Source organism: Trichomonascus vanleenenianus (genome assembly GCF_965637985.1).
Source record: "Trichomonascus vanleenenianus strain CLIB 3782 genome assembly, contig: TRVA0_032S, whole genome shotgun sequence".
In the NCBI taxonomy this organism is placed as follows: Eukaryota; Fungi; Ascomycota; class Dipodascomycetes; order Dipodascales; family Trichomonascaceae; genus Blastobotrys; species Blastobotrys vanleenenianus.
Genome location: NW_027481855.1, coordinates 1 through 132,953, shown reverse-complemented (window position 1 = coordinate 132,953; position 132,953 = coordinate 1). Strand labels below are relative to the sequence as shown.

Genomic DNA, 132,953 nt, shown 5'->3' with positions numbered 1-132,953 from the left:
GATATATTGCTGAATCTACAGGTCCTCCGCGAAGCGGAGCTACGGGAGCTCGAGGGCTGGCCTTCGAAAATAGTAGCAGTAGTAACATAACCGACGGGGTTGGATAATGCAAAAAGTCGTTAATTGCCGGCACAGAAGTCAGCGAACCGTTCGGCGTAGCCCTCAGGGAGAACATGGATCGGATTGATGGCCTTGATGAGGTTCCTACTGTCGACATCGAACTCCGTGGTCTTGCTACTTGACCAATGGAACCCGTACTCGCCAAGCTCATTAGGGCCATTGTACTGGTAACAATGCTCGGATGCCGAGAGGCCACACAGCGAATAGTTGCTATGATAAGTGTCTGGAGAGGCCGATGGCTTATCCCGGAGTCCACCCTCCTCATCCTGGCCCGCTACAAGCGTGTAATAATAAAGTCCTTGCCTGTCCCACAGCGAGTGGTCTTTTGAAACGCCCGGAAGGACGTTCTCAATAATTGCCCAACAGCCACCGACCCAATGGCTATAGCAACCATCGACTAGTTTATTTGATCTTCCTGAAAACGATCTCTCCGGCTGCGACTGCCGTCTGCTGAGCCATTTGACAAACATTGACACATCGATTGTAGATTTCACCATTTCAGCACCACCAATAAGCCACAATGCTGCGAGGCCACAGTACGCATATCCTCCATGTGCCTCTACTCTTGGTGCTGCACCAAAACCTCCTTCATACGTCTGGCAGCGAGCAATGTAATCTGCACATCCCTCCACCAGTTCTGGAGTGAGGATCCTGAGCAACGAAGCTGCCGCAAGAGCACAGTAGGTCCCTCTAAGGTCAGACTCACCAGCTTCAGTCACAGTGAAACTGCCATCAGGCTGCTTCATTTCCATGAGGAACCTGTAGACCCCAGGACGGTCAATTGAGGACCAATAGTGTTCATTAGAGTATGGCAGGGCATGCACCGCGGCATAGGTCGTGGCCAAGTGGGGGTTTTGGCCCGCCCCTCCACCAAAAGCGCCTAGCGTAGGGTTCTGGAACTTCAACAGAGTGTCTCCAATGCGGTCCGAGTAGCTGGACACTTCCTCATCATCGCCCAAGAGACTAAGGGCATTGACGGTCCAATAGACCATCCAACTTTGGGACGCGTCCAGCTTTTTAAAGTAATGCTTGAGTATCCCCAATTCCCCTCTCAGGTAACTGATGTGGTGCTCCCGGTCGAGTAAGATGTCGTCAGCGGACTCGACGGCTTCATAGAGCTCGGTGATGGACTTTTCGGTCTCCAGCTGATCTACAAGCGACTTGGTGATGTAATCGCTCTTGATCCCTGAGCTGAAGAGCTTAATGTTATAGCCATGCGGTTCGAGGGACATGATCTTGCGACGGTACGGCATCCTGATCCTGCGTTTATATAGTAGCGGCATACCCCCTCAACCTCATATGCAGGTTTGGTTGGTTTGTGGATCCAGTATGAGGAACCTCCCAATTTCACTTCTCTCGAGACTATTGTAGCTGGTTACAATCTTGTTGTCCCATTTCCAGGTATGAGATGCCTGATGAATTAAATTTCGAATTGGCCTTTAATGGGTTTGGTGAAGTTTGATGCAAATTGGTGATTCTTTTTGATTCCATATACAGCAGGTGAAAAATGTGAAACATCAGCCGCATGAGCCGCATCCCATTGTATGGGTAGCCCCCCTATAGCACTAGGTGTAGAGAGAGGCTATTCGAGGGCCAGACCTCGAGCTCCCGTAGCTCCGCTTCGCGGAGGACTTGTAGAGTCCTATTACTTTAATAGTCTCAACTTATGTTTAACTTTCTGTGGAAAGGGCCTGTCAAAGCCCTGTGAGATGAGGAAGAGATGAGCGGGGGTCGGAGCTATTCCGACATCTTTGAAACCAAACCCCCATCGCTGAGATAGAAAATGAGCACAGAAGACGCGCTAGATGCACTCAGCGAAGGGCTGTACATGCATTCCCTAGGGCGAAATGATATAGCTCTCAAAAAACTGGAAGAAGCCTGTCGAGGGTTTGATAAAGTACTAAGCGGTCGGAAACTAAAAGAGGGCCGCGTTTCCGATCGCCAGTTATACAATCTGTTTGAGCAAACCCTAAATCGATACGAGCAGATCGCAAAGAAGAAAGATGCACTGGACCTGTCAGCCAAGATTGAGTATATCAGCGGGCTTGTTGGTGATTTTCGATTTGATCCCTGGGTCTTGGATCCCTCGGAGGATGATTTCGCCGACCAGGAGTTTGAAGATCCCGCCGGCCTGCCCCGCTTATCTGACAGGCAGCATCAGCAATTCTCTCGATGGATGAGACCAATTGAGGCTCTCGAAGGACAGTATTTTGGCGAGGAAGGTGTAGAGGCAATTTACCAGGACTCGCTACAGGATTGCTCTGTTGTGGCTTCGTTGCTGTCCATTATCTTCTGGCAGAAGAGGTCTGGAAAGAGCCTACTGAATGAACGGCTATATCCTCGAAACAAGCCATCCAAATCTGGCAAGTACATTCTGAAATTGAATTTCAATGGTTGCGAACGCAAGGTCGTCATTGATGACTATTTGCCAGTATATTCAGACAAGTCAAAGAGTCTCTTTGTCAAGTCTGCCTCGAACCCAAAGCTGGTCTGGCCGGCTCTGTATGAAAAAGCGTACATGAAGATTATGGGTGGTTATGACTTTGAAGGTTCACACGCTGCGAGGGATACGTTTCTGCTTTGCGGATGGATTCCGGAGTACATCTACCTAAAGGGCCCCTACTCAGTGGACACAGACCATAGGAAACTGTGGAAGAGGCTTTATAATGGGTGGAACAATGGTGACCTAATGGTTTGCCTGGGCATGGGTAACCTCACGCCGGGGGAAGCCTCTGCGCTGGGCTTCATTAGTGACCATGACTATACAGTGGTTGATTTGAAGGAAAGTGACGGCCAGAAACTCATTCTCGTGAGAAATCCTTGGAAGGATAGTAATAAAGCACATGAGGACATAGTACCGCTTGCCGCGGTGGAAGGGCTAGATGCAGGCACCCATGGATCCTTCTGGCTTAATTTCGAGACTATTTGCTTGTGGTTCCAGAGTATATATCTCAATTGGAACCCATTGATGTTTGCGCATCGCCAAGCTACGAACTTCCTTTGGGGTATGGATTCGATTTTCAAGTCGCAAACAATCAAAGGCAGCCTCCTCACAAACCCACAGTTCTACATTAATAACCCATCCGCGGAGAGAAATGTTGCTACGCTTCTTCTCACTCTACACCACGCAGGTAGGGCGAAGAAGACCGAAGGGTATTTCTGGCTGGCCGCCTATGAGACAAGTACAACGGACCATACTCTTCGCATTAACGAATCCGATGAGCGCCCAGTTGTCATCGAAGGAGCAAGCATGAACACTACCTACAATACGATAAAGCTGTCTCTTCCTCCCCATACTGCCTACACTGTGGTCGTACTCGGAACCGATGTCACTTCCCATCTGACAACCCTCAGATTTAGCCTCGATGTATATGCTCTTCTCCCTGTAGAGTTTGGCAAGGCAAGAGAGTATAAACACTCCTCTATACAGAAAGGGCTCTGGAAGAGCGATGATTCTGGTGGTAGCTTCTCGCTGGCTACATACACAAAAAACCCTCAGTTCACTCTCGAAGTGTCTCCAGATGCGGCGCCTAGTGAAGTTGGGCTCTATCTCGTTTCTGAATCGGAAAGCGCACTGAATGTACAGCTTTTCTGGGGCGATGGCAGGCAGATCCGCACTTTTGACGATAAAAAAGTCATTGCTACGAGTGGAAAGTATCGAGCCCATGCATGCTTCGCGAAGGCAAAAGAGCTCCGCTGGGGAAACTATACGATTATAATATCGAGCTTCCACCCGTCCCCGGGCAGCGACTACGCTCTGTATGCATTCAGTGCGGGGGCCAAGGTCAGCTTAACGCCAGTGATACCAGACACTGCTGGCTTATTCAAGCGAACACGTCAAGTCGAGTGGGATGGTGAAAACAAGCAGATAGTATCAGTCCATTTCCCACGACCAAGTACCAAAACGATCCTGCATTTATACGCCATCCTCGGGGCGTCATCTACTGAGCTCTCTCCCATGTCATCGTACCGGCCGCATCTCCGGCTTTCGCTGCTTGAAAATGATACTATCATGGCTACGACAAGCACTTTTTCGGGCTCAATTAACGGTGTATATTTGGATATCTCTCAGCTAGGTGCTGGCGAGTATAAGCTACTTGCCGAAAGAATGGAGGCTGGCCACGGAAAATTTGAAATTGAGGTCTTCACAACCTGTCCAGTCTCCTTTACTTAATCTATTTGAACTCCTTTTTGGATACTACCATCTTATTTACGTGCAATTTCCGCATATTTTTATGTCGCATTCATGCGTGGTGAAGTCGCGGATTTATAGTGTCGCGCCCGGATCAACTAGGAAAAACCAAAACAAGACCTAAAGAACCGTTCAACGAATGGCACAACAGCGACGGATTCGAAAACAGCCGCTATTAAAAAGGATCCAGACGGCCCCGTTTGACCTGTGGCTCTCGTTGAGCGAGTCGTTTGAACTGGTAAACTGGGATGAAAAGTCCACGACCGTAGCGGTCCCCGCCGGAGCCGTGTGCTCTGGCCTGCTACTCCTGTGTCGAATCTATAGCTCTCTGAGCCAGGACGACAATGCGGTCATTGCCAACTCTCTCTTCAGATCGCAGCCGAAGGCTTCCGATGTTTTCTCAGCTCCTAAACGGAGGCCCTTTTTGACAGTCTTGGTAAGTCCCTTTTTGAACCACACAGTTCGTCGAAAAATAAACTAACCCACCTAGTTCTCGACCCTTTCGCTATGCTTGGTTGTTCTATGCGTACTGAATACCACCATGTGCTATAACAAAAAACGTACCTATCGACTGATGGGCAGATCAATAGACAATGCGCCAAACACTCCTTCAGCCCATAAAGTCACCTACGAGGACCCCAGCAAACTCCAGACAGTTGGGTCCCCACTACGGCGAATGACAATGCTCTGGACTGACACGAAAAAGACTGAAAGTGTAAACGAGCAGGTGTGGGAGCTGACTGTTTGGGATCCCCCGAGGTTCAACCTCTACTTTGGGTGCGCATTCTCACCCTTGCATTGCCTGTACATTTTGTATGGACCATTGGGACTCTTCCAGATTGTTTTTATAGCTGCTTTGACTGCTTCTTTGCTGGGCATAAGCCATGTCTTTTTGACACTCATAAAGGACCGGTCAATCTTACATAGTGAGGTCCTTGGCGAGTACAACAAAAAGGTCGTCCAGCCGACCTATGCATCGCGGAGAGACGTTGCTGTGGGCACTGATGGGTCTGTGGAAACATTTTCTCCGAGCCCGAAGAAATACGTTGTTAAGGACGTTCGTAAGCTTCGAGATGTTGCAAGCCCGTTGACTCCAACCCGATCATCTTCGTCTGCGGGGCGGTTCTCCAGCCCTGACAGAAGCTCTCTGCGGCGGTTTGCCAATCATAACGCCACAGCTGCGCGGTATAAGCAGCAATCGACCACGACGAGCCGCTCTACCTCTGAAGAGAGCGATGCTTTAAAAAGTCCTACCCCTAATGCCCGATTTTACTAATACATTACACTACATTAAAACGTAAATAGTCATTGCAGGAAAGAATAATAACTTTTCGATCGTTAAAAACAAAATAAATGATGTCATCCTAGCTGGATTGCTCAGTGGCTTTTCCAGCCGGGTTTGTCAATTAGTCGATTTATGATGCATCCAGCCAATTAAAACTGAGAAGAATACATCAACACCGATTAAAGGTCATCCCAGCCAAAGATGAGTTCTTGGGCACGCTTAGAGGTCCAGCTGAGCCAACCCTCTCGGCCCCCTTTCATACCAGACTTTGAGTCGCTTCTTTCCTTGACATTGGCCATAGACGGAGCCACCCGGACCTGTCGATTCTTCTTGTTGAACAGACCCTGACCGTCTTGAACATGGATTCTCTTGCCACCAGCCAGAACAGGCATAGAAAGTGTCCGCGGCATTTTACCGTTCTCCTTAATTTGTGGGTAAAGGCTACCATTTTCGTCCGAAGTGGTCTCCTCTCCAAAGGACGACCCACTCACCAGCCGCTTAGCCCTGTCTGAACTGTACGGCTTGCATCCAATCATGTACTTATCGGCAAACAGCGTCCCGTCTTCAGCCAGCGCTCGAGCTGCTGAACTTGGGGTAGTGTACGTAATTTTAATCCAGTTAGTACCCGAGTGGATCTGCTGTGCCGCATGTTTACTAGGGGTGCCTCCCGAGGAGGCAAAGTTCTCCAAAATCTCGCCATACTTGCTGAAATGCTTGACAATGGACGACGTCAGCTCCGGCGGGAAACCGTACACAACAACCGAATTGGCATCGGTGTTGCCATTCGTGGCCGAGCTGAGGCTATTAAGGGGTTTAGTACTAGGAGTATTGGCCACAGAAGAAGAAGAAGAAGAAGTGATGCTCAAGCTAGAAGAGGACGGGTTAAGGCTCGATCTTACCGGCCGTGACGCCTTCAACGACTGAGTCTTGGCGTAGAAGGGGGACGCACCGCTATCGTACACAGACTCAGTAGGCGGCAGGTCCTCTTCGTCAATTGCGTTATTCTTCTTTGCATGCGTGGGCTTGGGGGTCCCAAATGAAGTCGATCCAAAAGTCGACGGTGGAGACTGAGCCGAAATCGACCCATGCCTGTACCCAGAGGAGGAGGAGGAGGTCAATGCAGACCGCTCCGGAGTACTAAACGAGCTCTTTTGGCGGATTCGCGCCATGTGAGACGGAATAATGCGCCGCTCCTGTTTACCCCAGCTCGGGGCACTGGGAAGCTGTCTTCCGGGGGTATTACTAGTCGAATTAGTGGCTGCTGAGCCCATGAGGGAGCTGCTGTTGGAATTGGCCGCTCCAGCGAGGTTGAACGAAGACTGCGATTGTGGCAGCAATCCTGGAGCGTTGGACGCGGTGTTCCCGAGTGGGTTGTTAGTGGTGGAATTGTTCACCGAAGCCAAAGAATTGTTCGACCCGAATAAGCTCGAGTTAGTCAGCCCACTTGATTGAGAGTTTGAGTTGAATAGCGAGTTGCTCGCTGAGGAAACGTTACTACCGAATCCCGATCCACCACCAATGCCATTAGAGTTAGTATTGGTGGTGGTATTATTAGGCTGGCCGAACAGGTTTGATGTTTGCGGACCAGCGCTGTTTCCAAACAGTCCACCACCCTGGCCTCCAAACCCCGTCGAGGGCTTGTTCTGATTTGCGCCAAACATCTTCTACGCGTTTCGTCGTCGAAAAGGCGTTGAAAAAATCACTCTCCGTCGGATCTCTGTAGGTATTTTTCGTTTGCTCTGTTTATCACAGCCGGGTAACCTCCCAATATGCGGTAATATGCGGTTGGTATGGTAACCGGGCATTCTGTTGGTACCTCCATTTAATGCTCTTACTGTCGACCATTTAATCTTCTTAGTGTCGGCATATTGTACAGAGTTAATAGGTAAGAAAAGAGAACGAAAAAGAGATTATACAGATCTTATTCTGAAAGTTCATGTTGAGGTTGGTAGGATTGAATCTGAGCCGCACGCATCACGTGCCATGCCATGAAAAAAGAGCAAAACGCCTGCGAACTGTCATGATTGTGTTATATAGTTGTAGTAAGTCAACCGATATGATTGTAATACCCGTTACAATATTAGGATTGGAGAATTGAATATTTGGCATTCTTGCCGACGATTGAAGCACCTTGACATTTTTGTTGCGGTAGCTATAGGATTGCACAAATAACGTTTTTTTTTGGCTTGGTAGAGTATAGCAGTAGTTATAATACTAGGATTGGGCAATTCAAGTAGCTTTTGATTTGAGTAGTACATACAGTATGGCAGTAGCAAGGCAATTGACATGTTTTCGGCAATGATGATTATAAGGTACTGTATATAGCAGAAGCTAGAATACAACTCTGATTGGACAATTGACGTGCTTTGACATTGTTGTAGAGTATGGCAATAGCTATAATATTATCATTGTTGAACAACTAAAGTGTTTTCGGCACGATTGTAGAGTGTATGCAGAGGCTATAGAGTTATAACGGTAACACAGTTGTGGTCCTTTTGACATGACTGGAGCTCATGGCAGTAGCTACCGCGGAGCTACGGGGGTTCGGGTAGTTATCCAATCTAAACTGATTCTCGATAATGCAAACATCTAAGCGGATTGATTAAGATAAATTACATGGTTACTCGTATACTCCCTGTTCATCATCAACAATCGCCTCGGTGAATGAATCAGTGATATAGTGGTACCGGCATTTGTTTGGGCAATTGAAGTTCCTCCAAAATATCCATAGAAAATCAACAATGCAGTAGGCTATACTATATGGTAAGAGGCACTGTAAAGAGCTAGTAATTCGATGGAGGCTATTACCTATCCCTTCTTTATTGCTCAACAGGACGGAGAACATCCTTGTAGCCTGGAAAGAGACCCTCCGCGAAGCGGAGCCACGGGGGTCTGGGGGCTGGCCCCCAGATACATACCGCCCTCGAGTCTCTAACTATCTGTCCTCGCAGCTAAAGCCATTGTTTTCCACCTAAGCAGAGAAGGAAGACGTGTGCGCCGCATGCGGCTCGTGCGGCTGGAGTCTGCGCGCGCAGGCGGTGGTTGGGAAGTTCGCCACCGCCGAAGGGCGACGACGAGGGTCAGACGCACCCCAAGGTGAAGTTCGACGTGTTGGACGTGTTGGACGAGTGAAAGAAAAATGAACAAAGTTGAGAGCGAGACGCTAACACAAGCGCGAGAGGCTGCGAAGGAAGGCCGATTGGCCGAGTCGGAGCAGGTGTACCGGTCGATTCTGACGAAGGAGAACAGAGGGACCAACGAGAAGGTCATTGCCGAGCAGGAAGCGGCGCTTAACGAGCTGGCACGGCTCTACAAAGACCATGGCAAAGTCAATGAGCTGGCGGCACTGATTCGAGAGTCGCGAGAGGTTATGGGCGGCTTCGCTAAGTCCAAGACGGCCAAGATCATCCGATCAACCATTGACCTGCTGGCCGAGCTGCCCGGCACGCTCGAGGTCCAGGTGGCGGTGACGCGGGAATGCATTGAGTGGGCGGTCGCAGAGAACAGGAACTTCCTGCGGCAGGGGCTCGAGACGCGGCTTATTGGCCTGCTGTACGAGAAGAAGGCGTACAATGACGCCATTGGCCTGATTAACACTCTGCTCAAGGAGCTGAGGAAGCTAGACGACAAGATGATGCTCGTAGAAGTGCAATTGCTAGAGGCTAAGGTGTATCATGCTCTTCGGAACATCCCCAAGAGCCGAGCGTCTCTCACGAGCGCGCGAACCTCTGCAAACGCTGTGTATTGCCCGCCACTGGTACAAGCGGCGCTTGATAAGATGAGCGGTATGCTCCAGGCCGAAGACAAGGACTATAAGACTGCGTATTCGTATTTCTACGAGGCGTTTGAAGGGTATGCTTCCCAGGAGGACCCCGAGGCACTGAGAGTGCTTAAGTACTTGCTGCTCTCAAAGATCATGCTGAACCGTAGCGACGACCTGCAGAGTCTTCTGACGAGTAAGAGCGTTCTTAAGTACGCGGGGAGGGACATTGATGCTATGAAGGCCATTGCGGAGGCTCACAAGAACCGGTCTCTTAAGGAGTTTGAGTCTGTGCTAGAAACATATGGCAACGAGCTTTCCTCCGATCCGTTTATTCGATCGCATTTCTCGGCGCTCTACGATACCCTTTTGGAGCAGAACTTGGTAAAGGTGATTGAGCCGTTCTCGTGTGTCGAGATTGCGCACATTGCAGAGCTCATTGGGCTGGACACTCGTCAGATTGAAGGTAAATTGTCCCAGATGATTCTGGACAAGGTATTCTATGGAGTGCTGGACCAGGGCAGCGGGTGGCTGTTTGTGTATGATGAGCCCAAGTCGGATAAGACGTATGACCTAGCACTAGAGACGATTGGCCATATGTCTAATGTTGTCGACCTTTTGTACGAGAAGGCCGCCGCTTTGAACTAGTTTTTTATATATATTTGTTATTTTATTGCTAGATTCGAATTCTTCTGCCTTTGAACTGTACTTGGTCTGTCATTCAACGTGCATGCTTGGTAATTGTATTTCATTAACGACCTCCATCTTCCCCTCCCAGTACTACCTAGCCACACTTACCATGTTACTACTCTCCAGTAGTGCTATCATTGTAGAGTAACTAGCTCGTAGTGGGGGCTTTCGAGGGCCAGCCCTCGAGCTCCCGTAGTTGGGGGGCGGAGCCCCCCCCTAGTTCCAAAGGACACTTCTATAGCTTCTGGTTAGCGTCACCGATATATACTTTTTAATTTTGTATCTTACCAGAATCTATTGTAATCATAATAAGTACTTAATATCATCACAAGAAGCATTGCATAGCTTCGGCTACTCTTCGTAGAAGTCCTTTGGAGTTGGCTGGCCCAGTTGTAACGAGACTCGTTGTGCTGGTGTAGCAGATTGAACGGGAGTTTGCAACGCTGTTACAAAAAGTTCCAGCGCGTGCGTACTACATTAGTCCCGGCCATCTAAGGACATAGAATTTCTCGACAGTGGAACACTAATTGATTCCAGTAGTTGGCATGCGATATCTTTGAATTGCTGATTCAACAACCACTCCGCGAAGCGGAGCTACGGGGGTTCGGGGGCTGGCCCCCGAGTAGCTATCTAATCTAACTGGCTCTCGAATATCTAAGTGGATTGATTAATATAAATTACATGGTTACTCGTATACTCCCTGTTCACCATCAACAATCGCCTCGGTGAATGCATTAGTGATAATAGACATGAACTCCTGCAAGTTACCACAGTCGATAAACAGTTTGTACAACTGGTTATGCTCGTCCGCAACCAAATTCGCCAGCTCAACCGCCTGCTTGAGGAATTTCTGATGCACTTCGCGGGCCTCAATGAGCACTCTGGCAAGCTCAATCAGCAGATATGGCACGTAGATGGTCCGCGATCGGTTAAGAATGCTCCATGTAGCTTCGTCACGCTCCGCCGTCGAATCAAGCACTCCCGTCAGCCATGACTCAGACAAGTCATATATCGACGTGACAACTGGCTCCAGCAGCTTTAATGCAGTGAACTGCCACGCTTTAGACGACCCGGAATGGGGTCGCGACTCGTAGTGCCGCTTCCAAGCCTCCAGCTGGTTTAGAACACCGACAAACCGGTCATACTCCATAATCTCATTACGCTCTTCATCCGAAAGCTGGACCCGAGATGCACTTGGCGCATTAGTAGTATCATGAATGAGGGTCGTTGCATCGTAACGCTTGAGCATCGGGCCAATGCTAATTTTGGTGCCAAACTCCTTGGCGGATGCAACGCGTCCAGCCGCCAAGAACCGTCGGTACAGATGTACGGCGGAATGAATGGCATCCGCCCACAGCCCAGACACAACAAACCACTGGACAGCACCCACTAGCTTCTTGTCGGTTGGGGCAACTTCTGGTGTTACAAGAACCTCCTCGCCGGTAGCCAGCTCGTACTCCCTGACACTCGCGTCGAACACTCGCTCCACGGCAGCTCGGACTGTATTCTCCATGTCCAGCTTGTACTTTTTGCCGAGCTGAAGGTGTTTCTTCTGGACCTCCTCGTCGATAACGTTAGACAACAGATACGAGTACGTATTGATTGCATCCTGTGGCGGCAGATACGAAACGTATATTGGCGCCAGGTGACTCTTACCCTGGTTGCACAAGAATTCAATGTATGAGCGGATAACGGTCGCCACGCTCTCGGGCTTCCCAGCAGGGATGCCCTGTTTCTGAAGGAAGATTACCAGGTGTGTAGTAACCCGCACAATAAACGGGCTGTTAATAAGCTCTTCGTTCGACGTATCGCCCTCCATGATCTTCTGGAGTTCAGCTGCCAGCTGGTCGACGATAATGTCGACAACATTGTTGATAACCGCGCCCATGAGCGTTCGCAATAGGTTCTTGCTCTGCTTGTTAATAATCGGGTTAGACGAATGGAACAGCGCGTCGAGGATGTTTGTTGTAGTGGTCGTATCTGATTTGGGCGCTGGAAGCGAGTCCAATTGCGGATCAAGTCGTCCGGCCTCCCTTAGGGGCTCCTCAGCGTCTCCACTCGTGGCGCTTCGCAGGTATGCAATGAATTGGGTCTCCCAGGACTCACACAGTTTCAGCACAGACGGGAGATCACTGCACAAAAAGCCGTAAATGGCCCGCTCGTACGAGCCCATGTGGTTAGGCTGCTGGACCATCTGGTAGCACATTCGTCTCCACAACGCCTGTCGCTCGATTCCCTGGCCATCACTAGCCTCATCCGCAGCCATTGGCGCCTCTGAGTTGGTACCATCCAAAGCCGGGAAGTCAATGTCTGGGTCTACGTATGCCTGAGAACCTCGAATGGCCATTTTCAGGGTGAGATTGCCTGTGCTCTCGCATACCTGGAGAGCCTCTTCTATCTTGCTTGTAAACAGCAGCTCAAAAATGTACTTGTAGATTCTGTGGTCGACTTCCTCGTCTTCGCTGGCAATGCTCTTTTTCTGTCGGAACGGCGCATCTGCATCCAGGTTCGTGATAACGTCTTCGTTCTTTTTTGGCGCCAGATTGCTCGACTTTTTAGGTACATTGAACTGGAATGACATGCCTGAAGTGGGCAGTTTGGACTTACGCAGCCGATCTTTCGTGTGCATCCATTTCGACCCCACGAGTTCCGGCTGCTCAGGACTCTGCAGGCCCGATTGGAGCCAATTGAGGATGATCCACTTCTCTGCAGATGAAGGAGTCTCCCGGTAAAACTTTTCCTGGATCACCGCGTCCCCGGAGAAGCTGTAGATCTTTGGCGGAGTCTGTTTAGGGCTGAGGCGGTAGCCGTAAAGATCTGTGACGAGCATCCACAGGCGGGTTTCCAATTCGGTGTTGGCAAAAAGCTGGGGGTCGACATCAAAGCTCTTACGCGCAGCTTCACTCGCTACTCCACCGTAGGTTTTGAGCACGTCGAAGGAGTCCGAATAGACGTTGAAGAGCGCGTTCTCGAGACCCTTGGCAAAATCATCCAACACTGGCCCTTCCATTTTTCCAATTAATTTCCCAGAATAAAATCGGATATGCTCTCTCTCCTAAGCTGGAAAAATAATGTCCAAATTATCAATTCCCGTGGACTTAACCACCGCGTTTTCTATGCAATCGTGTATCGTGTTTATATTATGGGATTCAATGTCGGTTGAAGTGAAATTTGCAGGCGTGACTCTAACTACTTAGCCGTAGCGTATATATGGGTATGATGCGGCTTGTGCGGCGCGGGGCGTGGGGCGTGTGGCGTTGCATGCTCGTTTATACGCAGTATCAGAGTAAATGTAATAATGGGACAAAACCACTTTCCTTCGTGATGGCGACAGGGGAAAATCACCGCAATCCCATACCAATCGATTGTTGAGCGACGCGGTTTGAACAATGTCGGACGGGGAGGAAAAGATTTCGGTGGAAGACGGGTATCGAGGGGAGGAGTCAGTCAAGGAGGAAGAGGAAGAGCGAGAAATGAGGCACGAACTGGAGGACGAAGAAGAGGAAATCAAAGATGAAGAAGAGGAGGAGGAAATGCCTGAAGACCGGTTTGGAGGGCGAGATGACGACGAAGAGGACGAGGAAGAAGACGAAGAGGAAGACGAAGATGAAGATGAAGAAATGGTAAGCTAAAATGTTTTTTGTGGATTATTGGGCTTGTTAGATGAAGATATGCTAACTAGTGTATATATAGCCCCGACGAAAGAAGAGAAAGGAACGAAGGAACATGTTCCTCGATGTAGAGGCAGAAGTCGACGAAGATGAGGAAGACATGGAAGAAGATGAAGCTGACCTCCTGCGTGAAGAGGGATTCATCCAGGAAGAGCCCGAAGAACTCGAGGATCGAGACGACCGGCTGCACAGAGAGGTCGACCGAAGGCGAGAGGCTATCGTAGAAGAAGATGCCGAGCGGCTCGCTTCCGAGTACCGGGAGAAGTACGGCCGGTCGACTGCTTCGAAGTATCGCGGCGATACTGGTCATGTGCCCCAGAGACTTCTGCTGCCCTCGGTACACGACCCCAATATCTGGGGCATCCGGTGCAAGCCTGGCAAGGAGAAGGAGCTCGTGCGGGCTATTCTCAAGAAGAAGGTCAACCTGCAGTATACCAAGGCCCCTCTGGAGATCTTTTCGGCGTTCCAGAGAGATACCTTTACGGGCTATATCTACGTTGAAGCCCGAAAGCAGGTAGCTGTTCTTAATGCTCTCAAGGGTTTCGCCAATGTGTATACCCAGAACATGGTTTTGGTACCCATTAAAGAGTACCAGGATATGTTCCGTGTAGTCAAGTCGAAGGAGACGGAGCTGACTCCGGGTACTTATGTGCGAATCAAGCGGGGCAAGTACCAGGGTGATCTGGCCATTGTCGAGAACCTGAGTGAGAATGGCCTCGAGGCTAAGCTCAAGGTGGTTCCCAGACTCGACTATGGACGGTCGCTGGTCATTGACACGAGCAATGGCGACAACAAGCGTAAGCGAGCCGCTGTACGGCCGCCACCCAAGCTGTTCTCTTACAATGAAGCGGCAGTCCACGACCAGCGAAACCTCCAGCGAAGGGGCCCTAACTCGTTTGTCTACGCTGGTGACGAATACGAGAATGGTTACCTCATCAAAGACTTCAAAATCACCTATTTAATAACCGACAACGTAGAGCCGCGGCTGGAAGAGCTGACCAAATTCAACAACGCCAGCGAGCAGGGTCTCGACCTCAAGACCGTCTCGGAGAGCTATAAGAGCGCTCAGAGCACGACTACTTTCCAGCCCGGCGACCAGGTTGAAGTGCATTCTGGCGAACAGGCTGGCATGGAGGGCCGCGTTGTAGGCACCCAGAATTCTATCATCACCGTGCTGGGCACGAGCGGCGTGCTTAGCGGTCATAAAATGGATATCCCCGCCGAGAACCTGCGGAAGAAGTTCAGCATTGGTGACCACGTGCGCGTAATGAACGGCAACTACAAGGACGAAACGGGTCTCGTCGTCCAGGTGAGCAGGGACAATGTGACGCTGCTTAGTGATATGAGCAAAACGGAGATCACAGTGTTTGCTAAAGACCTCAAGGCTGCTTCTGACACGGGCGGCGCTAATACTATTGGCAAGTTCGAGCTGCACGATCTTGTCCAGCTCAATATGCAGGCTGTTGGGTGCATCGTCAAGATCGACCGTGATTCTGTAGGCGTCCTCGGCCAGGACGGACACCTTAGCAACGTATCGGCTGGCTCAATCAACCGCATGGCTATTCCGCGCCAGAGCCAGTTTGCCACTGACCGTAATGGCCAAGAGATCCGGGTTGGAGACACCGTTAAAGAGCTGAGCGGTGAGCGTCGGCAGGGCCAGATCATCCATATCTACAGATCCATTCTGTTCATGCATAACCGGGACATCCAGGAGAACCTGGGTGTGTTTGTGAACCGAATCACGAATGTGGCGTCCATTGCCGCCAAGGGCGCCCGGGGTGTGGTGGGAGACAAGAAGAACGGGTTCCCTGATCTCAACAAGATGAATCCGAATATCGCCAAAAACATGGCTCCTCCGCCAGTGATCCGAAGCACTGGCCGAGACAGAATTATTGGCCAGCGTATCACCATTGGCAAGGGATCTCAGTACAAAGGTCTCAATGGTCGAGTTCTCGACAGCAACGACACTGAGGCTCGAATCGAGCTTGAAGCCAAGAGCAAGGTGGTCAATGTAGCAAAGACTAAGCTTCTATTCACCGACCGAAGCGGCGCTAAGATTCCATATATGGAGTTTGTGCGCAACACCGGCCGGCGCCCCGGAATGCCCCCAGGTGGTGCCCCTCGAGGAGGACCGCCTGGACAGAACCCGTGGCCTGCTGGTGGATATGGCGGAGGCGGCAAAACTCCTACTTGGGGTGCCGGTGCTGGTGGGCGAACTCCGTATGGTGGTGGTGGTGGTGGACAGACACCCGGCTGGAATGGCGGAAAGACCCCCTCTTGGGGCGGATCCAAGACGCCTGCTTGGGGAGGTGGTGGAAAGACTCCAGCGTGGAACGAAGGTGGTAAGACTCCGGCGTGGGCTGGTAGTGGTGGTGCTGGCGGCGGTGGAAAGACACCTGCATGGGCTGGCGGAGCTAGTGGAGCCACTGGTGGTGGTAAGACTCCTGCATGGGCTGGTGGAAAGACACCAAGCTGGGGCGATCCTTCTGGCCCACGTTCTCGACCAGTTGAGGCCCCTACCCCTGGGTTCTTTGGCGGTAATGACTACATGAATGCCCCGACTCCAGGATTTGGGGCGCCAACTCCAGGTGCCATGACTGCTGCTACTCCGGGCGTATTTGACGATGCTGCACCTACTCCTGGTGCAACCACAGCCTTTGATGCTCGTACTCCGGCGACAGCGCCAACTCCTGGTGTATGGGACGATAGCGAGACTCCAAAGTATGATGCCCCAACGCCTTGAACTATGAATATTTTATCTTAAAAGTTTGTTGTACAACTAATTTATTCGTTGATGGACATGCGAATCGTTATATATTTATGGTATCGTTATGCTATTTCAAATCTTTCATCTATAGCATTTCGTAGTTTTATCTATGGTAATTGGACCCAGCATAGAAGTCATAAGAATTCACTTCAACATATCGGTCCTTCCGCCTTACTGGTATGTCTCTTCTCAACAGAAGTTGATTTAGCATTATGATAATATCGTTCTTCAAGTTGTTGGCCATATGCGGTAATCATTGAGCAGTGAGCTTTTAGGCTCATTATAGAGAGACGGTAATAAACGGTATGGTTATGGACAACATTACCGGCACAATTCGTACAAGAATCGCTCCAGAACAAGATAGTCAGTACTTTTCATCCTCTTATTGATATACTCTACAGGCACCACCGGTATCGCAGGTAATAAAAATTTCACGTTAGAATATATACAAGATCATACATAATGCATTAAAAAGAATCGGTTACTGGAAGACCTTCTGTTTCACTTCAGCAACCTTTCGCTTCCTGCTCTCGGTGAAGAGAACATGTCGCTTCGCCAGAGGGTCGTATCGCACCTGCGTAACAATAGGAGACGACCGTGGTCGGAAGATGTATCGCATGTACCCGGTCTTAGCGGAAGACACAAGCTTGATCAACGTCAGTCTAGACTTATCCTCTAAATCCCAAAAGTTAGCACATCCCCCCTTATTTCCTTGCTCCTCGAACCACTTACTGGCCATCTTTTGTCTTTCTCCTCCTCAATGTCTATTGACCTCTCCAATTCGTGATCGCCAAAGTCAATTTTTCACTCTGCTCGTTAAAAGTCCCAATGCACACAGCCGTGCCCACCTTTCTCGCGCGCCGCACATCACCAAAAATCGTCTCAGCGACACACGTTGGCCATTCCAACAAACAGGACAGAAGATATGGGGTCGATTCGGGCCGCTCTGGACGAGAAATTCCCGGACTGGGAGACGCTAGACCGTGAACTGGAGGTCCAGTCCAGTCTGACGAAGCAAGAGATTTCCTCCATCCAAGAAAAGATTGAAAAAGAGCACCAACAGGTCATTGAGAGCCGAATAGAGACCGTGCAGGGCTTGAAGTCGTTCCTAGTTGGACTTAAGCCTACGGTAATGAAATCCGTTCCCTCGGACAGAGAGATGAGAAAGCATCTCGGAGAAATCGCTGACGATGCGCTTGGAGGGGAGGCCATTGCACAATTCGAGCATTTGCAGACTCTCTCCAAGGGTCATCAGGTACTGCTAAGGCTCCACAAAGTGCGAGCAGCAATTGAAGAGCTCCCTGACTACTTGCAGGAAGGCGGATCAATTGATAAAGCTCTTGGTTTGTACGGAAACCTTGCCGGCGAGGAAAAGGGATTGTACGTCTTTTCTACTAGCTCTAACCCCGTAATTGCGGCTCTGGCTCAGAAAGGACTCCAGCAGTTTGAGCTCTCAATTCGGAGACCAGTGCAGGAGCTGTGCTACTCAAAGCTGAGGTCCTTCCTGGAAAAATCTGGTTGGCCCAAGAAGATGCCTGAAAAAGAAGAGTTTGCACCGCTGTTTGAGAACGCTCTACGTACTGAACAGTTCCACACGACTTCTCCAGTGCGACCGGAGCCATTGGGTGCGTTCCGCGTCCTAGCTGAGCCACTGGATCTGAGATTCAAGTACCACTTTGAGAGCGATAGAGATACTAACCGAAGCGACAAGCCCGAGTGGGCTTTTAACCATTTCACCAACGTGGTTGATGAGAATATGGATTTCCTCAACGCCGTAGTGAACCCTTTACTACACGACATACCCCGGTTCCAAGACCGTAACGCCATGCACGAGTTTATCGTCGCAATGCTCCCGTCGGTGTATAGAAAGCTGGACGCGCTCTTCCCTCAGATCCAGGCTGACGCTAACCTTCTATCTCACCTGGTCTATGAAACAGTCAACTTTGATACGAGCCTTAAAGAGCGCTACTACTTTTCGCCACGCCATCAAGAAAATTGGAGGGGCGTCACAGGGGATATGCTAGCAAAGGATAGTCGGTTTGACACCTGGCTGGCACTGGAGCGAGAAACCACGTTAAACAGATACAAAGAGATTATCGAATCTCCAAACGCATGGAAGATTGACTGGGAAAGTGTTGATTCTAGCGAAACTAAACCTACGCAGTCTGCTATTAACCTCAAGGACCTTCTCGAGGGTATTACTGAGCACTATTGCTCTCTCAGCTCTGTGAATTATCGACTACGATTCCTGCTCAAAGTCCAGCTAGACTTGCTTGACAAGTATTACACCCGACTGCATGAGTCGATAGATGCTTTCGATTCTATGCGGTCCTCGCTCTCGAGATCCATCGGAGGAGTGTCTGCTGAGGACCAACAGCTTGTGTCTGGAATTGCGGGTCTCGAACGGCTCTGTAGAATTTATGGCAGTGTCGAGTATATCATCACGACACTGGAAATCTGGGGACAAAGTGTGTTCTTCCTGGAGTTGTGGGATGATATATCTAAACTATCGAGCAGCTCCAAGAAGCTGGATAACAAGACCTCCCTTGCCCTGAAAGACAGCCAAGCAACTATCCCTCATAACGAGGAAGAGGACGGTACGCTATTCGACGAGACTATCGCTTCCTATTCTAAGCTCAAGGAGCGAGTGTTCCTAACAGTCCAAAGCCTCCTTAAGAAGGAGCTCCAGACAGCCATGCACGACTACTTGAGGAAGTCGGATTGGCAGCCTCAATCCGCTAGTACCGAAGTGTCAAGCAAACTTGTCCGCCCAATTAAGACGCTTTCAAAGGAACTTGATTTTTTGCGAAGCTTCTTTACTTCGGTCGATTACCTGCGCCTGTCCAAGTCCTTTGGCCATGACCTGCAGCGCTATATCTGGAACTACCTGGTTCAGTCTAATGTATTTACCATTGCCGGCGGGCAGCAGTTGAAAAAAGATGTGGCGGAGCTGTGGGAGACCTTGCTTCTGCCGCTGGACAGTTCTTTCCGGAAGCTTGATGCAGCTGCCGAAGTGTTATCGGTCGAGGAGCTCAACGTTAGCAATTTGATGCAATCCACGGGAGGGGCTCTGACAGAAAATGATATTAGGGGCATAATTCATAGACGTAGATAGCGAATCATTCCAGCTGCCCGGCAGTATTCGAAATGCAGGATAAGGCTTAGAACGCTTCTTACACTGTACACTGCTAATTTCCATTCTAAGTTTATACTAAGCTTTATGTGTGAATAAATAAGTAGACTAGATGGTCTTTTGAATACGTATCCGGTTGTTAATAAGTGGGTGGACGTCCCTCCATAACTTCCTCAAGAAGTTCAGAGTCGTTAGTGTCAACGTCACTGCGCTTGGCATCGACGAAGGAGTTCAGATTGAGACTTCCAATATCACGAAGATTGTCTATCCACAGGCCAACGTTATGAACAATGCCTTCCTCCTCGGATTCGGTGCCATCGTCTCTGCTGCGAAGATGGGTCTCCCAGGCAGCAGCTGTACCAACAGAGTCGGAAGTGGAAGCCCTGGCCAAAGATACTGGGTGGTCAATCTCATCTGGAGTCGTTGTATCAATTGCTAAAGAGCTGAGATCAATTTGGTCAGAATCCGTGGAAGCCTTGGGGGACGATCGTGATGAAGTAGTCGGAACGTTAAACGGCAAATTCTCTCCGACATTACGATTCCTGGAGAACTTTGAAGAACGTAGCACGTCAACACCAGTAAGCTTAGGGGTATGGGATGATTGCCTTAAAGGAGTCTCAGACCCAGGGCCAAAGTGACTCTCCACGAGGTGGTCTATAACCGGCCACCCATAGGCGTTGGCAAACCTCCTTCTCACAACAATGTTATTGTGAGCGTCAGGTTCTAAGCTAACAAGAACTTTACGCCAGATCAGGCCCTTATGCCAGTCCCTAGCAATACGCTCCTCGACTTTTGCCTTTTCCACCTTTCCGTCACTGTTAGAGGATTCGCCATTCGGATCGCTGGAGTTGGAGTTGGAGTTGGAGTGGAGCGATTTTGGGGTGATTGGACTGAGAAATGAAGTTTTTCGGCTGTACCGTCGCGCTGGAAGGTCACGATCAGAGTACAGTCTATCATGGAAGATGCTACTAGGGCGAGTAGCAGGATCTACAATGAAGCTTAGCGGTGGAAGCGGCGGGAGAAGCACTGACACCCCCGATTCCAGCATAGAAGTTTTCTTCGGAAGTGTTGACGACTCATCGTGATGCTCACCTTCTTCGGCCTTGGAATAGTCTGCCGGATCAACTGTTTGACTGCGCTGGTAGATTTTTCCGGGCCGCTTGCCGCCTGCCTGGGGAGCCACATATGACATGAGGGAGCTGAGTGGGCCAGCAAAGGCATTGAATACTTCCATGGGCGCCTTTGTAAAGGCTTTAGTCACTGGATTTTCGTGCGATTTATCAACCTCGGCGAGACTCGGGTCTTCTGGAATTTCTCCCGTAGCCGACCCTCCTTCATCGTCTTCATCAGCCTCCTTGACACTATGCATTGATGGTTTGTCTTCTTCTTGATCCTCCAGTGACGTTGCGGTCAGGTCTTTCTCGCTGCTTGTAGACCCTTTCCGAGTCGTCAAATTCTCAGACGAAGACCCCGAAGCAGAGCTCTCGGATTTCTCACTTTTACTTTTCAAACTTCCCATAGTGTAATTTCTCTTGAACTTCTTTCCCTCTTCGTTGCGGTGATGTTCCGTTGGGCTGCTACTACCTGATACTTTTTCACCTCGTTTCGCCTGGGCAGCCTTGGCGATACCGCGCCAATCGAGGTAGAGTATGGCCGAAGTTCTCAGCGGAACAATACCATCGTTCACGGCGTTCGCGTAGAGTGTTCTGCGCTTAAACTTTTGAAGAACAACGTGAGTCGGGCCTGTCGGAAGAATCTCGAGCAGCGGCTTGTGGTGCTTCTTTTTGCTGGGCTTCCAAGTGAGCCCCAGATCCTGGCCAGTCCTGCCAGCAAACCCTATGTCTAGCGCAAATTTGACGTATCCAGGATTCTCATTAGATAATCCAAGGTACGGTGTCGCCAAGGTAACGAAATTTGCGGGCCTTATGCGCTCGAAGAACTTCGGATCCGTGTGCTGGATATGCGCAATGGCAAAGGTCTGGACCAGCCCGCCCAGGGAATGGCCTATAAACGAAATTTCCGTCACTTTAAACGGTCTGCCGTTTTTAGGGACCAGTTCCTTCATAATATAGTCGCCCAGCCTTCTTCCAAGATACTTGACCCCCTTCTCTGTCTTGCACACGTTGCCAAAGTACCCCCGTACAATGATGTTCTTGCCCTCTCTACGAGCTGTTTCGTCTATTCTCTCCTTCAAATAAAGCAAATCAGCGCCGGTATTAGAATGCAATCCATGTGTAACCACTACGAGATGCACTGGCTTCGCATAATCCGGGCTAGGAGTGTTCCACAAGTCTAGTGTCTCGTACTTTTGCACATGGATCCCTGAAGGAGTCATGGAGCCGATAACTGGCAGGGAGGAATGCAAGTCATCCTTTTCGTGGCCAATCATGAGCTCAAATTGCACTGAGGCATTCTGAGAGAAGATAATCTGGCTCACCACATCAATTGTCCACGTATACACCTCCTGGAACCGGTACATGTACAGCTGGGCATAGAACGACTGCGCAGCTTTCAATTGAGGTTCATAAACCGGCTGGTCCGCTGTCGAAAACACATTCCTGTTCTGGTCATAGTCGCCCGGCCGGACATCAACGTACAAGATGTACGGCCCAGCAAGGTAGGCAGCCCGCAGTGGCATAGCCTCTGTGTTCTTAATCCGCAACCACAGACACGTATCCTGCCCTGGGATCCGCGAAGAGTCCCTATCCGGGGTGTAAGTGACGACAAACCGGTTAAGTTCACCAACTTTGAGCCGCGACTTTGTCCGATAGAGGACCTGTTTTGTAACGAGGCCGGTCATGGTCCTGTTTGTCCGGCTAAAAGGAGGTGGATTCAACGACGTAGGTGACTCGTCGTCCGTGGTCCCAGCCATCTTCGCCTATGCGTTCAATCAATGTTCGGTCGTTCAGTATGGTACAGCTACCCTTAATGGTTATCAAGTGGTCGGTTTTCCGGCCCGGAATAACTCCCTCGTCAAACGCCGACCTGCCCCGACATCCGCGGTTGTTGGGGAACGGCTGATTAGTTGCTGGCCTGATTGCTGGATCATGGGAGATGGATGACATAAAGCAGCGGTTTAATTAATTTCATAGCGAACTGGGGCGTTTACAAAAGAAGAGTGTGGGCAGGCAATGTGAGAGTGTGAAGCCGCGAATTCCAAAGTATGGTGTAGTATTATAAGTTACGTTCCTCAATTGATTGAGGCGGCAGCTGGCGGACTTATCCTGCGGGCTAATGGCTCTATAACCGTAGAGGGAGTACGCTCAGCGAAGATTTATGCTGCGGCTCATATGCGGGTCGACCAGATCCCTGCGGCTTATGCGCGCCTGAGACATGCCTCGACTCTATCGAGCTACCCTGAGTACAGTGTAGTATGATATGATACAAATCAAAAATAAGCTCATGTAACAATTTTTTTCTTCCAAATTGGAGAATGCACCAGGGGATGATATAGCAAAGCACGTACAATGGAAGCTGAGAGCGACAACAGAGAAACGAAGGACTCTCCAGGACAGAATGACATTTCAAGTACAGTTAATAACACAACCAACCCGCCAATGGACTTGGTGAGAGAATTAATGTTCTTGTCGATAATTCTTTCCGCTCAGCTGTTCCCACAATGGGGCGTCGCAATGGCAAATGTGCCCCTGGGGATCATTGCAGAAACGTTTGGAGATACCGATACCGCAGGTTGGTACGTCGCTGGGTATACCTTGACGATGGGCTCGTTTATTCTAATTGCCGGTAGACTAGGTGACATGTTTGGATACAAGCCCATGTTTATGCTCGGCTTTATGTGGCTGGCACTCTGGTCGTTAATTGCTGGCTTTGCGAGATACGCCAGCACAAGTGTTTTCTTCAACATCTGTAGAGGTCTTCAAGGAATTGGCCCAGCGTTCATGACACCAAACGGGTTGGCTATGCTGGCACAAGTCTACCCTAGTGGACCTCGTAAAAATATGGCATTCGCATTATTTGGCGCCGGTGCTCCAGTAGGTTATACCGTTGGAGCCCTTCTCAGCGCACTGCTCAGTCAGTTTGCCCACTGGTCATGGTCATTTTACCTCATGGCAATAATGGCCACAGTAGCGGCTATTGTAGGGCACTTTGTCCTCCCTCCCATCAGTGCGGATCAAGACACTAAGTGCGATGGGTTCGACTACCTTGGAGCATTCACGGGAGTTACTGGCCTCGTGTTTTTCAACGTTGCATGGGGGCAGGCTCACGTTGTAAAGTGGACCCGAGCATATACCTACGTGCTTTTAATTCTCGGAGTGGTGTTCTTTGGCGCATACATCGTCGTTGAGAAATATGTCGCAAAGCGGCCGTTAGTTCCAATGACATATTGCCCGACTCAGACAATTTTAACCTTAGCGAGTCTTTCGTGCGGTTGGATGTCATTTGGAGTGTGGATTGTCTACCTCTATCAGACCTGGGCCCTTATCAAACAGTACTCAACTATCCTCACAGTCGGGGCGATTTCGCCTATAACTATTAGTGGCGTAATTGCTTCTATTGTTACCGGCTTAATTATGTTTAGGATCCCGACATGGTTTGTGCTCAATTGTTCAACAATTGCATTCTTCATTGCTTGCATTCTTCTAGCAACAATGCCTGTGCACCAAACATACTGGACTCAAAACTTCTTTTCAGTAATATTCGAGCCCTGGGGTATTGGTATGAGTTTCCCGGCTGCTACGTTACTGGTAAGTGAAGTGGTGCCTTCTGAACTGCAAGGGGTTGCCGCTTCGTTGGTGAACACAATTGTAAACTACTCAATTATTACTGGTATCGGCTTTGCGCAGACGGTTCAAGTATATATTATGCCTAATCCTGCAACTCCAGAAGAAATTTTCCGAGGTATACGAGCCGCTTTATATCTTGGCGTAGGGCTGAGTGGGCTCGGGGTTTGTATCTCTTTTGTAGGAACAGCCCATGATATATGGGTTAGAAGGGACCGCAACTATTGTACCCCGAAGCCCCCTGCTTAATGCTAAATATCAGCGTATAAGGTCCTATAATGGAATGGCGGTGAATTTCAATTTCAATATGCATACATGGTGCATTTTGTAACCCACCTACACTACAATGTGTACTACATAATGTATGTATGCGATGATCTGCGTACATAAGGCCGCGACCGGCCGGTACCCGCGTACGCGTGTTACATGTCCATCAGCCGCACGACTCGATATCACGAGGATTGGGATTAACTTAAGACAATTTCAATCTTCAAGAGTTCGTTAGTAGTAGTACGACAGAGCCATAACCAGACACAATTGAGCTCTTTAACTAGCTGGGTAGTTGTCATATTCGTATCACTCCAATGCATCTTGTTGATCGGAAATAATGAGAGACAGAAAACTAACTCCGCCAGAAAACGGTATTGGACATGATTGAAAAAGTTCCACCAGAAATATGGCTTATCATATTTCAATATCTCGACAAGAGCCTTTTGCATTGTCTCTTTGTCAACAAAGCATTTAACGCGGCTGCGGAAAAGACTACATCATTTAGCGTTCACTTCAACTGTCAAAATTGGTCGGCCTTTTTGATAAACGACCGTACTGCCCGTTTTTACGGCGATGATGCGCTGAAAATCATGTCTCGACCGAGCTGGGTGACTAAGTGCTCCGTTAACGTGGATAGTAGTAGTGGGCTGAATGCTCTTGAGCAAGATTGTGTGTGTGCTGTAACTCGGCTTACACTGTGGTTCCAATATCCAATGACACGTATAACGGCTGAGGATCTTGACCGCCTTTGTAAAGCCCTCCATCGCTTCCACAAACTGATTGCTTTGAGGATTGTTGATGAGCTAGCCATTCAGTATGTGCCCGGATCGTACCGAGCGCTGGCGGCTATTGCACCCATGGTTAGAAAGCTTGAATACAAGGGTAGCTGCTTTAGCAAGCCAGCGAATTATGACGCATTTGCAGAGATTTCTCAGTATGTAACGGCTCTAATTTGGCGAGGAGAGATGTTGGAGGACTCTGAACTTCAACGGCATCTTGAAATATGCACCAATCTCGTTGAATTGACACTGATCTTAAAAGCTTTCCCCTGGCGCCATGACAAGCCATTGGTTATGCCAAGTACGTTGAAGTCTTTAGCACTTGGGGGAAGCCAAAATATTGAGGGGACAAGAATAGAGTGTACAGGTTGCACTAAACTATCATGTACTAACCGCGAGCTTGCGCTGATGAAACTTCATTTGCCAAAGTTGCGAGACCTGTACGTGAAATTTTATGGCACCTCTGGAAAAATTCCGGAAGATGAAGTCGCGGGAATACAGAGACTAGTGTCGAGCGCAGGAGGATTAGACAGGCTGTTTATGGAATTCACGCGGTGCAGGGATCTCACTCCATTAGCCGAGATCATGTTGAGGGTTCGCGAGGAGGTAAGCATGACTGGATCGTTTACGCATTTACCTGGGTCGCTTGATACTGTGGACGCAGCGAAAATGCTTGGTGATTTGGCGTTTACTTGCCAAAGAGTCTATTGCTCTCTGCCTTTAAAGCAAGTAAAGCGAGTCACTAGAGACGTGGTTGATTGGGTAATAGGTCGCTGGGTGCAAAGTAGCCCACACCTGATGGTTATTTCGGTAAGATCTCTGGCGGGCCACAACCGCGACCACTTTCTTGAATCTGACATGATAACAATACCAGCTTCTCGCTTCTCTAATTACCGCAAGACTCGTAATTGGTCCACCAAGCCGGTAACTACTTGCCAAGTTGACATTGCCCATTGAGTCTCCTAGCCATGGCTGAGCCACGGAATTGCGTAAAATACCGGTATTGGTATAGTCGATGTACAATGCGTTGAATAAATAGTTATAGATAAAAACTACGATGTGGATGGGATGACTATAATAAAATAAAAAGTGTAAACATGGTCATTGCAATTTGACCAAATCCGTGTCAACATAAACTGCGCTTTTTGTCCTCTTTGCTACTGTCTGTCGAGGATACCGGGAATCAGCTGGTCCCCCAATTGCAACTACGAATAGAGAAGAGTATTACAGGGCCAGGCCCTCGAGCTCCCGTAGCTCCACTTCGTGTTGGGGAGCTGGGAGACGATGGCCAAAAAATTAATCACCCTGATCACTTATACCTGCTCATTAGTAAAATAAGAAGAAGCGAATATATGATAAAGCTCTGACTCTGGAATTCCAAGGCGGCTACTGTAGGCCGTGCAGTTGATGACATTGTGGGATCACTATTACCAGGTAAATGTTAGTGATGTCTGGTAGGTAGAATCACTATCTCCGATACGAGACAAAACCGACATGTATCCACCTTCGCTTTAGTCAGTTTTTACCCCAAGATATATTTCTTATTCCTATTTTTTTTTTTGAATAACTCAGCAAAACATACTATCGTATGACCAAAAAAAGTAGGATAATTAATGAACCTTTTGTGATACAGTTGTAGGCTGTTGTTCATGACTCTAGAACATGACTACACTGCGGAGCCGCTCAAGGCTTCTTTGTCGGAGGAATATGACAAGATAAATCAGGTCGCTACGTCAACAATGCAATCCTGCGATGAAGAGAAGAAAATAGGCCCCAGGGCCTCTGCATTAGTAAACCATCCTCCAGAGGCTAGTAATCCCAAAACTGACCCTCCGATGTCTCTGTTCCGCGAGGTGATATTCTTAACAGTTATCCTCTGCGCGCAGTTGTTCCTCCAAGCGGGAATTGGTATGGTCAATGCGATTGTTCCTATTCTTGCTGACTGGTTCCATGACGGCCGTGAGCGAAGTTGGTATGTGGGAGGTTATGCCCTTGCCGTGGGTACGTTTATCTTACCAGCAGGAAGATTAGGCGACATGTACGGTCATAAGAAGATGTTCACCTTGGGGTTTGTTTGGATGTCTCTATGGTCGCTCATTACGGGGCTCAGTCGATATGTGAGAAGTACGGCCATATTTTTTGATGTATGTAGAGGCTTACAAGGGCTGGGCCCGGCCCTTATGGCACCCAATGGTTTGGCCCTGCTTGGCAGAGTGTATCCAGAAGGTTCTCGCAAAAATCTAGTATTTGGTCTGTTTGGTGCCTGTGCTCCTATTGGATTCTTCATGGGGTCGCTCTTTGGAAGTCTTTTCGCTCAGCTGACCACTTGGTCGTGGGCGTTCTACCTGACGGCCATTTGTGCTGCAATTGTCGCTCTTGCAGCACACTTTTGCATTCCCTGCAAAAATGTCCTCGATGAAGCAAGGTGTAGGGCATTTGACTATTGGGGATGTCTGACTGGTGTGACAGGCTTGGTTTTATTTCAGGCAGCCTGGATTCAGGCTCAGATTGTCGGCTGGACTGATCCATACACATATATCCTCCTTATATTAGGGATTGTGTTCTTTGCTGCGTTTATTTATGTGGAATCGCATATTGCTGACCAGCCATTAATTCCGTTATCCCTTTGCCCTACAACGACTTTGGTAACTTTGGTCAGTCTGTTCTTTGGCTATGGTGCTTTCGGTATTTGGCTAGTGTTTCTCTATCAGATCTGGGCCATTCGCGATATCTCTGCTCTGTTGACAGTGGCGTATGTGGTTCCTATTCCTATTAGCGGCACAATTGCTGCGCTTGTCAGTGGCAAGCTCATGTTCAAGGTACCCACTTGGAGCATTCTTACCATTGCATCAATTGCATTTGTCACTGCTGTGACACTGGTGGCCACTATGCCCCTGCATCAAACGTATTGGACTCAAGCGTTTATTTCTATTATCATTGAGCCATGGGGAGTCGGCATGGGTTTCCCGGCTGCTACGCTATTATTAAGCGAAGGAGTACAGGAAGCTTATCAAGGTATTGCAGCCTCGCTTGTCAACACAGTGGTCAATTATGGGGTTATTACTGGCATTAGTATGGCCCAGACAGTCCAGTTCAACATTGTGCCCAGCCCGCAGAATCCTTCCGAATTTCTTAAAGGCATTCACAGCGCAGCTTACGTCGGCATTGGCTTTGGTGCTCTGTCTTTAGTAGTTTCGCTGGGGGCACTTCTAAGAGGGCTGAAGGATAGACACAGAAAGACTTGATAGTTATTACCTATTTAGTATTTCTTACACAGTATAAGCAACTATATTTGAATGCTAAGCGGAGCACCAAAGGGTTAGTTAGCGTGACCTTCGACTGCCTTTGGCACATAAAGCTCCTCAAGGTATTTGGTCTCCTCCTCCGTAAGCTTGACCTTGAGAGCAGCGACTGCTTCGTCAATACGCTCTGGCTTATTCAGGCCCAGAATAGGGCTGTTTCCCTTGGACAAGCTCCAAGCAATAGCAACCTCCGCCATTGACACGCCCTTCTTCTTAGCAATCTCTTCGACGCGATCGATGATATCCCACTCAGCTTGGCTGTATTTGGAAACAGAGAGCTGGCCATATCTATCTGACTTGAATCGTTCAGTGTCCACCACAGTTCTTGGTCTGGCGAGCATTCCGCGTGAAAGCGGGCTCCAGGGAATGAGCCCAACTTTGGTAGCCTCGCAGTATGGGTTCATTTCTCGCTCCTCTTCACGGTAGAGCAAGCTGTGATGGTTCTGCATGGAAATGAACTTGTGCCATCCGTTCTTCTCGGCACATTCCTGCATCATCACGAATTGCCAAGCTCTCATGGACGAAGCTCCAATATATCGAACCTGTCCACTCTTGACTACATCGTTCAGTGCGCACATGGTCTCCTCAATTGGAGTTTCTGAGTCGAATCTATGGATTTGCAACACATCGATGTAAGTCCCCAGTCGCGAGACAGATCTCTCGACTGCGTCCATGATGTGCTTCCTTGAGAGGCCCTTCCGGTTTTCGAACTCGGAATCCTGAGAGTAGATAGTTGCAGTACTGCCCTTCTCATTGTCGCTGACGAAGAATACCTTAGTAAGGATCACGACCGTGGACCGAGGAATGCTGTACTTCTTCAAGAACTTGCCAACAAGTACCTCGGACTGGCCGTTGGAGTACACATCGGCAGTATCAATTGTCCGAATCCCGGCATCGTATGCCTGCTTGAGCAATTGCATTACCAATTCCTCGTCCTCGATAACCCAGTCGGCCCATTGCTTTGTGCCAAAGCTCATTGCGCCGAGGATAATTCGGGAGATCTTGAGACCGCTGTTGCCCAATCGTACGTATTCCATTGTTTTATTTTCACTGCTAAGTTATTGACTACAATCCTAGATAAACCATGTCCTTTTATATTGTTCTATATTGTACCTCTTCCTGAGCTTCTATAGGTATCGAGTCATGATTGCTAATACAAAAGCATTACGCGTAACCTGATAGAGCGGGGATAACAGCAAGATGGACGGGGATGGGGTAAAGTCCGTCCGTCGGACATATAACTCCGCCTCGCCATACCTAACGATGCGGAGATAAACGATTAGATTCTATAGCTCTTAGATTCTATAGCTCTACGATAGCTTGGTATTATACCGTAGGGGTATTTTGCTCAATTTGTGATCCCTGGTTCGCTTAACGGCGCTACGTAGTGAACCAGAGGCGTATAATGCATGGGGATATACGATAGTGGAGTAGCAAATAGACTTATTGGACTGGAAATCAGTCTACTATATTCTATATCGCCTGTCATGATGTAAATATAGTGCCGATACATTAGCTTACAATTATTACATCTAGTTTGGATCGTTCAGATCTAAAGAGCCATGTTAGGGCTCTCTTCGTACAGCCTCTATATTTTTATAACGTGAAAACAGCACACTTTAAAGAAATAAACCCGATTGGTACTTCTATTCTGTAAATTTGGTAGATTTGTTTGATCCATGGATCGATCTATATCGATATTGATCGATAGATCTTATGCTGAAGCATGATGATACAACCTGTTAATAAACCCAATATTATTTCCTCAATTGATTGAGATCTACATAGGTTCAAGTGAATCGATTGAATTCCTCTTGCAGTAACTTTATCCACTAATTTTTTTTCCCTCATCAACCTCATATCACAGTTCTAGTCAAATCGAAAGTGTACTCGACCACTTCGTATGCGGCTGATGAATAGTGGGGAGACCGACTCCCAAATTACCACCGACAAGCACACATCACGAACTGAAAAAAAAAAGCTGATCGAGTCGCTTCAAAGTGATATAGAAAGACGGTACAAGCCTATGTGATGACGGTGCACGCTGAAAATGCACAGTCGAATCTGTTCAAGGCTGTAAGTGCCCCGAAAAGGCTTTACTCCCCTTATTTTTTGAGAAAAATCAAGTCGCTAACATGTTGTACATGCGTATAGGGAACCTTTAACCAGGTATCTTACAGAGTCTTTATGAGCGTCCTGCCGACGCCTGATAAGACGCTACTGGCTCAGGCGGAATGGTCGCTAAGGAGAGAACACCCTGGAGCACTGGTCCACTTATCAGGGACAGAATTGTGGATTTTCTCACTCTTCGAGGACGCGTCCCCACCGGCCCCGAACCAAGCCTTTAACTTGAGAGAGACTTCGACGGGGCTGCTGCTATGTTCGACCCTGGCAAGCACAGAGGTAGCCCAGCCTGCATCCTACGCCGCGTTATTAGCGGCCCTCAAGTCAATGGTGTACTATAGCCTGATCTCATCGGGCGCTTTTGTTCCATTCGGATCTAGTATAATATCGCCTACGACGGGGAAGCTGATACATATTGATCCAGCTTTTACTGCGACCGGGGAGTTGTATCTTAAAGTGTATTACGAGAAGACAGACCTCACGCGGTTCCAAAAGAGTGATCTCGGCGGGGGTATCCAGAGCCGAGGGACGATCAAACTGGTTTTGGCGCCTTCGTCGTCAATTGCTGAGTTTGTTGAGCTCGCAGATGCTCCAAAGAACGTGACCCAATTTTGTCAACTGCTGGAAATGACTACAGGTGTGGACTTTGTGGGTTCTCCGCGAAACTATCAGTTCAGGAGCTGGGTGAAGGTCAAGTTGGATGCAGGGGTAGTGGCACTCTGGCCTTTGGAGCTCTGTTACTGGCAGTCAACCTCGCGAATAGTTGACAAGGGTAATGATGTGGTGAGCTGGGAAGATACCGAGGACGTCTTTCAGAGAACCGAGCAGGAAGTTTCCGTAATGAAGCGGGTTTTGGACAGTAAGAAGTCAAAGCAAACCATCAATCTACCAAATCATCACCAGCAGCAGATGCGACCTGTTCCACAGGCTCAAAACACGCAACCGACTCAGCCGACTCACCAACAGCAACAGCAACAGCAGCAACTACCAAATAATCGGCCACAGGCTACCCAGGCCCCTGCCCAACATACCGCAGCTGCCGCTAATGCAAATGCCAACAGCTCACTTGTATATCCTACTCCACCTGATCCACAGGGGTTGAAGCGCGATGGCGGAGCCGACGGTGAAGGCAGCTGGGGAGCCACTCCTGGTAGGCAAGAGGAAAATTGGGGCGATCTTGACGAAAGCTTGTTCGGGGATGAGGAGGAGATTACTGAAGCAGACTTCAACTTTTTTGATGAACCGGAGTCTCCCAAGAAGGACCGCATGGACATCGATGTGACCGCTACTCTAGAGACGGAACACGATGTTACAGCGGCAAATCTGTCATCCCCCAAAGTCAAAGGGGAAACGAAATCAGAGGCTCAGAATATGGTAGTCAACAAGGAGCCGAGTGCTAGAGCTCCTACTGAGAATTCTTCGCTTAGCTTTACTATTGATACCATGAAGCCAGTCTCCGATGCACAAGAAGCTGAAAGCGAAGATGATGGCAAGTTCAATAGCACCTTTGCGCCGCTGAAATTCAACCCCCTCATTTCAAAACTACTCGATGCCAAATACTCTTCAGGAGGAAAATTCTATGTGCCCAGTTCAGTTGTCACAATGGACGAAGGCGATGACAGTGACGATAACGAAGAGCCAACAGGTGCCGCCGCACCCAACGGTTTCTCGTTTCCCCCTACGATTAATGATCACGACAATTATGATAGAAAGATTAATGACGGTAACGACAACACTAACATCACGACTAACGACATGATCGATGGTAACCATCACCATCCATCTATAATCTCTAATGACCTTTTCAAGTCCAAGCCGTTCCACGATCACCCAGATACCATTGGTGCCCCTTCCACACCATTTCTGACTGAAAATGATCAGTTGGTCCAGTGGCGACATATCTTCACTTCGGGCCCCCAGGGCGTGCCAGACCCCCTCGAATCAATAGTTGAGCCCGCGTCCCCTGCTGAAATGTCTGCATTTGAAAGCGTAGTTAATACGCTCTCCCAGCAGGTTGTGTGGGACGATGGTTTGTATACAGGGTTACTGCCATCGGCGCCAAAACTGGAGTCCCCCGATGAGGCTATAGTCAAGCGCCTAGCGAGCATTTTCCCTGAAGTTACGAAGCTTACACTCCGGGATATCATGAACCTCAGTGACGCGGATGCGATGGCTGCAGCCAGGAATACTGCTTCTTCAGGTGTTCTGCCAAGTGCTGGAAACCCCGGTTCACTGCCAGGTACGCAAATCGGAACACCAAACCCGGAGCCCGATATTAAAAGGCCCGATGATAATCAGCCTCTAAAAGAGACTTCCGCCTCGAATTCTGTGACTGCTTCTACTACGCTGTCACTTACATTGGACACTGTTACACCGTCACAGGAGAATAGCATTGACCAGCGGAACATGGGGTACTTGCCAAATTCAGCTTCATCCACGCCAATGTCCAGTGGAGTCCCTGTTTCGCTCCATCAGCAGCCTCTGCAGTTGTCTCATTCGCAGCAACAGGCACAGCAACCACAGCCACAACAGGCTTCGCAATCGCAGGCACAGGCGCAGAGCCAGGGCCCCGTCCCGCCCATGTCGGCAATGCCATCGGCTAAACAACGAGCACTAGTCAGTACTATCTTCCCTATCGAGGTTCCATTTTATTCAATGGCGAGGAACAAGCAGCTGATAAAAGCAAGAGCGCCGATACTTCGGTTCTGGAAGATTTTCGGGCTCGCTCCCCAGGATGGCGAGAAGGATATCGCGGTCATATTGCTTTGTCCGTCGGGAGCTGGAATGCTAGCGTCTACCTGTGCGTTTATAAACTTCCTTAAGACTACCTACGAGGGCTCTGGGCTCGGCAAAATGGAGTTCGTTGAGATCCCCGGGGTTGTCAGCTCTGGTATTGCCCAATATCACCTTGACTCAGGAGCGACTCCTGAGCTGACTATGGAGAAGGTGCGGCAACTGACAAACCAGATTGGTCCTTCGTGGCTGGAGACGCAACATGCGGCAACTACGACGAACCTCCTCGTGTTGATGGTGAATCCATTCAAGCAGGTTTCCTCTCTAATGTCTCTTATTCAGGTGTATTCGGACTTCAAGGATATGTTGCTGAATGCCGGAAGCAAGTCCCACATTACATTACGGCTTGTTGACGCTGACACTGTGAGTGCTAAGGACACTATTCGCATGCCATCGCAGTACAGTATGATGCGATTTGCATTGAATATTTATGATCGATGTGAAATTCGGTCTGACCATGCGGTAGACGTTGTTAAGCCGTGTGAGATTGACCGTATCGATCCGGCCTTTTCTCTCTCGCGCTTCCCGAGCAAGATCCAGCTGAGGTTTGTTCCTACTCCTTCAAGCTCGCTTTTGGACGAAGACACGCTTATGCACATTGCCTACGCTGTCTCCAAAGACCGACGGTGGCTTGCAGTGGCGTGGAGCGACCAGTGGGGCGAGACGGGCAAGGTAGAGTCGTTCTGCTTGAAGCGGGCAGGGGCTCGCCCGCGGGCATTTGAAGACGTGTGCGCGGAAGTCTGGGACAAAACGCTGGAGCTAATTTCGCGGATACCTGTTCGCTGGCGCATTGCGCTGTCAAAGAGCGGGAGGATGACGGAGGAGGAACTGAAGGTATGGCTTTCGCTGGCGGAGGCATCGCCTCAGTCAAAGATCACCTTTACGTACCTTCTCAATGCCGTTATTTCGCCTTCGATGGTTATATCTGGCGACAGCGCGCTCTTTCCATTTGCAAAGAACCAGAGATCGAGCCTTGGGAAGCGTACGAGAGATGGAAGCGGAACTACGCCGAAGACGCCGCAAAAGGATACGGATTCGCCAGACATGTATGGCATGGCGACGCCGTCAGCGCTCAATGGCAACAACTCACTCGACGACAATAAAGAATCGGAAGAAGCCGTGATAGTGGATGTTAAGGATGACACATATGGGGTTATACTTCACGGTCCAGTAGGGATTCCGCTTATGAACAACGCGGGGACCACTGGAGGTTCGGCCAATGCTCGCACATTGATTACGGGGTATCTATTGAAGCCGAGTGTGAACGGCGAGCGAGAACAGCGTCTTTTCGAGCTTTCGTTGGTCCACTGTCCTACTGCGCGGGAGGGCTCTATGAAGAGTCTACTCCAGCACTACCGGCGGTTGGCCTCGCTGGGTGGGTACACGGGGGTTAGTCCGAATGAAAACACCATTGTGCCGTGGCACGTTGAGGCGGTCGAGAAAATGATAAAAGTTTTAGTTTGGATAGAATAGACGATTATTTAATTATTAATGTACTCTGTATATTGCATTAAGTTATTGGTAATTCGATTACAGCATGGGTAGAACTGGTGCTAATTACAGCATTGCCACGGTACTATGGTATTACGGGTAGGACCAACATACCGCCATCCTTCCATGGTATTTTTTGTTTTTTATAAGTATTACTCGTGGTTCTCCAAATTCCCTACCAGTACTCTAAAACTACTATAGTAATATTATTCCCTTATTTGACTATCGTACACTTTCCCGAACGGGGCGGTCTTCGAACCACCTCTCGTATTGGTTAGTTGGCTCTCGGGCTTGGGACCGAACACCGCCAGACCCTTTTATCTACCCACATAACCCAGCTAAACCGTCGGTCGTAGGATAATTTACTCGCAGAACGTAAGGTGCCTATTAGTGACAATTGTTTGTCTTTTTTTCTCGATATCAGCCATTCGTTCCACATCTATTTTTTAACTGTTCGAAATGGAAGCACTCTTTAACCAACGGGTGACTTTGGATCAGTTCCGACAAGCAGTGGAAGATTTGCCGGTGGATGCCGTCCAGGCCGAAAAGCACCGGCTGGAGAATTCCATCTTCCATCTCAATCGAACAAACAACGAACTCAAAGAAGAGATTGAAAAGTCCGAAGACGAGGAAGACAAGAGTTTGTACCGTCAGTTCATTGACGAAAACGAAGATGTAATTGTTGAACACCGTCACAAGATCGACATTCTCCTCCGGCGACTGCGCGACTTGGGCGTCCCCGAAGATGAAAACCAGCTGCCCAACGGTAATGCTGAAAATGGCGTTTTTCTTTAATAACCCCCACTCTACTCCAATTTCTACGATAAAAAAAATGAAATTACGACAGTATGACGACACTTAAAAGATCCAAGATTCAGCCAATTGATATCTATTAAAGAAAGCAAATTGCTATGCAGAAACCGCCCTTACGCCATATCTACAGCTGTACTGTAGCATCTGTCTGTTAAGCCCTAAGCCGCACGGTGCGTGGCGGGGTTTGATGAACGTGATTTTCCCCCCAGGAGGTGGGAAGGGGGGAGCGGCGTGTCGCGCGCGCACGCGGTAAGGCGACACTATTCGACACGTCAATATTGAACTTTGCAAGCAAACGCGCGACACACTACCATTCCAATCCGACCTTCGTTTCGCACGTTCAATTACAGATCCCACGATGCAAGTGAAGGCGTTGAGCGTTGTTCTGCTGGCATGGCTGGTCCAGCTGTGTGTGGCCTTGAAGTTTGAAGTCGAGGCGAAGCCGCTGAACTCGTACCCGAGATGTATCCGAGACTTTGTGACGAAGGATACCATGGTCATTGCCAACATCAAGTCGAGTGGATACACTGGCGACGGCCAGAACCTCAACATTTTCATCATTGACAACAAGGGCAATGAGTACGGCCGAAAAAAGGGCGTAACCGACAAGCTGCGAATGGCGTTCACCGCTCACACTGATGCTGCTTTTGACATCTGTTTTGAGAATACTCACCTCGACAAGAACCGACCGGGCCCATTGACGCGACAGATTGAGCTCGACGTTGAGATTGGTGCCAATGCGCGTGACTGGAACTCGATCCAGGCTGCGGAGAAGCTCAAGCCTACTGATTTGGAGCTGCGACGAATTGAGGAGCTGACTGATGAGATCCAGCGGGAGCTCGAGTACCTCAAGGTGCGAGAAACCCGGCTGCGAAATACCAATGAGTCGACTAATCGACGAGTGAAGGTGTTTTCGGTTGGTGTCATTTTTGCCCTGTTGGCTCTGGGATGCTGGCAGATCTATTATCTGCGAACCTACTTCCGTGCTAAGCATATTATTTAATTGATCCAAGAGGGGGGAAAAAAGAGCATTAAATGTTTGTAGAATGGATGTTACGCTTTTTCCGTTTCTATGTATTTTATTCAATTGTTTCCATTCATATCTTGTTATTTTTTCATTGCTAGACTGTACGTTCATTTATCTACCCGGTAGTTAATCGTTCATATGTATTCGCTCAATTGTACTGTGGTTAGATTTGAGTGAATTCGTTCATTATGGCAGCAAAATCTGATATAGTTAATCTATCCTTGCTACCGGCCAGCGATAGCATTTTATCAATCAATTGTGGATCCTTCGGTTCGTTAGTGGTCGCATCAATCGACAGCGTTTTGGTCTCTTTGCCAATTCGAACGAGATCTTCGCGGGTTATATATTTGTTATCAGAAGAGAACCAACCAAAAGCCATGCGAATCTCATTGGTTATTTCAACCGTTTTTTCATCTTTATCTTCAGCTTTATTTTCCGCCTGAGGGTTAAGGTACTCGCCTAATACAGATATAAACGCGTCTTTGGGAATTTGGCCCGTTTCTTTAGGGTCCAGTTCCAGTTTTAGCTCATCCGGGCCAATTACATCCTGAAGTTCCAGCGCTTCAATGGCGACATCCAGCGCATCCGTTGGAAGGCTACCGTCTTCATCGCATAGCTCGTTATACACCTCATTGAGGAACTTGTCATGGAAATCTTCCATGGCCATTCACCAGTGGAATAGATTTTGGGCTATTCCTCCTTTTCCTTGGCCCGCATATTATGCGGCGCCAGCTAGAAAGAGCGCGATGGCGAGCGCGCGCGCAAACTGTAGTTGGTAATAATTAGCGTTATTTTATCGCCGTTTATCGATCGCGATTGCGATCAGATTGGCGGCCGATTAGTTCAGAATTGCTTAGTGGTGCTAACTATTGTTAGTTACGGAGTATCGGCAATTGTTCATTTATTTCAATACTTGAATAATTGCCCATTGCGCGCTATAATGATAGTACCGGCCTGTAACAGCCGGGACCCCGGGTATTACCGTTAATTAGGCATTGTGCGGCATTCTCGGAATTGACGGGCATATATGCCGTTTTAAAGATTGATATAGCCCCGAAGAATCGCATATAACATTGTTATCTTACTGGTCAATTGATTATCCCTTCGTGGTCACTCAATTAAGTTGACAAATCGAGAGACCGGACTCTCCGGGTTGACTAGTGTGGGGGGACATCGTTCCAACCTCATCTGCCGTGATTCCCCCTTGCTAATCAATACCAAATATTACAGAACCCAGTACTGTATAAAACACCAACAGGTAATCAATTAACAATTTCACATGTCATCTCCTATTACTGTCGTCATTTTTGGAGCCACGGGCAACCAGGGAGGTTCAGTACTTCGCGCTCTGGCCGCTGAGCCCTCCCACTACAAAGTTCGTGCCGTTACGCGTTCCAAGACCTCTGCCAAAGTGCAGAAAATCAACTCTGAGCTCCCATCGCCTGTCGAGTGGGTCGAGGCAGATTTGGGCAATCCTGCCTCCCTACGGGGTGCTGTAGCTAATGCCGACGTCGTCTTTGGAGTCACCAATTTCTATGATCCTGCCATCATGAGCAAGCTTGGTGAGAACAAGGATGCCGAGTTTGATCAGGGTAAGAACTTGATTGATGCGTGTGTGGCCGAGAAGGTCGGGTTCGTGGTGTTCAGCACTCTGCCTAGTGCTGCTAAAATCACCCACGGACAGAACACTCGCGTGTTGCACTTTGAGGGAAAGTACAAGATCCAGGAGTACCTTTTCAAGCAGCCCATCAAGGGCGCGGCAGTGCAGGCCGGTGTCTACTTCCAGAATCTTCTGCAATCGGCCAAGTGGAACGCCGAAGAGCCTGATACTGTGGACTTCTACTTTGCATTGTCTCCAGACCGCAAGATTTCGTTCGTAGACATTGATCGAGACACTGGCGCTATGGTCAAGTACGTCATTGACCATCGGGCGGAGTCCAATGGTGGGGTATTCCCTATCAGCGGTGGACTATATAGCATTGATGATATTGCGAAGGCGTTCACGGAGGTTACGGGCATTAAGAGCAAGGCGGTGAACCTTCCAAAGGATTATTTGCCCATGGATGACTTGAAGGCCATGTGTGAGCTCTACGAGGAGTACGATTTGTTCGAAGAGTCCAAACAGACCCATTTGGAGAGGAACAAGAAGGTGCCGCACAAGTTCTCAACGCCTCAGATGTTCTGGGAGACTAACGGGTTCAAGGGGCCCAAGAAATAAGCTCCCATCTTCGTAGAACGCTAATTAATTATAATAGCAGCTGAGAGTTGGCTAAAAATTATCTCTAATTATACACAAGAACGATACGTCGAAAAATCCAATTGAGGGGTATCATTCACTTCTTCAGTGCATTCTTCTATAGATTTTTTTTCTGTCTCTTCTTCTTCAGTATCAACTATAAAGCAGAAGAAATATAGTGGGGAGTTAATGTAACATGCCAATCAGAAATCAGAGAGAAGGATGGGGAATTGAGGGTGCGGTATATGACAGAGCTGAAAAGAATTGTAATGACTCGTTACAACAACTGCCTTCGCAAAAGGACGGGAACATTTCGAGAAGTTCAAGCTGGCGGAAAACCAATGGAGCTTACTTAAGATTGTGGAACAACGATATGAGACTAAAACAGCATACACCGGTAGTCATGCGAATTACGTACATTGGAGCTCTATTACATGTGAGAATAATACAGGCTGCAAGAGGAAAAAGCATTCATCACAACTTCCCAGAGCGGGAATCGCTTTGGTTAGTACAGGACGGAATAAAGGGAGCGGAAAAGAATTCGATAGGAGGACTAGAGAGAGCGACAAGAAATGAACGACAGAGGAATCTAAATAGAACTTTGAGATACTACAAATAAGAAACTTTACCCCTAGCTCACAATTGATGATAGGATGGTTTTGCCAGAGAAACTGGAGTCGATATTTAAAGAACAATGCTACACGGAAGGCTAATAACAGAGGTTATTGGAAATTCTACGTTGGTATGTACGTTGAGACTTTCACTCCGCACATCGGAGCGCTGGAACCCCTCAATCCGAACGAACGCCGAAAAATAAATATAATGGCGCATTGATTGGAAATGAGCGAATTTAGACGTACCGTAAGCGAATTACAACGCTCAACCTGCTAGCGAAGTTATGGAACAAATCAATTGCTCCTGCTGACGGATATTCCGATACACTACCCCAAGCATCTTCAATTATTTGTCGAACCAAAATATCCTTTATCTGGTATGTACTTTGTTCGATAAATAATAATTCTTTACTTTGTATAATCTTCAATAGTTTTTGCTGTGGTATATAGTCTATCGGTATTGCCGTTATGGGATCTTGAGTCACCTACCTGGGGCTGAGTCACTGAGTCACTCCGGTCTCACGCGTAGCTCTTACGCAAGGGTCCAACGCTGTCTCGGCTTTCTCTCATGATAATTTTCACATTTCGTTAAACTCTGCTATAACTAATAAGTTGTGGTCTCTGCCAAATTCACTAGTTTAGGGGCACTGTGTCCATGACCTGTATGTAAGTACAGAGTATATATAAACGGCTGTTCACTTTTACATGTAGATGAGCCACAAGTAAGAATATGCATGAGATACATGGTTGCGTTAACATGCACATTTTTTGGCGGGTGGAACAGTCCGGTCCGAAGGAATACAATTGTATTCAAAAGAACTATATGAGGTTTCAAGAAGCATACCAATGAGATATTGTTCTTTTAATTGGTTTGTTACAATCAAGTAGCTTAGAATTTATCTGCTTAGGAGGACTATTGTAGACAACTTCAGCAGAGTGAATGAATGCACAAATGATAAAAAATGTTCAGATTTTGAATCACCGGATTCGGTCTCCGCATATTCATGGATAGAAATGTTGGGTATTCACCAATTGCTATTGACCCCCGCCCGGGGTTCTCATTTGGTTATGTGTCTACGCCATCACCGGGCTCAGCTGTAGATTTGCAGCATAATAGGCCATTAGTCGGCTATTAGCGGATAGTGATCTACAAGTTGTCGGGTACGCAAGCCGCCTGCAGGGACAGACTCCACGTTCATCGTTACGAATTCACCCGCGTGAGCGCATTCCCCGGACCCTGTTGCTCCAGGGTTGTGAGAAATTGAGGCCAGTTGCTAAAAACCAAGGGGGCAACTCAAAAAGTATCCGGGCACAGTGAATTGTTATCTTAGGGCAACATGAATCTCGAAGCAATTAATTGGCGATGCTGTCGCGAAAAAAACAAAACCACAGAGGGATTATGGACCACCATGGCAATTAGCAGCATATGCTGATGGGGAATTGGTGGTTTACCGCGTCGCTACATGGGGAAATAGGCGAGATTATTGCTCCACTTACCGGAACCGGACGGCAGTGGTCCAATAATAAAGGAGATTCACTGCATATGGTGTTAATTGAGAAGTATAAATTGAGTGCCACATCATTGCGGAACCCATAGATTTCTCTAGAAAAACAGTTTATAGGATCAATTGAACCATGTCTACTGAAAAAGTGTCTTTCTGCCTTAACTGGGAGGCTGCACCATACCACATTCCCGTCTACATTGCCGCCATTAAAGGCTACTTCAAAGAGCAGGGAGTGGATGTCTCTATTCTTGAGCCGTCCAACCCATCCGATGTGACCGAATTGATTGGGTCTGGCAAGATCGACATGGGATTGAAGGCAATGGTTCACACCCTTGCTGCTAAGGCGCGAGGTTTCCCTGTGACTTCAGTGGCTTCGCTTTTGGATGAGCCTTTCACTGGAATTCTGTACCTTAAGGGATCGGGGATTACTGATTTCCAGTCGCTCAAGGGCAAGCGAATTGGTTACGTCGGAGAGTTTGGAAAGATTCAGGTCGACGAGCTCACCAAGCACCACGGCATGACTCCAGAGGACTACACTGCTGTGCGATGTGGAATGAACGTAGCCAAGTATATCATTGAGGGTAAGATTGATGCCGGTATTGGCATTGAGTGCATTCAGCAAGTGGAGCTTGAGGAGTACTGCCGTGAGCAGGGCCGACCCATTTCTGACGTCCAGATGCTGAGAATTGATGAGCTTGCGGAATTGGGCTGCTGCTGCTTCTGTACCATTCTCTACATTTGCAACGACAAGTTTTTGGCAGAAAACCCAGACAAGGTGAAGAAGATCTTGGTGGCACTCAAAAAGGCTACTGACTATGTAATTTCCAACCCCAAGCAGGCATGGGCCGACTACAGCGACTTCAAGCCACAGATGGCTACCACTTTGAACCAGAAGATGTTCGAGCGATGCTACGCTTACCTTTCAGACTCTCTGTACAATGTCCACCGTGACTGGCGAAAGGTTACGGCCTACGGCAAGAGACTCGATATCCTGCCAGCGGACTACGAGCCAAACTACTCCAATGAGTACCTTTCCTGGCCAGAACCTAAGGAGGACGCTGATCCAATTGGTACTCAGAAACTGATGGCCAAGCACCAAGAAGAATGCAAGTCTTGCGGCGGGTACCGTCGTCTAGCTGTTATTTAATTCATCTGCAATCTTTATAGTATACCGGTATATGGTTATTACAATCCTTTCAAATAAACTCAATTCAACTCTACGTATTACAAATTTCTGCCTATAAAAAGGCTTCAATTCTTATGCCTGAGGAGATATTCCCTTGGCCCGACTGGACCCCGGTTACAGTATGTACCGGTATTTGCCATGTCTTCAGCAGCCCAAGACCGAAGAAAAACTCCCAACTACCCTCGCGTGCTACGAAAAATGAAAAATAAAAAAAATAGCCGACGAGTCCCTGAACAAATCATCGTTAGCAGATCAAATAGACTCCTATGAGGGCATAAAAGATGGAGGAAGGATTCTTTGATAGACTGAAAAAGAATTACTTCGACGGGTCAAAAGACAAGGAAAAGGTCGACCCCGTTATAGAAAAGCTGGCCAAAAATCAGCACCAACGTGCCCTAAACTACTTTTCATCACTCCTCGAACAAAATGCATCCAAACCAGTAGTAGTGCACTCAATAGAAGCCCACGGCTCGGGCGCTCGGAAAACTAGAGAATCGCTATTAGATGCCCAATTGGAGCCAATTCTGGCTGCACGAAATGTTTCCCAGCTCATCTCGGCCGTAGACGAGGCATACCGTGATCTGACGTCCCTAGGGGTGTACGATCAAGTGCAATTCAAACTCGACGAGCATCAGAGCATATTCAACGACATTACCAAACTCAATGTCAAATCGACTGTTAATCTTAAACAGGCCAAGCCGTTTGTGGCCAAGACTGGTACAAACGTTGGTGACGGCGAAGGTACCGGATACATGAAGTTTACTGTCAAAAACTTATTGGGGGCCGCCGAAATCGTCTCGCTAGATGCGACAGTTGGTACTCGGACACGATCTTCATATATCCTCGACGCCAGTATGCCTTTCGCCAATTCGGCCAAGTGGAGAGCAGAACTTGCTGCGTACCTTGTTACTCGAGCTGCTCCGTATGCCTCTCACGAACAGATTGTACGAACACTTGTTGCCAAGCTGCGCAATTCCCACAGCGAATTTGGCTACGAGGCAACCTGGCGGTCTATTAATGCCGTAAAGGATTCCCTAATGAGTGGTAGCGTCAGAGACCAGGCTGGAGATGGCATCAAGACCAGTGTGTACTATAACTATACCCGGGATACCAGAGACCACCATTTGCTACCTACGCGCGGAAATCTTTTCAAGCTGAGCCAGGAGATTGCTGGGTTACTTGGTCCTCAAAATGGCGACTATCCGTTCATAAAATCCAGCTTCGAGGCGCAAGTAGTGCATAGCCTGGGCCAGGGGGGACCTCTGGGTACTCCGCTCCCGCCTGTAATCCTAACTGGTACTGCAAAGGGTGGTATTATCTGGATGGGCCCTCATCAGCCAGTGTCTCATCTCATGGATCGATTCTACCTGGGTGGACCTAATGATGTTCGAGGCTTTTTGATGAATGGAATTGGTCCAAAGGATGGTTCTGATAGCATTGGCGGCGATCTGTTTTTCGGCTCTGGTATTAGCGCCATCTCCAAACTGCCTACGCTCAAGCCAGAAAACCCTCTCCGAATGCTTTCTTTCATTAATGGTGGTGCCGTCGTCCCTGTCGACCATTCCCTTCCGATTTCCTCGCAGATCCGTTCTGTCGTATTCAACCCCTCAGTAGCAGCTGGCGTTGGTCTTGTTTATACTCACCCGGCAGCTAGATTTGAGCTCAACTTCACTCTTCCTCTTATAGCACGGACTGATGATTTTACTCGTAAGGGCCTTCAATTTGGCATCGGTTTGAGCTTCATGTAAATATTCCTATTTAACGTTCTTGTACAATTAATATCTTTGACATTATATATGGTGGTGGCGTTTTTTTGTGGTATTGTGTTGTTATCTACACAGAATTAGTGGTACCATCGTTAGAGCACTGGTCAATCCACTGCTGGTGTCGCCTGGCAACCTCAGGGATAATAATAGACTCAATCTCAACCCCTTGCTTCTGCTGGGCTGGCGTAAGCCGGAAGTCCTCGACCTCGTCCTTGGTGACGAAAATTACTTCGTACTTTCGAGTCTGCAAGAGGTTACCAATAACCAGCTGGTGCGAATACCTGTCCAGAGCCTTCCTGGCCTTGGTCAGAAGAATTGAAGAATCGGTCTCCAGCTTGAAGCTGATAATCATTGCTCCTGGTGTCCATGTATCTACAAGTCGCTTGAGGAACTTTGGAACCGGATCAAGGTTGACCAGAAGCTTGCCACCGCCTTCTTCGCTCTGGATTTTGTGCTCCGAAGCTCTGGACCGAGGAATGAAGAAATCAGACACAGCGGCAGCCAGATAGAACAACGTACACCGCTGATACTTTCGCTGGCTCAATTCCAGCGAGATCATCCTCAGAGTGAACAGATATTGGTCCACAGTAGTGAATGGTACAAGCAACAGCAGATGGTTGCTCTTGGCGTGCTGGTATTTCCTCAGCACTTCAACCATCTCCTTCTGGTACTTATCATCTATGAACACTCGGTTGTCGCTGTCCTCGACCATGTAATCAAGGAAGCAATTTCGACTATGGGAATAGTGCCGGGAGTACGGCAGCAGCGAAAATTGTCTGTGCAAGAAGATAACTGCATATCCTTCTTCTAGGAGGAACTCCGTCGAGGTTGCGCCTCGGGTTCCGGCAGAGAAGTTATCAATGAACCGCACGGTATTGTTCTCCAATGGCACCGTGGTGCCTCCACTGGTCACAAGAGCAATCTTCTTGGCACTCTTATCGTGGAACTCAATGAACTTGTGTACCGTCTCCTGGATCTTGGCAAGGTAGGGCGGCTCGGGGTTATGCTTGAAGTAGTTGTCCTCGTCGATATCCTCGGCTGGGGGGTACTCTGGCACCGACCGGTCAATGGCCGAATCCGGGACCGGATCCGACGTATGCAGGTTCATCATTTCAGCATCCATTTTGTTTTCAACGTCCATTTTTGTGTTTCCTTTACCACGAATAGCTTCTCGAGGGTTTGAATTCAACGGCTCATCATGCCGAATCCCCCGCTAGGTGACCACCCGCCTCTGCCCCGAGGGCCCGAAGAGCGCGCGGCTTTATTCCTCCCAACACTTCGCGCACGCAACATCACCAAATGTGCCACTTCCAACCTAGGAAGATCACGTACCGGGCGGTATTTGGAAGTCAAAATGGCGAGTGAGAGTGGTAATCCGGTGGTGTTCTTAGATGTGAGCCTGGGATCGCAGCCATTAGGGCGGATCAAGTTTGAATTGTTTGCTGACAAGCTGCCGAAGACCAGTGAGAACTTTCGGCAGTTTTGTACCGGGGAGTATAGAGTTAACGGAGTCCCCCAAGGGTACAAGGCTACGCGATTCCATAGAGTAATCAAAGGGTTTATGATCCAGGGTGGTGACTTTGTAAAAGGTAATGGCATGGGAAGCGAGAGTATTTATGGATCTACTACATTTAATGACGAGGGGTTTATGTTTGAGCGTGAGTACAACACTTGTTTTGGGAATATGGAATATGCTGCTAACGTGATAGATCACCCAATGAGCCTGTCCATGGCCAATTCGGGCCCGAATACCAATGGGTGCCAGTTTTTCATTGCCTGTGAGCGATTGCCCCATTTGGACGGGAAGCATGTAGTTTTCGGCAAGGTCATTGAAGGAGAGGAGATTGTGCGGAAGATCGAGCGGGTTCCTACTGGAGAAAATGATAGGCCGTATCCCCACGACGTGGTTATAACCAACTGCGGCGAAATGTGATTTATATATATTTATTCATTAACACTTCAGAGACCTAATGTTAAATGGTTTATCATATTTCATCAATTCATGTCCAAGCCTTAAGGGCCATTATCATTTTATAAATTCATGTCCAAATTCAGGATCATTAACCTATTTCAAACAATTCATGTCCAATCCAGGCCATTACCATTTTACAATTCACGTTCAAATTCTATCATTGACCTATTTCAACAATTCATGTCCGAATTCAGGATCAGTACCATGTTTCAACAATTCATAATGTCAAAGTCTACCATAGTTCAACAGTTCATATACAAATTTCAAGATCATTACCGCATTTCAACAGTTCATGTCCAAATGTCAAAGTCTTCCACCATAGTTCAACAGCTTATCCAAATTTCAAGATCATCACCATATTCCAACAATCCCATGTCCAATATATAAAATTTCAAGTCGTAAATCGTATCAAAAAAAGTTATGCAGTCTCCTCTAATGCACTGTAGATATTAGCCAGCTCTTGCTTCTTTTTAATCTTCGCCTCCTCTGGCTTCGCCGCATCAAGCTGCTCCCATGGCTTTCGTCGCTCCTTGACCGTTGCAAACCGCGCCTTGGCGTCTTCAACTTTTCGCACCATCTGGTCTTTCAGATTCAGAGCCCGCTCAATGGCATCTACTTGCCGCTTCTTCTGCTTATGGCTCTTCTTAGCGTTACTCTTGCCAACCTTGTTGCCTACATTAGGCACCATAACCGGATTCTTTCGTCGCTTCTTCTCCTCAACCTGCTCCACCTCGTCATCGACAATGCCCCTGACAGCCAATTCGGCTTTCTTGAACTGGACTCGCGTCTTGCCGTCTAGTGCTTCCTCTGCAGCTGGCGCCGGTGCATAGGACTCAAGCAGTTCTTGCTCTGCCTTTCGACGCTCAGTCCGCGATCTCGAAGTTTGCTCTACAATCTCCTATTAGCGCTATCCTCCAGAGCGTACCCTATTAACCACTTACTCTTAGCCATTTCTAACGTTATACAGTATCTTTATATGATGTAATGGTGATGTCTTGAATATTTTTCTTATCGAGATCGACGATCCCCCCATCGCCAAGCGGCTGTGCGTCGCTTGCGCAAGCAAAACTCCCAACAGCGAAAAACAAAACCATAAAATATAAAATAAAATCTGCAATCGTGATCCACAATACTGTCGTCGCCCCGGCATCAGCAAGAAAAATTATTTCCAGGGGAAGAGGAGGTGTGCGTGTGTGTCGTGAAGTAGCATGAACTGGGTGCTTTCTCTGTTAGATTCAAGTAGAGCCACGAATTACCGCACCGTCCGCATCATCCTATACTCCATCGTCCTCCGGATTTGTTTCCTATTGCCCCAGAGGTACCAGTCGTCGCCCTACTCCGTGGCAGGCAGTGTGGCACTTGGGTTCTTCTCAACCATCTTCCTCCTCATGTTCTCCGACACGTTTATGGGCTCGGTAGACATGGCGTCCGCCGGCGTGCGGTACATATACGACAAAGCCGCGACGACGCTGCAGGCGGAGCATCCGGCCGTTCACGATGAGGGCATCTCGGCCGAGCAGCGCCATTCTTTCGACCAGGTGCGCCGGCTCAAGGTGGGTGGACTGTATAATGAGGGTAACACGTGCTTCATGAACTGCGTAGTCCAGTCCATGGCCTCTCTTGACCGCCTATCGACGCACTTTGGCAGCGAGGAGTTCCAGAACTTCGTCAAGTCCTCCGACCGCTCCGTCTCGGCGGTGCTCCAGCGGCTAGTCGAGAAGCTTAATGTCAAAAGAGCGTCGAAGCACACTTACTCAACTTCGGAGCTCATCAAGTCGCTCGGGCAGGGTAACCGCTGGAACGGATACGACCAGGAGGACGCGCAGGAGTTCTTCCAGCAGCTGCTCATGGGGTTCGAGAAGGATATCAAAGAGATGCATGGAATCAGCGACAAGAAGCCGCGGTTAATTACGCCGTTTGACGGCTATAGCGCCACCAGAGTGGGCTGTCTGCAGTGCGGCGAGATGGAGGGCATCCGCAAGGGCGTAGTTTCGTCAATTGACCTCTCGCTGGGGTCCACGAGCCTCTCGAGTGCCTTCTCGTCGGGTTCGATTGATCTCCACGATTTACTGAGAGAATACTGCTCGATGGAGATTATTTCTGGCGTAGAATGCTACCGGTGCAGCCTCATCAAGTTTAGAGAGGATCTGGCCGAAAAAGCAAGCAATCCAGACACTCCTGCACAGCTCAAATCAATGTTCGAGATGCGTATAAAGCAGGTCGATACAGCTCTCAAGGAGAGCGTTATAGACGAGAAAAAGTACTCCGAACTCAAGCCCAGCAGCCACAAAGAGCAATGTGACAAGTCCAAGCAAACTATGTTCGCTCTGCCTACCTCGGATATCATCATGGTGCATATTAACCGGTCCGTTTTCGACATGGAGACGGGTTATACCCGCAAGAACTTCACGGCGGTGCACTTCCCGCTGGTGCTTAACATGAGCGAGTACGTTATAGACCCGACCGACGAAACTAACCATGACCCCAGCAAATCCATGCATCCTATGCATGTTCCAGAGGCTCAGGCGGGGCTACACTATACCTTGAAGGCCGTCGTGGTCCATTTTGGCTCCCATAACTTTGGCCACTACGTGTGTTTCCGGAAATGCAACCAGGGGTTCTGGTGGCGCATCTCGGACCACGCAGTAGAGCTCTCGTACGAATCGCAAGTGCTCAATGCCCAGGGCGTTTTCATGCTGTTTTATGAAAAGGCTTCCAAGCAGTCGCCGCCTGCCACTGCCCCTGAAGAGCAGCAGCCAGACCCAGAAAGAGAACCAACGCCTCCTCCTGCCGACTCAGAAGAACACAGCACAGACCTCGTTGACATGATTAACAAAGCATCACTATAGAGCATAATACATCTTACTGTTTTCACTCTGGGGGGTTTGGGGGGTTTCCCCCCCCCCCAACTACGGGGTCTGGGGCAGAGCCCCAGGAAAAGACAATCCTGGAGGTTCAACTTCCCTGGGGGGCCAGCCCCCCAGACCCCCGGGGCACCGCTTCGCGGAGAGTATTGAATAGGACTTGTATTGAGTCTACCGACGGTTTTACTTGTTCCAATGTATCGCTTATTATATACATGTGATTATTACATGGGTCGGTTGCTTTCTCACAAGGCCATTAGATAATAGTATCGAGATCCTTGTAGTTGTATTTAGCTTCTTGTTCAGCTTCTGCTGATTTCTCCTGGCGGTCTTTCTTGGCCTCCTCGGCAATGAATTGATCCACGTCAAAGTTGTTGTCAATATGCGAAGAATATGGCGTCTCAGGGTTAACGTAGGTTCCAACATTGGGGTTCTGTCGCTGCGCTGTGTCGGTTGGCACGTCTGACGGCGAGAACTTGAGTTTGTTCCGGGGCAGAACCGATGAAACGGTCGACTTCAGACCTGACGCAAAACTCCTCTGCTCAGGCTCCTCTTCATCCCACGCTCGCGGCCTATAGCTACCATCATCAATCGGTTGCTTCTTCTTTTTGTTCAGCTGTCGCTCCCGCTTCCTTCGTTCTCGCTCCTGCAGTTCTGGCATGTCCTTCAGGAGCGTCTTCTTGTACGATCCAATGCCATTAAATACTGGCAGGAGAACGACGACCAGTAATAGTACACATGCGACTGCCAGGAGCCCTATCATTGCTTCCTCTTTCGATCCTACTGTGGGGGTTTTTCTTGTTGAGAAGGTCGGGTTGGGTCTTAATTTTTCCGAGATCTCCGCTATCTCGCTTAGGCCGGGATTTTTTTCGAGTGTTATCGATAAATCATAAATGACCAGGACGACATTCAGCTGTTTGCAATTTCAAGTTATAACGCCGACTAGAATATGAAAGACCGTAGCTGAACCAGTCCAGCAGTCAATTTGTAATTGCTTTAGCTAGTAATCTAACCGTGTAGTCGTATCAACTTTTTACTTGAGCATATTAGCTTACTGTAATTCAATCGCTATCGTCAGTTGAATTCCAGTTTCGTCTTTAATACATATTTATGGACAATTGTATTATGTAGCATATTGCTATGAAGCGCAAGGTGAAAGGCCAGCGAGTAAGTTCGAATTTAACCTACATAGGTGAGCCTGGTGCGCAATGAATTCTGCAAGTGGAAAGCTTTCAGCATCATCGACTAATTATTAAGTGAACAGAAGACAAGTTGTTGGGTATTCAACAGCGAAGAAAATCGGATACTGACTATTGCAATCACCTCGGATCTGTACCAATTAATCATACAGAGGTTCCTGAAAGTTAACGGAGCATTCTCTGGACATTGAGCAGGTTTTTCTCTAACAGCACATATGTAGATGTATGTATATATTTGCGAGCTCAGAGATCAGTAGGCTTGTACCTGATATATGGTTGATGTACCCATGGCAATATTGCAATTGATTATAATGTATATTGCCCGGCCGGGGTATCATATAGGTAATAAATACCAGGGGGTATATATACATATAAAATTATAATTATAATAATAACTTAATTAAGTCTACTAAGCAATTAAGCGCTTGCGCACGCGAAAATTTTGCACGCGCGCGCAAAAAAGAACCACTCTTGTGAGTGGTGATTGTATTTGATTCGACCCAGGATCGAACTGGGGACGTTCTGCGTGTTAAGCAGATGCCATGACCAACTAGACCATCGAACCAATTTGTTGACAAAAATTTTTTTCGATACATTTTGTAGTGTCAAATTATTTCGCTTAGTCATCGGCTGACTAAGTGAATTTTTCTGCGTATATTACACACCTCCTTCTGGAGGTCAGCGTGACATTTGACTTGCCAACATTGTTAGGCACACCGGACGGGCTTAGGCAGATGGCTCAATTCATTTCGAAGAGCCAGCTACTTCGCCGATAAGCGACTAATTGCGACTACAAACCACTACTTTGGAAGGTTCCCGGTTTTTAATCCCTGGTGGGAAGTGTTTCCCGGGAGCTACGGGGGGTACCCAATCCCCACGGCGCGAATGCGATACATTGGGTGGACTTATTTGATTGGATTTTGATTTTTATTATTGGATTATTACTATTATGTATTACATGTAACGGGGTCCTCTGGCCTACAGGCCACCTATAGGACGCTAATTGAGTTTCATTCATTCATTCATGCGTATATTACAGTATGGATTGAATTAATTGGTTAATGTGGTCTATTTTAATTCGTCAATTAGTGCCCCCTCTGCTGGTCTTCTACAGAAGCTAGGTTTATTATCTGTGGTTAAAAAAAGCGGCATATTTCAATTTGCACGTGTGGTCCCAATTCAAGTCAATACATTTGTTGAACTTGTAAGCAATTGCCAAATAGAACAGAAATTTATGCATTGTAGCTCGACTTTGCAGTGTAAAAAAAGCTGCCAAAACGCGCAAAAGGGCATTAAAATGCCGTTTCTGAATGATTCTGGTAAATTCTACCTCGCAATCTTTTACTATTGGGTAAAATTTTAGTTTTGAAAGTTAGGGCAGCTCAAAGAAGAACAAAGTGGGCTAAAGTATAGGGATGGTGGTTTGCTACAAATACAATGTAGTACCTCTTTTTAGAGCAGTTTCAAAGATGGGGCCGCTGATGCATTAATTGCCTTACTTATATCTGCTAGAATGTCGTCAAGCTGGACACAGCTTGTAGTTTTGTGAGCATCACAAACAATATCGTGTAACCGGAGTAGTTTCGTTCACTGATCGCCAGTACGTGCAGTTTAGCCTACGAACTGTATCTATGTATGAATGAATAATCTGTATTTCGCGCCCGTTGCGACTGTGTAGACTGTGTCCTACGAGCTGTAATTACCGGTAGCCCCCGTTTGTAATAAAACAATCGTTAGGGAATCACTAATTAATAAATCTTACTTTAACTCTGCGCAGAAGGGTGTGTAAAGCTATGATCAAGACCCTTTGGCTGGTAAGCCGACCCGATAAGATAATGTACAACATGACGGAAACATCAATGATTGAATCCTCTAAGGGCTGCGTGACGGGAACAGGGTTCCAGATCTTCAGACCTCCAGACCAATCTTGCGAGCCGATGAAATACACCTTTAAAGTACATTTCCCGCAAGGCTGGATCAAGCAGGTGGGCGCCGCCATTGCTCACGCTCTTACATGCGAATCGTCTCGTGATTTTTCATCGCCTACCCATGCTCGGAACATGCTCCAGATGATGAAACATACAGTGGTTGTCGAATGTGCATTCTCCAAAGCGATCTTGCGTAATGCAAAGTTAATGTATCGGGGAGAAGGCTATAGCCTTGACAATAGGAAGGCGTCGTTAGGTTATGGGTAATGCAGCCCACATCAGAGAGCCTCCCTGCATAATGATTTGCTTAGCCTAGTTACACCTGATTCATTGTGGAGAGTTACGTAATATGAGGGCTGATCTACTTCCCTTGGGTGACGCCTGGGCAGAAGACACCATTTGTAGTCTTTCACTGTAACACATTCTCAATCCCTTTGGATCAATTGCAGCACATTTGCATTGTGGGGACCGGTGCCTCAAAGCCCTCACACGCTTTAACTCTATAGGGATGACAATTCTTTGGGGGGCAAGCACCTCAACTAGTACTCCTTGGCCGTAGGCAACGGATTCTAATCATTATTAGCGAAGGAAATGGCTAGTGGCTATACGCTAACTGCAGTAGTCTGAGCATTCCTATGATAATTAAGCCTGAGCCCGCAAGCTTTTTACCAAGAGAGGCTCGCTTCTTTTCTATTATACTGCAACGCAGTACATTGTGAGTGGTTTATTGGTTTTTTTTTTTCATTAGTTACCATCTTTCAATTTTTGGAGTCAGAAATATGTAATCGAGGGCCAGCCCTCGAGCCCCCGTAGTTGGGGGCTCTGTCCCCAAACCCCCAGTCCTTTAGCTCTGGGTCGGCATGCCATATGATTAAGAATAGCTGCTGATGAAGCCCACGATTATTCTTTGGCATCTTATCTATATTTTACAGTCATACATTAATCCCCCACTTCCCAAATATAACTGAAATTTTACCCGGTACTCACTCTTGAGCTTTGCTGCGTAATATTGCGCAATATCCTTCGAGAAGCATCTTACGCATGTTTAATAACATACTGCAATCAATGAGTCAAATATCACTAGAAGAAGAATGCGATATCGGAGAACCCTGCTATATACACCCAGCGCAACGTAATTATAGTGTAGTTGGTTAACTGTCTATCTTGGTAACACACTTAATCAATAGTCCCCCCAATTGTACTGGGTCTATATTACTTTGGGGCCAGCCCCCAAACCCCCGTAGCTCGGCTTCGCCGAGGGATTGTAGAATTCTGCCATATCTCCGCGAAGCGGAGCCCCAGGGGGGTTTGGGGGGACTGGTCCCCCCAATTGTACTACTAAGCAAAGTATACTATCAGTGCTATGGAACTGAACGATATCTCGGCGAAGCGGAGGGGGGGTTAAAGGAGGACTGACCCCCGCCACCCTATCCCTCCGATAAAAGGAAGGAGAAGGTGTGTCAATTGCACGAGAAGTACACCTACACCGTGTTCATCAAGACATGGGTGAAGGGCGTATTTCATCAAGACATGGGTGAAGGGGAAGGTGCGGCTGGATCATATACGGGGAATCCCGGGGATCATCCGCGCCCAGCGGAAATGGTGCGACCGCAGCCTCTCCGAGAACGGCGTGAAGCCGATGAAGCGCGTCCCATTACCGGTGTACAATCTATAACTTCTGACCTGCCCGTTTGAAAGTCAATCTAATGGCCTATAGAAGTGCAGCCAATGGGACATTATATACGTTGGTATTGAAAGTAATGCATACGGTGATATTATTACCGTCGATGTTGGAAAAGTGGAATACACAATACAAAAAGCAGGAGGCTGATATATTATTGGAACACATATAATACGGGAAGTCTTCCTACTTAAAGCGATATTATATGTGCCATATTTAAGCTACAATTCGGCTTGGTAAAGGGTCCATATGATCCAATGCGCATGCTTGTTTTACTACAACCGGCGAGATGAACATCGGTTATATGCCCTACACCCAGTTCTCGCTCAACTACTACACATACTCAGTACGATGATGGACTGTTGAAAATGTTGTATTACCGATACTACACATGTATCAGCCTCAACAAACAATCCCGCATACAGTTTCTCTAAATATGGTTCCCCCCTCCCCACGCCTTTTCGTGTTCCACATATACCCCGTTCTCCTTTAATCCATTTCATCATTTATAGGGGGTCTTTTACAGCCCTATAGCCATGTCTTCCCTAACCCGCTGTAAACAGATGAGAACCAATGAGAAGAGACGCTAGGTGCGGCAGATCCATGAGAAGAGCCACGAATATCGGCGGGCCTGGACTCCCCCCCTCGCATTATCGATGCATCATTAAGTCGCACGATTATGTGGGTTTGTGTATGGGCGTCGGGACCCACCTCCCCTTCACGCATGCGTTTCCGGGCCGATCAGAGAAAGGGCTTGCGTGTGCGATGCTCTGCTCGTGACTAATTGCCCTTCATCACGCCTGTAATAATCATTGTCCAGCCATACGTATACGTACTACTGATCCGCTCTCATACGGTACTGGTACACCCTATAAATGCGGCTATGTGGAGAACTTGTACCGGTTGTTTAATTTAACCGTTATAACCATCGGCGACTTCACCGTAGTGTAGCGCGGCAAAAATGCTGGGGTTATTTGGTTAAGCGAAGAACCGTTCACCGATGCGGTCTCAGATAGGTGTCCACCGCAAAAGATGGCATTCCACACATGTGAAGCCGTTTGGAAAGAAGCAACGAACACCGATATCGGGGTATGGGGGGCGCGCTTATCCACCCAATCATCGCAGCTTAGGGGGAGAGGTTCGCATCACGCCGAGTGGAGGTTGCTTTTGAATGACGCAGGACCACTGGAACAGAGATGGCTATATGTCTCGAAGATAGGCCGATCGGCGGCCCCACCTGCCCCAAGCGGGTGCCCGGGTACGAGCTCGCCAATACGGGTCGTGCAGCGCAGATCACCAGATAGATGGGATGAGCTGCCAAGCACCTCGACATTACACACCCTGCTCCGACATCGCTCTGCTCCATTGCTTGTTGAAGTTACTACTTGGAACCTGGAAGTCGGTTTGGAGTGCGGGTGTCGAGACGATCCTGGGGGCCAGCCCTCCAGACCCCCGTAGCTCCGCTGCGCGCGAAGGGGCTAGGGCCATCTCATCGGATTTGCTTTTGTACTCGATCCGAGTCACGCTTTGCTTTTGCAATGTCTTGGCCGATCGCTTAAAGCAGCCCGCTACAGCATGCACCTCTGGGGGCCAATTACGCGATGACGCGCTGAGCGTCCCCACCTCCGAACCGCTTAACTTCGCCTATATCTTTGCAGGGCTTCCCTCTATCGACCATATTTTTTTTTCCCTTTCTCTCTCCGCTTCGTCGTCTTCCATGATTGCACTTCGGCCTTAGCCCCACGTTTCGACCGGCCAAACCTATTTAGAGATCACGTTAAATCGACAGCTTGTTTTTAAAAAAAAAGACAAGCTATTAAAAGACGTAGACTTTCAACTTTTTGACGACCAGGATTATAATTAAAGAACGACAGATCAAAAACGATAAGAAGTTACGATAAATCGATTAATATCTAGACGGTTAATTAAGCAACAACGAACCGGTTAAGCATAAAATTACCGATTAAAGAAAATCAACGATAACGACAAATTCAGAAATTGCCAAGAAAATCAACGATAGCAGAAATTGCCAAGAATAATTAAACATGACATCTGGATATAACGGCCCCCAACTGCCCCCGATTCAAACGGCAACTCATCCTCATAACCACAGACTCTCCTTCTCTGGGTACCCAAATGGCCTGAGCAATAACAGTACGAGCATTGGAAATGGAAATGGAAGCCATAGCCCCAGCTATTACTACCACCATCCACCGCCTCCTCCACCCCTAACAAACCAACAACAGCAACAGGGCCCCGTTCACTCGCCGATATCGCCAAGCCTGGGCTCTCCATATATGGCGCAATCGCCAAACCCCCCAAATGTCAAGCGTAGACACACTTTGGCGGGCTCCGGAGGCGCCAAGCCGGCTCTTCCTTACGACACGCCGACTTCACCCTCAATGGCGTCGACAACGTCCCCATCAGCGACCCCCGGGTCTGGCTCGTCAGACCGCCGTAAGACGCCGAGCTCATGGGACCCCAATGACGATATGGTGCTGAGGCACCTCAAGGAACAGCTCAAGCTCGGATGGAAGGAGATCGCCTCGCATTTCCCCAACCGTACCACCAACGCATGCCAGTTCCGCTGGCGACGGCTCATGTCGGGCACGCTGCGATCCCAGAACCGCGACGCGACCCCTCCTACTAACTCGAATAATGACGCGCTTACGAACTCCCCGCCGCTCTCCTCTACTAACTCCTCGACCACCAATGTTATGACCGCTACGACGACCACGAATACTAACCACACCACCAACACAACGCCCCATATCGGCTCGCTGGCCCAGGCGCCCCAGTTTGTGGCCCCGCCCTCGCCGCCGCCGACGCGATACCCCTCGTACGTCCACACAAAGCCGCCTTCGCCGCCGCTCTCGGTCAAGGAGGAGGAGACGGCCACTAAGCCGTGGTCCTCTGACGAGGACGAGATGCTGTTGCGTAGCGACCTGCGAATTGAAGAACTGAGTGTGCTGTTGCCGACCCGGACCGAGTCCGAGATCCGCCAGCGTGCGTATGAGCTCAAGACGACTTCTTCAGCCCGTCGCCGCACCATGTCTTTTGAGTCCTCCGCCAGGGCGCCTCAACGGCCCCTTCTCGAGCGGCCTTCCAAGTTCTTCAACGGACTCAAGCTGCCTCCGCCCGTCAACCAGCAGCAGCCCCGACGGCCTGGCACGTTTGCCCCGGCGCTCGAAACTACCCTGTAGAAACGACTATTTAACTATTCACTTTACTACTTTACTTGAAGCGAGGGGGTTTGGGGGGCCAGCCCCCCAGACCCCCCTGGGTCTCCGCGAAGCGGAGGGACCATCGAATCAATGAATTACTACTGTAATGCGTTGCTACTGAACAAAACTTCAGCTGTAGGGTCTAGCCTTGAGGCTTGGTACAGAAGACTTTTCTTTAGTAACGTAGATTTCAGTGTGCCTGCCTTAATACCGACGAGTTTACCTTAATACCGTAGGGTTCGCATTAATGCCGTAGACCACGCGTTAGTACCGAAGGTCACCTTATTGCCGTAGACTTTACTTTATCCACAGTTCTAGACCGCATGAGTAGCGAAGAGTTAGTTCCAATATTACCCATAAGAATAGAAGCTTCCACCACTTCGCAGGCGCTACGATAATACTACATCAGGTAGAACTGAGACTTGATAACTTGATGCCGTGCATCCCATCGATGGTGGTAAGACATCACTTTAATGCCGATAAGCTATAATCCCGTACAACCATAATATCCGCTGGCAATAATTCCGTCCTTCAAGTCGCTAATAGAGAAAGCAGTTACACTAATTAATAGAAAACAATAACCCCATTAATAGCCAAAGATACGCAATCGAAAGGCACTATGAGAAGATTAGGCCATAACGTTACGGCGTAAGACATAACCGGTAATACCAAATAAATATACCAAAGATATAAAGAAATATCATAATATACTCCACATCTAAACGGTCGACCTCGGTATTTGGAGCCGTCTGAGTTCAAAACATACATGCATTAGCTACATCTCATCGTAAAAGCAAAAATAAAAGGCATCGCGCCGTGGCATCGGGTGCCGCAACACGGTAGAGCCGTGTGTCATCATGGCATGTTCACCGGCCTCACCGTCATGAGCCGATCGAGGATAACGGCTGGGTCTTCTTCTTCTTCTTCTTCCTCGTCTTCATACACTTCTTCCTCCGGCTGAGTTGCAATAGAATCAGTAACTGTAGAGTCAAGGGTGGAGGAGTCCACACTAAAATCTACACCATGAGAAGGCTGTGAATGAACCGGCTCCCATATAAGCTTGGACTCGTCAAGATGGATTCCAGACTCGAGCTTCTCAAGCTGCGATGCGAGCTTCGCACGGTCCACGACCACGGCAAATCGGCCTGTGCGTGGGTCGAACGATAAGAAGCGCAGTGTCTCCAACCCGTATATGACATCGTCATGCGTCATGCCGGTCGACTGCGAAATATCACTGATGCTGACTGCATGCCCCGCCGGAACCCGGGCCAGGTACTGGCAGACCGTGTTCTGCCAGTATCGCGTGTAGCTCGCCAGCCCCAAATTCGACAGCGGTTTTTCCGGAGTGCCTGTCGTGTGTTCGCGCCTGGATAGCAGATACGACAACCCAATAAGGAACTGACCGTACCCTTTTTTCTTTTGGAATATGGGCAGGGTCACAATGCACGACAAATTGAACTCACCGCCAGTGCGCTGTTGCTTCTTCTGCTTGCTAAAGTACCCCACAAACTGGCACCCATAATAATTGTTGGAGGTCAGAACGTAGAACATGAACGGCTCGACATCGTAGTATAGCGTCTTGGAGTCGAGAAACATTTTGGCCAGGAGACACAGGTTTTGGCAATACAGTGGGGCTTTCCCCCCATCTACTTCAAACACACTCAATTCGGCCTCAGCGTCGCGATATATCTCGTTCCCTGGCGGGTGCCGGTACTGGCATTTGAGCTGGTGCCGCCATGCGACGTACGGGCTACTCGAGTATTTCAGGCAGAATTCACACAATGTCAGCGTGTGGTGTCTTGAGTATTCTTCCGGGAAAGGCGCCGTGTACCAGGTGTCTATCTCATACTGGCCAATGTGGATCTGCCGGATTTTGGAGATCTTGCGCCGCGCCTCGAAATAGTCTTCGTTAGCCAATTGCTCATCATCAGAGCTGGATTCGTCCTCTCGGTCGACTCGGGCCTCTTTCATGGCCTTTTCGAACCGCTCGAGATCCTGCTTCATGGGCATTGTGTGTGCCGTAGACGCCTCGGGGCCGGCGATGACGCCGCGGTACGGCTCCTCGTCCGAATCCTCAATTTCCTCAATTACCACGTGCTTCTGTGCTTCATTATTGTAGTAGTAATTACTAGGCAGCTTGAGCTTGACAATTAGCTGCTTTTTTGGCGCCCCTTTTGGTGGCAGTTGAGCCGCAGACGGCTGAGACGCCGCAGCAGAGGTGGCGGGCGCCGCATGCGGCTCACTGCTCGATCGCCGCGTCGACCGCCTCACCACTGCCGGCGTGGCCGCACCACTAACGTTCAAAGAGCTCGATCGACTCTCAGGCACCGATAAGTCATTGGCGTGGTACAGGTTCTGCCAAAAGTCTTTTTCCAGCAGCGGGTCGGCCAGGCGCCGTGGCGCTGCAGTGCGTCGGGGACGCCGGTTCTGGTCATGCCGCAGCTGGCGCGACAGGCGGACCATTTGCGATTTATTCTATTTTGGGTCCTTGTTCTGCGGTTTACTGATCGAGTTTCGTTATACTAAATGGCCGGCAATCAGGCAGTAATGTCGTAGGGTTGTAAAGGTTGGTGCGACGCGTTGTTAATTAAGTGGGTGCTGGGACTTGATTATGTTTTCTGAGCCGCTCAACGTGGGGCGTACCGTCCCCCCGCTCCCGAATTACTGATGCGCCAATTACACTCGAGAAGTGTTTATTCGAGGGCCAGCCCTCGAGCTCCCGTAGCTCCGCTTCGCGGAGGAATTGTTCAATCCGCTTCAATTATGAAAATAGCTCACAGTATATTCTAGGATTGTGCGTTATATTACAGGATCTGATGCTCTTTATGGTGTTTTGACGACGATAACAAGCCAACGGCGGAATACCTATATCCGTTGGCGATAATAACCCTTCGTTCTCATACTCCATTCACCCTTGAGGATATGGTAAGTGGTGCACCGGCAATATCAACAAATGCCAGAGAAGCTTAACAGGCAGCGTTTCTTCCACGCCATTGTCACTTCTGCACGGCCAACTTGCTATTTACCTGCAATTGGTGATTATGTGAGGAAGAAACATCTATTCAAAGTACGTGGTGCAGGTTTTTGATTCTCTTTGCTTCAAAGGGGCAGGTCCTTCTATCGCTACCAATCCATGGAAAATATCACACAGGCATGTTCCAGCGGGGCATGCCCGTAAGCATATATCAGCACGGTTTGTAACGCTTTCTAAGCAGTTTTCAGCACCGCTGGCTTTGTGGACCATCCCCTGGTACAGGATGGTGAGGGATCCAAGGTACGGCGGAATCGGTGGTCAGGTCTCCCCAGAGATAAATTCATTTACATCTGCTATAGACAGGCATCTTTTTAGGTTCGTTGATTTTTATCCCTTAAATTATATTTACTGACATTGAATGCGAAGGATTCCGTGGCAATAGGAGAATTACAACGGTCTTAGCGCGATTTATGAACGCTACGTCAACCTTCCGCATGTGTGTTTAGAGCCATTGATAAAATCGGGATTAGCTTTAGCACAGTTCTTGTAGCCGTGCCAGGAAGGACTCACAATCAGACCATCGCAATGGCTAGATAGATTAATTAAGCTGCAGAGATAGAGGCGTTATGCTAATCCTTAGTTAAGCTGCGGAGAGAGGCTGCTCAATCATATCACGTATCGCATGTACAAAAGTGTACTGCCTGCCAAGACAGGCAAGCTATCACTATACTATGCGAGTAGAATGAAGCCATCATGGCAGATTATAGGTCGTGCCCTCCAATTGGCTAACCATTTTGACGTGTAGCAATTTGCCGATCTGGATGAACACTATTATTGGAGAACTACTCCGCAGCTACTGCGTAGATGAGCCCTAACCTTTTGCCAGCGAAGGTATTAAATTTGATCACAATTGTTGCTAGAGCCCGTCGTTAGATACGTAACACGCTCTTTCATTACATATACAATAAATGTAATGACAGTTAACTTGATATGAACTGAAGGGCTGTGAAACAACTGCCAGCAAGGCAGGTATCGCCAAATACCATTGCATTGACGCAAGGAGAGAAAAGGGAAGTCATTCCTCGTACCACAGCGCCATTACGATACATCACGTTTCGTCTATTTATAAGACCTTTAGATGCATGTTAGTGAGGGGAGGGATTGAAATTTCCCCTCAACAGTGAAGTTGATATATCACAACTTTCATGCAGGCAATGTACTTAAGTAGAGCCTCTTGGCTCTACTCAACCAGCATTGAACTGCCATCACTTTCGCAATGCCTAGAGTTCCACTCAATGACTACCTCCAAAGAAATATCGGGCCACCAGAAGTCAGATTTCGCAATGCCAATACGCATGTCGCTGCAACAAAAGGCAAAGCTGTGCGTCATATTAGGAGGGTGGACCCAGAAAGATTTACTAACATTGCAGCACTCTCTCATGTTTTCGAAAACCAAACTGTCGAAGATTCCAGATGGGATGAATGGCTCATCTGTAATGAAATCGTCAGTGAGGCAGAAGTGCGTACAAATCTAATGTCCGAAGCAGTTCGTCCGACGCAGCATGTGGTGGCGAGGCTGATACTAGGAGTAAAATCCCCCTTACATCTTTGGTTCTAAGCAAGACCGGAGGGTGGTAGAAGGTGAGTCTTCTAGACCTGACGTGTGTCTCGTTTTTTGCCCTAGGAATACTGATACCGGTGCCAATACCGGTGCCAATACCGGTGCCAATACCGGTGCCAATACCGATGCCAATACCGATGCCAATACCGATGCCAATACCAATGCCAATACCAATGCCAATACCAATACCAATACCAATGCCAATACCGATGCCAATACCGATACCGATACTATGGTCCGAACATACTTAACCGTTGAGTTTAAAGCATGCGGCACGCTTCTTATGGACGATCTCGGTGGAGAAAACGTGCCACACGATACGGTGGTTGAGATAAAGCGCAATTCGCTTGCTTCTATTAACCAAGCCCGTCACTATGCTTCTATAACCCACACTCGATATGCTATCATTGCAGATGGACCAACAGCACTTTTGATTGATTTTGGTCCATACTTCGAAAGCGGAGCCGTTCCTTACGTCGCTTGTATCAACTGCAGTGAACGAAGATCAGCAAATTCTCTCAGGAAGGCACTGCTGAAAATGCAACTGCTTGGTCTTCAGCACTGCGGCGTGCTAGGACCGAATTTCGAAGTGTTGGAAAACCACCATTTCAGAAGCGATGAGGATATTAATAGAGAGCTCCTACGAAGTACCCCTCCCCGAACGAGTCCCAGTCCCCCCCCCCCCGAAGAAGAAATCCTCCTCGAGCAGCAAGACCCAGAGCAATGATAGGGTAGCGACTACTGTATTTGTATTGTAGTTCATTGTATCACGGTTGATTACATGTGTAATATATCGTTCCAGTTTTCAGTAATACCGAGCAGCTATTCTATTTTTGATCCATATATTTCCTACATCTAGGTTGACGCATTTTTTGGCTGCATAGCCCTTTTCATCGGCCTGATATGGTATTACCGGTATCAATCTATTGTCGCTCAGCATCTTTCTTTCCGTCTGCCACTTCCTGATGCAGGGTTTCGATGACTTGGTTGCCACGAATGAAAACATTATACGAAAAAATACTCTTTCTGCATGCTTTAGCAAGAAGGAAGGCTATTTTTCTTTAGTTTTCTGTCATGCATTTACCTCTACACGCCTCTGGGATACAGAAGACGTGTATATAGGAACTGTAATCCAAGCATAACTGTCTCACAAATGAGAGACATATCCTACTCGCTATGCAGATCAGGGGAAACGTCTTCGCTGACAGGGAGAGTCAACTTAGTTAATTGATTCCAGGGAAAACTTCAAGATGCCTATACGCGCAATAACACCCATGTACTTATTGTTCTCCAAATTGATTAATTTTATATGTGCTTGCTGTCAGGCGGATCATGTCAAAGTTTGAAGATCGGTAAATAAGATAGAAGAATGATTACAATAATCAACAAAGGAGTTAATCCAAGGGCCAGCTATCACCAAGAAAGGCTTGTCGAAATTTCTTCGATTCCTGGTCAAGCTAATTTGATAGGATGATATTTTTCCGATGCTAGGTTTGGCCACTCTAAAAACTGCATCAAGTGAATATCTCTTAAGCAGTGATTGCTTGACAATTGACCCCCGTTTGTGTAGTGTAATATTGAGTGTTAAGGTTACCTCCGCCGCAGGAAGGTCATGTTTATATTTAGCTCAACATGCCCTAGTGAGTGGAAGTATAAATTTGCCAGCTTATGATGTAGCATTCTAATTTGCTTTGTCGTCCTTGGGCTAAGGCTTAGAAAATTCGTTCCTCTACTTTTCACTCGACCCTGTTTATCTCACTAAATATGTACGAAGAAGAAGAGAATTTTTTCCCAAGATACCTGCGGCCATTGGACGAAGTTACTATTCGCAGTCATATCCCGCCCTCCCCAGGCGAGATCAAAGCACAGCTTGAGAATAAGGAAGAAACGGAAAGAAAAACGAAATACACATCTGTTATTGAAAAGATACTTCATTGGCCACCGACCCCAGGTCAAGATGGTCAGAACGAGATCAAGATCAAGGTGCATGGAGAGTTAGTACCTCCGAAAGAGAATAGGCAGCGTCTATTCGTGGTTCAGATTTTAGCTGGTAGCTTGCCCCTTGACGAAGGGGCAGCAGTGGCAGAAGTATTCGATCCGTTTACATTTGTGGGTGTTCTTGTCCCCCCATCAATCGCTGCGGACAATGCATATTCTCATACGGTTCTTTCATATGAGCTTTTAGCAGAATTGCAGGGCAAGATAATACCGAAGTACTATGGCTCGTATACCATGACTGTTCCAGTGGATGGCCATTTGAGCTACAAGCATCGGGAAGTCAGGCTGATTTTGAGAGACTATATTAGAGGATCTGGCCTCGACGATGTGAATCCAATCTCGCTTAACAGAGACCAAAGGCAGATCCTCATGGAGAAGGTTGTGGAAGCAGAAGATGAATTCTACGAAAGGGGTGTTTCAGTCAAAAATTGGTTTGATACACAATGCGTTATTCTTGCTGACAGAACTGATATGCAAATTGTTGCATGGAACTTCGCCAACGCAACATTCAGTGACGGTAAAATTCATCACTGGAGAGAGTTGGCGGATATCCCCGGGCAATTGTCTAGCCCAGTACTTAGGTGGAAAAAGTCTATGCTTGAGGATTCTCGCTTTAGCGATTTCGTTGACTGGCCATGGGGCAGATGGCTGCGTGAAAAGTATAAGTCCACATTGTCATCGATTACTGAATGGGAGAAGGAGCTAGTTTTCGGGTTGGATGATATTGAGCCAGAGGGTGTCGATCGGTATATTAGCACGGACGACGATTATAACGCACGATCAAAGGATCGTGCGGCTTCCCAGCTTAGTGGTGGTAATTGTTCGTCCGGGATTAAGACGAACCAAGAGGAGAACAAAAAAAGAGGTATTGCGGAGGAGGAAGAACCAAGGAACAAGCTTAAGAAAACTGTCCACCCAGAGTAAAGCTTTTTAATATGATTCATTTGATGGACGATCACCATTTCACGATGAGATCACTTAATTATTAATTAACTACTCTTTACATAAGTAGTTTATCTCATTACAAGAACTAGCGCTCTCAGAGTGGGCAGCGAACTCTATCGAAGTGTATCAGATTTGAAGCTGTACTAACGAGAGCTACTTATGATCAATTGTTATTGCTGCGTAGCCTTGACGGGCCAGCCCTTCAACCCTCCCGTAACTCCGCTATGCGGATACTCACTTGACTAAGCTATATCCTAGTGTATTAATCATTTAATGTTCCTATAACTTATTGCTTATTTAGTCGCCTGTTTACAGAGGCAAGCTTGCTTAGTTTTCATCTGCACAGGGCCAGGACTTACAGGAAAGGCAGTCTCAAATCATATTAGGCTGGTGAAGTGAAGCAATCTATATAGCCCTGGTGCTTACCTTCTTACTACCATTTATATTACGAATTTGATCATACTTGTTCGATAAGTAGATCGATTTTCCGCCAACTTAATAATCAGCGCACTACATAATGACTTCAAAACTAGTATGTAGGACCGACCCTCCACGTAGTGGAGCCACGGGGGTCTGGGGGCTGGCCCCCAGGAAGCACTATGCGAATCTAATATACTATTTACAGAAAAATGGGGACTACAAGTTATTCCAGAGGTTCTTAGCGTACTGGCCGACAGAGGCAATGTCGACTGACTCTGAGCTGGAGCCGTCACGGGCCTGGACTTCGACCTTGCCCTCCTTGAGGGAGCGCTTGCCCGCGACAATGATAATCGGCACGCCCAGGCTCTTGGACGCCCCAAGAGCCTGGCCAAACTGGTTCGTTCTGTCGTCCCAGACGGCCGAAAGCCCTTGCTCGGTGATAAGTGAGCCAATATTAGATGCGACCTCCTCATCACCACACACAACCAAACAGTCAAACGGTGCGATGGTTTTGGGCCACCTGAGTCCGTCGTCGTCCCGCATCGTCTCCGCAATGCATGGAAGTAGCCGGCTGACTCCTATGCCGTAGCAGCCCATCTCAATGGGCACGGTATGACCTGCATGGTTAAGCACCTTAGCTTCAAAAGTCGAGCTGTATTTCGTGCCGAGAAGGAACGTGTGGGCCACCTCAATGGCGTGCGTCAGCTTGAGCTCTCCGTCGCAGTTGGCACACGCATCGCCATCAGCGACATCGACTACGCTAACACCGTTCAAAGTAGTTGTACCAGGCTTGGTCACGCGAATTTCCTCAGGAAGATTCGGCAACTCGACAGTCTCGTCTACTGTTTCGTCTACGACGCGGATGAACCGCCTCTGCAGCAGCACAATCTCATCTACACCCTCTGTGGCTTGGTACTTCGCCAAGGCATCCTGACCCAAAATATCCATCCTGATACCGACTTCCTCGTGCACGCGGGCGACATTAATGCTGCGATCCACCGCGCAGTAGACAGCCACGAGGCTGTCGGTCCCATCGTCGGTGAGGTAGTATTCAACCTTGATTTCGCGGCTTGAAGTTTCCTTGACGATCCCTATGGCCTTCTCTATGTTCGCAGTGTACCCGCAAGACGCGCAATTGGCAACTTTGTCCTCACCATGGGGGCTCAGCAGATGGTACTCGTGGGACATCTCACCGCCAATGGTACCTGTATCGGCCTCAGCAACTACAATTGGTACCCCCAGGCGTTCGAATATTCTCATATATGCTTGCTTGACAGCCTCATAGCTCTGCTGGGCTTCAACCCGGTTGTGATCAAAGCTGTACATGTCCTTCATGGTGAACTCCCGGGCGCGTAGCATGCCGCCTCGAGCCCGCTTCTCAGCCCTGAACTTCTTACCGATCTGATACAACCTCAGAGGCAGCTGTTTGTAGCTCGAGACGCCAATCTCACGCACGAGGTTGGTCACTTCTTCTTCACAGGTCGCAGCCAGGACCTGATCCTGTTCCGGGAAGCGGTATATTTCACTCCCGCTGATGCGACCAGACTTTCTCCACAGATCGCCGCTCGAGAGGCTTACGAGGCTCAGCTCGGACCCTTCAGCAGAGTCCATTTCCTCGCGGATGACCCGCTCGATCTTGTTTTGCACGCGGAACCCGAGAGGAAGCAGGTTATACGTCCCGCTTCGCCCAGTCGAGTGCACATAACCCGACTTGACCAGCAATTGCGTCCCGTCAATCCCCCGGTCGCTCACGGCCTTGCCAATCTGCTTGTTCAGCACCGCCCCGAGCCTCGACAGTCGTTTCATTAGGCTCTCCGTCTTCCCCGTCTCTGGGAACAAATTTTCCCTCCACCCCACCACATCACTTAATACCCTCGCGACACGACCGGGGACCCTATATATGGTACAAAGAAAATACCTGATTACGCTCAATTGGATTACTTGGGGGGGCCAGCCCCCCAACCCCCCCTTAGCTCCGCTTCGCGGAGGTTTTTTGAGGTGATATACGGCAAAATATCATTCATATTGAGCAACTCCACTTAATCCTGACCCGTTCTACGTAATAATGAGTTAGGTCTTCTGTGGATTACTGCAGGGGTTCGAATAAAATTTGCATTGCCAATGGCTTGTTCTCATAGCGTATTGCTACGGATCGTTAGAAACTCCTAGTTTTGTTACCAACTCTAATGTCATTAGCCCCGGTTACAGCCTGTAACAAAACTCCCAACTCTGTTACTAACTCCGGTTACAACAACCCAGTTACAGCCATCGAACACGCTCCATTGACACATCTCTTCAATTTCTCCGCGAAGCGGAGCCATCGGGGAGGGGTCGGGGGTAAACAGTCAGTAGCTTCAATTAGCTTCGTGGCGACGACATAGCGGGGGTTTGGGGGGTGGAACCCCAGCAGAGAGACTGTGCTCTTTTGGGGGCTTTGCGGAGGGTAAAAATCATTTATACATTCATTAAAATAAGCGTTCCAAATATTAAAAAAAATTTGTTATATAATTGTATCCAAGTATTTTTGGTGGTTCTTTTGATTGCAAAGGGGGGTCCGTTTTTACATTTCACTCATCATCATGGTTCTCAACTCCGGAATTTGTCGTAGCATTCGTCGTATTCGTCGTCGCGGTCGTGGTCGCGTTATGGTTCGTTGCCTTGGACCCAATGACCCCCGCCGAGGACGCCGAGTTCTTTGCGTCCTCGAGATCCTGATACCCCTGCGGCACCGTGTTGAGGCTCGTCGAGCCGGCCCGAGAGAGCGGGCTTCCGCCAATAGAAATCAGCGAGGAAAACGAGTCGCTGAGCGCGTTGACCGAGTGGTCAAACGGGTTCTGGTGCAGGAAGTTACTTCCGGCAAGACTGCCACCATGAAGCGCGTGCTGTTGCTGCTGTTGCTGGGCAAGCGACAATGGAGCCACGCCCTGCTGAGGCGGCGGAGTCTGCGACGGGAAGAAGGGAGACCCGTTGGGCGGCGTCCCTGGAGCACTCACATTGTACCCGTAGCCCAGTCCGCCACCGCGAATGTCAGCAAAGCTCTTGGTACCTCGCAACTGGTTAAGCTGTTGTTGCTGCTGCTGTTGTTGTTGTTGGGACTGGTGCGGCTGTTGCGGTTGTTGATGGTGCGGCTGTTGCTGGAGGTGGTGCTGCTGCTGGTACTGCGGGAACAAGAGGCTCGGGTTGGTAGTGGCCGGGGGGAACCCATGCTGGGGCTGGGGCTGGTGCAGCTGGCTCGAATAGTAGCCCGAAGAGTCAAACAGGCCTGGTGGTGGCGGTGGAGGCGGAGGAGCCATCATGGACGGCTGGGATACGCTAGTCGCTGGGGGCAGGAACTGGGAGGACCCGGTCGAGGTAGGGGGCGCCACAACCTGTCGCGTAACGACTACAGATCCGTTCTTATCCTGGCCCACAAACAAGAGTCCCAGCTGGTTGCACAACAGGATAATGACTCGTCGCTGGTGCTGGTTCAACGAGGGCGGGAAGATGAGCTCGGATCGTGCTCGATCGTCTCGGAACAGCAGCATTTGCGAGTAAAACTCGAGCGTCTCGGGGTCATTGAGGTCCACCTTGGGAGCGGAAGATCCCGCTTGTCCACCGCCATTGGCATGAGCCTGCTGGCCTGCGGCCGAAGACGGCTGGTGGTGCACATGGTGCTGTTGCTGTTGCTGCTGTTGCTGCTGCTGCTGGTGATGCTGTTGCTGCTGCTGCTGTTGCTGGGTATGGTGAGCAGCACCGTGGTGAGCAGAGTTGCTGCCACTTCCACCACCGACATGGTGCTGGTGGTGTCCCGTTGAGCCGCTGGCCCCGTGGTGGCCATTGTTTTGGTTGTTGTTGTTGTTGTTGTTGTTCTGGTTATTGTGGTTGTTATTGTTGTTATTGTTGGAGTGGTGGTGGTTGTTATGGTGGTTATTGTGGTGCTGAGCAGACGAGCCTACAGTCGAAGCGGTTAATACCTTAGAAGGTCCGTGGTTGTTGTTGTGGTTGGTGTGGTTGGTGTGGTTGTTAGACTTACCATTAGACTGCGATCCGGGGCCGCGATGCTGCTCCTCGAGCTGGCCGCGACGTTCTCGCTTTTCACGCTCGATTCGCTCTCGCTCGGCAAGGGGCAGCATCTTCTTGTACTCTACTCGCAGCTTACGGCCGCCAATCTCACGTCCGTTGAGGTTCGAAATGACGGCGCCCGTCTCCTCAGGGGTCGTAAAGTTGGCAAACGCCAGCCCCCGGAATACGCCGTTATCAAAGTGGTAGTTAAAGGCATAAGGCAATGGCAAACCAAGCGACGTCATCACGTCCAAAAGCTGCTCCTTCTTGATGGCAAAGGGAATGTTCTTAATGACAATAGCAGTGGGGATCAACTCCTCGTCTCCACTGTTACTGGTGGAGCTCTTTTCAGCAGCATTGGCGGAACTCGAGGAAGAAGACGCGGCTTGTTGGGCAGAGGCGGAGACCGTCGGAGAACCGCCCGTCGTCGTGGAAGTATTCGTAGAAGAGGTGGGAGGAGAGGTCGTCGTCGTGGTTGTCGTGGCGTTATTCATAGAATTCATCGAGGCATTATTAGTCGTACCAGTCGTAACATTAGCATTAGAAGAGAGTTGGTGTTGTTTTTTGGCGTCCTTGGTCGTCCCGGCGTGGTTGCCAATGGGCGAGATGGCGCCCGCGCCCCATTGAGAAGACCCAGAAAGCCCTTCATTAGGCCACTTTGGAGCAGCAGGAGCAGCAGGAGCCTCGTCAAAGTAGTAGGCACCGCCGCTACCCAAGTCGTGGGCGCCAAACGCGTCAAAGTGTCGCGACTGCGCGCGCCGCAGGCCGTTGCCTGAGTTGCCCAAAAAGGAAGACGCGCCCGACCCGGCGAGCCCGCCCCACTGGCCCTGGAAGGCAGACGAAGTCGTTGTCGTTGTCGAAGGCCCAGTCAACGAGGAAAACGAAGACACGGGTTTCAAGAAGTTCGACGACGCATTCGGGGGCGTAGTGGTGGCCGAGCTAGCCGTAGTGGCGTTTCGCTCCTTGCCAATAGTCGCTGCACCGCCACTGGTGGCCCCGGAAGACGAAGAAGGGGACATTGAAGTGGCAGCACCGCTTTTTTGCTGGGCGGCAAACAAATATGGTGTTGTAGTAGCAGAATCAGTCATTTCTCACAACACACACAGCAAACAAAAAAAAACTAAGAAAAAGATTTATCGTTTGAATTGGGTGGTTTTAGTTTCAAAGGAATGTTGGTCAAAAGGAAGGATGGGAGTAGAATGTCGTCAAGTTCGTAAAATCGTAAAAAACGTCACAAAAAAAAAGTGATGGAAAGGTGGTCGTTCGTAAAGAAATGCGAAATGAAGCAGTCTCAACAGCTTGTAACTCGCCTTCTCTGATATCCTCTATCTTCATGTTAGCCCTCTTTCGACATTAACTACTCAAAGAGTAAAATAGTAAAGATGTAAAGCCTTCGAGAACCCTTTAGTACCTTTGACAGTCCTTTAATACCTTGGACAACACACCCAAAGAAATAGTCGCCAAAGAACAGTTCCCTACTTCCTTTTACGCACTTTCACTTCAAAAGCCACAAATTATAATAGCCACAAATCACAAAAAAACATACCTCGATTACTTTTTTCTTTTAAGTCCTGTCGATACACAAATCGCAAGATGGAAAGAACAACGCCGGGAAACGGGGGGATGGGAAAAATTGTGTGTGTCCTCTCCCAGCCTCTCGTTTTCCGCAGTACAGCAAACGCCAGCCCCGGAGGACCCTTCGGAAACCCGCGCGCGCGCGCGCCCGCCTGCCCCCCTAACCCCCCGACCGGGTTTTCTCCTGCGGCGCGGTGGGCCAATGGGCTTCCGGCACCTGTCGCAGATCCCACGCGGTGCGGCTTGCTGCGGCTCACCATGGCTGGTCGTCGTGTAAATGGTGGGTCCAATTTGGTTACCTGGCCCCCCAGACCCCCCGTGGCTCCGCTTTGCGGAGGGGCTCGGAGATTATTTCTTTAGAGTGGGATTCATCATGCAGACAGCCCGCTTGGTAGGGAGCTCTCTCCAATGAGAGGTGTGCATTGCCGCAATGCCTAGGTCTTCGCGTATGTGCCTGAAGGCAGTACTGTAAGCTCTATAGCCCTAACTGCAGTCATACTTTAGCCGGTATTACCGGCTAGCTGTACACACACCCACACACACACGTCCGCTGTATAACTACTATGGTATACGTTGTTACCCGCTAGCTGTACACACTGTGTAACTACTACGGTATAAATTAAAACATATCGTAACGTTCTACGGATAATAAATTAAATATACGATATATGCGATAATACTTGGTCAATTAGTTGAAGAGAGCCGATCCAGTCGCTTATGGTATGAACCAGCGCAGTACGACTTTAATCTGATAGCCAACGACTTTATATACATTTAGAACTACCGGTACCCGGTGCAATGGGAGTTTACACTAGGGCGCAGGAACTCTTCAATCTCTGATGTCTTTGTTTTACGTTTGAGTAGACCGAAATGAACAAGTATATCAAATATGTTATAGAAATCTAACAGCGTATAACAGTTATCGCACCAATTGCTTCATGACTCCTCTATTTTTTGGGAGTACCGGGTAGTACAAAGATATAAATTGGCGACGCGTTATTCAAAGTACAAAGCGCCTTATTACATTTCTAGATGAAAAAGTATCCAGCTATTCTGTAACGTAGATCGCCTATCCTAAACAGAGAGTCATCGCTAGAGGAAAAAGACATCCATTATGCCAAGAAAGTATTACCAGTACATCTACCTCCAATTCAGCCTCATAAGTAATCAACTACTATCAACAGTCTCCAATCTAGTCTATGATCAACCAACAGCTTTTTTAATCCGGTCACATAATCAATTAACCAAAGCAGATACCAATACACTACATTACATAGAGATCGGCGGCGCTACGCCAGTAAAACACCAAATGCATGTCACATAACTGGAGTCGAACTAATCTTGCCACTAGCAGATGTAATAAGCCAGATGCCAAGAACTTGAATTGGTGATTCTTTACACAGTTCCTTGCTGACTACTAAGTAACAGACTATTAAACTAAGAAGCTATCAGGAGGTACTCGTTATTGTTTCGTCGGCACAGACCCTCCGCGAAGCGGAGCTACGGGGGGCCTGGGGGGCTAGCCCCCCAGGTGTGGCACAAGTCCACTGTAAACTACTTCATACATCCTGTACAATAGCCAGGCCAATTGACTTAGAAGACCCTCCGCGAAGCGGAGCTACGGGGTCTCGGGGGCTAGCCCCCCAGGAGTGGTCGACGGGCCAGTCGGGAACCGAAACGGGAAGGTGTAAAGTGGCCTGCACCCGCGCGGGCGCACATAATCGTCGCTTTTCGATTGGTAATGAGATCGAGTAGAGATCTGATAGAGAAATGGCGGTTCCATTACGGGCGTTCGCGAGGCTAGCGACGCGGCGGATCGTGGCGGTCGGAGGACCCGATGCATCCAAGTTCCTCAACGGACTTATCACCAACCGCATCCGGGAGGACGCGCTGGGATTCTACGCCGGGTTCCTGGGCGCCAAGGGCCGGGTCATCACCGATAGCTTCCTGTATCCGTACTCTCGGGGTCCCGGGTTCGCTGGGCTGAAGCATGAAAACGGATTCCTTGTCGAGATCGACTCAGAGATGGGCGGTCGCATGGCAGGCATGCTCAAGGCGTACAAGCTGCGGGCTGACGTTGAGATCAAACCGCTCGAAGAAGCCACAGTGTGGGCTGTATGGGACGACACCGAGGCGGTCAACGCGTTTGGATCACTGGAAGAGATCTTTGAGAATGACAGCAACCGGCCGTTCATTGGTACTGTAGACGAACGGGCCGCCGGAAGCTGCACTCTGCGACTTGTCCTGCCGTCTGGAGTCTCCCCCTGCGAAGTGCTAAACGAGCGGTTCGTCCAGGACATGGAGGAGGCAGACATCAAAAACTACCGCGTGCGGCGCATGATGCTGGGCATCCCCGAGGGCTCCTCCGAGCTCGTCCCCGACAAGGCGCTGCCACTGGAAAGCTGTATGGACTACATGGGCGGCGTCGACTTCAATAAGGGGTGCTACGTCGGCCAGGAACTCACCATCCGTTCACACCATCACGGGGTTGTCCGCAAGCGGGTCATCCCTGTCGTCCTTACCGACGAGGCTCACTATGCGACCCAGGAGCTCGCTTACGACCCAGATGCCAGCTCCCATCTCCAAATCACCCCCTCCTGTCTCGTAGGCACTTCAATTGTCGATACCACGGGTGCTACCGCTGAAACCTCCAAACTGGCGCCCTCGCCCTTCGCATCATCTTCCGAACCTTCCTCTCGCGCCCCACCGGCATCAGGCTCTATCATTGCCGCCGAAGGAAACGTCGCCTTGGCTTTGGTCCGCCTCGAGCACTTCGCCAACCCGGACGCTCGCTTCGCCATCCGCATCCCAAACCCGGACAACAGCACCAAATCCATCCTCATTAAGGGCTTCCAGCCCTACTGGTGGCCCGAGTAGCTCCTCCCTTTCCTCAATTGTACATAATACACCACATGTCGATGCCCCCAATATACACAACAACCACCAGTCTCTTTCTGGGGCGCTGCCCCAGACCCCGTAGTTGGGGGGAACCCCCCAAACCCCCCTTTCTCCACCTGTGTCTCTTCCTCCGCGTAGCGGTGCCCCAGGGGGGTTTGGGGGGACTGGTCCCCCCAATTACACCCAGTTCCCATCTTTTCGTGTGTTGGTACAACTGTAGCTTTGTTACAGCTTTTGTTACGCGTTGCTGGGAGTTTGTTACGAGGTGATTGGGAGTTTGTTACAGTCCATCACCCTGCTCACACTGGGGCGCTGCCCCAGACCCCGTTAGTAGGGGGGTTGCACCCCCCAATCCCCCCCTCCTTTACTGTCCGCCAGTGAGATCCTCCGCGCAGCGGAGCCCTAGGGGGGTTTGGGGGGACTGGTCCCCCCAAGTAACGGGGTCTGGGGCAGCGCCCCAGTGTGCACGGTGTAACTGGAGGGGGAGTTGTAACAGCCGTGTCACGCGTGCGGCCGAACGGCAGGCGCCGCGTGCGGCGGGGACCCCTGCGTGTCTCAGAGTGGCACGATGCGTGCTGAGGGTTACTCACCGTCGCGGGCCCGGGGACGCGGGGTGCTGACGAGTACGCCGAGGTCCGGGTATGAAAAAAATTCTCCGGAAAATGAGTCAAAAGACGGAATAATCGTTTTATAAGGCGAGGCTTTTTCCGCCAATTACGAAGCAGCCAATTACTCTATTTATTATAACGCATTGAATAAAGATGTCGAATTCCCCTATGTTTGGACCAGACGGCGTGTCGAGATCGGGCACCCCGGCCGAGGCGTCTGAGGACGTGCGAATCCTCGGGTACGACCCGCTCATGGCGCCAGCGCTGCTGCAGAACGAGATCCCGCTGACCGCGGAGTCGCTAGCGGCCGTGTCGCGTGGACGAAAGGAATCCGTTAAGGTGATTCACCGAACTTCGGATAAGATGCTCTGTGTCGTGGGTCCCTGCTCGATTCACGATGTGGAGGCTGCTAAGGAGTACGCCGGGCGGCTCAAGAAGCTGGCTCAGGAGCTGGATGGTGAACTGGTCGTCATCATGCGAGCCTACCTCGAGAAGCCTCGAACCACCGTCGGGTGGAAGGGTCTTATTAACGACCCGGATGTCGATGAGTCGTTCAACATCAACAAGGGTCTGCGCGTGTCGCGAAAGCTCTACTCTGATCTGACTTCTCTGGGCCTGCCTATCGCTTCTGAGATGCTCGATACTATCTCTCCACAGTTCCTGGCGGATCTGGTGTCACTGGGTGCCATTGGTGCTCGAACTACGGAGTCGCAGCTGCACCGAGAGCTGTCGTCGGGTCTTTCTTTCCCCATTGGGTTCAAGAACGGCACTGACGGGTCGGTGGACATTGCGATTGACGCTGTCCATGCGGCCGCAAGCTCGCATCACTTCATGGGCGTCACCAAGCAGGGTCTCGCCGCTATTACGACCACTAAGGGTAACGAGAACTGCTTCATCATCCTGCGTGGAGGCACCCACGGCACCAACTACGATGCAGAGTCTGTTGCTCAGGTCAAGACCAAGCTTGCTAAGAAGTCGCCCAACACCACCATCATGGTCGACTGCTCGCACGGAAACTCGGAGAAGGACTTCCGTAACCAGCCAAAGGTGCTTTCGGAGGTTGCCCGTCAGGTCTCCCAGGGCGAGACTCAGATCATTGGCGTCATGATCGAGTCTAATATCAACGAGGGTAAGCAGTCGGTCGGGCCAGAGGGCAAGGCCGGTCTTAAATACGGTGTTTCGATCACGGACGGCTGTGTGTCCTGGGAGTCCACCGAGGTCATGCTGCGGGAGCTCGCCAACGCGGTCAAGGCCCGTCGTGCCCTGAAATAACTAATCGCCTTTTGTACTACTAATTAGTTTTAACGGACTCTCCAATTCACCATCATCAGCGCATTTGGGGGGCTCAGCCCCCCAAACCCCCCGTAGCGACGCTTCGCGTCGGTTATTGCGGCATTTGTACGATATATCAAAGTAGTCCTTACCAAATTTATGTACATTCATGTTCTTTTGCTACATTTTTATAACATTTCATAACTCATCAAACTTCATAATATCTCCTAGTTCTTAACCGGTTAGAGCCCAAACATGATTTGGGTATCAACTTATTCGAGATAATAATAAGTCATCGTCCCAGCGTAGTACGTGACAGGGATTGGATAAACCACTGGCGGGACTGGGTGAACTGGTACATACGGTTGCTGGTAAAACGGACCAGGAGAAGACGGCCCAACATACTCATCTCTCGACACAAACGGATCCTTCCGGTCATCGTATCTCTCCTTCTTATCATCCTGATATCCCCGAGAGTCCTGGCTGTATGGCCGAGGGTCCTGATTGTATGCTCGAGAGTCCTGGTTGTATGGAGAGTTCTGGTTGTATGGCCGATTGTATGCCTGAGAGTCCTGACCATAAGGCTGATGATACTTCAGCGCAGATTTGGTCTTCTTCCTCTCCTTCATGTAGTCATTCTTCGACTGTGAATTGCCCATCTTTATCTTTCTACGCAAATACCAGTAAAAATTGCCAAGTTAAAAGCCAAGATTTGCCAAAAAGCCAAGATTCATGTACCCTTGCTTTATAGCTCTACCAAAATCACGTAACCCACAGCCCCGTTTTGTTGGCGCAATACCCGCGTGATCCAACCGGGTTAAAGTCCGTGGTTGATCCGTAGGGGTCTGAGATACATACGTAGCTTGTTTTAACTAAGGGTAGGGATGCTGGTAACAAGACACTGGATTATTTCCTAACATAGAAACCCGTTGTTCTCCGAACTCGCATTTGTCCACCACCCAGCCAACCAGCCTGCTTTACCGTACATATAACGACGAAACACATTCCGGCTGAACCCATGGCAGACTGCCTGATTGTAGTTGGTTATGGGGCTGTGTCGGCATGCGGCTGGAGTACATACCGTTGATGAGCTCTGAACCAAATGTCTCATTTCCCTGCGTAAAATCACGTGCCTTGCATGCCCCAGCCCTAATCGCATAGACTAACCAAGCAGTTTATAATTGATACCTTGCATTTGTTATAAAAAAGTGTTTCTCAGTCCAATTCTATGCATTCTAGGTGTTGAGATGAAATAGCTACACCCCGATTGCGTTAAAGCAAGATCTCGAAAGAGGCTAGATACGCCAATCTCGAAAGTCGGTATCGAGCGTGTATTAGCGAGCTCTATAATTTCGAGGGCATCTGCAAGTGTACAACTCAATTCATAGTAACGCAGCAGCAGTAGCACGGTTAGTATCATATCAGGAGTATGCTATAACTCATAATCGTGCGCTAATATCGCTGCCGTGGTGTGGGAGTAGCTAGCGGTGGTGTGGTTTGAACGGAGTAGTACAAACTTCCAATATGTAATACATAGCATGAGTGATTGTATCAATTTAACCTTGTGACCGGTGAATTATGTAGCCCAGGTGGTTTACAGTTATTACAAGAGTTCGGACATCATTGGCAGTCCCATGAACTTTCAGCGCGTCGTAATTCACTCGGTTGTAATAACCCAGGGGGTGGAATAACTGGCAACCAAGCTCAAAAAAAGTCTATAACTTGTAATTACAAGAGTCTGCGTCATTGGCAATCGCATCTTTCAGCGCAGCCAAATTCACTCGATTGTAATACCCCAAAGGGTGGAATAACTGGTACCCCCAAGCCCGCGGGAACTCGTGAAAGCCAAACATAACGTCAAAGGAAGACAGCCGTGGGAACCTCAAAGCTATTGATGCCAGATAGCTCGTCATCTTTTCTTGGCTATGCACAGGGAGGCTTATAATGAGCGCCGTAATGTCAGAGGTGCGAGGCAGAGCGCGAGCCATTCTGCTGTAGTAGTCTTTGTCGCCTATCGACAATGTGCGGATCTTGAGCGCATCTGATGCAAGACAGGTCAAGGCACCAACCTCTTCTAACTGTGAAACATCCCCTGCCTCTATTTCAATGGTTGGAATGGGGAAGGACGAGGAGTAGTTTGAAATCGTTTCGGGGTCAAAAGCACCCCTCTGCCAGCTAAGGGCTAGGTAAGTTATCGCCTTTTCAATTGTGATGTTCTCCATACAATTCCCATTACACTTGACAGAATCGAGATTCTCACCGGTTATGCCAAATGGCCGCCGAACTTTTCTCGATAACCTCAATTCCAGTCTAGTCACGTTTTCAGGCATAACTAAGAGCCGTACATCATTCTTCAACATGTGAAGCGACGACAATCCAACAGTCTGCAGGTTAGGAGACCCTAAAAGGAACTCGTTAACCTTTGATATCGGAGTTCCCGGGGTATTGAATATCAAGTCCACATGGGTGAGATATTTCTGGAAGCTCTGCATGTAAAGCGTAAGGTGCATTGGATCCAACCGCGATGCGCCGACTATTTCTAAGCGCATGTTTGGGTGACATTGCACTAATGACCATAGCAATTCCATTTTTTCGTAATCATCAAGAAGTAGCTCTACCCGAAGTATCGTAGGCGCGGATATGACAATTTCGTTAGAGAATCGAAAAAGCTCTTCAACTTGATAATCGCTCACTTCTATTACGAGTCGCTCGAGATTTTCCAATTCCAAGGCGAGCTTAACCAAGGCGTCCGAATCCTCTTCATCGTCATAGTCGAAATTATCAATAAATACATCGCGGATATTGTCTCCTTCCCCCAGAAGTATCTCGCATATACTGTCAACGTCGTCAATGGTTGCTTTCAGTCCTGGAATGTAAGCACCGTCTATACTGAACTCGATGGTATGAAATTTCAGCCGACTGGCAATATCGCAAAACCTTGTGCACGTGCAACTTAAGGCCGGCAGATCTTCACTTGTTACTAAATAATGGCAAATTTTGTCCAGAATCTCGACTGGAAGGTCGAGTATGTTTATTGCCATTGATACACTATGCATGCCGTTTATCGCATTATTTCCAAAAATGCCTCTCAGATAATTACTTATAGCAATTTTCAATACAAACTCATTCCCCGATATTTCCCCATCAACTAGCCTAACAGTACTTGCAATGTCGTGTTATACGAATTACCGTAAACCGCTTTCAGTGTACCCCACAGTATCCATCTCGAGAGGCTAGAAAGTTGTCGTCATCACATGCATATTTGCGCGCGCAAGCAAATACGGTACACCTGCGATACGGGGTAACGCATGTGAAAAGTATACGAGTAGCGAAGACAGACAGTTCCATCACATAAAAATTAATTGGGTCCATTAGAGCCAATTTTTAGTGCAACTGGTTCCGTGGTTTGAAAAAAGCCAGCATTTATTGCCCTGCGTTTTATGGAGGAATCCATACGTATCGGCTAGTTTAGGTATAGCTTCTCCGCTGGTGGTTAAAGACCGCAGATTACACCCATAAGTGTCAGGCTTCAACATCCTGATCAGTATATAAGACCTTTATACAGTCTCAATAAGAATCGACTCTACTTTCCTAACAACTTCCCTTGTCATGTTTTCCTCATTTCCGCGATTTACTGCTCAAGCCCCGACCAAGGACTCTACCTCCACGCGACTGGCTGAACTGGTTGAACTGCTGCTGGAGCTGGAGCTGGAGCTATTGCTCGAACTGGGCATGTAGCTGTAACTGCATGAATCAGAACCAAAAGCCGTGATGGCCAAAGATTTAGGCAATGCCATTTCACCGGAAAACAAAAAAAAAAGGCAAGCCTCGGGAACCTGGAAGCAACAATACCAAGAAAGTTGGTAGTCGACCTTACACATGAATGATGAAGAGATCGGTATCTTCAGGGTATCTGGAAGAGCAGAACTCAGTTCATCGATATTACCAATCACAGACAGTCAGCTCAGGTCAACCGGCACATCCTCAGTCCTCATTACGACAGATTGCAAGGTGTCGTTTCGCACCCGATATGCCAAAAAGCCTCGCAGTCCCTTAAGCCTTCATAAGACTTAAGTATTAAGATATCATCCAACACGACAATTCCAATGTGAGGCTTAAGTGGCATTAGGAGCGGGGAAATTTTTCTTTATCTTCAAGGCATCCAAATCTACAACACAAAAGTATTCGTCCACAATTTTAAATAGCTTGCGATCCACCGCTTCCCAGGGAAAGTCGATAAGCTCAAGGTGAGTCAACCGTGGGAACCTCGAAACTGTTGATGCGAGATATTTCCTCAAGTCCGTTTCTGTAGGCTCAGGGAGGCTTATTTTGAGCGTCCTAATATCAGAGGTGCGAGGAAGAGCGCGACTTATTTCATTGAGGTAGAACTTCTCCTCGCCTCCATGCGCTGAGCTAACCTCAAGAACAAGCGTGTCCGATGCGAGCTGAGTCAAGGCTCTAAGCCCTTTTGATACCCACGAATAGTCCAGCTCTATTTCAATAGTTGGAATAGGGAACGATGAGGAGTAGTTTGAGATCGCTTCGACATCAATTGGCTCATCTAGATAGTGAAGAGATAAGTGAGATATAGCCTTCTCGATGGTGATATTCTCAAGACGACTCCCGTTACATTTGACAAAGCAGAGACTGCTACCGGTTATAGCAAAAGGATGTTTAACTCTTTCAAATCTAGATAGCCGCAGTTCAAGTTCAGTCACCCTGTTGGGCAGAGTCAAGAGGCGCACATCATTGTGTAACCTGAAAAGGTCGTACAATGCAACCGTCTACAGGTTAGGAAGCTTTGAAAGAGTCTCATTACCCTTTGGTATCGGTGCTTCTGGGGTATTGAATGCCAATTTCACGTCTGTGAGATATCTCTGAAATTGATGAACGTTAGACGGAACATGGAATGGATCTAACCTTTCGGCAGAGATTTCTAATCGAATGTTCGAGTGATCTTGCACTAACGATCGTAGCATTTCCAACTCTTTGTCATCATCAAGACGTACCAATGCTCGGATTAATATAGGCGCAGGTATCACAGTATCTCTTAAAAGATTTTCCAAGAACCAGCAAATATCGTCAATTTGAGAATGACCTTCGATTTCAGAATGACCTTCAGTTTGAGAACCCTTCACTTTTATTACGACTTTCTCAAGATTTTTCGCCGATAAAATGAGCCCAAGCACCATGTCCACCCATTGTCTACCGCCATAGTGAACGTCGCTGATTAACACATCACGGATATTATCTTGTTCCTCAAAAACCACCTGGCATACTGCCAAAACATTTGTAATGAAGTCTCCCGTTCCCGGGATCAATAAACCACATCGATTGAGCTCGAAAGAATGATATTTTAGCCTATTGGCAAAAGCAGAAAAAGTGTGGCATGTGCGCTCCAAGGGCAACAAAGCTTCATCCTTGATTAAATACCGGCATATTTTGTCCAGGATCTCGACTGGAAGGTCTACTATGTTCATCGCCATTTATCACTTCTTGCTATCGCATATTTCTCATATATTACCTAAGAGGACCTTCATTAGTTCCACAATATTTGCCGTCAAGTTAGCTTTCCAACCCGATAGGCACTTAAAATAAATCGCTTCCGAATCCCCACGGGTGTACTACCGGTAAGTGTCAAGGTTAAACGGTCGGCTTTCAATCTAGATTTGCGCGCGCAGCCCCCTCCAGTCGTTACAGTCAGTCCTCGATAAGAGAAATTAATTCAGGCGCCCGAGATTTCATTTATTAAGTATTTTTCTGTATTTGAGACATGGCTACGAGAACCAACCTTGAGTGGTGGATTCGCAGTCGCTTAAATGCCCAGCGTTTGTTATATAGGATTTATAGATCTAATTCTACGATCCGAAGGATAGAATTCTTATGTAACAGATAATCTAGATGCCATCTAGCTAGTCCGCTGTAAAGTACCAGGTAAAGGTAAACAGCAATTGGCCGGTTTTTAAGTCACTAAATGTAATTATATACATAAAGCCTCAATGAGAATCCACTCTACTTTCCTGGCAGCCTTCATCTCCTTGTCATACTTTCCCTGCTTCGCTGCCTTCATTTCCTTGCCGTGCTTTCCATGCTTCGACGATTTAACGCGCAAACTCCGACTAAGGACATTCCCGCGGTAGGAACCGCTTGAACCGCTCGAACTGCTTGAACCGCTTGAACTGCTCGAACTGCTCGAATTGCTCGAACTGCTTGAACTGCTGCTGGAACTAGAGCTCGAACTGGACCCGTGGCTATAACCGCGAGGACGAGTATCACAAAAGTCTCGATTGTTCAAAATATCAGACAATGCCTTTTCATCATTCAAGCTCAATTTACCGACACCCTGTGAAACAGAATGCTTTCCCGCTTTTTTTGCAGCCTTCCTTCGATGCTTCTTTGCGAGCTTCTTTTCTTTGTGTAGCATCTTCTCCGCTAGTTTTGAATTCTTTTCGGCCCTCTTGCGGGCATCCTTTGCGTCTTTCTCACTTCTCTTGTCAATGTGCTTCCGGTACTTTTTCTCAAATTCTTCCTCTTTCCTGACCTGTACCTTAATTCGCTTGTGAGCCTTTTTCTCGGGCAATTCCTTCTTCCAGATTTCAAACACCGCATGACACATCCCCGGCGCGTACCATGGTAGCTTTCTGGCGAGGTTAAGCCTGGCCTCAAGAAGTTTCGCATTCTGTCGACCCGCTTCAACGTTGAAGAGCGATGTGATATTTCTCCTAAGCATATTCGGGGATGGAGGCACGTTGAGCGTCATGTCGGCGACGTATCCTTCAAACCCTTTGATTCGACGCTCAATAACAGTGAGTGACATATCTGAGAATTCTAATGGAGTCAACGGATAATGTAGTCCATACCTTCTCTGAAGGTCTTTCGTTGTAATCATAGTTGCCCTCAGACCCATTGGTCCAAAAAGATTCCTGTTGGCATCCTCCATGTACTCGATCACATTAGACGTAATAATATCGGATGATTTGTCGTCTGAACTAGCACTCATAAGTGCTCCAACCAGCTGTGCATTTTGCGTTGGAATTTCTCCCACGACTGACCCTGCGACTTCAACTGCTTTCAGGAGCTTGGGATGTACGAGCTTTACATTCAAGCCGTCAATGAACCCTAGGAATATGTCTCTTTCGATTCCAAAACTGTCAAGAATCGGAGCATAGCATCGCGCGAAGGATCCAAACTCTCTCGCAGTAGTCTGAGGAACCACAATGGGTCGTTGGATGATATTCGACTCAAGGTCCGGCGTAGACTGGGACTCATTATACTGAATCTGGGTTGCAACGTGGGGATTCTCATACGTTCCAGTCGAATCCATGCCGCGAGTCTCTAAGAATTGAGCTGATCCTGTGGAGTCTAACATCACCGAAGGGGTGCTAGGCTCATCATAGGCATCTCCATAAGAATGTGCGGAGCCTGTTCCTAACGTATCAGAAAGAGGCGTGTACGACGGAGGAGTGGACTCATGTGACGGATCCAAGTAAGCTGGATGAAAGCGAGGAGGATTACTCATTTTCTTGATAAAGCTTGCTCTCTTAGCCTTTAAATAAACCTATATCGCATTGAGAAATAAGTCCACAGACCTTTCAAGCATATATATGTCAGCGCGGCTCATGCGTCAAACGTAGCAAACGTCCAGCGGCACACGTGCAGTTAGTGGGCAGTGTAGTCCGCTGACAATCTGCGACCATACACCAAAAAAAGCCTAATAAAGCAGGATAACTATATGTTTGATTCGCATACGTACGTAGTTCGAGTATAGTCCTACTGCTTCACGACTTTTAATGTTAAGGGGTATTACGGTACTATGTGTCGGAGGCCGCTAGCGACATGTACCTGTGACCATGCATATCCATCGATCATCATTCCAATATCCATTGCAGTACGATACTCATTTAAACATAATTAATCATTTGAATTATGTCCACTTAGATTTCAAATTTGATCGTTTGTATCATATCCGATTCGATTTCAAACTTGAGATCGTTTGTATCATATCCGGTTAGCTTTCAAACTGAGTGCATGCCGTATTAAAGGGCTGAAAAAAGGGTAAATGGAATGGTCAGCCGCATGCCGCCATCACGATTCGAACCGGCGGCCTGCGCATGCATGCGAAAAATATCCGTTGACTCATGAAAATTACGGGCCCTTAATAGATAAAATCAGTCAGACCGTTTGATTCCTCGATATAACCGCCATCAGGATCCACAAAGAGACCATGTCGAAGGTTTACGTGATAGACGTTGAGAGCGGCAATCTCCAGAGTCTGGAGAACGCTCTGGCGAAGCTCGGGTACCAGGTCGAGCTTATCAAGACCGGCGATGAGTTCACGGCCAAGATGGACAAGATTGACAAGCTGCTGCTGCCTGGTGTCGGCAATTTTGGCCATTTTATGAATAACGTGCACGCCCGGAGTCTGGCTGGCCCGATCAAGCAGTATATCGCTACTGGGAAGCCTCTGATGGGCATCTGCGTCGGCCTGCAGGCTCTGCTCGCTGGATCTACTGAATCGCCTGATTCCAAGGGCCTCGAGTACCTCAGCCCGCTGAAGCTGTCCAAGTTCTCCGAGGAGGACAAGTCTGTGCCGCACATTGGCTGGAACGGCACGGTTGTGCACCTGAGCAACGGAGAGAAGAAGGGTCTTTACGGCATCGACCAGACCAAGAAATTCTACTTTGTGCACTCCTACGCTGCGCTTCTCGAGTCGATTGATGACGAGAAGATCAAATCACAGCACCCTGAGTTGGCTGGCTGGGACGTGGCCGTCTCGAAGTACGGCAATGAGCACTTTATCGCGGCCCTGGCGAAGGGCAATATGTTGCTGACCCAGTTCCACCCAGAGAAGTCCGGCGAACAGGGTCTAGCCATTATCAATTCGTTCCTGCAGGGGTCGAAATACACTGAAATCCCCGCTGGTGCTTCATCCTCCGAGCCCACACTTACCAAGCGAGTAATTGCATGCCTAGACGTCCGAACGAACGACGAAGGTGATCTCGTCGTCACTAAGGGCGACCAGTACGATGTCCGGGAGAGAAAGGTTGGCGTTAATGGTGAACCAGTGCGAAACCTCGGCAAGCCAGTGGAGATTGCCCAGAAGTACTACGAGCAGGGTGCGGACGAAGTGACTTTCCTCAACATCACTTCATTCCGATCCTGCCCACTCAAGGACCTGCCAATGCTTCAGGTCCTCAAGGAGGCTTCTAAGACCGTCTTTGTGCCATTGACGATTGGCGGAGGCATTCGGGACACAGTTGACCCTGAAACGGGTAAGACGTTTAGCGCGCTCGAGGTCGCCACTATGTACTTCCTCTCTGGAGCTGACAAGGTTTCCATTGGAAGTGATGCCGTGTATGCTGCAGAAAAGTACTACGCCAACGGCAACAAAGGCGACGGGACTTCGCCAATGGAGACCATCTCCAAGGCATACGGCGTTCAGGCCGTGGTCGTTTCTGTTGACCCCAAGCGAGTCTATGTCAACTCTCCAAAGGACACGAAGCATCACACTATCGAAACCAAGTTCCCAGGCCCCAACGGTGAGAAGTACGTTTGGTACCAGTGCACGGTCAAGGGTGGCCGAGAGGCTCGAGATTTGGGCGCTTATGAGCTTGTCCGGGCTGTTGAGGCTCTTGGGGCTGGTGAGATTCTTCTCAATTGCATCGACAAGGACGGTACTAACTCTGGGTTTGATCTTGAGCTGGTCCAGGACGTCAAGGATGCCGTGTCCATCCCAGTCATTGCGTCTTCTGGCGCTGGCAAGCCGGAACACTTTGTCCAAGTGTTCCAGAAGACTACCACCGATGCTGCCCTCGGTGCTGGCATGTTCCACCGAAACGAGTACACTGTCGGACAGGTCAAGCAAGCGCTCAATGAGAGTGGTTTGGAGGCCCGTTTGTAACTAATCTACAGTAATGCTACATTAGAATACCATATTAGGTGAAAATGAGATCTGTGTGTCTACTGTAATTGATTAAACCCATGAAGTGGAGAAATATCACAATATTGATGTTCTAAGAATGTGTATTGCCGAGAACAAATCAACATGCTCTTATACCATCCATATCACGATGTCTGCGATTTAATCTCAGACTGACCGGTCTTAGTCAAGCAAAAAAACTTAATTACCAATGAATAAACTATGCGTCGATAGACGTCGATAAATAAGTATACAAAAAATAGATAAGTTAAAAAAAAATCGTCTATTCTTCCTTTGGAAGACCAACCAATACGCTGAACTGGCCGCCAGCACCACCGCCTACCATATTAACCCCTCTAGTTGCAGTGTTGTAGATCTTCTTGGGAATTGGCTCATCCTCTGGCTCGTCCTCGCCAGCCGGTTTGCCATGGCCAAGCTGGAACACTTCGCCAAAGCCCCATGTCCAGGCAGAGCCATCCTCCTTGCCCAGCGCCATAGAATGGTCCACGCCGCACGCAATAAACTTCATCTTGGGCATGTCAATCTTTTCATCCCCCGAATTGCTCTCAGCGTCCAGCGCCTTGGTGATCTTGGTCGGTCGGAACAGGTAGGCTGGCGTTGTCCCGTCCTGCTCGTACACCGTAAACTCCTTGGGCAGCTCGCTGTTCTCAATGCCAATCTGGTGGAAGTTGGTCTCGCCAACAGCATAGACGTCGCCATCTTTGGTCAGCGCCAGCGAGTGGTGGCTTCCACCGTCAACCTGGACGATCTCAGTGTCGTCAAAGAAAGTGACCAAAGTCGGCTTCTCGACGCTCTTACCGTCTCCACTCTCCTCCGGGACGAAGCATTGGCCAAAGTTGTTGAGCCCCCATGCCCACAGCTTGTGGTCCTTGTCAATGGCAAACGAGTGGTACTCGCCTGCCGCTACAGAAATAATGCTCTTGAGCCCTACAACCTTGAGAGGGCCAAACGTCTTGGTTCGCAGCCGCGCGTTGACCTTGTGCCCAAGCTGGAAGCTCTGGCCAATGCCCCACGCGTGCACGTCGCCAAACTTGTCGAGAATGAGTAGGTGGTCCTTACCCCCCGCTACCTGCACTACGCCCCTCAGCTGCGAAATGTACAATGGCGTGTCCTGAATGCCCGTTCCCGGTCGGAATGCCTTGTCACCGTCGTCGATGAAAGTGCCCCACGCGTAGAGGTGGCCGTCCGCGGTCACAGCCGCCGACAAGCTGTCGGTAGCCGCAATGTCTACAAATACCGCGTTAGCGGGCACGTTTTCGACGCGTCCTGGACTGGACTCCTTGGGGTTCAAGTCATCGTCCTCGTCCAATTCGTCATCGCTGACCTTACTCGGCCGTCCCAGCGCGCCAGAGTCATTCTGGCCCCACGACCAGAGCTTGCCTTCGTGATCGATCGCCAGCACGTGAGCACCGCCTACGGCGACCTTGACAATGCCGACTTCGTCAATGGGCAGCAGCGGGTTGAGACGCGGTCGCATGACCTTGAGCACTCGAGGACCGAGGCCGAGCTCGCATATCGAGCCTGATCCAAAGCAGTAGACATTGGCCCTCTCCTCCGGCAGCTTGGCAATCTCGTTGATCACGAGCCGCTCTCGGCCAGACCGCGTAATTGAGGTCCCTCGCGCAGCCCTTCGGGCGGCAGATGGGGTTCGTCGCGCTTTCGACGGCGCAGCAGCCTCTGGAGTTGATCTGTCCAGTCGTGCTCGCTTCACTGGGCCATTGGCCTCGGCGGCTTCTCTTTTCCTTGGTGGCATGTTTTAATTATTTTGTGTCGATCCGGCCTATTCCAAAATTTCCAAAATAATTGGCACTTTTCCGTCGCCAATTGATTCTGTGTTTATCAACAATGTCAGAAACGAAAAATGGCACGATGAGGGTGTGCTCTGTTCCGCCCAAAACACCGCGCCAAACGAATTTTTCATTTTTCTCGTGCTGACGCGTGCGCGCGCAACTCCCAACGCGCGCCACCCGCGAGACATGCCGACACGCCGACACGCCGACTTCGGAGGTAGGGCGTTTAGCGCTACTGGGAGTCCCTCTGTGGCAACGCGTGGCGACATAAATGGGTGGATATTAGTGACGGTCATTTGAGCGCGTTGATTCCTTTAATGACGATTGGTTGGGTCTCTTCGATCTCTCTTGTATTAAATCGCCCGAATACAGCCGTAATGCTGGCTTACAGGGCCCAATTGGAGCGCAAAGCCTTGTGCTATACAAATATGGGCCCTTCTACGACAACATGCTACGATACATCCCCTTCTAGGAGCTGATTTATCCCAATCTTTTACGTTACTAATGGTTCGTGGTGCATTGTAGGATGCTTGATCTGATTCCCAGCCTGCGGGACAGGAATATTGCCATGCCACGATATGCACGGCCCCACATCTACGCCGCCTGTTATCTAGGTACGTTGACAGTTGAGATTAGGGGGCTTTGAACACATTGGGGGGACCAGTCCCCCCAAACCCCCCTGTGGCTCCGCTTCGCGGAGGTTGCCACAAGATCTCCGCGAAGCGGAGCTACGGGGGTTTGGGGGCTGGCCCCCAAGTCAATTGCAGAGAACAGGTGCATTCCTAAACAATAGCTATAGTCAATCCAACGGTAGCAATGGCTGCGCAGAACATACCTTTAATCTGTAACGGGCCTAGTTTGTTCCAGCTTGTTACTATTTTCCGTTACAGCGTTACAAACTCCCAGTTACCGGTTACTACTTCTAGTTACAGACTCACACATTTGAAGACTACCAAGTCTCGGCTGGAGGGACAACTGTCCACTAACTAGAAGTATCTATACCCCCGGAGGCTCCGCTACGCAGAGATATTAACATGGAACTAATCCTCCGCGAAGCGGAGCTACGGGAGCTCGAGGGCTGGCCCTAGAACATGGAGAGGATGCACAGCCGTACTAGGCATTACCCCTGGTGAAGCGGTGTTCCCAGATATACAGCATACCCAGATATACAGCATCGATTAATTTTTTTTCAGAAAATTTCACTCTGCAAGCAGGACCAAGTACCAGCAAGGAAAAGATGCCAAAAGATAGAGGCTCGCGAGATAAACTGCGGCATGATCCGCTCCATGTGGAGCTTTCTAACGGAGGTGGTGTGTTGAAATCACAGCCCAAGTCCAAGTCAGGACGTAAGATCCGATCCGAGGAAGACGAGGAGCGAGAGAAGTACGTCAACTCCAAGATGAGCCGGAAGATTCTGGCCATGGCCCAGCAGCAGCAGGAGGAGATTGCGGCCGAAGAGGAACAGGAGGTTGGTGCCAAGGGCATAGCTTCAGCGTTCCGTAATGGACAGATCGGGTCTCTTGACGACCTGCAGGACGAAGATGACGATAACGAGAACTGGTACGACGAAGTAGACGAGGATGAAGAAGAAGAGGGTGAGTACGAGGAGTACGAGGAATTAGAGATGGAAGAATTTGAAGGGGAGGCCGACGAGGAGGAATTTGTCAAGATGCACCTTGGAGAGGGCACCGGAAACGGAACTCTGGCCGATAAGATCATGGAGAAGATCCGACAGAAGGAGATGGCGCAGGCTGGTCCTTCTTCGGTTCAGTTCCGAGAAGATCAGCAGCAGTCTGCGGAAGGCGTCAGGCTGCCGCCAAAGGTTATCGAGACTTACACCATCATTGCTGATCTGCTGAGCCGGCTGAGAGCTGGCAAGATGCCCAAGCCGTTCAAGATGATCCCCACTGTACAGAACTGGCAGGACCTTATTTATGTGACCCAGCCGGAGCAGTGGACTCCGTATGTCGTGTACCAGGCGACGCGACTGTTTGTGTCGGCCATGAGCGGTGATAAGTCCAAGACGTTCCTCCACGACGTAGTGTTGATGCGGTTCCGGGAGGACGTCCAGGAGAATAAGAAGGTCAACTACCATATTTATCGTGCATTGAAAAAGGCTCTCTACAAGCCGGCAGCGTTCTTTAAGGGCATACTCTTCCCGCTGTGCGACGACGGATGCACTCTGCGGGAGGCCCAGATCCTGGGCTCAGTGATTGCCAAGATCTCGATCCCGGTGCTTCACTCTGCGATTGCATTGCGACAGCTGTGCGAGATGGACTACTCGGCACCGGTGTCGTACTTCATCAAGGTGCTGCTTGATAAGAAGTACGCCATGCCGTACCAGGTCGTAGACGCCTGCGTGTTCCACTTTATGCGATTCCGCCTCGAGCAGAAGCAGATGCCAACCATGTGGCACCGATCTTTCCTCTCGTTTGTGCAGCGATACAAGAACGATATCACTCCAGAGCAGCGAGACGCGCTGCTTGACACGCTCAAGACTCAGTTCCACGAGGGCATGGGGCCAGAAATTAGACGCGAGCTGGTTGCGGGACGAAACCGAGGCGAGGAGCCGCAGATCATGGAGATGGACTAATATTAATGTTTGTATAATACACACCCTTCTACGGATGTAATTGGGGGACCAGTCCCCCAAACCCCCTGGGGGCTCCGCTACGCGGAGGTTCAGTTGAGTCTCCGGGGCTAGTTATGAGGGGACTGGTGGTAGTGCTGTCACGAACTCCAAAAACACTGTAACGAGCTCTTAACAACGCGTGATAAATTGCTGCAACAAAGCTATCACCAATGGAAGTCCCCCGAAACCCCTCTAGGGTTCCGCTACACGGAGGAAGAGGCTCATTAGTAGACAGTAGAGGGGGGGGCTTGGGGGTCCCCCCCCCCCCAACTACGGGGTCTGGGGCAGCGCCCCAGGGAACGTTGCTCGTAACAGTTTGTTACAGTTTGCTGGAGGTTGATAAGTGTGTGCAATAAATATTCAGTAGGTGTACTATACAAGCGAATTTTCTCCTTCGTTTTCATGGAGAGATATATACAATAGCAATAAGGAACGCGTATTTCCAGAACAGCGGTTCGGTCGTAAGTCATCATTTGGAGGTTGTACAGGTCGTATAATGGTTAATAAATAGCGTCGAAAAGATGTACTCTTCGCCCTGCAAATCGTGAAGCGGCAAGTGTCGGAAGCCCTGCTGGAGGTTTCGAAGTCGAACGGTGTAACACGCAAAAATAGAGTCGCCACAGTGCAGAGTAAATCGTAAGAACGTAAAGTCGTAGTCTTCTTCGTCAATATCAAAGTTGTATGACGCGTTCCACACCGGGTTGAACCCGTTGTCGGCCGGCTCAGTCTTGTACTTGGATGCGGCGGTAGCAGTCAAGTCGAATCGCTTCAACTTGGCAAGCGAGCTGTATGGCAGGGAATCGCTCTTTTTGGACTCGCCCTTGCGCTGCGTACAGCTATTGTTACCAAACAACTCGACCGTAACATAGGGCTCAAACTTGTCATCAGCTTTGAGGTTCTTAGGCCTCGCAAGCTGCTGCGCCGAAATAACGCGCAGGCTCACCTTGTGCGTTGTTGTTGTCCCGCGCTTCAACAGCTTGCTGAGCCGCGACACCGGCTGGTGGTGGGCCGCCGAAGAGTTGAGCAAATGCGCCGGTTTGTGGACGTATCCAGTGTGCGGGTCAAACAGTGCCTCATTGAGCTGCATGCCAATATCATTCGTCTGCCAATTGAGCGCAACCATCTGAACCCCCCTACGCCAGTAAGGAATGGGGTCAAAGTTCTTCGAAGTGACTCTATACCCAGATGGGTACACTCGCATCAGGTAACGACGGTTGTGTTTCTCAAGCTGGGTCTCTTTTTCATTGTCCTTGACCATTGAATTGACAATGCGCTCCGAGAGCGAGAAGCAGTGGTTCGCCGTCTTGGATACGGGCAGCGAGAAGTTACGGAACTTGACACCGCTAACGTAGACACCAAGCTCGCTGAGTGGCTTGATGATCTTCGTTTGCATTGCCTTCTTCTTTCGCTTCGAATAAAACCGCCCCTTCGAGTCGCAGAGGGTCGACTCGTCGCTGAAGGTACAGTCGGTGGTGGTGGAACTGTACATGGTGTCGGAGCCGGCAGTGAAGCTACCGGAGTCGCTACTACCACCACCGGCGGTGGACCCTCGCGTATCGCTTTTGACCTTGATAAGAATGCGGTGCTTCAACTCCTTGGGAGAGGGCAGCGTAATGTAGTTTCGCAAGACCGGCTCGGTAATAAGCTGCTCTCCAAGGAGCCCCGTGAGTATCTCAACCATCTTGAGCTGGTTATCCGGGTTGCAATGCACTTCAAGCGACAGAATGAGCGGATAAGGCGAGGATATGAAACCGTACTTGCGGATCGTTTTAATGGCGTCAATAAAGTCGATAGAGGACGTAAAAGTCCGCCCGTGGCACACAATGGGCCCATTCTCGCCGTCCCAGCAGTCAATCTCGATGCACCGGCACCCGTTCTTGAGAGCGCGAATGTACGCCTCGACTGACGAAGCTCCGGCCACCTGCCGGCCCAGCAGGTACGTGTTGTGCGACGAAGACACAAAGTATTCAGTTATGGGCCGGTCGAGGTTCTCCTGGCACGGTTTCAGCGGCGGGAAGAGCGAGCTGGAAACGAGCATATCAGCAAACCGGTCAGCTGAAACGAGACCGGACTCGGGGTCGCAGAATCGGGCAAATGCATCTCTCAGCTCACCCTGCGACAACTCCTGGCGCTGGGTATCGACGACAAAACGCTCAAACTGCTCGTAGCTCATGCCTTTTTCGGGTGCAAAGCCCGTGGCGACGCCAAATATCTGACTTACTTCGACGCGGGCCTTCATGAGCTGTACAAGGCGGTGGAATTCGTCGTAATCGAGCCTGCCCGAACCGTCGCGGTCAGCCTCTTGGAATTTGCGCTGCAAAAAGCTCTTGGAGCAATTGATGTGGAGTCTCCGAGCAAGGTTCTCGACGTCGCTGAAATCAATGTGGCTCTTGCCCATGCGTCGCCAATGCATGCGCGCAAACTGGTCTCCCGGTACGGCCAGGCCGGCCATGAGCGCGTACCGGTGCTTTACTAGGTGCTGGAGCATGTTGATAAACACGTCGAACTCGGCCTGCGAGCCACCGGCCACATGGAGGACCCGCGTCTTGCTGTTGTCCGAGGCATAAATGATCGAAGCCCACCGAGAGGCCGGGTCCGTCGATTTGAGCTCTTCGCGATAGTTTGCAGCTTCCTCGCCGACCCGAATCTCGGTAATACGGTCTACCTGGAGGCGCGCCGAGGACTTGGACCCCCAGCGCACGATACCCGAGGCGGGCGAGACTACGAAGACCTTGTAGAGCCGTTTACGGTGGGTGATTTTACAGAGAGGGAACCCGTCGGTGAGCAGGTTAAGCGCAACATGCTTCGAAATGTAGTCATCATCGTAGAACATGGAGTTTTCGACATGGTCCGTGATGAACGTGTCAAAGCTGTCGGTTGAGAACTTGTGGACGACGCTTGATGTTTTCTGCCTTGTCAGGGGCCCGTGTGCCGAGTCCAGGCTGTGGGTCGACGGAGACGATGGGGACCCGGCCGATGAGCCCGGAGAGGTGAACCCGGCGGCGGATGCAAAGTATGCTGGGTTCAGATGCATAGATGGAGCGTCGACGATGCCGCTGACGGAGAACTTGCGGGTGATGTTCTGGGCTTTGGAGGAGAGCTCGACGGCGCTCCCGACGCGGTCGAGGAGGCTCTTGCCCAGGCGCGACAGGAACTTGCCAGAGGCAGGTGGGGCCGTCTGGGCCAGCGGGGGTGTTATCGGCGTAGCAGTGGAACACGGCGAGCACGGTGAGAGAGTGTCGTCGTCGCTCGACAATTCATCTATCACCCCCGGATTATCAAAGCTGGTCACGACCTTGAGGTTCATTCTCCGATCTTTATCAGTCTGGGGCAATTTTGCTGGACTTTTGGTGAACTTTGATGAACTTTGGGGAATTCTGGTGAACTTTGTGGACAATCACCCTTCAATGAACTTTGAACTTTAGTCGAAGAAAGCAAGCTCCAGGGTATTTATCCACAATGACTTAAAGCCCCACAATGATAGGTCGATGATAGTAATTTATGGTCCAAATTTATAAGTCGATGGTAACGATAAGTCGAATGATATCTCTAGAATTGATTGACCTGACCAAGGAAGCGGGGGGGATTAGTGACCGGTCGACATTCTCAAAACACTCTGATGGAAACCGATTTTTAATATAACAAATGTGTCCCTTTTCCTCTGCAGGAGATCTGGAAAAGGATAAAAAAAACAACGACGCAAGGGTCTTTCTGTAGAGCCTTCCTTAGAACTGGTGGTGACTGGAATAACGGGGGGGTGGTAGAACCAGCTCTAATATTATGGGTCAGCACAGGCACACGATGATGAAATAGAAATACCTACCACTCGTTCTCTTCCCCTTGATATTCCGAATAGCCTCGTTTTCTTTGCTTAAAAAGTCTCTTTGGCTGGTATAATAAAGAGAAAAAGTGCAATGCGCCTTCGGGCTTAATGAATATTTCCTGATCTCGCACTTCTCCACGCGTGGTGTTCCCCGAAGAAGAAATTTGTAGCTGCGGTCCCGGATGTACGCTGCGTAACGAATTGTACGCCGCCACAGATTGCGCTGCAAGATGGATAAGTACGCTTATATTATTGATTATAAAAGAAATAAATGGCCCATTGGCATGTATCAAGCAGGGATTATCCGACAAAGATGAAACACAGAAATCTGGAGGTTTATCCCAGTGACTCCGCATCAAAGGTTGCTCTATTACTTGTATTACCAATCGCCTGGTAGACCACTACACCACTACGGCACTATGGTGGGTACCGGAAGGTCGGGTCATTAATAGGGTGTACCCTGTGGGATGGGAAAGGGGGGGCTCTGCCCCCCCCCCCCCCCCCCCCCAAACCCCCCTTCTGTCGATGGTCGCTATGAGAATCCTCCGCGAAGCGGAGCTATGGGGGTTTGGGGGCTGGCCCCCAAGTCAATCGAAGCTGCGGGGTAATGAGTGCATAGAGCAGAGAAGTCCACTACCTATTATAGGGAACAGCAGATATTAGTAGAATGTAACCAGTTTAAGTGCTTCATTATATAGTTTTAGTCCCATTGATATCGCGATGAAGAGCTGTGAAGGGTACTGGTTTCGCAGTATTGCTGGGGGTGACACTCCGGTTAACTTCACAGTTGAGAATCCTTCGTTATACTCCAAAATGACCTAAGATGAGCAAGCATTGCCATTCATTTGTTAGCCTCAACTGGTTTGTAGTTTAAATAATGGCATAGTACTCATTTATCAACTCGAGTTGCTCTTTCTCATTCACCCAGTCAGTTCATTATTGTAAAGTCGAGATGATCTCTACGGCACAGATCAATATTAATGAAGTGCACTTAATTACCTGGTACATTGGAAATACATTCAGAGGGGGGTAACAGAAGATAGACAGTAGGCTAGCAAGCCTCGATATTGAGTAGTGTCTATACAGTTTGCAGCTTCTTATAATTCGAGCTTTTACAATCTTAGTAGTATCAGTTCAATAGTAGCCATCTCTTCAATGTGGAAAAAAAACTGTGCTTATATGTTGCGGCTGTTCAATTGCAAGGCCAATCAAGGTACACCCAAGTGCCTCGATACAACAAAACCGCTCCTTAAGTACCGTAATCTTCAGTTTGGGGACTTGCCCCCACCTCTTGGTCTCTATAATCTCTTTCCAAAGTCCGCCCTTAAAAGTTAAATACACATACGTTGCATTCTCCAAACGGTTCAGCTCAAGAACAGGCCGTCGTGAAGGAAGGAAAATACAATAGAAACGGTCCCTTTATTACCGAAAATTACTGAGTACTGAAAATACCTGGTACTATGGTATGAATACTCTAAAAGCTCTTTCTTCTGTTTCAACTTGGAATCGGAGTATGATTGACTCTTTTCGCAACATGGAAGAAAATATACAGGAAGAAAAGAGCACCTTACCTATATCATCCGCGAGGGTCCTCAAATAACTGAATTGTATCTATGGATGAATTTAATTGGTACACTACAACCGGGATAGATATCCATTCTCTCGGCGTTACTCACTGTAGTTTCAGTACCACTATACGACTTCCATCTCAACTTATACAGGCAGGCATATTTGGTGGCTCCTCTTCAATGTCAAAAGCCTATCCTCTTTTTGAATTGGATGATACAATTTCCTAACCCGGTAGTGTTACCGCTAATTTGAAAATCCCTGGCCGTAATGTGTCCTAGTGCTGGTCAATTGTTCACATGTTTAATACTCCGAAGATTGGCCAAAGATTAGTATTGTACTATAAAAATAACATCAGACTGGTATTTGGGTCTTCTATTCAGCAAAAAAAAATATTACTTGTTCCATTACTTGGCAATTCAAATGTCTGGTGCAGAAATGACCATTCAAGCCAAGGCTTTCTACGGGAAAATTCAACTACTCAGCAACCAAACTCTCGGCGCAGCCGAGCTATGGGGGGTTTGGGGGGCTGGCCCCCCAAGCTCATCAAAGCTACGTGAACAAACTACAGCGATTATCCTAGTATCGCCGTGGTAGTACGCGGATATAGCGAATTTTGATGTGGCGGACCGGGAGTTGGGCGGTTTCGAGATAGCAAGACACTGCCGACAACCCATCATTACCTACTCAACCTACTGAACTACGACCAGTTTGGACGAAACCCCGGAACAGCTCGCTAGTAAGAAGGCGATATTCATTATACAGGTGGGAAGCGAGTGTTCGAGGGCACATGGAGTGAGCTGCCCCCCGATATAGACACGGAAAGAAGGGTTTTTTCGAGAAAGAGAATGGCTGATCGGAATGGAGGCACTCCCGTAAGTTCTTCCCCGAGAGAGCAAAGAACACGGATGGTCGCTAACAGGAGGCAGAATGAACAGCCCAGGCTAACCGCCGGGCGGAAGATCAAAGATGCATCGCGGATGAACTCGATCAAGCGTGGTCCGTCGATAAGCTGGATCGATAGCGCTGCAGAAATCAGGTCTCCGCAGACGTATGGACACTCGGTGCAACGAAAAAGGCCGCTTGGCGGACTTTCAGGGTTTACACCGACCAACAATCTTCGCACAGGGCCCGCCCCGGCGCCCCAGAGGCCTCCATCCGAAATGATGAGGCAGCCAGCGCCAATCCAGATTCAGGACCAGATTGCTATCTTCAAAAGGCGGAAGCATGACAGGGAGGTCAAGTCGTCTGTAAGGAGGGAAAGCGAAGTTGCCTCTTCTCGCGGGAACGACTTGCGGCGCCAGCAACCGCTAAAGAAGGTGGTACGCCCCATCCAGAGAGAACCAATGATACTAAGCCCAGCTCTTGAAATCGCTACGGGAGGAGTACCGCTGAAAAAGCGGTTTACAGTGGATAAGTTGAACCACGGGGGGCTTTATCTACAAAAGATAGACCTCCATCTCGATTGGGAGGAGGAGAAGAGCTCCAAGTTCTCGTTGCGCGTAGTCTCAAACGAGGTTTCGATCGAGATGGTCCAAGAGGAGATATTGTCTCTTGTCGTATGTTTCGAGACGCATGAATTGGCTGTAAGGTTCAAAAAGGACCGGAGAATAGAGTGCAAGGGCGAAGAGTACTATGCGCCGTGCATGCTCATGAAGATTAGCAAGCTCAAGGATATGCAGCAGTGGTTTAACCTAGTAAAGAGCGAGCCGGGGGTCGGAATTAGCATAGAACGGGCGAACTCCGAGCAGATGGACGAGATTCACAAGGAGATCGCGGTCAGGGCCAAGCGCCAAGGGGCTATGCAACAGCCTCTAAAGCTCTCTTTGGACAATGACACACTGGTCCTCGAGAACCGCCACCACCAGAAGCCAATCAAGAACGACATTACCGTTAATCCACACAAGAAGAAGCTTACCGACAATGATGCCTCGTTCGCCAGCCGTATATATAATAGTGAGAGGACCGAGCCCAGGCTGCAGTCGGTATTTTCCCCCGTGGAGAAGGACAAGTATTACGATACCAAGCACCTGCGGCGGCGGAGTTCCCACGATATCCACAAGTTTACGGACGAAGAGGCCAACAAGAAGCTTAGAGATGATCTTGAAGGGCAGAAGTCTGGCGAGTCTCGACTCGCCGACCGCATTACACAGAAGCCCGAAGACACCTCCAACACCGATCGCTCACTTAATGACTCCAATGCACAGCGCTCCTCTCTTGAGTCCAACCTCCGTACTCCCACTGGTAACACCGAACTTAAATCAACAACGGAGAATGGGTTGTTTGCTGGCAAGTCTCCAGAGCTTCGCCGGTCGACGCGACAAACCACCAAGCCAATCGAGCAGCAGGCGTTGGAAGAAGACCCTGAGCGACTTGCCCGCATGCGCGAACGCAACAAGAAAATGTTCCCCTCGCCGTTGCAATACAAGTTTGCTGATAACAAGTCGGTCGAGATCACGCTGGACGACTTCAACCGTCTTGACGAGGGAGAGTTCCTCAATGATACCATGATCAACTTCTTCTTTAAGCTTGTGGTCCAGAACCAGTCCAACCTCGATGGGAACGTGCATCTGTTCAATACATACTTTTACGAACGTCTGAGGACGAGTGGGTATGAAGGCGTCAAGAACTGGACGTCGAAAACCGACATTTTCAGCATGAAGTACGTCATTGTCCCCATCCACGCCAAGCTGCATTGGTACCTAGCGGTCATTTACAATCTTCCTAGCCTGCTGGAGAAAAGGTATGAGATTGAAGAGGACAGCGACGTGGAGATGACCGAGACCACTGCGGCCGTAGACGACATTTCGCTCATCAAGTCGACAACAGCATCCAAAGAAATCCCCGTCCGCATCACGCGCAGCGGCAAGGAGGCATCCACTGCTAATAACACTAGCCCAAGGGCCACGCTAGACCCGCGCCACGCACCATGTATATTTGTTCTGGACTCCCTAAGAGCCCATACCGGTAGCAGTGGCCCCCAGCGTATCCTCAAGGAGTATATTGTCAACGAAGCGCGGGAAAAGAAGGGAATCGAAATAACCCGGGATATGATATTCGGGTTCAATCCCTACTCGCCGCAACAGCCCAATTACTGTGACTGTGGTGTCTATATTGTGCATTATTTGCAGCGGTTTCTGAGGTTACCGGAGCGGTTTGCCCAGCTTATGATCGACTTCCGTAACCCTAAGGCGAAAGAGGAGCTCAAGCTGCTGTGGCGAGAGGATCGATTGGGCAATAAGCGTGGCAAGCTGCGGGACTGGATTCTTGAGATGAGAAAGCAGTTGACGGGTGAGAATTCTAGTTCGCATCGTATCACTGCGGTTGATGACGACGACTTGAATGGCTCTGACGATGAAGATATTCTAGAAATTATGGCTTTTGACAAAGATTCGACACCACCGCCGCCAGCACCAGCATCGAAGTAACGAAATGTAATGACTTTTTTTCTGTTTATATATTGATACGCTATTACAGTATTAGTGGTCTGTGTTTGATCTGTCACTGTCCTACCGGTGTACTATGTAGGTAATATTGTAATATGGTCTCCATGGTAGTCAGTATTATTTACCATTCCAATCATGAGATAAAAAATATTTTTCTGAGAAATACGTAGAAATATAAGGGAATGGATAGATTTACTCGTCCATGGTATCCTCCGAAACCTGCCAGGATTGCATCGGAATTCCGATAGTAGTGGCTACATGACCTCAGCCGCACACTCAGGGGTGTCCACTGTATAGGAGGAAATAGAAATTTGTCATTGAATTCTTCCGGCTTTAGATCTAGACGGTTAAATAGATTTGGCAACTTTAGAACTCGACAATTAAATGGAATTGCCAGCTTCACATCTCGATAGTTAAAGGGGGAAAGTCTTCTTGGAAGCACAAAAGTGTTGCACCGAAAGGGGTGGCCCTCACGACGAAATTACAGAACTACGAGTTTGAAAGGCTCAGATATCTGAGTGAGAGTTTTGTAAAGGGTGAAAAAAAAAAGTAAAAAAAAACACCCCCAGGAAATGTGAACTCTTTCGTTACAGACAAATACCTGGTACTCCAGAGGTTTTCACCCCAGAGGTTGAGATGCCACTCGGCAGACTTCCAACTGTATTGCACGGCCATAATCGTTCATATAGCCACGCAAATGAAGCCACTTCCAACTGTATTGCACGACCATAATAGTTTCATATAGTCACGCAAATGAAGCAATTGCCATTGGTAGCATCCACAAAGAAAGAAAGAAAAGGAGAAAAGGAGAATCCGGGAATATTATCGAGTTTTTATACCGGTAGTTCTCTAGCTCCATGCCACTTCTTTCAAATGAGGCAGTTGCTCTGTAAACATCTACTGTATCTACGTGTACTGTATTTCTGAAACATGCAGTTCCAACCCTCCAGCATAATGAGGTACCTCCTTTTCCAATACCGTATGGAATGCAAATAAAGAATGTACGGTAAGGTTGAATTGAGCCAGTGGAAATTAAGTGAGAAACACTTCTGGACAAAAAAACAACTCAATTCATACTGCATAATAGCATTTAATGAATGCCCTTCACAACCCGCCATGGCAGCAAAGGAAAAAAGAAGAAGAAGCACTCCCTGTGTAGTAGGCCTAGGTACTGCAAACAACCAATCCTCCTGAATAATGCGTCACCCATGCCCCATTCAAGTGCATGTGCTATCATATCCGGTACGTATCAAAACAAGATACACTACCAGTAATACTGTATGTTCAATTGCCTTATCAAGTATACTGCATATCGTGTAGCCCCCTACGGCCGAACGACCCGCATCCAATAAAATTATCGGCCCGGCGACCAGGTTGTTGGACCTTATGGCGGTATCAAATGGGGTGACAGGCATTTTGAACACGCTTCATGGCCAACCAATTGATGATTATTCGAGTACTTGTCCCACATTTTTAACGTGAAAGCACTCGATAGGCCACCATCTTCCACATTATTCAGTGAAATCTGGCAATAAGTTTAGAAGAACCATTGTGGATACACAGAGAAAAAGCAGAGAACGAGGGATAGCCCTCTAATAACTACGAGTTGAACAACTCGGTTTAAAGTCCGAGAAAATTTGTCTGAGGGTGAAAAAATTCATGTAAAAAAACACCCCGGAGAAATAGAATCCATTTGGAAAGAAAGCGATTCGCCCGTCGCTGGATATGATAAGTAAGGCCCCTGTCCGACTCAGAGATGAAGGAATACTAGACGCGAAAGTCTTCGGTATGTATTGGAAGAATGTGATCGTTTCCAAGTGAAGCGCGAATAGTTTGGATGCCGCCATGGAAGGCGGCAAGGAAAAGAAAAGAAAAATTGGGAGGGTCAAGGGCCTTTTATAATTTTCCAGGGGGGGACAAGTGGAGGAAAGGGATGCCGAATTTGATCGACTGATTGTCTCCTGTATGCACCAATGAACTTTAAAAAGGAGGCCCAACAGAAACTTCCAGTGTCACTCCACCTGAATTATGTTAATTAATACTACTACCAATAGTACTGTGGTTCAATGTTCCCTCGGCGAAGCCGAGCCACGGGAGGTTTGGAGGGCTGGCCCTCCAAGATACCACTACAATGCTCTTCTAACATAGGTACACTACCGGGCTTATCAATATTGGCGGGGGACATGAGGGACATGAGAGAGACATGTCCCTGACACCTGGTGCGGGCCCCCGCGCGCGCACGCTCCCGGAATCCCGCTGCAGCCGGCGCGCGTCTTCTGAAATTTTCTTTCTTTCCCTTTCTTCCCTCCCCATTATGTCACTGGTAGCCCTTAGCTGCGCTTAGTTAACTATGGGGCTCCAATATTAACTGAGATTTGATATCTGGGGTAGACAGATATTCAGTGATAGCCGTATTTTAATGACCTGACCACTCTAAACGGAGAGAGGTGTGTCGTCAAGCAGACTGTGGTCGGTGCTAGGCCCTTGTGCTGTAGTCACTCTGTGGGAATGCTGTATCGTAGTTGGTGGAATTTTTTACCCGTATTACCCCTGAGTAGTGAAACTTGACGGTCACTGGGGTTGCATTTCTGACGATTTCGAGTCTTTTCAGAACTTGTAACCTGGCCTATTAAGAGTGACGTGTTAACAATAAGGGCGGGATGGCGTCCTGCTTTGTAGCGAGTTTGTGTAATGTTGCTTCGACTGGTACTGCTGCTGCTGCCCAGTTGGAGAGTTAAGTAGCGAGTGTAGAGCTGCTCTGTATGCTAAAGACGAGATTGCTATTGAGATAACTAAGAATGTCGCTATTTGTAGAAAGGCTGCGAGCCTAAATTTTTTCCCACTTTTTTCTCTCTCCCTTTTTACCATCGAACCTCTGTCATCCGACGACTTGACGACTACCCACCCCTTTACCTGTTGACGACAGAGGTCCACGAGCTCTATCATATAACAGAAGAGGACTTGAAGAGTCAGACAGGAAAAAAATATTTTCCTTTGGCCCCGAAATTTGTGAAAAGGGAGGTGGTTGAAAGAATCACTTGATTCCGGGTATCCTTCACCAAAGCCCGCGTTTTTTTTTTCTTTAAATCTCCATCACGAGCAGAGAATAATATACCTCTGGTTCATTTATTGCTCTTTCGCGTAAGGAGATTTTCATAATACTGTTGTTTTGTCTATTTTTTTGCTTCTTGGTGGTATTTTATAAGACTAGTAAGTTGGACTACCCTCAAGGTACGACCGAACTTGGTACTGACCTCATGTTAGACTGAAAAAAAGGGCCCCAAAAATGATGGAGTCCATGGCCCATGGCCCTGTTGATATCTCCGCCGAGGAGATTGAACGCAACCCCGAGTTGTATGGCATCAGGAGAAGCAGACGAGCCCATACCGTCCCCCAGCGATTCGACAGCCTTCCTGATTCAAGCGAGAGCGAGGACAGCGACGGGCCCAAGAAGCGGTCTCGAGGCAGAAGAGGCAGAAAGAAGAAGGATGTTAGCTATGAATATGAGGATGCGGATCTCGAAGAGGAGGACGAAGAATCCGAAGAAGACGACGACGAGTTTTATACGTCCCAGCGATCCAAGCCCTCTAAGCGGAAGCGCAAACTGCAAAGGAAGGAGGAGCTGGTTGATCTGGCTCCCCAAATCCGGTTCTCTACTCGTAACAGCAAAGCCGTCAACTACAACATTGACGATGACTTTGACGAAGAGCTCGAGGAAGCCATGACTTACGGCGAAGGCGAGGAAGGATATGACTACCAGGAACCGGCCGAAATTGAGCATGTGGATGCTATTGAAATAGTGCTTGACCACGAACCTATTGAAGGAGCCGAGGATCCGAAGGATCCAAAGTCTGGCCTCCAGTACTACATCAAATGGCAGGGGTACTCTCACTTGCACAATACATGGGAGACCCATAGCGATCTCCAGCATTTCAAGGGCACCAAGCGGCTGGACAACTATATCCGTAACGTGGTTGAAGTCGAAGCGGAGATCGAAAGGTCGTACCCCGATGATATTGAGTCCATGGTACTTGAGCGCGAACGACGTCGAGACGAGTACCAGGAGTTCAAGACAGTTGAGCGTATTGTCACCTCGGACAGAATTACGGACGAGTTTGGCGTCACCCAGCTAAAGTACCTTGTCAAGTGGCGGCGGCTTTATTATGACAGCTGTACCTGGGAAGATGCTGAAGAAATCGCCAAGCTGGCGCCGAAGCAGGTCGATGTGTTCCAGTCCCGCATTTCGTCAAAGATCTCTCCATCTCTAAGCGTGTCGTACGGCAACAATCGTCCGAGATTTGAAAAGCTGGTTGAGCAACCGGCTTTTGTCAAAGGAGGCGAGTTGCGAGACTTCCAGCTGACTGGAGTCAACTGGATGGCTTTCCTGTGGTCACGAAATGAAAACGGCATCCTGGCCGACGAAATGGGTCTCGGTAAGACGGTTCAGACCGTTGCCTTCCTATCGTGGCTCATTTACGCTCGAAAACAGAATGGGCCGTTCTTGGTCGTTGTCCCGCTGTCGACTGTGCCGGCTTGGCAGGAGACCCTCGATCTGTGGGCACCTGATGTCAACTACATTGCATACCTTGGTAATGCCAAGGCCCGACAGACCATCCGGGACTATGAGTTCTTCATCAACCCGACCTCGCGGAAGCCCAAGTTCAACGTTTTGCTGACTACTTACGAGTACATTCTCAAGGACAAGAACGAGCTGGGGCAGCTCAAGTGGCAGTTTTTGGCGGTGGACGAAGCTCACCGACTCAAAAATGCAGATTCGAGTCTGTACACTTCCCTTAGGGATTTCCGCGTGGCTAACCGTCTCCTGATTACCGGTACTCCCCTGCAGAACAATATTAAAGAGCTGGCTGCGCTGGTAGATTTCCTCATGCCGGGCCAGATCTCCATTGACCAGGAAATTGACTTTGAGTCGCCCGATGCTGACCAGGAGGAGTACATCCGAGACTTGCACAAGCGTCTCCAGCCGTTCATCTTGCGACGACTCAAGAAGGATGTTGAAAAGTCTCTTCCGTCCAAGACGGAGCGAATCTTACGGGTTGAGCTCTCCGAGATGCAGACCGACTATTACAAGAACATCATCTCGCGAAACTACTCTGCTCTCAACGCTGGCGGTACCAGCTCGAACCAGATGAGTCTGCTTAACATCATGGTCGAGCTGAAAAAGACTAGTAACCATCCGTATCTCTTCCCTAACGCTGAGAACCAGTACCTGGCGACAATCAACCACGATCGGTCGCGGGAGAACCTGCTGCGAGGCATGATCATGAACAGTGGCAAGATGGTGCTTCTCGATAAGTTGCTGGGTCGGCTTAAGAAGGACGGTCATCGAGTGCTTATTTTCAGTCAAATGGTCAGGATGCTCGACATTCTGGGCGACTATCTGTCAATCAAGGGCTATTCATTCCAGCGGCTCGATGGTACTGTCCCAGCCGCGACTCGAAGAGTTGCCATTGATCACTTCAACGCCGATGGGTCTCCAGACTTCATTTTCCTGTTGTCTACTCGAGCCGGTGGTCTTGGTATCAACCTCATGACTGCCGATACCGTTATCATCTTTGACAGTGACTGGAACCCCCAGGCCGATCTCCAGGCGATGGCGCGGGCGCACCGAATTGGCCAGAAGAACCACGTTATGGTGTACCGGTTTGTGTCTAAGGATACCGTTGAAGAAGAAGTGCTCGAACGGGCTCGGCGGAAAATGATTCTTGAGTACGCCATCATCTCGCTAGGCATTACCGACAAGTCTGCAAACACTAAGGCGGAGCCTTCGGCTACCGAGCTGAGCCAGATCCTCAAATTTGGCGCCGGCAATATGTTCAAGGCTACTGACAACCAGAAGAAGCTGGAAAACATGAATCTTGACGATGTGTTGAGCCACGCTGAGGACCACGTTACCACGCCAGACCTTGGTGAGTCGCATCTGGGTGGTGAGGAGTTCCTCAAGCAGTTTGAAGTCACCGATTACAAGGCGGATGTTACGTGGGACGATATCATCCCCCAGGACGAGCTATCTAAGATTAAGCAAGAGGAAGAAAAGAAGAAGCATGAAGAATTTCTGCAGGAGCAGATTGCCATGGCCTCGCGGCGCAAGGTTACCCAGCGGTACGGCTACGACGAAGACGAAGATGAAGATGAGAGCGAAGATCGCAAGAAGAAGAAGAGCAAACGTAAGGGAGCTACGGAGCTCAGTGGCGCCCTGGATCCTTCTAATCTTGGCGAACGTGAAGTCCGAGGGCTGTACAAGGCTATTCTGCGGTACGGAGATGTGTCCAAGATATGGGACAAGCTGTTTGGCGACGGTACTCTGAGCAACCGTAAGCCAGAGCTCGTTAAGCGGGCGTACAGCGACATTGTGCGAATTGCCAATGAGACTCACCGCAATGAAACGGAGCGGAGGGCTGTCCAGCGTGTCAAGGATCTCGAAGAGGAGCGGGCAAGACAGGCGGCTATTGCGGCTGGCAAGGAGGTGCCCAAGCCCGCGCCCAAGAAGCGAGAGAAGAAGGCTATTCTGTTTGATTATGGTGGGGTCAAGAGTCTAAACGCTGAGCTCATTATCCAGCGGCCTGACGACATGCGCGTAGTTAATGAGCATGTTCCCGCGACTGGGTTGACCGAGTACCGACTGGATAAGACAGTCAAGCCGGTTGCCGGGTGGTCGTGCGAGTGGGGAGTCGACGAGGACTCGAAGCTGCTGGCCGGTGTGCGGAAGTACGGGTATGGCGCGTGGCAACAGATTCGAGACGATCCTATGCTGGGGATGCAAAACAAAATGTTCCTCGAGGAGCATAGGGTGGAGAAGAAGCAGGCGCGGGACGCTCAAGAAGTCAAGGTTGCGCCAAAAATGCCTGGCTCTGTGCACCTTGGGCGACGAATCGACTACCTTATTAGTGTTCTAAAGGAAGACGGAACAGAAACCCCGAAGGAGCCGGCGAGGAAGCGGCAGCGCACTGCTACTGGCACGCCAGAGATGCGTTCCGCCTCGCCGAATCACCAGCATAGGCCTGCCAATGGCAAGGTCAACATTAAGAGCCGTGTGGACAGCAGGAATAGCACTCCAGAGGAAAAGAAGGTACACAAGAAGAAGGCGGTCAGGCCAGCGGCTCCGAAAGCGGAGGAAGAATACTACAGCGATTACGAGTCGATGGACGAGCAAGAGTGTAAGGAGGTCATGCGACCGGTTAAGAACAGCTTACGACGGCTCAAGAAGGGTCGGGACGGGGTCAACAAGCACGAATTTGCGCTCATCCTCAAGAAGGAGCTTCTGGCGGTCGGTGACTTTATAGACTCGCGAGTCAAAAAGCATAACGGAGACCGGGCCAAGCTTGAGAAGCATCTGTGGGCGTTTTCGAGTTTCTTCTGGCCAGTGCCGGTCAAGAGTGCAAACATTAGAGCAATGTACAAGAAGAAGAAACAGGAGACCGGCCCAAAATAGATTTGGTAATGCATTAATGGATAATTTATTCTCTTCTCCAACGGGAGCTCGAGGGCTGGCCCTCTAATACATGCCTTGACTACCTAGCTGGGGTGGACCAGTGCCCCCAGACCCCCCCCTTCCTGCAAATGCATACATGTAATACAGTAGTAAGATAGCTATATAGATCCATTGGGGAAGTCGTCTCGGGTAATGGGTTCCCAGGAGCCGGTGGACGAAGTGCTTGATTCTTGGTTGTTATGTTCGGTGATGTCAAGAGACTCGAGCATTCTTCTCACAGAGACAAAGTCTTCGTCCTCGATCAACTGCTCCGGGTTGAACTGCGGTCCATTGATGATGGGCTGGTCGGGGAATGTCTTGTCGTGGAATAAACGAATGCTATCGAGGAACTCAGCGAACTTAGCACGGGAGGTACTGTCAGGCAGCAATTGTGGGTTGTTTTGCTCAAATGCATCAATTCCTTGGTTAGCAACGTGCACAAGGTGCTGGTATATCTGAGATACGACACGCACCCGATTGTACCCCGCCTCGCCAGATCCCAGGGGCTCCACCAGCGTCCTAATCAATGCTCTCAGCACAGCGCCACAGTACTCCATATCTAGCCCTATAATTTGGATTGAGTGCGCTTCAGCGAAGGGTTATATATTTAATGGCATTACAGAGTTTAACCTTCTCAAAGGCATAGCAACTACTATTCCAGAACCTTAGAAACGGGGGTTTGGGGGGCTATGCCCCTCAATTACGGGAGCTCGAGGGCTGGCCCTCGAGTATGTCACCCAAGCCGCCTATAGTGAATGATAAGCCGCATGCATTGCGGCTCAGACAGCATCCACGGAGCGTGAGCCGCATTGCAGCCCAAGAGCGTAACTACTCCAGAACCTTGGGAAAAACGGGGGGTTTGGGGGGCAGAGCCCCCCAACTACGGGAGCTCGAGGGCTGGCCCTCGAATACATCTCCATGACCAGGACCTACCAGGGGGGACTGGAGGCTGGCGGAGGGAGAAGCGATAAGATGCGGCTGAGAATATTTCCGAAGAAGGAAAGGGGCGCGGCGAGGGGCAACTGATAGCGCGTGACCAGGAGTACGCGGGAGGCGTGCTGGAGAGTACGCGGGCGGGTGAAAAAAGTCGAAAAAAAAATTCTTTTCACACTTCTCTTCTCAAACACCACACACTGTTGATACAAAAGGCCCATATTCCTTTAAAAAAAATATAAAAAATTGAAAAAAATAAAAAAGATAAAAATTCTTCAATTCTTTTTGTATTAGTTTTTTTATTTTTTTTATTAACCACAAAACTAGTCGTTCGATCCCCATTCTTAAACTACTAAGCAAAAAAAAAGACAAAACACATTAAAAGATGTCCACTGACGCTTCCGTTGCCGCTGCCGAAAAGGCCATGAAGGAGATGAAGCTCGAGGAGACCAAGGCTCCAGTCGAGGAGGCCAAGCCCGAAGAGGCCAAGCCTGAGGAGACAAAGGCGGAGGAGACAAAGACCGAGGGTGGCGCTAGCGCCCCGGCGTCTACTGCGCCCGCGACCAACGCGTCCCTCTACGTGGGAGAGCTCGATCCGTCCGTGACGGAGGCCATGCTCTTTGAGGTGTTCAACCAGGTGGGTCCTGTGGCGTCGATCCGAGTGTGCCGAGACGCGGTGACGCGACGGTCGCTGGGGTACGCCTACATCAACTACCACAACGCGGGTGACGGCGAGAAGGCTCTCGAGGAGCTTAACTACATTCCGATCAAGGGTCGATCGTGCCGAATCATGTGGTCCCAGCGGGACCCATCGCTGCGACGAACTGGTGCTGGTAACATCTTCATCAAGAACCTTGATCCGGCCATTGACAACAAGGCTTTGCACGACACTTTCTCTGCGTTTGGCAACATTCTGTCGTGCAAGATTGCCACTGATGACTTTGGCAACTCCAAGGGCTACGGATTCGTGCACTACGAGGCTGTTGAGTCCGCCGAGGCGGCTATTAAGCACGTTGACGGCATGCTTCTTAACGATAAGAAGGTGTACGTTGGCCGACACGTGTCTAAGGAGGACCGACAGTCCAAGTTTGAGCAGATGAAGGCCAACTTCACCAACGTTTACGTCAAGAACCTCGAGTCTGACATGACTCAGGAGAAGTTTGAGGAGATGTTCAAGAAGTATGGTGCCATTACTTCTGCTTCTCTGGCTCTCGACCATGAGGGTAAGCCACGAGGGTTCGGTTTCGTCAACTTTGAGTCCCACGAGGCTGCTGCCAAGGCGGTTGACGAGATGAACGACACTGAGCTCGAGGGCGGCAAGAAGCTGTACGTGGGCCGAGCCCAGAAGAAGTACGAGCGAGAGGAGGAGCTCAAGAAGCAGTACGAGGCGGCTCGACTCGAGAAGATGCAGAAGTACCAGGGTGTTAACCTGTACGTCAAGAACCTCGACGCCACCATTGACGACGAGAAGCTGCGGGAGGAGTTTGCGCCATACGGCACCATCACCTCTGCCAAGGTCATGACCGACGACCAGGGCAAGTCCAAGGGCTTTGGCTTTGTGTGCTTCTCTGCCCCAGAGGAGGCCACCAAGGCTGTCACCGACATGAACCAGCGAATGGTTGCTGGCAAGCCACTGTACGTTGCGCTCGCCCAGCGAAAGGACGTGCGACGGTCCCAGCTGCAGCAGCAGATCCAGGCCAAGAACCAGCTGCGAATGCAGCAGCAGGCTGCCGCCGCCGGTGGTTTGCCAGGCCAGTACATGCCTAACCCAATGTTCTACGGCCCAGGCGGCCAGCCAGGCTTCATGCCACCACCACGGGGCATGCCAATGCCACCAAACCCACAGATGATGCCACCACGAAACATGCCCCCACAGGGCCAGTGGCCAGGCCCACGACCGGGTCCTAACGGCCAGCCAATGGTGCCAGGCTACCCACCAATGGGCTACAACGGCGCTTACCCACCACAGCCACCACGAGGCGGTCCATCCGGCCGAGGCGGCCGGGGCGGTTTCCGAGGCGGTCGACACGGCGGTGCCCCACCAAAGGAGGAGTCGCTTGCTGCCATTGTCGCTTCCGCTCCAGAGGAGGCCCAGAAGCAGATCATTGGCGAGGCCCTCTACCCAAAGATCATTGCCCAGGAGGGTGTCCAGGACCCGGAGTTTGCCGGTAAGATCACTGGTATGCTCCTTGATATGGACAACTCTGAGCTGCTTGCTCTGGTCGACGACGAGGCTGCTCTCAAGAGCCGAGTTGAGGAGGCTCTTGCTGCCTACAAGAAGTACCTCGAGTCGCAGGAGGGCGAGTCCACCGAGGAGCCTGCTGAGGCTGCCAAGGAGGAGGAGTCCAAGGAGTAAAGAAAAAAGTCTTGTACATGTTTTTTTTTTGCTAGTAATATTTAATTATTGTTTTTTAAGTATGGGAAATTGAATGTTTGGTTTTGTGAACCCCCCCTCTCTCCTTCAATTGTCTTCGAGGGCCAGCCCTCGAGCTCCCGTAGTTGGGGGGCTCTGCCCCCAAACCCCCGTCTTGAATGGTGGTTACAAAAATAACAACCTTACCTCGTAACAAACTCCCGTTACGATGTGTTACAAACCCTTAGTTACAGCGGAAATCTCCGCGTAGCGGAGCCCCAGGGGGGTTTGGGGGGACTGGTCCCCCCAATTACGCTAGATATGTACTAGTAATGTAGTGTATTCGAGGGCCAGCCCTCGAGCTCCCGTAGTTGGGGGCTCTGCCCCCAAACCCCCCACTTGATGGTTTCAAAAGTAACAACCTCTGTTACAAACTCCCGTTACGGCGCGTAACAAAACGTTCGTTACAGCCGAAATCTCCGCGTAGCGGAGCCCCAGGGGGGTTTGGGGGGACTGGTCCCCCCAATTACACTAGGCAGGACTAAGGTACGAGAAAACAGTAAGAGGGCTGTTGGTAATGTTAGAAGATACGATAAATACTATTTACAATTGTGAGAGACGGTTACTCATTCTTTTCAGGGGTGGTGGTCTGTGCGGCTTGTGCGGCTGCTTTCTCTTCCTGCTGCTTTCTCAGCCGCTCCTCAGCCTCCGGCTTCAGCTTCAGCGGGGTTGTGGGATGGAAAGAAACCTTGAACTGCCTCTTAACTGGGTTCCCATTCTCGTCTTTCTCATTCGGGTCATCTAGTCTTTGGATCTACTTCTATTAATCACTAACTCTAATAATTCTGAACCCTACTTACCAACTGGTAGTCTGACATGTAGTTAATAGATAGGCCGATGCCCACGGCAGCGCCTATAAACGCCGCAACAATCCTTCCTGCCGCAGTCGGAGCCATAGTTAATACCCGGAGTTTAACAGTTTATACGGAGGAAAATGTTCACTTGGGAGCGGTGGTGGTCGGACCCGCTTGGAGGGGGGTGCAGCCACCTTCACCACACCTCACATACACACATATACCCATAACTCACCATGTCTGCTGGACTTCCTAAGCGAATCATCAAGGTAGGTGGCCCAAGAAATAACGGAATATGTTGCTAACTGGCCAGGAAACTGAGAGACTCATTTCGGACCCCGTTCCGGGGATCTCGGCCAAGCCTCACGACGATAACCTGCGATACTTTGATGTGACCGTAGACGGGCCAAGCCAGAGTCCATACGAAGGTGGGCGGTTCAAGCTGGAGCTTTTCCTTCCAGAAGACTATCCGAGTATGTTAAACTACTGCTAGGAGAAGTGTTTTGACTAACTGGGGTGGGTTTATAGTGGAGGCACCAAAGATCCGGTTCCTGACTAAGATCTATCATCCAAACATCGACCGACTGGGGCGAATATGTTTGGATGTTTTGAAGACCAACTGGTCTCCGGCATTGACTATCCGAACGATTCTGCTTTCTATCCAGGCTCTGTTGGGTGCTCCGAACCCAGACGACCCACTTGCCAACGATGTGGCTCAGAACTGGAAGGATGACGAGAAGAAGGCTATTGAAACGGCGCGGGAGTGGACGGCTCAGTATGCTAAGTCTGAGTAGAATGACAAAAAATGGGGGAGGGTTTTTCTGCATAGTTAGATGTTATACACCTACACACATTTCCTTGGCTATTTGTTACTGATTTATTGCAAATTGGAATTCGCAAATGTTTAAGGCTGGGCAACCAGTGTATTGGTAGTTGTTTGGTAATTGATTAGCTGTCGATTCTTTGGGGTTGGGGCCTTGATGTGGGATGTTAATTTCCAAATAGGAGCACTTCAATCAAGTTCTAACAGCAATGTGAATAATATTGGCATTTGGACTAAAGGCTTCTGGAATACTTCATCTGAAGGTGAACTTGTAATGATAGTGGTTCGCTTATAGCTAATTGCTTGTAAGCATCCGAACTGTTAGACACGGATATTGAAATCTTTATGGCCCACAAATTATCACTGTATTCTAAAAACATATTAAGTGCCCTGGAGCATTCAACTGAATCTCAAGTCATTCCATATTAAAAACAAGGGTTCCGACCTTTTCTATAGCTAACTTAGTACTTCAGCCAAGAGAAGATATCTCAGGTACTCAGGTACGAATGTCCCACACAGACAGACCTCTGAGACTATTTTTCCATGCCCTTGGTAAAGTGACATGAATATATCTTAGGGTATGATATGGGCAGTTAAATTATGTTTATTTGTTACATGAGTTATAGATTGATTTAAAATGAGAAAAGTGAGAGAGTCTAATGCTACAGCTGTCTTGTAGAGTGAGGGAGAAAACTACTCAGCTTAAGGGTGATTCTACCGCGGTAGATATACAGGTAAGTTAATCTGTTCTTCACATTACAGAGCTCTGCAGCTCTGAAACCATGTACAATAAGTAAATGGAGTAGTAAATCATAATCACCAATTCTATCTCCTTTGAGGGGGTAACGCCATGAATGAAAATCTATTACGTCTTTGAGAGACCGATGGCCAGAGACATCACTTAAATACAGGTACATGTAATCTTTCTTATCGGCGATTCTTTCTATGTCAATTGGGTCCCTTGATTGCACCGCATTTGCTTCGTGAGGATTAGTTACCCCCCCCCCCTTCCCCCCCAAGGGACCGGGAAACAGTTCTCTTAGGAGATTAAAAACCGAAGGCCCTTCATCTTTGGGATTGTGAGCTTGTAGAAGTTCAATTACTCCCTGGGTCTGGGTGGCGGTCTTTGTGAGTCGTTGAGAGCACTGGGTCTACGGTAACGCTATTTGGTTAAATGTAACTAACGCAACCGGTTCACAGTACCTGAATGGCGATTTAACCGGAGAGAAGGGGGGGTTTGGGGGGTCTCCCCCCAACTACGGGGTCTGGGGCAGAGCCCCAGAAGTAGAATTGCTGGATAGTGTATACCGGCCAGCTACAACAACCACAGTTATACAGCAAAAGATGCAAAGAAAAAAATGTTCATACAACTAAATACAAACAAGATTAAGAAGTGAGCTCCATGATGGTGTTGACAATGTCACCCTTGTTCTTCTTGAGAGCAGCAACCGCCTTGGCCTTGGAGGTGTTGGCCTGCTCCATGACGATCTTGAGATCCTCCTCCTTAATACCAGTGGTGTCCACATCAGCATCGTCGACTGGCTCTTCCTCCTCCTTGCTCTCGTTCAAACTAGCGTTGGCGACAGCAGCCTCAAGGTCAGCGGTGACCATGTCCTTTGGCACAGATGGCTCGATGTGCGCCGCAGCGGTCTGCTGCTGGAGACCAGCCAATTGGTTGGCAAGAGCAGCCTGGGAGTTGTCAATCTTGGCCTCACCGAACACAACGTAGGTGCCGGTGGATGGGTTCCTGAACACCTCTGGGTCGGTAATGGTGAAGACAATGCCTCGGGCTCGCTTGAAGAACACTCGCGAGATGCCCTCGACCTTCTTGAGGTTGAGCTTGGCAATGAGCTTTCGGGCCTTCTTCTCGTTTCGGTTGTGGATGGCGACGCCGGCACCGTTGGTGACCTCCTCGTTGTCCTCAACGTCCTCGGTGATCTCCTCGATCTTTGGGTTCTGGGCTTCTTCGGCAGACACTGCGACACATGCTGCGTTAGTCGACACAATTGGCAATTGACCCCGCTACTTACTCGTTTAATTCTTTCGTGCTAAAAGTGTCAAAAGTGAAAATTTTGTATGTTGGGGTGTCCCCTTTTTCGATGTTGCTTGCCCCGGGCCAATTGGGACATGGGAGGTGCGCGGTAGCAACAGCCGTGCGGCGCTTGAGCCGCACTGAAAAAATAGGGGGACGACCCGGCTTTCTTGAGGGGCCAGCCCCTCAAACTCCCCGTGGCTCAGCTTCGCTGAGATTTTGGGGGATTTACGTGTGGGTTCGTCAATTGGCCCCCAAACCCACGTAGCTCCGCTTCGCGGAAGATCAATCGCTATCAGAGCGGGTGTTATTAGTGTCCAAAGGAATGTATTCGAGGGCCAGCCCTCGAGCTCCCGTAGCTGGGGGCCAGCCCCCAGACCCCCGCATCTTGCGGAATGGTGACGATGTAATAAACCTCTTCGACGGTTAGTCGCGGTAAATTGCTCGCTTGTGCTATGCAATTGGTGTTCGTGCTAGAGGCGTAACGACCTGTTGCTAATGTATCAACAGCAGACAGATATACAATTACAATGCTTATCGTATGCTGTACCAGTATTAAGCTTAGTCGTAGCGAAAACAGTATTTCTCGGTTGAATGTTAGAAACTTTTTTGGTTCTCTAACGTGCCAAGGTTGCTATGCGGAGATTCCCGTAGGAGCGTGTATTGGCAGTCGCTAAGTTCTATCCCTCATTTGAATGGGTTAGTTGAATATATGGGACAAAATAGTGCGGGTGGTTTACTGTAGTATTGCTCTTCTTGGTGTTGTATACTTTAGCTGATAGGTTTGGGCCACAAGATTAAATATCAATACCATTCGTGGTACAGCGTACTACGATACTACCGTACAATGACAGGTACAGCTTTTCTGTAGTTCGTTTCTTTATTACTACTGTAATCAGTGTAGGGCATATTATGTGGAGCCCCCACTCATGTCTGGGAGGGCTATGTGTTTCTTACACATTGTCTGCTTGATGAAGGATGCAATAGGTGGCTGGAAATGAGAATTTCCCGTTTGCCTAAAGTTCTGCGCATTCATTTTATCGCATCGGCTTGCCAGATATCAGCTATAGCCATAGTCTTACTCAGCCTAATGCACAGACACAACCAAGATTTAATGTTATACCGGTACAATGATATGATCCTACGAGAATGTATCCTCGTCAACCGTTGAAAATAGCAATAAAAGGATACAGTGATCTCTGCAGCCCGTATATTTAAAGCATAGTTATCAAATATTCTTTATAGTCTCTGCGAAATATGATAATTTCACATATACAACAGTGCCGTTACATCGTACGATAGCGGCACTCTACAGAGAATTCTGTGCACTGCCAAGCAGACAAGCTTATCCATGCATGTTGGAGTCAAAATGGAGAAAAATGTCCCCATGGAAGCTCTCTCAAGGCACTTAAATCAATAAAAACTACCACTGGTGTTATTTAGCAATTGCTCGTCAAGCTATAACATTGACGGTCTATATATGGTAACAGCTAACAAAGCACCACCACAAACCTGTGACTTGTGGGACAAACTACAATGTGAACTCTACGTGAGACCATTCGATCTCCGATAGGCTTGAAATTGTTACGGCAACTGGTAATACTTCCCCAGTTGCGTAACGTCCCTAAAGGAGATACACTGGACCCACCTCTTCAAGCGGACACGCGAATCGAGGCGGAGCACTAGACCAGGGCTTGAGGGGCTGGATATCTCGTCTCAAATGGCTCTTGTTATTGCATCAGTGATTAAGAAAAATGTTAGTGCCTAACGGTAATGACTGAAAGAAATGCATTCGGTGCTACATAAAATGATTCGGATAAATACTACGGCTAAGCGCTACCGGTACGTATTAGTAAAACTGTGGTACTACGGCAAAGAGCGAGGTTTGTTAGTCTTACATCATTGCATATGGGCCCGGTAAGAACCGAATGGGTCCGTGCGAACAATCGACTCCCCGGATCTGAATCAAGTGTGAAAAAGATGAGAAACTTTTGGAAATAGTTGATTACGTGGCTGAGAGTGTTTTGGCCCCTTATTTTCTATAAAAAAATTTCAGAGAGTGGGAACTATAGAAATTTTCGGTGGTGAGCTTCCGATAGCGGGAAGTGGTAACCCTCCACCATTCGGTACGGCTGTCTTGTTCCGCAGGATTGGAGTACGCTCTACATAATATTGTCCGGTACATTGGAAAAAAGAACGACTACATACAGCTACAGCTTTGAAATGAAGGATTTCTTGCACATCCGAGCATACATTACACGTGCTGCTCTACGGCACGATTGCAGCGGATAGCAGGGAATGCACAGTATCACGGTCCACAGCACAGTGCCCTCTGCTATGATCCCCCTCTTACCCGCACTGTCCTATGCATATACTGTACAGAAACGCTGGTGAAAACTTTTTTCGCGGTAATCTACCCACTTCCCGCGGACATGTATCCTCGGAAGCGGGTGGCTTGGCCCCCATGTGAAGGCGCGCAGACCGTACGCACTTTCGGATATGTGGCCAGTCGGGCCATTTCGCCATTCGGATTTGTTTTTTCCGCTAGGGAAAGCTGTGACGAGACATGTTCAAAAAAAGTGTCAATAAATCTGAGGGTGAGTGATCGTCGTAGATTTGGTCTCCTTTTGACGTGGGAGCCGTCTTTTTGTGGAAAAAAAGATCTGCCGAGGGGTATGAGCTTGGCGAAACAACCGTTAAACGTAATACGCTCCCCGACCCTTTTTTTTTGCTCCTTCGCAAGTATGCCGACCGAACTCTAGGCGCCAAGCAAAACGATGCGCCAATATAAAATAATAAAAAATAAAACAATAGCTATTGTATCATAGCCGAATCTTAGTCCATCATCATAGCTCCAAGCCCTGGTGCTACAGAATACTATAGGCCGGTATGACGTATCCCGGAGGTGCGGCGCAAGTCCACGAAAACATTGTAGTCCGGACCCAAATGTACGCTACCGGGTGGGATACGGGCCGGGCGCTTGCGCGTACAACGTTGCTTTTCGCGAGACCTTCCGGTCTGAGTCAGGGAGTTCAGTGCGCTCGATTCGGTTGTACCAGGAGCGAAACTGGTGAAATACAGTGACCCAATGTGGATCACAGGAACGAAAAAAATGAGATTGTGTGTTGCCATCGACAATAAATATATAAAAGCAGCCCAATCCCCGTATCCTTTTCTCACCTTCACAAGACTTTCGTTATACCATACTATTCGACTTTTTAAAGTCTGTCATTCTTTTCGTTTAATCACAGTCATTCTTTTGGTAAGTTGACTTCCCCCCCCTCCCTCTACCCCTAGATTGATTTCACAGCCACCACCCTCCCAAGCGCCAAGTATTTCTGGCTTCCACACAGCTTCTAAAAACTTCTACATGCCACCACTAAAATATACCAATTCCCAAAAAATGCCTATTATTAATTTACAAGAATAACGTCCTGGCTTGCATTACATCGAGGCGGTTGTTTACCCCTGGGTTGTCGTTCGCCGGTGTTTCCGTTGTGCCCAAATTCTCTCTTGTCCCGATCCGCCTAAATCTCGCCCGCGCACGCACATGCCCCGTTTGGGTGTCGTGCATGCCGCGGCTTCCCCCCTGGATGTTCCACGCCCGGGACATCGTTAAACCTTCGGACCCAATAAGGACGCGTCTCGTATGCGATGGTTGGAATTTACGTTCCTTAATGCCAGTATTATTGGGGCTTTGGGGCAAGGGATGGGCACATGGACGAACGCGTTATGACAGACCGGCATGTTGTTATTTTTTTTTCTACATTGTGAGGCGATGGGGTGACGATGAGGCGGAGTGCATTCAAAGCAAATCGGCAAGGATATGTAAGCTTTTCTGACTGTTATGCTTATGCTTATGCTTCGCCTGTACTCTGCCTCCCTTCTGCCGCTTCCCCTTTAAGCCCGCAGTATACTTGGTGAGCGTACCCAGCAGGTTTCACTACACGTATTGCGTGAAACTGTCACTTTTTTTCGGGTATTCGTTACGCGACCCCCTGGCAATTCTTACTTCTACTATTCGCTCTCTTTTGAAGCTGTCACTCCTTTTTATTTTTATTTTTCAAGCTGAAGGTGGAAAATTTAACTGTGAAATTAAATCAAGGGTTCTTTTTTGAAGTTTTGCGTTCTAACATTTCGCTCTTTTACAGGACTTTTTCCTAAAAAATTTTTAAAAAAAGATGAAATATGCTCTTTTCTCTACCGCTCTTTTGGCGTCCCTAGCTGGCTCTGTGGTCGCCTCTCCAATTGAGCAGCACAACGTTGCCCACCACCAGCACAAGCGAGCCTACGCGACTGAGTTCGTCCACGTTACCGTTACTGTCGACCAGTATGGCAACCCAATTAACGGTCAGCCACGACCAACCCAGGCCGCTAACAACCTGAACCAGAACGCTGCTGTGCAGAGCTCTTCTTCTTCCTCCTCTTCTTCTTCTTCTTCTTCGGCTGCTGCCCCAACTACCTCCTCTTCCTCCTCTTCCTCTTCTTCCGCTAAGGCCACTACCCTCCAGACCTCTGTGGCCCCATCCTCCTCCGCTCAGGCCTCCTCTTCCGCTCCAGCTTCCTCCGCGTCTGCTCCAGCGGCTTCGTCGTCGGCTTCTTCGTCGTCGTCTTCCAACAACGGCGGCTTCGGCGGTGATCTCCAGGCCTTCGTCAACCCAACTGGCAAGTTCGTGGATGGCACCATCGACTGCTCTTCCTTCCCATCCGGCAACGGTGTGGTTGCCCTCGACTACCTTGGCTTTGGCGGCTGGTCCGGCATTGAGCACATGAGCGACGGTTCCACCGGCGGCTCCTGTGACGAGGGTGCCTACTGCTCCTACGCGTGCCAGCCAGGTATGTCCAAGACCCAGTGGCCATCCTCCCAGCCTGCTAACGGTGTCTCCGTCGGCGGTCTCGTGTGCACTAACGGTAAGCTTTACCGAACCAACACTGCCTCTGACTACCTCTGCGAGTGGGGCGTCCAGTCTGCTAAGGTTGTCTCCAACCTGTCCCAGGATGTCGCGATCTGCCGAACCGACTACCCGGGTACCGAGAACATGGTCATCCCAACTGTTGTTGAGGCTGGCAACTCTAACGTGCTTACCGTCGTTGACCAGGCCAACTACTACCAGTGGGAGGGCAAGCCAACCTCTGCTCAGTACTACGTCAACAACGCCGGTGTTTCTGTCGAGGACGGCTGTATCTGGGGTACCGACGGCTCTGGTGTCGGTAACTGGGCTCCTATTAACTTTGGTGCTGGCGCTGTTGGCGGCATTTCCTACCTGTCGTTGATTCCAAACCCGAACAACAAGCAGGCTGCCAACTTCAACGTTAAGATCGAGGCTGCTCCAGGCGCCACTGTTAACGGTAACTGTGTTTACGAGAACGGCCAGTACAACGGCGGTTCTGACGGTTGCACTGTTTCCGTTACCAACGGTGAGGCTTACTTCGTTCTTTACAACTAAGCCTTGTCAGCTTCTTTGTGTTATTTCTAGATTCTTTTAACCGGTTCTTTTTTTATACATTTTTTATCCTTGTAGTTGTAACTCGTGGTTCTGCTAGTACCAAGTGACCAATTCAGTCTCAGGTCTTCTTCAACAGTTCAATCTCAGTACCTTGTGTCTCGAGCAATTCACAAAACGCTATCTGAAGTATTTCATGGGGGACCAGTCCCCCAAACCCCCCTGGGGCTCCGCTACGCGGAGAATTGAGCCGTACGTGTACGTCAATCTGGCCTATTTGCTTGATGACGAGAAAAAATAGGCGTAACAAATCTTGTTACAAAAATTGTGACAAATTGTAACAGTCATCGTTACAACGGTGTAACGGCTGCTCTGGACAGGGAACGTTGTACAGGTGCAGTTAAGGTAATATGCAGGTCTTATAGCCATGTTTTGTTGTTGTCTCAACAGCACCGATAAACGAGGTTCTATAATTGAACCTGGATGAACTTCGTCGTTTCAATTCGGCGATTAACCCCCTTAATTGGAACCATGTTGAGCTCACTATCAAAGATTATATAGCCCCGACTTCTCGGACGATGATGCTATGCTTTACGATCACGCGCCGCTGAAACTGCATGAGATACGAACTTAGAGGAGATTGTAGAGCAAGCTATCGCGAAGGAGAACGCCTGTAAGAGTGTTCAAGTCCTGTTGGCTAAGTTGTACGTCGAATATCTGATTCGTGGGGTTAAGTATAACGACACTATGGCTGCTGAGCTTGACATTGCCCCTGATTGAATGAAGTGGCTTTTAGTATCAGCCAGAGAGGCGATGGTTACCTTCCAGATATCCTTTTGAAAGAGTTTAGAGGACGGCCAAACGTGGCCTTTGAATTCACTATTGTGTCCGACGAAGCAGAAGTAACCACGAGTTTGCTGAAAAAGCTAAAGCCGTTTGACCGGCCAGAGAGAGCTACGATGGAATTTAGACTCTTTGGGGGCGCTAGGACTCAGATCAATCCCGCCGCATTTAAGTGTCTCAGAAAAATCGAAATGAGGAGCATCTCTTTCAATTGGACGAAGGCGCTATCAGCATGTCTAAATCTCACTGAACTTAGGTTGCCTGAATTTGTTTAATATGACGAATTTGATGGAACCACGTCATAAAATGGGGCAGATAAAGGCTCTTTGCTTTCAATGCCAGAAAACAGACCAGTTAGTGCAGTTGCTGAACCACTTCTGGCCATCGGAATCGCTGTACTTGGTGCATGATGGATCCTTAAGGAATACTCCTTGATGAAAATCTTATGGCCTCCACGCCGGGTGTGCCAGGGTCTGATGGCCATGAGTATCTCAATGGCGATGATGACTACTCTCATAGCGACGATGATGATTTTGACGACTATGCAGATAAGAAGATTGCAGAGGACAAGAGTGCCAAACGGCCCAAGATTGTGGCCAAGTACTGCAACTAGCCATTTGAACTCTCAACGCTCTAACAAGCTTTTGGTTACAGCATTAGTGACGCAACAGAAAACTGATCTACCAACTAGTGAATTTAATTCAATAGCATCAATGAACTACCATGGCCTATTAACGATTGAAATCAATTCACTTGTTGGTAGCCCAGGCCTCTAACTGGGAAGAGAAGTGCCATGAAGATGATATTTGTAGAAGTTCAGTTAATATATTCCTCTTGCCAAAATCAACTCCCTGTAAACTATAAAGTACTTTCTCTGTGCAGAGCTATATATATGCTTGATTACGTGCATCATCCCCATAACGTGGTTAAGTAGGTCTTTAAATACAGCGGAACTTTTCATGATCCTTTATGACTGCTATATCGATAGTACCAATGTTTTCATTTCAATAGGCTCGGCATAATGATTAGGTTCTATCCATTGTCTCAGGAATTGGCATTTTTACGAAATAGTTTACCGGTAGCTACTAGTAGCCAGAAGGAAACGGCCTCAAACTATTGTTAGATCGCGGAGTTCTCCGCAACGGACCGTTACAAGTACGTTACTTATAACGCGGCGCTTCTATTGGAACAATTCATCGGACCATCGATAGTAAATTGTCAAAACTACATCAAAAGTATTAAAGGAGCATGAATTATTCCGGGACTGCTGTCCAAACTACCACTTTCGAACTGGGGCCCAAACCCGACGCGAAGCGTCGCCCCGGGGGGTTTGGGGGGCTAGCCCCCCAATTTACCTATCTCGATATATTCAAACCATTGAAGAAATAATTAGTTAAACGAACCCTTAATTCGCAGCTTCCGGTCTCGCTTCTCCAACGGACGAGGCATGCGCCCGCCATGGACCCGGAGATTGTTCCTCAGCGCTGAGGCCTCCTCCTTAGTGAGATCCAGATCCCGCTTCTTCCTCTTCTTCTTCTCCCCAAGATCCCGCTTCTTCTTCTTCTCCTGGTGCTTGAACCCCTTACGGTCCGGAGCGCTCTCCTGGTACTCCTCAACGGGAATGTCGCCAATGAACGCCCGGTCGCCAAACCCGCCAATATAATGAATCTTCTCCGGCACAAACTTGACCCAGAAAGAATCGTGGACCGCGTCAGAGCCCGGCAACCACCACTTCGCGTCGGGGTGAACCGCCAAGAAGCACCGAGCAAGCCGCTCCTGCTCCTCCTCAGTCACATTGTCCAACGGCTCAGCGGAACCAGTCAACGTGATTCGAGGACTTCCCGCTGGGCTCTTGGGGATTCCGCCAGGGAATCGATACCTGTTGTGGTATGGGTGCTGTCGGATGTGGAAGCTTGCCTTGGACCCTTCATTGATGTTGGTGAACGCGGTCGAGATGTTCATCCCAATCAATGTGAGGGTCCCGTCTTCGTAACAATCCGCGTAGTACTCCATCTGGCCCGTCGGGTCGCCTTTTAGGGACCCGGATTGGAAGACAGTGCTCAGGGTGCCAATATCTTCGCGGTTCACAAGGGTACGGGCGTCCCGTGCCACGGTCCCCTGCTGCTCGCCAATGGGTAGGGCCGCTGTGAACCCAGCCACAATGCCAGCCAGAGCGCCTAACTTCATGATTGAATATTCAACCGTTGACTATTATACAATCGATGTTACTTAGTTATATATCCCTGGTACTATCGGGGTTGGGGCTTAGGTCCCCCCCCTTAATTGCCCAATCGGGAAACACTGCCCATACCGGCACGTCTAACTGCGGAACCAGGAGGTTTGCTCCTCGGGGCTTGAATACGGCGACGAACGACGGGATATGCGCATATATTTGCACAAATCTTTGGTCAGTGGACTTGGTACCTTGTGGAGACGATTCAATTGGCCAACTCCACTTACCAACGTCTTATCCTTCCTGTAACTAATTTGTTCCCAACCACTCCTGTAACCAGTTTTGCTCCTTCAACTAGTATTTACTCCCTATTAGTGCTAGCACTAGGTTGTATTCGAGGGCCAGCCCTCGAGCTCCCGTAGCTGGGGGCCAGCCCCCAGACCCCCGTATCTTGTAACAACTTTTTCGACCCACCCGTAGCAAACTCTCGTCACAATTCCTAACATACCGCAACAGCCCAATATCTCCGCGCAGCGGAGCCCCAGGGGGGACTGGTCCCCCCATTGCACATCGGAGTGTGTATTCGAGGGCCAGCACCTCGAGCTCTCGTAACTGGGGGCTAGCCCCCAGACCCCCGTATCTCGGTTACACGTGCGTAACAATCTGTGACAAAACTCCGTTACAACGCGTTACGTATCTTGTTACAGATTCTTGTTACGCACGGCACAACTAATCACTGTGAATTAACACAAAAGTTAATTTAGCAAAACTAATAGTCGGGTGCCCGAGAATGCAGCTGCATGGCAAGGCATGGGGGCTCTATAGGTATAATACAAGTGGCTATAGGTAATATAAATGGCTGTGGCACGGCTCTGGATATGGCTAAAACAGACCCAGTGCGTAGATAGCGAAGAGTATTGCAGCACGTTTAATATAACTCCTCGGGCTATCAATCCAGCTCTCTTTCCTACACGAAACAAGCGGACCATCCAAGCATGTGCTAACTGAAGAATAAGAAGTAATATATACATTCCCTAGTCCAATTAATCATCCAGTGATGTTGGATCATGACTTTATCAGACGAGAGATCTGTGGGGTGATGGCTCGATCCGGGGTCGGGCCGGGTGCACGGCCGAACTGATCGGCTGCCCGAAGTGGCATAAATTTTCGTTTGCGGCTGAGCCTTTATCAGATAAATAGGGCTTGGCGGAGATTATTTTGATCGGATCTTGATTTAAATATTTCGTGCGTCTCTGTTATTTGTTTTATCACTTTATTTATCTCCGATAAATCGTTGAAAATGGGTCTCCTTGATAGAATTATGAAACGGTCGGTTGATCCGACTTCTGAGCTCAAAGAACTGTTCCCCATTGCAGATTGTGCTCCTGAAGACTGCGATGGATGTGCTGTGAAGTACCCGTCTTCTATGAAAATAGACCACGAAACTCCACTGTGGGGATCTGCTCCAGTATGGGCACTACAGATTCTGACCGCCACCGCCAAAACAGACTGGCTTCATGATGTGAGTGACGAAAAGGACTCCATGGCACATGCTCTCAAGCCACACGTCGGAGAGCTGGAGAAAATTGCTGGGGGCCGGATCAAGCTGAACGCGACATCCATGCCACTGTCAGACGAGCACTTTGAGAGCGATAGTAGTGACATCCACGATCTGTCAGCTGACATTGTGCTGTTGCCCTATTTCATCAAAGTCCACACTAGACCAAGCCGGGCCGCCGCAGACCTTACAGAAGTCGCTAAGGTGTTTGCCAATGGCGACCGCGAAAAGTTCCAGGTGGCTCTAGAGAGAATCACCGCCAGTTCGCTGCCAACTGGCGGATTAGTCACTCCATTGCACGATAAGGTGCACATTTTGCTGTGCTCACACCGAACGCGAGACAAGCGGTGTGGTATTACTGCTCCCTTGCTCAAGAAGCAGTTTGAAATCGAGCTGCGGCATCACGATCTGTACCGGGACGCCAGTGACGACAGGCCGGACGGAGCTCGGATCCACTTTGTGTCCCATGTTGGCGGCCACAAGTTCAACGCTAACGTTATTATTTATTTGCGGTCCGGGGAGACTCTGTGGATGGCGCGTGTCCAGCCGGTTCACGTCAAGGCCATTGTCGAGCACACCATTCTGGGGGGGCAGGTCTTCCCGGAGTTGATGAGGGCCGCTTTTAAGGCCGATTGTGTAACTTGGTAATTTACCAGTATATTCTTTGGCAATCATTTGCAATCGTAGTTTCTTGGTATTTCTATTTTTTTATTTGGATTTTATAGATCTATTTTTTAATTGGATTATGGATATTGAATATTTCTAGGACATAACGTTTTTGAATGTTTCTATGATAGAGTACGTACATATGCTCGGGACCCACTCCACGATAGATCTTTCGATTATGCAATGCATGTTTAACCCCAACGGGTGTCGATCACTCAACCCAGATACGTCGACATTGGCATTCAACTACACTGTATTTGTAATCACAATCTCAAAAGACCGTATTGGGTACGTGAAAAAAAAAAAGACCGTTTGCCTTGATATTTACAATGGTATACCGTATATTTCTGCGAAGAATAATTTCGTAAACGTCATAAATTATCACGTAATGAAGCACTTGGAAACGTTTTCCCCTGACCCTCGCGGGATTGGATGCACTGCGAGACTTAGTTGATATTCAACTGAATTTATTGTTGTATGAAAGATTATCTGTAATGTGCTATCGTTCAAAAATTTATGCTTTGGGGTTCCGAAATACCCTCCTCCATGAGATTTCGAGGTGTGTAAGTTGTACTGGGAATGAAAAATTACTCGGAAAAATCCACATAATGTCACTACAGGTAAGCAATCTGACCACCAAAATACAGAACTCGTTCATAAGTACTTACTTATTAAATACGAACATATGATAACATAGACCAAACAATTGCAATATACTTCCCAACCTATTACAAACGGGTAACAAACCGGAGAGTTCCTCCGCGAAGCGGAGCTACGGGAGCTCGAGGGCTGACCCTCGAAATGATACTGGGAAGAAGCACTAGGCAGTAGAGCGTATTCGAGGGCCAGCCCTCGAGCTCCTGTAGTTGGGGCTCTGCCCCCAAACCCCCATATCAACCTATAAATGAGCTAGTTAGAAATTTAAAGCTATTCGCCCAGGTCTAAAGTGCGTTTTTTACGTAGCGAAGATTACAACTCGTCTCGGAATTGGTTGTCGCCAAACACATTGAGAATGTTGATCTTCACCTTAAACTCGTCCTGCTTGTCCAACCCAACCGAAGAACCGCTCATAAGCTTGGTGAGTCGAGCAATCTCCTTGGAAATGTACCGCTCTCCCTTATCGGCGATTCGCTTGGCATAGTGACCATACCACTTGGCCGACTTCTCAGCAGCCTGCGACGCAGCCTCCACAACACTGTTCACAGCGGCTTCGCCCCCACCAACAACTCGCCGAGCCAGAGCATCCAGCGAAGCAACTCGACCAGCCTCATCGGTAAGCTTGCCCTCAACGGTTCGCGCAGTACCCGCTCGCTCATTGACAAAGTCAACAAAGTGGTCCACGGATCGACCGTAAGCGTATGGAACAGGCTCAGAGCTCTTGCCATCAAAGTACAAGATAGTAGGGTAGGCAGAAACACCGAACTGGCTAGCAATACCATTAGCCGACCCATCCGTACAGTCTACAAGAGCAATTGTCACATCATCCCGGGCAAAAACCTCGGCTGCCGCCTCAAACTCGGGCTTCATCTTCTTGCAGTGGCCGCACCACGTAGCAGTAAACGCAACCAGAGCAGGTTTCTTGCCCTTGCCTACAATGTCGTCAAAGTTGCCGTCATTGAGCGATACAACAGCACTTGGTGCCTCTTTGGCCAGCCGTGGCCTCAAGCCAGTCTTCTTAGTGATAATCTCTGTGAGAGTGCTGAGATCTCGGCCTTCAGCCTCCTCGACCGAGCCATCTGCGTTGATAAACTTGAGCGTCGGGAAGTACTCAACGTCAAACTTCTTAGCAGCCTTTCGGTGCTTATCTGCGTCGATCTTGATGATCTGGATCTTATCCTCGACGTGAGCGAATGAGTCCGCCAGCTCATCGTAGATTGGAGAGAGGGTCTTGCAGTGTCCGCACCACGAAGCGTATAAATCCAGCAGTGTTGGAATCTTCTTATCCAAGTACGACTGTAGGGTCTTATCTGTGGCCTCGATCGCTGCAGCCTCGGCTATAGCACACGCAGCGGCCAGTGCGGCCAGGAAATTGGTGAATTTCATGGTGGAATTGCGAGATTACTGCTGTGGATGTTGGTATATGCGATGTGGGATGCTGAATAATTCCGGGACACGTTGATGATATGGCTCCGACGACCCCCGCGTCACATAATATACCAGCGTAGGGAGGGGGGTGGGGAGAAGACACGACTCTACGGGTGTTTGGGCAACTGTATACCATGTAATACTATTTCGTTATTAAAGCAGTATATTCCTCATTAGCTATAAAACCAGTACCTTCTTCGCTATTGGCCGAGAGGGTCCTAGATATCCTCGGAACACTTCATCCGCAATACCTAAATATGATGTATTGCAGCACTCGTCCGAAATTTGCAGACAAATAAGGGGCAGTTTTGTTTAATTCTAGATAGGTGCCTATAGGAGTACGTGTGATGTCAGGAGCTAAAATATTTAGTGGTTTATTCGACTAATGGAAACGGGTGTTCAATCACGTAATATCATGGTACTATTGACAATGCGGCGATCCGGGACAACAAATTGTTAGGGCCCGCTAAAAGAACTAGGCATGTGGGGACGCTGCGTAGTTCTAAAACTGAAATTGGATGCAAATCTCTGATGTTGTAGACTGTGTAAAGTTTTTGATAAAAGAGATCTTTGAGGTGTGTGAGCACCCAGGCTTGGAGTTTCATCACCCGGAATCATGGGCTCTAACACCTATTGGGAAAGCCAGCTCGAACATCTACGGTAGATTGTAGACAGATGATACATTTGAAATTGAGTGATAAACGACCGTTGACACCTCGACCGTTATCGGCCGTTTGCTATCTGAAGCATGAAAGAATACTGCATATATCGCAATAAACTGAACCCTCGGTCAAGGCAGATTCAGGCAAAATTCCAAGGCATAATTTTCCAGCCAGATGGTGTATTGTGCTTTCATTGTACATGCAAACCCCCAAAAAACTGTAAAAGCCCACGTTAATTGTGGAAGCACACGTGAGATAAAGAAATGAAAACGCACACCTCCTTTCGTCCACCGACTCCATGATAATTGACCAAGGTAGATCCTATATAAACCATGCCATTGCACGGTGGAAAAGCCATTAACCAGCTCCAAAAATCGCTACATCATGAGCGTTAATAAGTCGCCCGATTTCAAGGACGATGTCGTCGAAGAGGCGCGAAGTATCTCCTCTACTGAGGGGGGACAAATCCGTGGACTCAACATTGATATTGACGCACTAAATCTATCAAAGACCCAACCCGAATTCAGTTTCTTTGGCATACGGAAAACAGCCAACTTCGATAAGGACGCCATCGCAACTCAACCGTCCGTGTTTGATGACCCTAGCAAGGCGCAGCTATACTGGCCCAAACACGATTACGAAAACGTCCACCGACTAGACCCAGAAGCGAGATGGACATGGAAGGAGGAGTTTAAGATTGTGCGTAAGATCGACTTCAGGATCATGCTCTGGGTTGCCCTCATGTTCTTCTGTCTTGAGCTTGATCGGTCGAACCTTTCTCAAGCGCTTTCAGATAACTTCCTGGATGACTTGAACTTGAATACCAACGACTACAACAATGGAAACACAATTTTCAAACTGGCCTTCTTGGTTGCAGAGCTACCTTCTCAATTGATTTCGAAACGGGTTGGCCCTGATAGGTGGATTCCATCTCAGATCTGTTTGTGGTCGATTGTTGCCATATTCCAATTCTTCCTTTCCGGAAGGGCGTCATTCTATATTACCCGAGCCCTGCTGGGTCTCCTTCAAGGTGGATTTATTCCAGACGTCATCCTCTACCTTTCTTACTTCTACACGGGTAAAGAGCTTCCAGTTAGATGCTCCTGGTTCTGGTCTTCTATGTACCTCGCAGATATCGCATCCGCGTTCCTCGGCTTCGGCATTTTGCATATGGGAGGCGTCCACGGAAAGGCAGGATGGCGCTGGTTGTTCCTCATTGAGGGTGCATTTACGCTAGGTGTTGGACTTCTGTCGTTTGGAATGATGCCTGCAGCACCAACCGCTACTGCAGGATGGCTCAGAGGGAAGAAGGGTTGGTTCACCGAGCGTGAGGAAGTCGTAATGACGAATCGAGTGCTTCGTGATGACCCAACGAAGGGAGATATGAACAATCGACAAGGTATCACACCAAGAATTCTGTGGAATTGCATCAAAGATTATGGGCTATGGCCTATTTATCTGCTGGGACTCCTCTTCTCCCTCCCTGTCGCTCCTGTCAGCAACTATTTGACACTCACCCTACGATCCCTTGGATTTGGTACATTCGAAACAAATCTACTCGTCATTCCTTCTTCCGTGCTTACACTGTTGATGCTGCTACTCTTTACCTACTTGTCTGAAGTTATAAACAGCCGGACATTACTGGCCGCTTGTTCTCAGTTCTGGGTGTTCCCTTGCCTCGTTGCGCTGAATACATTTGGTGCAACTACAAACAAATGGGCGAAGTACGCCGTCACTACTATCCTCATTGGCTACCCGTATCCGCATGCAATTCAAGTAGCCTGGACCTCGAGGAATTCCAATACGGTGGGTGCCAGAACTGTATCTGCATCGTTATACAATATTTCTGTGCAAATCTCCAGCATTATTAGCGCGCAGATATATCGCAATGATGACAAGCCCTTATATAAGAGAGGCAACCATGTCCTCTTGGCTCTGAACTGTGTTGCAATGCTTGCCTACGGATTCACTTGGTTATACTACCGGGAGTTGAACCGACGAAAGGAGAAAGTTTGGAAAAATATGACAGCGGATGAGCAAGACGAATATTTGGCTACAACCACTGATTCGGGATCTAGACGTTTAGACTTTAGATATGCCTATTAGGCGAAGATATAGTATAAATGGATGAATTTGAAAGAGAACTACCTAGGTATGACTACTGGCAGACGCGCTAAATATTTCACGAGGTATAGTTGTCAAGACTATCTTGCTTCTGTACTAAACTCACAACCTGCAGTACCTGGAATTGCCCTTTTCCGCATTTCAAATCGGTAATGGTGATACGAGTATTACCTTACCAGTAATTGTTCAAGATAGGAGAATACACCAGTACCAGTGTTTTTTTTTCCCTTTAATTGGGAACCTTCCAAAAATCAAGGAATTTTTCCAGCATTTTACCGCTAGAACTCAAAGCAAATTTTCATTTGGTTGCGACCTCTTTAATTCAAATTGAGGAGATTTCTCAAGGCGTATTTGATTCTGAGTACCGGTATTTAATATATTAATTTCTTCTTGCCCAGTGGCATTAATTGGCTAAAGAATGTCGGTAGTAATGGCTAGAAGTCTTATCATCTATCAAGTTCCACACATGGGAACATTCAAATTCAAGACTGCAGCAACAGCATTACGTGTACGGTACTAGAGTAGTATATACATACGCTAGAAACATAATTCTAAGGCTGAAAGTGACCTGAAATACTATGATCCCAATTTTGTACCCGGTAAAATGGCTAGAATTGGTATCAGCTAGTCAATTCCCCTCGGATATCCACTAACTCCTCATAACCATGTGAATTTAGGGTTGCAAGGGAGGGGCTATTATTTCCCACGGCTCTATGGACGCGGTTTATTTCGGGTCAAATCCCGATTTTCCTGCTGCCACGGCCAAATAGTCAACCAACACCCTTATTTGAATCAGGGCAAAATCTAATAAACACAAAATCCCCCTGTTGCGCTGAAATGACATACACGGTACTTCTCGGCTAAATTGACCTGCAATAGCCACCCCCGTACAGCTAAATGTGCCGGGTGAAACAGCGGGGTAAGTGGCTGCAGTATAGCAAAAGCCGTACGTACGTTATCAAAAACACGGTCTTTGCATATTCGTATACACGGCATTTGGTGGGGCCATGCATGATGTGCCTTGAATGTTAATCTCGGGTATGTGAAAGTTGCCATAATTTGACAAGGAATATAGCTCGCTGCTTTATTCCGGGTCAATTGAAGATTTGTGCTGCTTAACAATGAGAGAGCGCCTTCAATGATACCCAAAGAGAAATAGCGATCTTTCGGAATAATGTTATGGAAAGCTGATTCAAAAATGGATGGAGAATTCGGGGTTCCTTGCAGAAGGAAGAGTGTCATTTTACACCCATTCAGTTTGAACCGGGGAAGCATAAGCACCCATCAAATTGATAGGGACAAATAACTGTATTCTTCCTGAGAACAAATCTCTGGATATTACATCGAGCAGAAATGTTGATCCCCGGAGAATACGGATGTGGAGAGAATATCAGGCAAATTCATAATCGATTACACATTCCAAAACCTCAAATTTATCCGCTCGTTACCTCTTAGATAACTTGCAGCTTTGAGAGGCGGACTCTCTCAGTAGGTCGACTGGAGTCCACGGCCTGGGTATAAAAAGGTCACTTCTCGCTCTTTAGGACTCATATTAGATCAAACAAGATCAAATAAGAAATAACAATTGACAACGATGAAGCTCCTTCCAACTGTTGTAACTGGTATTTGTGTCGCGGGCGCCCTCGCTTTCCCGTTTAATCCCGAGGAGCTGGCTAAGAGAGATGTCACCGCCTCGAGTACTGGTACTAACAATGGTTACTACTATTCCTTCTGGTCTGATGGCAATGGCGACGTTACCTACACCAACGGTGATGGAGGTTCCTATACCGTGGATTGGACTAACTGCGGCAACTTTGTTGGCGGGAAAGGCTGGAATCCAGGCTCAGCTCAGGAAGTCACTTACTCTGGCTCCTTCAACCCCTCCGGTAATGGTTATCTTTCCGTGTATGGGTGGACTACCAACCCTCTTGTCGAGTACTACATCCTTGAATCTTACGGCGACTATGACCCAGGCTCTGCTGGCACTTTAATGGGTTCCGTTACTTCTGATGGCGATACGTATGACATCTATGAGTCGGTTCGAACTAATGAGCCATCCATTGAGGGAACTGCTACCTTCAATCAGTACTGGTCCATTCGACGAACCCATCGAACCAGCGGTACTGTCACCACGGCTAACCACTTCAATGCTTGGGCTGAGCTTGGAATGGATCTTGGCGACTTCAACTATCAGATCGTTGCTACCGAGGGCTACGAGAGCTCTGGCTCGTCCTCTATTACTGTTTCTTAAACAAGCTAAAGAGCATTGGCATGTAAAGCTGCAGTATTTCACGCTATGTTCTCTTATCTTTTTTTCGCTATTAGTTTTAGGCTTTATTAAATCAATTAAATTGCGGTACCGGTAATAAGCTGGAAAATGAGCCTGTCAGTTTAACGTTAAATTTCAAAAAGACCAACTGTTACCGGTATACCAGTATTTCTTTCTCTTCCCCTCCTAAACGAGTTTTCTATATTTTTTTGAAGGCAATTGCTTGACAAATGAACTATTTGTACCAGCATTTCGAGATATTTGGAAACCACCAAAAAATTGAAATTCAATGCTGGTACATGTCTGGTCAATATTGCCGTTAATCGCTGAGTCTCGATTTTTACAAATACCGGTCGGTACATGTCGGGATATGGCACCCTCCAAAATCGCACCCTGTCGTGGATATACAGTCAACCCTCGTCAAGAGAAGTTAATTCAGACACGCTCAAAATTTCTTTAATCAAGTATTTTCCATTAAACACGGGATTCCGTATACATATGCACGCAAGTGTGCAACTTCATATCATGAAGTAGCTTCGAATGTCCTGCTGTTGCAAGCTAGCTTGTTGCCGCGACCTGATTTGGTTTTCCTCGGCATTCAGATGGGCTAATAGCTCTTTATTTCCTCCCGTTTGCTCTTGATACAGACGTAATCCCTGAAGCATTTCAAGAGCTTCTGGGTGGGATATAACTCTAACTGTTCGAGTTCTTCGTCTGAGTCCTCTGGTTCTTCGGGCTGGAATCTTGCAGCAATCTGCTCTTCAATCTCATTGAGATTGTCAACTAAATCCTCTTCCGCAGGATTGAGGAAAGTGTTGATATCCATTGCCTCTCGGATGAACTGTTCATCTCGTAACTGTTTGATGCCATCTGCAATTTCAGTCAACACCTCTGGACTACTCGATGTGGCCTGCAGTTGACCATAGAGCCCCTTACGGAAGCAATTCTGAATCGTAGTTGTTTTGACATGCAGCAATTGCCCATCTAATCGCAAAAAGGATATTCATCGTAGAAAGAGGATCTTTTCCAGCTTCATACTGAGTAAGGAGGAAACGAACCCAGTGCCTTCTACAATGCGCTTTCCATGCTCGGATTATACCTTGGTCTAACGGTTGACATAAACTTGTCGAATTTGGGAGTAACCAAACAACCACAACGTTCTTAAGATCCCGACCGCTGTTTGCAATCGTATTAACAGCAGGCTCATGCGCGGATAAGTTATCCATGATAAGGAGAACTCCGCGATTCAGTCGACTGTCAAACCAGCGTAGCCATTCTTCAAAAATGATATTGGTCATCCAGGCCTTTTTGTTGCTTCGATAAACAAGATTCAAATTGCGAATATCGATGTCTGCAGCGCTAAATGCTCGTGGTTTCTTCGCCGTTCCAATCACCCAGAGCGGAACTACATCAGAGCCATCCATATTACAACAAAAGTGGATTGTAATCCGCGCCTTATCTTTCTTTGTTCCGGAAGACTTCTCGTCGACGGGCTCTTATCTGGGACAAGCTTCCAGAAGAGTGCCGATTCATCGCAGTTGTATATATCTCGCGGGTCATATTTTGTCATGAGCCAGCGAACTTGCTGGATGTCAATTTCAGCACGTTTGGAAGCAGCCTCTCCATGCCGAGCGTAGGCCTTAATTGAATACCGATTTTGGGAATTTTGAAGCCATCCGTTACTGAAAGCCGGCATTTCTCACCCTTCGTTGCGTGGACCTATATTCCAAAAGTAGCTCGCTTGCAATTTGATCGTTATCTCCTTCTCTGCGAGTCTAATCCAGTCGTATAAAGCTATAGCTTCCTCGACTTCCGGCCAGCGCTGGACTCGATCGTGTTGGAAGTCAAAGGGACAGTGTGTATCGACTTCACATGTCTCAGCTTGTCATGATGAGATAGACCAGGGACCCGGAGATACTGGAGATACTACCACGACAGTAACCATTGATAGGTTACATGTTC

The 132,953-nt window shown here is 48.8% G+C and overlaps 54 protein-coding genes, 2 non-coding genes and 1 pseudogene across 57 annotated transcripts; 31 read left to right on the top strand and 26 right to left on the bottom strand.

Moving 5' to 3' along the window:
- Positions 1 to 119: 119 nt before the first annotated feature.
- On the bottom strand, positions 120 to 1,373 carry RAM1 (protein farnesyltransferase; the record flags this gene model as incomplete). The annotated part of the gene is made up of 1 exon (XM_076686069.1): positions 120 to 1,373. The coding sequence occupies one exon, from the start codon at positions 1,371 to 1,373 to the stop codon at positions 120 to 122; it is 1,254 nt and encodes a 417-aa protein (XP_076539733.1).
- Positions 1,374 to 1,903: 530 nt separating this feature from the next.
- RIM13 (Rim13p) lies at positions 1,904 to 4,294 on the top strand (the record flags this gene model as incomplete). Its single annotated transcript, XM_076686068.1, has 1 exon — positions 1,904 to 4,294. One exon carries the CDS (start codon positions 1,904 to 1,906, stop codon positions 4,292 to 4,294), a length of 2,391 nt encoding a protein of 796 aa, XP_076539732.1.
- A 157-nt stretch (positions 4,295 to 4,451) lies between these two features.
- NUR1 (Nur1p) lies at positions 4,452 to 5,588 on the top strand (the record flags this gene model as incomplete). The annotated part of the gene is made up of 2 exons (XM_076686067.1): positions 4,452 to 4,748; positions 4,803 to 5,588. The coding sequence occupies 2 exons, from the start codon at positions 4,452 to 4,454 to the stop codon at positions 5,586 to 5,588; spliced, it is 1,083 nt and encodes a 360-aa protein (XP_076539731.1).
- A 188-nt stretch (positions 5,589 to 5,776) lies between these two features.
- On the bottom strand, positions 5,777 to 7,258 carry TRVA0_032S01266 (Nup35/Nup53 family RNA-binding protein; the record flags this gene model as incomplete). Its single annotated transcript, XM_076686066.1, has 1 exon — positions 5,777 to 7,258. The coding sequence occupies one exon, from the start codon at positions 7,256 to 7,258 to the stop codon at positions 5,777 to 5,779; it is 1,482 nt and encodes a 493-aa protein (XP_076539730.1).
- Positions 7,259 to 8,736: 1,478 nt separating this feature from the next.
- RPN6 (proteasome regulatory particle lid subunit RPN6) lies at positions 8,737 to 10,005 on the top strand (the record flags this gene model as incomplete). The annotated part of the gene is made up of 1 exon (XM_076686065.1): positions 8,737 to 10,005. The coding sequence occupies one exon, from the start codon at positions 8,737 to 8,739 to the stop codon at positions 10,003 to 10,005; it is 1,269 nt and encodes a 422-aa protein (XP_076539729.1).
- Positions 10,006 to 10,037: 32 nt separating this feature from the next.
- Positions 10,038 to 10,453, bottom strand: TRVA0_032S01222. Its single transcript, XR_013062095.1, has 2 exons — positions 10,336 to 10,453; positions 10,038 to 10,282 (listed from the first exon to the last, which is right to left on the bottom strand). It is a non-coding gene; the product is annotated as an uncharacterized misc_RNA (transcript).
- A 279-nt stretch (positions 10,454 to 10,732) lies between these two features.
- On the bottom strand, positions 10,733 to 13,057 carry NUP84 (Nup84p; the record flags this gene model as incomplete). Its single annotated transcript, XM_076686064.1, has 1 exon — positions 10,733 to 13,057. One exon carries the CDS (start codon positions 13,055 to 13,057, stop codon positions 10,733 to 10,735), a length of 2,325 nt encoding a protein of 774 aa, XP_076539728.1.
- A 379-nt stretch (positions 13,058 to 13,436) lies between these two features.
- On the top strand, positions 13,437 to 16,461 carry SPT5 (transcription elongation factor SPT5; the record flags this gene model as incomplete). The annotated part of the gene is made up of 2 exons (XM_076686063.1): positions 13,437 to 13,670; positions 13,741 to 16,461. The coding sequence occupies 2 exons, from the start codon at positions 13,437 to 13,439 to the stop codon at positions 16,459 to 16,461; spliced, it is 2,955 nt and encodes a 984-aa protein (XP_076539727.1).
- Positions 16,462 to 16,966: 505 nt separating this feature from the next.
- MRPL39 (mitochondrial 54S ribosomal protein bL33m MRPL39) lies at positions 16,967 to 17,224 on the bottom strand (the record flags this gene model as incomplete). Its single annotated transcript, XM_076686062.1, has 2 exons — positions 16,967 to 17,160; positions 17,218 to 17,224. The coding sequence occupies 2 exons, from the start codon at positions 17,222 to 17,224 to the stop codon at positions 16,967 to 16,969; spliced, it is 201 nt and encodes a 66-aa protein (XP_076539726.1).
- Positions 17,225 to 17,410: 186 nt separating this feature from the next.
- TIP20 (Tip20p) lies at positions 17,411 to 19,600 on the top strand (the record flags this gene model as incomplete). Its single annotated transcript, XM_076686061.1, has 1 exon — positions 17,411 to 19,600. The coding sequence occupies one exon, from the start codon at positions 17,411 to 17,413 to the stop codon at positions 19,598 to 19,600; it is 2,190 nt and encodes a 729-aa protein (XP_076539725.1).
- Positions 19,601 to 19,757: 157 nt separating this feature from the next.
- TRVA0_032S01112 (lipase ROG1 family protein) lies at positions 19,758 to 22,418 on the bottom strand (the record flags this gene model as incomplete). Its single annotated transcript, XM_076686060.1, has 1 exon — positions 19,758 to 22,418. The coding sequence occupies one exon, from the start codon at positions 22,416 to 22,418 to the stop codon at positions 19,758 to 19,760; it is 2,661 nt and encodes an 886-aa protein (XP_076539724.1).
- A 667-nt stretch (positions 22,419 to 23,085) lies between these two features.
- On the top strand, positions 23,086 to 24,609 carry AMF1 (MFS transporter; the record flags this gene model as incomplete). The annotated part of the gene is made up of 1 exon (XM_076686059.1): positions 23,086 to 24,609. The coding sequence occupies one exon, from the start codon at positions 23,086 to 23,088 to the stop codon at positions 24,607 to 24,609; it is 1,524 nt and encodes a 507-aa protein (XP_076539723.1).
- Positions 24,610 to 25,010: 401 nt separating this feature from the next.
- TRVA0_032S01068 (uncharacterized protein) lies at positions 25,011 to 26,366 on the top strand (the record flags this gene model as incomplete). Its single annotated transcript, XM_076686058.1, has 1 exon — positions 25,011 to 26,366. The coding sequence occupies one exon, from the start codon at positions 25,011 to 25,013 to the stop codon at positions 26,364 to 26,366; it is 1,356 nt and encodes a 451-aa protein (XP_076539722.1).
- A 692-nt stretch (positions 26,367 to 27,058) lies between these two features.
- Positions 27,059 to 28,654, top strand: AMF1 (MFS transporter; the record flags this gene model as incomplete). Its single annotated transcript, XM_076686057.1, has 1 exon — positions 27,059 to 28,654. The coding sequence occupies one exon, from the start codon at positions 27,059 to 27,061 to the stop codon at positions 28,652 to 28,654; it is 1,596 nt and encodes a 531-aa protein (XP_076539721.1).
- Positions 28,655 to 28,728: 74 nt separating this feature from the next.
- AAD16 (aldo/keto reductase) lies at positions 28,729 to 29,748 on the bottom strand (the record flags this gene model as incomplete). The annotated part of the gene is made up of 1 exon (XM_076686056.1): positions 28,729 to 29,748. The coding sequence occupies one exon, from the start codon at positions 29,746 to 29,748 to the stop codon at positions 28,729 to 28,731; it is 1,020 nt and encodes a 339-aa protein (XP_076539720.1).
- A 994-nt stretch (positions 29,749 to 30,742) lies between these two features.
- On the top strand, positions 30,743 to 35,101 carry SSN2 (Ssn2p; the record flags this gene model as incomplete). Its single annotated transcript, XM_076686055.1, has 2 exons — positions 30,743 to 30,787; positions 30,866 to 35,101. 2 exons carry the CDS (start codon positions 30,743 to 30,745, stop codon positions 35,099 to 35,101), a joined length of 4,281 nt encoding a protein of 1,426 aa, XP_076539719.1.
- Positions 35,102 to 35,578: 477 nt separating this feature from the next.
- On the top strand, positions 35,579 to 35,914 carry TMA17 (Tma17p; the record flags this gene model as incomplete). Its single annotated transcript, XM_076686054.1, has 1 exon — positions 35,579 to 35,914. The coding sequence occupies one exon, from the start codon at positions 35,579 to 35,581 to the stop codon at positions 35,912 to 35,914; it is 336 nt and encodes a 111-aa protein (XP_076539718.1).
- Positions 35,915 to 36,290: 376 nt separating this feature from the next.
- Positions 36,291 to 36,935, top strand: ERV25 (Erv25p; the record flags this gene model as incomplete). The annotated part of the gene is made up of 1 exon (XM_076686053.1): positions 36,291 to 36,935. The coding sequence occupies one exon, from the start codon at positions 36,291 to 36,293 to the stop codon at positions 36,933 to 36,935; it is 645 nt and encodes a 214-aa protein (XP_076539717.1).
- A 1,303-nt stretch (positions 36,936 to 38,238) lies between these two features.
- TRVA0_032S00936 (NmrA/HSCARG family protein) lies at positions 38,239 to 39,177 on the top strand (the record flags this gene model as incomplete). Its single annotated transcript, XM_076686052.1, has 1 exon — positions 38,239 to 39,177. One exon carries the CDS (start codon positions 38,239 to 38,241, stop codon positions 39,175 to 39,177), a length of 939 nt encoding a protein of 312 aa, XP_076539716.1.
- Positions 39,178 to 41,444: 2,267 nt separating this feature from the next.
- THI13 (NMT1/THI5 family protein) lies at positions 41,445 to 42,461 on the top strand (the record flags this gene model as incomplete). The annotated part of the gene is made up of 1 exon (XM_076686051.1): positions 41,445 to 42,461. One exon carries the CDS (start codon positions 41,445 to 41,447, stop codon positions 42,459 to 42,461), a length of 1,017 nt encoding a protein of 338 aa, XP_076539715.1.
- Positions 42,462 to 42,781: 320 nt separating this feature from the next.
- Positions 42,782 to 44,248, top strand: SAM50 (outer membrane protein assembly factor; the record flags this gene model as incomplete). Its single annotated transcript, XM_076686050.1, has 1 exon — positions 42,782 to 44,248. The coding sequence occupies one exon, from the start codon at positions 42,782 to 42,784 to the stop codon at positions 44,246 to 44,248; it is 1,467 nt and encodes a 488-aa protein (XP_076539714.1).
- Positions 44,249 to 44,333: 85 nt separating this feature from the next.
- CAB2 (phosphopantothenate--cysteine ligase CAB2) lies at positions 44,334 to 45,407 on the bottom strand (the record flags this gene model as incomplete). Its single annotated transcript, XM_076686049.1, has 1 exon — positions 44,334 to 45,407. The coding sequence occupies one exon, from the start codon at positions 45,405 to 45,407 to the stop codon at positions 44,334 to 44,336; it is 1,074 nt and encodes a 357-aa protein (XP_076539713.1).
- Positions 45,408 to 45,620: 213 nt separating this feature from the next.
- Positions 45,621 to 46,199, top strand: CPR1 (peptidyl-prolyl cis-trans isomerase; the record flags this gene model as incomplete). The annotated part of the gene is made up of 2 exons (XM_076686048.1): positions 45,621 to 45,924; positions 45,976 to 46,199. 2 exons carry the CDS (start codon positions 45,621 to 45,623, stop codon positions 46,197 to 46,199), a joined length of 528 nt encoding a protein of 175 aa, XP_076539712.1.
- A 457-nt stretch (positions 46,200 to 46,656) lies between these two features.
- On the bottom strand, positions 46,657 to 47,189 carry TRVA0_032S00826 (Alb1 domain-containing protein; the record flags this gene model as incomplete). Its single annotated transcript, XM_076686047.1, has 2 exons — positions 46,657 to 47,126; positions 47,180 to 47,189. 2 exons carry the CDS (start codon positions 47,187 to 47,189, stop codon positions 46,657 to 46,659), a joined length of 480 nt encoding a protein of 159 aa, XP_076539711.1.
- Positions 47,190 to 47,626: 437 nt separating this feature from the next.
- On the top strand, positions 47,627 to 49,087 carry UBP1 (ubiquitin-specific protease UBP1; the record flags this gene model as incomplete). Its single annotated transcript, XM_076686046.1, has 1 exon — positions 47,627 to 49,087. One exon carries the CDS (start codon positions 47,627 to 47,629, stop codon positions 49,085 to 49,087), a length of 1,461 nt encoding a protein of 486 aa, XP_076539710.1.
- Positions 49,088 to 49,358: 271 nt separating this feature from the next.
- Positions 49,359 to 49,763, bottom strand: TRVA0_032S00782 (uncharacterized protein; the record flags this gene model as incomplete). Its single annotated transcript, XM_076686045.1, has 1 exon — positions 49,359 to 49,763. One exon carries the CDS (start codon positions 49,761 to 49,763, stop codon positions 49,359 to 49,361), a length of 405 nt encoding a protein of 134 aa, XP_076539709.1.
- Positions 49,764 to 50,792: 1,029 nt separating this feature from the next.
- Positions 50,793 to 50,866, bottom strand: tRNA-Val(AAC). The gene has a single exon. It is a non-coding gene; the product is annotated as a tRNA-Val (tRNA).
- Positions 50,867 to 55,955: 5,089 nt separating this feature from the next.
- On the top strand, positions 55,956 to 57,113 carry TRVA0_032S00738 (SANT/Myb-like DNA-binding domain-containing protein; the record flags this gene model as incomplete). The annotated part of the gene is made up of 1 exon (XM_076686044.1): positions 55,956 to 57,113. The coding sequence occupies one exon, from the start codon at positions 55,956 to 55,958 to the stop codon at positions 57,111 to 57,113; it is 1,158 nt and encodes a 385-aa protein (XP_076539708.1).
- Positions 57,114 to 57,989: 876 nt separating this feature from the next.
- On the bottom strand, positions 57,990 to 59,597 carry ESA1 (histone acetyltransferase Esa1p; the record flags this gene model as incomplete). Its single annotated transcript, XM_076686043.1, has 1 exon — positions 57,990 to 59,597. One exon carries the CDS (start codon positions 59,595 to 59,597, stop codon positions 57,990 to 57,992), a length of 1,608 nt encoding a protein of 535 aa, XP_076539707.1.
- A 2,364-nt stretch (positions 59,598 to 61,961) lies between these two features.
- On the top strand, positions 61,962 to 62,456 carry TRVA0_032S00694 (uncharacterized protein; the record flags this gene model as incomplete). Its single annotated transcript, XM_076686042.1, has 1 exon — positions 61,962 to 62,456. The coding sequence occupies one exon, from the start codon at positions 61,962 to 61,964 to the stop codon at positions 62,454 to 62,456; it is 495 nt and encodes a 164-aa protein (XP_076539706.1).
- A 1,037-nt stretch (positions 62,457 to 63,493) lies between these two features.
- TRVA0_032S00672 (uncharacterized protein) lies at positions 63,494 to 64,651 on the top strand (the record flags this gene model as incomplete). Its single annotated transcript, XM_076686041.1, has 1 exon — positions 63,494 to 64,651. One exon carries the CDS (start codon positions 63,494 to 63,496, stop codon positions 64,649 to 64,651), a length of 1,158 nt encoding a protein of 385 aa, XP_076539705.1.
- Positions 64,652 to 65,308: 657 nt separating this feature from the next.
- On the bottom strand, positions 65,309 to 66,898 carry AIM10 (putative proline--tRNA ligase AIM10; the record flags this gene model as incomplete). Its single annotated transcript, XM_076686040.1, has 1 exon — positions 65,309 to 66,898. The coding sequence occupies one exon, from the start codon at positions 66,896 to 66,898 to the stop codon at positions 65,309 to 65,311; it is 1,590 nt and encodes a 529-aa protein (XP_076539704.1).
- A 761-nt stretch (positions 66,899 to 67,659) lies between these two features.
- Positions 67,660 to 70,744, bottom strand: TRVA0_032S00628 (uncharacterized protein; the record flags this gene model as incomplete). Its single annotated transcript, XM_076686039.1, has 3 exons — positions 70,680 to 70,744; positions 69,105 to 70,458; positions 67,660 to 69,023 (listed from the first exon to the last, which is right to left on the bottom strand). Exons 2-3 carry the CDS (start codon positions 70,219 to 70,221, stop codon positions 67,660 to 67,662), a joined length of 2,481 nt encoding a protein of 826 aa, XP_076539703.1. The 5' UTR covers positions 70,222 to 70,458; positions 70,680 to 70,744.
- Positions 70,745 to 72,478: 1,734 nt separating this feature from the next.
- On the top strand, positions 72,479 to 73,585 carry IBA57 (Iba57p; the record flags this gene model as incomplete). Its single annotated transcript, XM_076686038.1, has 1 exon — positions 72,479 to 73,585. One exon carries the CDS (start codon positions 72,479 to 72,481, stop codon positions 73,583 to 73,585), a length of 1,107 nt encoding a protein of 368 aa, XP_076539702.1.
- Positions 73,586 to 74,382: 797 nt separating this feature from the next.
- On the top strand, positions 74,383 to 75,486 carry ARO4 (3-deoxy-7-phosphoheptulonate synthase ARO4; the record flags this gene model as incomplete). Its single annotated transcript, XM_076686037.1, has 1 exon — positions 74,383 to 75,486. The coding sequence occupies one exon, from the start codon at positions 74,383 to 74,385 to the stop codon at positions 75,484 to 75,486; it is 1,104 nt and encodes a 367-aa protein (XP_076539701.1).
- A 272-nt stretch (positions 75,487 to 75,758) lies between these two features.
- TRVA0_032S00562 (uncharacterized protein) lies at positions 75,759 to 76,145 on the bottom strand (the record flags this gene model as incomplete). The annotated part of the gene is made up of 1 exon (XM_076686036.1): positions 75,759 to 76,145. One exon carries the CDS (start codon positions 76,143 to 76,145, stop codon positions 75,759 to 75,761), a length of 387 nt encoding a protein of 128 aa, XP_076539700.1.
- A 1,056-nt stretch (positions 76,146 to 77,201) lies between these two features.
- On the bottom strand, positions 77,202 to 78,542 carry TRVA0_032S00540 (F-box protein; the record flags this gene model as incomplete). The annotated part of the gene is made up of 1 exon (XM_076686035.1): positions 77,202 to 78,542. One exon carries the CDS (start codon positions 78,540 to 78,542, stop codon positions 77,202 to 77,204), a length of 1,341 nt encoding a protein of 446 aa, XP_076539699.1.
- A 1,059-nt stretch (positions 78,543 to 79,601) lies between these two features.
- TRVA0_032S00518 lies at positions 79,602 to 80,972 on the bottom strand (annotated as a pseudogene). The gene has a single exon. A coding segment is annotated over exon 1 (1,371 nt).
- Positions 80,973 to 81,466: 494 nt separating this feature from the next.
- On the bottom strand, positions 81,467 to 83,086 carry TRVA0_032S00496 (uncharacterized protein; the record flags this gene model as incomplete). Its single annotated transcript, XM_076686034.1, has 2 exons — positions 81,467 to 83,018; positions 83,076 to 83,086. 2 exons carry the CDS (start codon positions 83,084 to 83,086, stop codon positions 81,467 to 81,469), a joined length of 1,563 nt encoding a protein of 520 aa, XP_076539698.1.
- A 624-nt stretch (positions 83,087 to 83,710) lies between these two features.
- On the top strand, positions 83,711 to 85,387 carry HIS7 (imidazoleglycerol-phosphate synthase; the record flags this gene model as incomplete). Its single annotated transcript, XM_076686033.1, has 1 exon — positions 83,711 to 85,387. The coding sequence occupies one exon, from the start codon at positions 83,711 to 83,713 to the stop codon at positions 85,385 to 85,387; it is 1,677 nt and encodes a 558-aa protein (XP_076539697.1).
- Positions 85,388 to 85,688: 301 nt separating this feature from the next.
- Positions 85,689 to 87,179, bottom strand: SRM1 (RCC1-like domain-containing protein; the record flags this gene model as incomplete). The annotated part of the gene is made up of 1 exon (XM_076686032.1): positions 85,689 to 87,179. The coding sequence occupies one exon, from the start codon at positions 87,177 to 87,179 to the stop codon at positions 85,689 to 85,691; it is 1,491 nt and encodes a 496-aa protein (XP_076539696.1).
- Positions 87,180 to 88,453: 1,274 nt separating this feature from the next.
- ENP1 (snoRNA-binding rRNA-processing protein ENP1) lies at positions 88,454 to 89,809 on the top strand (the record flags this gene model as incomplete). The annotated part of the gene is made up of 1 exon (XM_076686031.1): positions 88,454 to 89,809. The coding sequence occupies one exon, from the start codon at positions 88,454 to 88,456 to the stop codon at positions 89,807 to 89,809; it is 1,356 nt and encodes a 451-aa protein (XP_076539695.1).
- A 508-nt stretch (positions 89,810 to 90,317) lies between these two features.
- Positions 90,318 to 93,729, bottom strand: PLC1 (phosphatidylinositol phospholipase C; the record flags this gene model as incomplete). Its single annotated transcript, XM_076686030.1, has 2 exons — positions 93,672 to 93,729; positions 90,318 to 93,620 (listed from the first exon to the last, which is right to left on the bottom strand). The coding sequence occupies exon 2, from the start codon at positions 93,153 to 93,155 to the stop codon at positions 90,318 to 90,320; it is 2,838 nt and encodes a 945-aa protein (XP_076539694.1). The 5' UTR covers positions 93,156 to 93,620; positions 93,672 to 93,729.
- Positions 93,730 to 96,085: 2,356 nt separating this feature from the next.
- On the top strand, positions 96,086 to 98,665 carry ULP2 (SUMO protease ULP2; the record flags this gene model as incomplete). The annotated part of the gene is made up of 2 exons (XM_076686029.1): positions 96,086 to 96,112; positions 96,167 to 98,665. The coding sequence occupies 2 exons, from the start codon at positions 96,086 to 96,088 to the stop codon at positions 98,663 to 98,665; spliced, it is 2,526 nt and encodes an 841-aa protein (XP_076539693.1).
- Positions 98,666 to 101,555: 2,890 nt separating this feature from the next.
- Positions 101,556 to 106,133, top strand: CHD1 (chromatin-remodeling ATPase CHD1; the record flags this gene model as incomplete). Its single annotated transcript, XM_076686028.1, has 2 exons — positions 101,556 to 101,893; positions 101,948 to 106,133. Exon 2 carries the CDS (start codon positions 101,970 to 101,972, stop codon positions 106,131 to 106,133), a length of 4,164 nt encoding a protein of 1,387 aa, XP_076539692.1. The 5' UTR covers positions 101,556 to 101,893; positions 101,948 to 101,969.
- A 158-nt stretch (positions 106,134 to 106,291) lies between these two features.
- Positions 106,292 to 106,729, bottom strand: TRVA0_032S00342 (uncharacterized protein; the record flags this gene model as incomplete). The annotated part of the gene is made up of 1 exon (XM_076686027.1): positions 106,292 to 106,729. One exon carries the CDS (start codon positions 106,727 to 106,729, stop codon positions 106,292 to 106,294), a length of 438 nt encoding a protein of 145 aa, XP_076539691.1.
- Positions 106,730 to 107,490: 761 nt separating this feature from the next.
- On the top strand, positions 107,491 to 109,461 carry PAB1 (polyadenylate-binding protein; the record flags this gene model as incomplete). The annotated part of the gene is made up of 1 exon (XM_076686026.1): positions 107,491 to 109,461. One exon carries the CDS (start codon positions 107,491 to 107,493, stop codon positions 109,459 to 109,461), a length of 1,971 nt encoding a protein of 656 aa, XP_076539690.1.
- Positions 109,462 to 110,080: 619 nt separating this feature from the next.
- TRVA0_032S00298 (uncharacterized protein) lies at positions 110,081 to 110,336 on the bottom strand (the record flags this gene model as incomplete). Its single annotated transcript, XM_076686025.1, has 2 exons — positions 110,081 to 110,272; positions 110,319 to 110,336. 2 exons carry the CDS (start codon positions 110,334 to 110,336, stop codon positions 110,081 to 110,083), a joined length of 210 nt encoding a protein of 69 aa, XP_076539689.1.
- A 212-nt stretch (positions 110,337 to 110,548) lies between these two features.
- On the top strand, positions 110,549 to 111,106 carry UBC13 (E2 ubiquitin-conjugating protein UBC13; the record flags this gene model as incomplete). The annotated part of the gene is made up of 3 exons (XM_076686024.1): positions 110,549 to 110,581; positions 110,626 to 110,785; positions 110,841 to 111,106. The coding sequence occupies 3 exons, from the start codon at positions 110,549 to 110,551 to the stop codon at positions 111,104 to 111,106; spliced, it is 459 nt and encodes a 152-aa protein (XP_076539688.1).
- Positions 111,107 to 112,521: 1,415 nt separating this feature from the next.
- On the bottom strand, positions 112,522 to 113,166 carry EGD2 (Egd2p; the record flags this gene model as incomplete). Its single annotated transcript, XM_076686023.1, has 2 exons — positions 112,522 to 113,111; position 113,166. Coding segments are annotated over 2 exons (591 nt in total).
- Positions 113,167 to 116,352: 3,186 nt separating this feature from the next.
- SUN4 (SUN domain-containing protein) lies at positions 116,353 to 118,614 on the top strand (the record flags this gene model as incomplete). Its single annotated transcript, XM_076686022.1, has 2 exons — positions 116,353 to 116,429; positions 117,319 to 118,614. The coding sequence occupies exon 2, from the start codon at positions 117,349 to 117,351 to the stop codon at positions 118,612 to 118,614; it is 1,266 nt and encodes a 421-aa protein (XP_076539686.1). The 5' UTR covers positions 116,353 to 116,429; positions 117,319 to 117,348.
- A 2,229-nt stretch (positions 118,615 to 120,843) lies between these two features.
- Positions 120,844 to 121,641, bottom strand: TRVA0_032S00210 (CREG family protein; the record flags this gene model as incomplete). Its single annotated transcript, XM_076686021.1, has 1 exon — positions 120,844 to 121,641. One exon carries the CDS (start codon positions 121,639 to 121,641, stop codon positions 120,844 to 120,846), a length of 798 nt encoding a protein of 265 aa, XP_076539685.1.
- Positions 121,642 to 122,927: 1,286 nt separating this feature from the next.
- APD1 (sucrase/ferredoxin-like domain-containing protein) lies at positions 122,928 to 123,833 on the top strand (the record flags this gene model as incomplete). The annotated part of the gene is made up of 1 exon (XM_076686020.1): positions 122,928 to 123,833. The coding sequence occupies one exon, from the start codon at positions 122,928 to 122,930 to the stop codon at positions 123,831 to 123,833; it is 906 nt and encodes a 301-aa protein (XP_076539684.1).
- A 987-nt stretch (positions 123,834 to 124,820) lies between these two features.
- Positions 124,821 to 125,894, bottom strand: TRVA0_032S00166 (endoplasmic reticulum resident protein 29; the record flags this gene model as incomplete). The annotated part of the gene is made up of 1 exon (XM_076686019.1): positions 124,821 to 125,894. The coding sequence occupies one exon, from the start codon at positions 125,892 to 125,894 to the stop codon at positions 124,821 to 124,823; it is 1,074 nt and encodes a 357-aa protein (XP_076539683.1).
- A 1,088-nt stretch (positions 125,895 to 126,982) lies between these two features.
- On the top strand, positions 126,983 to 128,704 carry TNA1 (high-affinity nicotinic acid transporter; the record flags this gene model as incomplete). Its single annotated transcript, XM_076686018.1, has 1 exon — positions 126,983 to 128,704. One exon carries the CDS (start codon positions 126,983 to 126,985, stop codon positions 128,702 to 128,704), a length of 1,722 nt encoding a protein of 573 aa, XP_076539682.1.
- Positions 128,705 to 130,316: 1,612 nt separating this feature from the next.
- On the top strand, positions 130,317 to 130,973 carry XYN1 (glycoside hydrolase family 11 protein; the record flags this gene model as incomplete). Its single annotated transcript, XM_076686017.1, has 1 exon — positions 130,317 to 130,973. One exon carries the CDS (start codon positions 130,317 to 130,319, stop codon positions 130,971 to 130,973), a length of 657 nt encoding a protein of 218 aa, XP_076539681.1.
- Positions 130,974 to 131,923: 950 nt separating this feature from the next.
- On the bottom strand, positions 131,924 to 132,415 carry TRVA0_032S00100 (uncharacterized protein; the record flags this gene model as incomplete). Its single annotated transcript, XM_076686016.1, has 1 exon — positions 131,924 to 132,415. One exon carries the CDS (start codon positions 132,413 to 132,415, stop codon positions 131,924 to 131,926), a length of 492 nt encoding a protein of 163 aa, XP_076539680.1.
- Between the last annotated feature and the right edge of the window lie 538 nt (positions 132,416 to 132,953).